The 144,179-nt window shown below is 41.5% G+C and overlaps 3 protein-coding genes, 1 long non-coding RNA gene and 2 pseudogenes across 19 annotated transcripts; 2 read left to right on the top strand and 4 right to left on the bottom strand.

The window, feature by feature from the left end:
- Positions 1 to 22,917: 22,917 nt before the first annotated feature.
- Positions 22,918 to 24,346, bottom strand: LOC100686230 (annotated as a pseudogene).
- Positions 24,347 to 37,215: 12,869 nt separating this feature from the next.
- On the bottom strand, positions 37,216 to 63,791 carry GLYAT (glycine-N-acyltransferase). 7 transcript variants are annotated; one of them, XM_038563180.1, is made up of 7 exons: positions 63,634 to 63,790; positions 60,353 to 60,460; positions 56,895 to 56,989; positions 52,657 to 52,764; positions 41,205 to 41,331; positions 38,700 to 38,871; positions 37,216 to 38,268 (listed from the first exon to the last, which is right to left on the bottom strand). In XM_038563180.1, exons 3-7 carry the CDS (start codon positions 56,967 to 56,969, stop codon positions 37,866 to 37,868), a joined length of 885 nt encoding a protein of 294 aa, XP_038419108.1. In that variant the 5' UTR covers positions 56,970 to 56,989; positions 60,353 to 60,460; positions 63,634 to 63,790; the 3' UTR covers positions 37,216 to 37,865. The 7 variants fall into 7 exon arrangements, with proteins under 7 accessions (XP_038419108.1, XP_038419110.1, XP_038419109.1 ...); XM_038563182.1 differs by having other exon boundaries at positions 60,353 to 60,453; positions 63,634 to 63,780; XM_038563181.1 differs by having other exon boundaries at positions 63,619 to 63,765.
- LOC111090956 lies at positions 57,859 to 107,676 on the top strand. Of its 6 annotated transcripts, XR_005373422.1 has the most exons (5): positions 57,881 to 58,011; positions 71,934 to 72,045; positions 96,086 to 96,258; positions 96,678 to 96,796; positions 97,023 to 97,165. It is a non-coding gene; the product is annotated as an uncharacterized LOC111090956 (long non-coding RNA). The 6 variants fall into 6 exon arrangements; XR_005373421.1 differs by lacking the exons at positions 96,678 to 96,796; positions 97,023 to 97,165 and adding an exon at positions 105,737 to 107,676 and having other exon boundaries at positions 57,859 to 57,913; positions 96,199 to 96,258; XR_005373416.1 differs by lacking the exons at positions 96,678 to 96,796; positions 97,023 to 97,165 and adding an exon at positions 105,737 to 107,676 and having other exon boundaries at positions 96,199 to 96,258.
- LOC483462 (glycine N-phenylacetyltransferase-like) lies at positions 76,455 to 126,157 on the bottom strand. 5 transcript variants are annotated; one of them, XM_038563175.1, is made up of 6 exons: positions 125,798 to 126,157; positions 87,253 to 87,342; positions 81,574 to 81,681; positions 80,003 to 80,129; positions 78,994 to 79,165; positions 76,455 to 76,950 (listed from the first exon to the last, which is right to left on the bottom strand). In XM_038563175.1, exons 2-6 carry the CDS (start codon positions 87,328 to 87,330, stop codon positions 76,548 to 76,550), a joined length of 888 nt encoding a protein of 295 aa, XP_038419103.1. In that variant the 5' UTR covers positions 87,331 to 87,342; positions 125,798 to 126,157; the 3' UTR covers positions 76,455 to 76,547. The 5 variants fall into 5 exon arrangements, with proteins under 5 accessions (XP_038419103.1, XP_038419105.1, XP_038419102.1 ...); XM_038563177.1 differs by lacking the exon at positions 125,798 to 126,157 and adding an exon at positions 101,672 to 101,833; XM_038563174.1 differs by lacking the exon at positions 125,798 to 126,157 and adding an exon at positions 95,849 to 96,000.
- On the bottom strand, positions 85,734 to 86,794 carry LOC475961 (microtubule associated protein RP/EB family member 1 pseudogene; annotated as a pseudogene).
- Positions 126,158 to 130,054: 3,897 nt separating the features above from the next.
- Positions 130,055 to 141,341, top strand: FAM111B (FAM111 trypsin like peptidase B). The gene is made up of 3 exons (XM_038563172.1): positions 130,055 to 130,213; positions 131,973 to 132,139; positions 138,472 to 141,341. Exons 2-3 carry the CDS (start codon positions 132,059 to 132,061, stop codon positions 140,596 to 140,598), a joined length of 2,208 nt encoding a protein of 735 aa, XP_038419100.1. The 5' UTR covers positions 130,055 to 130,213; positions 131,973 to 132,058; the 3' UTR covers positions 140,599 to 141,341.
- Positions 141,342 to 144,179: the final 2,838 nt, after the last annotated feature.

Genomic DNA, 144,179 nt, shown 5'->3' with positions numbered 1-144,179 from the left:
GTGTTTGTCTAAAAGGTGTTAAAGCTGCCTGCTCTGGTCATTTCTTTAAGCCTCATAAATTTTTATACGAGTCTGTATGAAATTAAATTTGTTTTTCTCCTCTTAATCTGCCTCATGCCAATTTAATGATTAGACCAGCCAACGAACCCTGAGGGGAAGAAAGGAGTATAAAGTACAAAGATTCTTAGTGTACAACTGAGAAAACAGGCACAGACAGCAGACAGTTCCCTCTTGTGGTGGGGACAGCTCTGAGAAAGACAACAGGTATACAGCCAGTGGGGACAGAAGTCAGGGTAAAAACAGAGGGGCAGGAGCCCCAAGGGAGGGAGGAATGGAAGAGAAGGTCTCCAGACAGACACTTTGGGAGCTGGGCTTTGAAAAATGACTAAAATTTGGGCCTTGGGAAAATATAACAAGTGGGCAAGAACATTTTGGAGAGAAGGAGCAGCACTAGTCAAGGCTTGGCTGCTGGGAGGCAGGTGGCATGTTTGCAAGTGTTCACCAGGCCTGAGTGTGGGGTTCTCCACCAGCCACAGTAGGAGTGAGGTGCCGGCACCTTCACAAGAGACTGGAAGGTATTTTTCAAGAAGGAATCCTGTGGTTCTGTAAAAGCTGTACTGGACGTGGATGTGGCCTTGGGTAGAGGGATCCTTTAGGAAGATGCTGTCATTCTCAAGGTAGGACATGTTCCAGCAGTTGGTGGAAATGTTAGAGGCACTAGGATATAGGCGTGAACACAACATAATTCCTGATCTTTTAAAATTTGAATTCTGGTAGGGGAAGATAGGCAACACATAATACAATTTAGAAAGGGATAAGAATTATATAGGAAATCAAAAAAGTGCTATTAAAGAATTACCAAGAGACAGGGTCATGATGGGCTTTCTCAAGTGGTTATTTTCTCCCAAAATCTGAATGATGAGGAGCTTGCCCCCAAACGACCTGAGAGTCAGCACTGTGGGCACAGAGAACTATCTAGTGCTTAGCCCTGAGGCAGGACCGAGCTTCCCATTCACTTGGAACTGAAAGGAGGCCAACACGGCTGAAACCAGGAGGGACAAGGGAGTGATGCCAGTGCCAAGGCCCTCAGCCAAAGACCAGGAGAAGCACACCTGTGGTTAAACAGGTGGCCTCATTACCTGTTATGGCAAGGAAGAACGAGCACCATGGGAAGCTGTGGGGTATCTCAGTAGGAAAGTGTTAGGACATACTGTAGAGTGAGGCTTCAGCTGGGTGACTCAGGGGAGGGCCTGGGAAAGCAGAGGCTCACTCTCACTTGGATGCTATCAAAAAATGAGTGCAATTCCATGGTTGGGCATTTGGCAGGTGGCACAGGGACCTTGCTTTTGTCGGTGATTAGACAAAATTAGGAAGTGGTGCTGTTTTGTTTCACTTACCATGGTATCAGGGTAGCTTTGTGTGAGGCTATTATCCTATGAGATCGTTTAGATTGGTCATGAGCCTCACTGGCCAAGAGCCTCAGACCAGCTTGTAATACTACTGCAGTCCAGCTGTGGACGTCAGTCAATGCCGCGCATCACAGGCTTCATGTTTTCTCTCTCACTGGCAATAAGAGTGTGTGGAAAGGGACCTGGATTTTGTTTTCACTGCTGAACACAGACAACAAGTACACAACCAACTCTGACAGAAGTCAATGAAGGGTTAATATTTCTACATAGACAACAAAAAGCATCTCATCCTAGATTAAAATGAACCCAGTCATAAGGCTGCCCCTGATTTCTGACAGCACCCAATTCAGAGCAAAACTATACCTCGCTGTATCCTTCCCTAAACTAACCCAAATCCAAAGCCTATAATGAGTCCCTGCTAACACTTCCTTATTGAGGTGCCTCAAAGTTCCCCATGATAAGGCTGCTCTCTCCCTCACTGCGACAAGCCAATAAGCCCAACTTTGACTGCAGATGTTGTCCTAGGAGTCTGGCTAAAGAGAAATGCAAAGAGAAATCACTGGAAATTTTAAAGCAGGAAAGTGACATGACATGACTCACATTTTTTAAATGAGCACTCAAGGCCCTGTGAGCAGATGGGTTTATGAGGGTAAGAGAAGAAGCAATCCAGATGATGGCGAACCTGAATTAAAAGTGACAGTGGATGAAGAAAGGGGACAGCTCTGATCATCACGGTCGAGGAGTTAGTGTGGGAAGCTGGGCAGAAGGGCACGGAGCTTCAGGAAGAGGGAAGAAGCAAAGAGTGTCTTCTCCCAACTAGGAGGAGAATGAGCAAATTAGGCAAGAAACATGGACGGGGGAACAGGTATTGAGGGTAGCACAGGAGAGCACAAGTCTGGTTTTTCCAGATGTTGAGTTGAATGTGGAGCACAGCAATCATGGAAGAAGGACTGGGGGAAATACCGAGGAATGAAGCTGGATACGAAGGTTAGGGCTCAACCACAGGGGCCTTGGGCATCATGCTAAGGAATTTAGATTCATTGCATAGGGCAGTGAGGACACATTCAAGGTTTTTATTAGATCAGTGACCCTCTTAAAGTCAGCATTAAAAAGACCAAGACCAGAAGGACGGAAAGATAAGGAAAAATCACCAGGGGTCACGTCAGTTCTTCTGCCTTAGTTCTATAGGGAGTTGCAAGGGTCCCCCTGTCCAAATCCAAGTGCAGAGCCCCCTGTGATTCTGACGGTCACCAGAGCTTTCGTCGTCCTGAGGCCTATCAGGAAATCCCCCTACTCTTCACCTCTCACAGTGGGCAGATTTGCATCTCTCAAGAAGGTTTTCATCATAGTCCAGGTTGGAACTAAGATCGAATTTAGCAACATAAAATGTATAGAAAGGGCCAGATTTTGGTTCTAAGCTTTCAGAAGTCAAAATAAGGACACCGACCTCTTTATTTTATGTGACGTGCAGCGTCCATAAGACAGCAACGAGCCAGTTGTCCCAGCCCTCCGGGAGAAGACCTTGTGTGGTGTCCAAGGAACAACTCCCTGACAGTAGCCCAGCCGTCTCCATCCTGTCAGTGGCTGGGATAGGACTATAGCGCTCTCTCCACCATTACCCGGAGTCTGGAAAGGGATGTGGAGCCCGGATGGTTGTACCATGCTCCCACGTCTCCTTTGCCCATTCCTTTTTAAACATTTTTTTTTTGAATTTTTATTTTATGATAGTCACAGAGAGAGAGAGAGAGAGAGAGAGAGAGAGGCAGAGACACAGGCAGAGGGAGAAGCAGGCTCCATGCACCGGGAGCCCGATGTGGGATTCGATCCCGGGTCTCCAGGATCGCGCCCTGGGCCAAAGGCAGGCGCGCTAAACCGCTGCGCCACCCAGGGATCCCTGCCCATTCCTTTTATTTTTATTTTTTGTGTAACTTGCCTAGAATACTTTGAGACAGCAAAAACTTCAGGTTTATTCACATTTGTATTTATTCAAGCACTTATAATAGGCAAAATGGGGCTTAAAGCTGGGTTATTAATGAAGTAATACATTTAAGAATCCAAGCGGGGCAGGTCTCCTAAAAGGATTTGACAACTGGCTCTCATTGCTCAGGGGTCTCACAAGACCACTTCTGTTTTCTTTCATTCCGCAAACTTGAAGAGTCCCTACTACGTGTGCTGCTTGATGCTGAGCTCTGAACGTAGCTACAGTGAGCACGCTATCCCTACCCCCTTCCACAGAGCTCGCAGTTTGGGTGAAGAACTCATGCAATGTGACCGACTCACAGTGACATGCAGCTGAAGAGGCTGAGAAGAGTTTACGAGATGTTTCTTCCTGGGAGACTGAAGGAGCGTGTGAGGTAGCGGGAGAAGGGGCAAACAGAAATGTATTGTCCCGGGAGAACTGAAACCATCAGGAAGGAAAGAGTGTGTTGAAAGAATCCTTGCCGGCCAGCAGAACTGAACACATCTGAAAACGTGCCTGCCTGAGACCAAGAGTCCTGTCCCATCCAGGAAGCCTTTCCAGCCCCTTCCCACTTAGAATTTGTGTCCCGCATTCCCTTTCTCATATGTCTTGTTCGAAGCTCTATGACATTTCCACAACGAGTAGTTTTTATTTTGTGAATGTCTGACCCACTCAACGGTGAGTCTTGATAATACATCTTTGTGTATCCAGGGCACCACGGCTCACCTCCACACATCCCCATCAGGATTATCTGCACATTGTAGGGCGTCTGGGTGGCTGAGTCTGTTAAGCCTCTGCCTTTGGCTCAGGTTGTAATCTTGGGATCCTGGGATGGAGCTCCACATAGAGTCATAGAGTTGTCCTCCCTGCTCAGTGGAGAGTCTGATTCTCCTCCTCCCTCTGCCCCTCCCCCTGCTCATGCTCTCTCTCTCTCTCTCTCAAATAAATAAAATCCTAAAAAAAAAAAAAAAAAATTATCTGCACATTGTGACAGCTCAGGGTGACATGCCAGACACTGCACTAGGGGATTTTCTGGCATTATCTTGTTTAATCCTTATAACAATTTATGACACCAGTCTCATGATTATCTCCATTTTACAGATGAGATTAGTTCTCAGAGAGGTGAGACGATTTGCCTCTGTACACAAGCAGGTGCACTGGGATGTAAACTTAGTTCTGTCTGATTTGGTTCTGGGATCCTACTCTGAAAGTTGGTGGCAAATCAGACCTTATAGATTTAAATTTCAATTAGAAAAGTAGATTTAAATTTTAAAAGTCTGGGCTGTTCCAAAATGCTTTGTATCCTAGCTCATTTAAGTCTTCTCAAGTAACGAAGGAATTTAACATAGTAACGCCATTTTATGGAGGCCCAAACTGAGGCTCAAGGACTCACCAGAGGCTGATATTTGACTCAGACCAGGGCCGTACCTTTACTGCTATGCTCCACTGCAGTCTCCTGTAAAAGCTATTTAACTTCTCTGAGCTTCAGTTTCCTCTCTGGTAAAATCAGGATATGCTCAGTATCTAACTAAAATCACTTTTCCAAAAGTGATGAAACAACGTAAATGAAACAACATTGGGGTACCAGGGTGGTTTAATCAGTTAAATGTCTGACTCTTGATCTCAGCTCAGGTCTTGGTCTCGGGGTCTGAGTTCAAGCCCCACTCTGGGTGTGGAGCCTACTTACAAATCAATCAATTAATTGATAAACCAACCTTTGCAAAGTGCAGAGTCTAAAAGCAGGTTCCAGGCACTCGTATTTGTAGTATCAGAGGCATGTGACTTTGGGCAAGTCACTTAACCACTTTGAGCCCCGGTCTCTTCATATGAGAAATTACTTTCCGAACTTAGCTACTTAGTGTTTGCGAAGATAAAGTGCGACGCTGTCAGAAAGGTACTTCTCACCCAGAGAAGGTCTCTACCGATGGTAAGTGATCGCAAGTCCGAAGAAGGCTCAGAAGAGGCAACAGTCACTCAGTCAGCTGACTATCAGCTCCAATGTGCACCCATTAGACCAGTGGAAGAGAGTGGATCTCAAATAACCCAGCGGGGTTGTCAACTGCCTCTTCCTCTCAGGATTTGGAATTTGTACCAATACTATCTCTTCGGGTTCCGGATATCTTCCCATTTGTAGCTTGAGCAGTTGAAATGCCAAGAAGTAAAACTCAGGTTAGGGAAGTGGGGTCTTGTCAGCCTCGTGAGGTCATGTTTCCTGACCAGCAGCACCTGGAGTCTCCATGTGCCTTCGGAATTGACTCTAAAAATTCATACCCCAAGGGGCCATTTGAACTAGGTTCTGCATGCCTCTCGGTTTGGGGTTCAATGGGACACCTTCAGTTTGCTCTCGTGACAACCAGAGACACACTCTGAGGTTAAGTTGTGATGAAGCCTGTATTTTGAGAACATTATAAAATTGAGCTGTGTCCCCCAAAAGATTGCGGTCTGAGGTTAGGGAATGGAATTCCCTCTGGCATACCCGAGCCAAACAGCACCTCCACAGGAGAGGCTTTTCAATAAGGGTGGTTGGGAGCGAGGTAGATTCTGGGAATGCATGTAGTTTTCCAAAGCTTCATGGAACATCTATCCAAAACAGTGACTTTCCACTGTTTTGACTGTGATCACAGTTTGAAATGCATTTCACATTGTGACTTAATCTATTGATACACACATTGTGGTTTAAATCATAGAAAAAAAATGCCTTTTTTTTTTTTTTTTTTTTGTGAATCCAAACAATTGGATAAGGGCAATTTTATTTGGTCAACTTAATAACTAAGACAAAATTTCCCGAAACAATTCCTGTATGCACTCTAGTTTTGATTCTATCTCATTAAAAAAAAAAATGCTGATCGTAACCTAATTTGTTTCATGATCTGCAAACAGGTCAGGCCTTATTGGGAAAAAAAACTCTTAGATCCACCATGAAAGAGAACTTTTGGGGTCCTTGGGTACGAGACAATACTTCTGAGAAAACACATTGCATTTTGTAACAATTAGGGAGAAAATTCCAACTTCAGTTATATTGTACGTCCTGGGGTCAATGCCAATTCTATCTTCCTGTTGATTCCCTCCTGCTGAAGACCATCAGAAATACACCTGTATTTGAACAAAGTTAGGCTTATAGGCTCTTTGCAAAAAGAAGGTCAGAGCAACCTGTGAACCTGCAGTGGAGAAGGGTGGGGCATCTCAGCAAGAGGGTGTCAGGGCAAGGGACTGTCCTGAGTGTATGTCAGGTGATTTGGAGGAGGGTCTGAGGAAACGGTTTAATTCTACGCTGGTAGCTTCCGAAAGTGCAGCCAACCCTGTGCTTGGCTATCTGACTTGTTATGTAGGTGGTAGAGGGAAGAGAATGGGCTAAAGCCTTAATTAGTGATGATGCAGCAGTCCTGTTTGGTTATTTTTAAGTTTGGACAGTATTCTTGTCATTATCTATGCATTCAGACTGCGATGGACTCTGCAGTGGCCTGGGTGGCCCCGGAGGCCCTCTGTTCCTGTCAGGATGCCTCCCTCCAGTCTCCTGTAGTCCCTCCCCGCCCACCCACCCCCATTTCTTGCAGCAACTGAAGCCAGAGCTTATGCCCAGAGCAAGAGCCACCACAGCCACGATGGTGTCCACCCAGATGCCAGCAATGGCCTGCATTCTGGGGACCCAAGCTAGGTTGGCTTGGAGAGCTTGGCCGCTAGGGACAGGTCAGGGATGCTGGCCTGTTACCAGTCCTGCAGCCTCACCCTGATTGCTGACCACTGGACTCAACCAGGACAGAGAGCCTGGGGGTGCTGCTGCTGCTGCTGCTTTTAAGCACGGAGCGGGGGGGGGGTGGGGGTGCTTGAAAAGAAATGAGGACATCCGGTTAGCTGTGCGCTACAGGTCCAACGGGCCCAGCCCCGAGGCAGGAGAGGATGTGGCGGTCATCACTGAGGCAACCCTAGCCTTGGCAGTACTGGGGGGCACTTCACGGGGTGGTGCGGCTGTCCTGGTAGGACATCTCCCTCAGGGGCCCAGGGCTCACCAGGCCCGCCAGGGGCTGTCCCACCTGGCTGCTGAAGGCACCCCAAAGGGGGCGGCCTGGGCTGCAGCCAGGTCTGAGTCACCGCTGACACACACCTTGAGGTTGCCAAGGAGCACCCCCGGTGGGTGGAAGCAGCAGGGGCAGGCCCCGGGGAGCCGGCTGGGGTGCGGACAGCCTGCGAACAGGAGGCTCGAAGAGGCTCACTGCACACTGTGCAGCCTGGAGGCTCTGGGGTGGGGGGAGCCGGCACTAGGCCTGGGGGGGAGTCGACACTGAGCCCTGGGTGGGGAGCCGGCACTGAGCTCTGGGGGGGGGGGAGCCGGCGCTGAGCTCTGGGGGGTGGGAGCCGGCACTGAGCTGGGGGGGACGATCCGGCGCTAAGCCCTGGGTGGGGAGCCGGCACTGAGCTCTGGGGGGGGGGGGGGGGGGGGAGCCGGCGCTGAGCTCTGGGGGGTGGGAGCCGGCACTGAGCTGGGGGGGACGAGCCGGGACTGAGTTGGAGTGGGGGGGGAGCCGGGACTGAGCTGGAGGGGGAGCTGGCACTGAGCCCTGGGGCAGGCAGCTGGCACTGAGCTGGGGGGGAGCCGGCCCTGAGCTCGGGGTGGGGGGAGCCGGCGCTGAGCTCTGGGGGGGGTTGGCGAGCCGGCGCTGAGCTGGGGGGGAGCCGGCACTGAGCTCTGGGGGGGCAGCTGGCACTGAGCTGGAGTGGGGGGAGCCGGGACTAAGCTTTGGTGGGGGGAGCCAGCACTGAGCTGGGGGGGAGCCGGTGCTGAGCTGAGGGGGACGATCTGGCGCTAAGCCCTGGGGAGGGGGGGTGGAGCCGGCGCTGAGCCCTGGTGGGGAGTCCGCACTGAGCTGAGGGGAAGGAGCCGGGACTGAGCTGGAGGGGGGAGCCGGCGCTGAGCTCTGGGGGGGGGGGGGGTGGCGAGCTGGCACTGAGCTGGGGGGGAGCCGGCGCTGAGCTCTGGGGAGGGGCGAGCTGGCACTGAGCTGGGGGGGAGCCGGCGCTGAGCTCTGGGGAGGGGGGCGAGCTGGCACTGAGCTGGGGGGGAGCAAGCGCTGAGCTCTGGGGAGGGGGCGAGCTGGCACTGAGCTGGGGGGGGAGCCGGCGCTGAGCTCTGGGGGGGGGCGAGCTGGCACTGAGCTGGGGGGGAGCCGGCGCTGAGCTCTGGGGGGGGCGAGCTGGCACTGAGCTGGCACTGAGCTGGGGGGGAGCCGGCGCTGAGCTCTGGGGGGGGGCGAGCTGGCATTGAGCTGGGGGGGAGCCGGCGGTGAGCTGGGGCGGGGGGGGGGGGGGGTGGCGCCGGCACTGAGCTCTGGGTCGGGTCGGAGTGGGCACTAGGTCTGCGGGGGGCCGGGGGGGGAGTCGGCCTGAGCCCCCGGGGGGGGGAGGGCCTCCGCCGCCGCCGCCCCTGCGGGCTGACTCTGCGGGACCGCGCGGGGAAACGCGGCGGCGGGCACGTGGCGGGGCTGCTCCCTCGCCGCCGCTCCCCTACCCGGTGCCCGCGGGGCAGGACGCTCCCGCCTCCCAGGCCCTGCGCGCGGGGCGAGCGGATGCTGCGGTGGCGGGGCGGGGGGGGGGGGGCGCGGAAGGCCGGAGCTCCGGGGGGAGCGCAGGGCGGGGCCGGGGAGGAGGGGGCGGGCCGGGGACGAGGCCGCCCAGCTGCGGCGCCGACCCGTGGGCCGTGAGCGTGGCGCGGGCCTCCCACGTGCACGCGGTGTGGGGTGAGCGTCCCGCCGCTTGGGTGCCGGGGCGCGGGGAGAAGCCGCGCCAGCCCCCCCACCCTAGCCCAGGGCCGCCGCGCCCTGCCCCTCGGCAGCTCCAGGGCCTGGGAGCCAAGTGTGTCCAAACACGGGGCGGTGACTCGGCAGGCCTTAGGCCTCTCCCGAGGAGTTAGCTTCTCCTAGGCTGCCCTCCTTGAAGTTGGGGGGGTGGGGGGGCAGCAAGAATGGCCCGGATCAGAAGCACCAAGAGGAGTGAAGCTCAGGCTTCGCGCTGGACCAGGGCCAGCTGAGCTAGGCTGCTGAAGAGCAGCCCCAGGACCCTTCCAATTGAGCTCTATGAAGAAAATCAAATCTCAGTTACTGGGCACCGAGGATTTTATTTATTTATTGTTATTATTATTTTTAAAGATTTTATTTATTTATTCATGAGAGAGAGACAGGCAGAGGGAGAAGCAGGTGCCGTGCCAGGATCCTGATGTGAGACTCCATCCTGGGACTCTGGAATGACACCCTGAGCCGAAGACAGACGGGCAGCCGCTGAGCCACCCAGGCGCCCCGCACCAGGCATTTTAGTCTCACCGGCTCCGCTCCTGACCACAGGGTGCAGGCGGGGCCCTGCTGCTGCTGCTGCTGCTGCTGCTGCTGCTGCTGCTGCTATTACACTGAGTGAGGAGGTGGCCCTAGGGCACAGCCTGGAAAGCTGGGTGTTTCCCCCTTTGACCTGGGCAGCTTGTGTATGAGGCACCTTGGCTGGGAGGTCACATTTACTGCAGGCTGATTTCCTTCCTTGTGGACCCTGGGCAGGTATTCCAGAAAGGACCCCCTTTCTGGCTGAGGCGGGCTCATAGTAGCTCTAAGAAGTGAGAGGCGGCTGTGTCCACGTCCCAGAGCCCTAGTGTATGGGCACGGCAGAGCTTCTGAAGGGGGCGTAGCATCTCCATAAATAGCCCAGGGTCCAAGAACTTCAATCCTCCTTCCCAGCGTGGAGCTCCCCAGGGGTGCCCCGTTTGTGGGATCAGGAGCTCCCCTAACTGTGACTCTGGGTGAGGTGCTGTATAACCCTAGGCTAACCTCTTACCAGTTGCCTTTTACATGAGAAGAATGTGAGGCCGGGAGAAGTCAGGTAAAGTACCAGGGCCACAGGCACACCTTGGAGCCAGTATTTGAATCTAGGTTCATCAAGCACCAAAGCACAGTTTTCATCCACTGATCTGTGCCAGCCCTTCCTAGGCAGTGCCAGGGTCTGGATTTAGGATCACTTGACCCCGTGGGGTCACTCCTGGGTAGCCCTGGTTTCCACCGTGTGCTTGGAGCAAGTCTTCTCTTCCCACCGTGTGTGGGAGTGGGTACATCATCCAGAGGAATGGGTGCTGGTCTTGATGTCCCGATGAGTTGGAATCTGGGCCTTAGCAGTTTCATCAGCTGAGCCCTCCCACATCGTGGCTTTCTTCCCAGAGTCCCACTTCTCTCATCTGTTATGAGAACAATACGAATCTCTTCAGGCTTGAGCTGTTAGTGTAAAATGCCCAGCAGAGTGCCTGGCACAAGATAAGGTGTCCATTTAGTAAAGTGGGTTAAGTGAACTTGTTCAAGGTTTGGATTTGCACCCAGGATGGTCTGAATCCAACGCTTCATGTGGTTCCTTCCAATCTCTATTTTTGCATTCTTTTATTAAAAAGTATGATTGATTTCTCATAAGGCAGTTTGGGATAGATTATTTGCCAGAGAGAAGACTGTTCTCTGGGGAGACAGTAAAGCCTTTTTCCCCGTTGGTGTAGCTTCTTCCTATGACAGGGACAAGTAATCATGCTGCTTACCACATCCTGCTCAGTCCGTGGGGCTTGTGACTTAAGAACAAACACCTTGTGTCACTGTAAATCCAAGGGAGTCTGGAAATTCATCGTGTTTGGTGATAGCTCTTTCCCAGGATTTGGGGCAGAATTTGGCATTTTATAGCAATGGACACAGAAGATAAACATGCTTTGGCTGAGTGGTGGCTAAGCATTTGCTGATATGAATCAGATGCAAGCAGGAAGGGGGCAAGGAAAATTCTGAAGATTTTTTTTTAAGATTTTATTTATTTATTTATTTGACAGGGAGAGAAAGAGAGAGAACACAAGCAGGGGGACTGGCAGGCAGAGGGAGAGGGAAGAAGCAGGCTTCTTGCAGAGCAGGGAGCTGGATACGGGGCTCCATCCCAGGACCCTGAGATCATGACCTGAGCTGAAGGCAGATGCTTAACCCACTGAGCCACCCAGGTGCCCCTGAAGATGTTTTGTTACCAGCACTGGGCAGCATTTGCTGAGGCCTTGGGGACTAGGGGGTCACATCCCCTGACTGTTCCGAGGCAGCATAAGGAACACGCAGGCAGGACAGCCTTGAGTTAGATACCAAGGCTCTGTGACCTCGGATAAGAAGTGTGACCTTCCTGCAAAACAGGAGCAAATAGGACTTTCTTAGCTATTGAAAAACATTTCAACAAATGCTTGTTACGGAAAATTCAAAGAGTAAAGAGGTTAAAGAGGTTAGATAAAGTGAAAAAGACCTCCTTCAGCCAGTTCCACTCCCCAGGGATCACCGTGTGAACAGGTGGACATCTCTTCACACCTGTGAAAAGCACATATACGCACACTGTCTTCTTTTACAAAAATGGTACCAGGCCATACACACTTTCCTTTTAACCACAGAGAAATTGATTCCCAGGGAAAGTAACGGTGCACAAGGTCACACAGAAGAGATTGTAGCAGGGCTGGATCTGAGTCCCTGCCTCTTGGCCCCACACCCGATGCCCCACCCTGCCTCACAGTACCCCCACCTCCGCCATCCTTATTCCACTTGAGCATTCCAAGGGACACACATACAATTACCCTTGTGGATAAGCAGAGGAATAATCCAAATACTTAATACCATGCACTTTGCAGTCCCAGCCCATCAGAGCCCACAGGGGGTGGAAATGGCCTTCCTGAGGTTACTGGCTAAATATTGGCCCTGTGTGGGGGGGGCCCTCATTTTCCGACCTTTCTCATTGTCTCTCAATGCATAGTTGGGAAGGAAATACAGGGAGGGAGGGAGGGAGAGAGGAAGGGAGGAAGGAAGGAAGCTGCAAAATGGTCTTAAATAATACCACAGAGGAAGAAAGAAAACGCTTTCAACAGAATCATAAGTGTTATTAACTGTAGCATTATCTATCTATTATTTTTAAAAATAAGGATGAAGGAGATCATTCTGCTTGAGAAAGGGGGAAGAGGCAACAAGAAAAAGAATGAACTAAAAAGGAAGAGTTTGGCAGAACTGGGTTCGGGATACAGCTTTGCACTCCATGGCTCTGTGACCTTGGACAAATGACTCAATCTCCTTGAACCTCCTTTCTGTAAACATCTGTGAACATGAACGGGAGGAGGAAAACAAAGAGGAATTGAACCAAGATTATACCAGTTAAGGCTGAGGGGTTTGGGAGACTCTTAGTCTGGTGGGTGGGCTTATATGTAGTATACAAGTCAGGGTTGGTGCAGGGAGCCTGGATTCCAGATGGGGTCTTATGGCCTTTCTCACCCTGAGTTCAAGCTGATGGGGACTCTGGATTAAACCTCTAAATAAGTCTCATTCTATAAAATCATATGGTTTATCTGGTAGAGATTGGGAGAATGACTGAGAGGATGTGGAGGTACAGTCAAAGGGACAAACATGAAGGATGGAGTGGCTTTCAGCCTCCTCAATTTATGAAGCACGCCTCTGACTGAATTTTCCCCCGCCATGAGCATATTTTCTGCCTGCTTCGTTTATTTTTTATTTTTTTATTGGAGTTCAATTTGCCAATATATAGCATAACACCCAGTGCTCATCCCATCAAATGCCCCCCTCAGTGCCCATCACCCAGTCACCCCAACCCCCTGCCCACTTCCCCTTCCACCACCCCTTGTTCATTTCCCAGAGTTAGGGGTCTCATCTTTTGTCACCCTCACTGATATTTTCACTCATTTTCTCTCCTTTCCCTTTATTCCCTTTCACTAATTTTTATATTCCCCAAATGAATGAGACCATATAATGTTTGTCCTTCTCCGATTGACTTACTTCACTCAGCATAATACCCTCCAGGTCCATCCACGTCGAAGCAAATGGTGGGTATTTGTCGTTTCTAATGGCTGAGGAATATTCCATTGTACACATAGACCACAGCTTCTTTATCCATTCATCTTTCGATGGACACCGAGGCTCCTTCCACAGTTTGGCTATTGTGGACATTGCTGCTAGAAACATCGGGGTGCAGGTGTCCCGGCGTTTCATTGCATCTGTATCTTTGGGGTAAATCCCCAACAGTGCAATTGCTGGGTCGTAGGGCAGGTATATATTTAACTCTTTGAGGAGCCTCCACACAGTTTTGCCAGAGTGGCTGCCCCTGTTCACATTCCCACCAACAGTGCAAGAGGGTTCCCTTTTCTCCGCATCCTCTCCAACATTTGTTGTTTCCTGTCTTGTTAATTTTCCCCATTCTCACTGGTGTGAGGTGGGATCTCATTGTGGCTGCTTTAAAAGCCACCAGTGACCATACAATAAAAGGCTCCTGGAATGCAAAGCATTTGATTTTGTTCTAGAAGCCGGGCAGTCCTCGCTGCATGGGCACCAGCGAGCAGCAGAGGGCAGTGCAGACAGCCGCATCCCGGCCGGCGGGTTGTGCTAGGGAGTGGCCTGTAAAACGGTCTCATCCCAAATGTGGTTAAAAAAAAACCACAGAGCATAAAATTGACCATTGGAACCATTTCTGACTGCTTAGTTCATTAGGGTGAAGTCTCTTCACGTTGTTGTGCAATGTCTAGAACTTTTTTTTTATCTTACAGAACAGAAGCCACACGCCCCTTACACCACAGTCCTCCGTGTTTCTGGGAATCTGACTGCTCTCAGTAACTCGGGCGAGTGGAATCATCCAGTGCTCGTCTTTTTTGGACTGGCTCTTTTCACTTAGAAGAAATCTTTCAGGGTTCCTCCATGCTGTGGCACGTGTTGGGCTTTCCTTCCTCTTTGAAATGATTCTTTTTGCCTTTGGCGCAATATGCACATGGCACAAATTTCCTCTGCCTGGATTTGACTCTTCCCAGAATGTCATATATCGGGAAGTGTGGGCATCGGTGGTGTCCTTCAACTCCTGCCTGTGTTCGGTGTGCGGGGCTCAGGGAGGAAGGGGAAAGAGCAGGGGAACTGCCCCAGTTCCTTTGTTCATTGAGCAGTCCCTTGAAGGGCCTCTTGTATAAGACAGGATGTTGTGCATACTCTCCTGTAACTCAAGATTTCCATGCCTGGGGGTTCATTTGGAAGAAATGATTCAAGAAAGAAAGAAAAATTCACATTCACAACCTTTGGAGAGGCATCAGTGGTGGTGCACTGCTCACAGCTCCTGCAGGAGGGAGGCTGCTCTGAGACCTCCAGCTGCTGCCCGTCTGGGGTCTGCTCCACATTTGGGCCACATGCACACTCTTCCAGGGGATGGGAAGAGATGTCTCTTAGCAAACGGGCTTTATGCTAAACCCTGAGGACGAATAGGACTTAGACAAAGAACAGAAAGAAGAAAGTTCTAGCAGAAAAGTTATTGGTAGGGCAGCCTCATCACAGAATTTCATGCTTCCACCTTTTTTGCCAAGGGCTCTGCTCCCACTGGACCCATCTTGTTCCCACAAATGGCCCCGAACGTGCCCTCATCTTGAATCTGCAAATGCTGCTTCCAGTTACTGATGCCTAGCCAGGGAAGGACCTCTTATAAATCCCCTGGATGTTTAAGGATTTATTTATTTGGGGGGGGGGGCAGAGGGAGAATCTCAAGCAGACTCATTGAGCTTGGAGTCTGACCAGGGGCTGGATCCCACGACCCCAAGATCATGACCTGAGCTGAAATCAAGAGTCAGACAGGCGCTCAACAGACTGAGCCACCCAGGCGCCCCAATCCCCTGGATGCTTAAAATAGACTTGCTAAGTGTTGGTGTAGTGATCAAGGTCATATGTCATCTCCCAGATGGGTTAGAAAAAGAAAAAGAAATAGAAGGGACTTTGGAACATTGGGGGAATCTATTTTTGTTTTCGTTTTGTTTTGTTTTTTAGCTCTGGTGTAAATATCTTAGAGGAATGAGCTCAGGTTTCAATAAAAGAACAGTCACTCATACCTGCTCTTGTGGGTGGAGGATGAGTGGTTAAACTTAGGCCACCCGTCTACCAGCACCTGCAGGTTAATGAGTCCTTAGATGGAAGACTGTACCCTAAACTTGAAGCAGTCCGAATCACTGGGAGAATCAGACATAGGGAGCATCCGATGCCTGTGAGTAAATCCTGAAATAAATTCATACCCAGGCTGTCAGGGCCAGAGTCTATGTACAGCACGTTCACCACTGGAGACCCTTTTCCCTTGGGCAAGGCCAGCAAACTGCCTTGGGGGTCCCCCTTCTGGTGTGTCCCCTTGGAGGAGTATGATAGGAAGGCTGCAGGAGAGCCAGGGTTTATCAGCATAACAGAGGGGCTTGGCGTATTTACCATATGGTTTGTCTTTCTTTTTTTTTTTTTTAACTTTATTTATTCATGAGAGACACACAGAGAGAGAGAGAGAGGCAGAGACACAGGCAGAGGGAGAAGCAGGCTCCACACAGGGAGCCGATGTGGGACTTGATCCTGGGACTCCAGGATCACACCCTGGGCCGAAGGCAGGAGCTTAACTGCTAAGCCACCCAGGCGTCCCCATATGGTTTGTCTTTCTCTCTCAGGCCTACATTGCCTGGTCCAGGAGCTGCAGGCTTTAAAAAACTGCAAACAAGGTGATGCACCTAAATCATCCTGCCTTTCAGAGACCCCCACAGAGGCAGCAGGAGTGAGGGGAGCTCAGTACTGCCACACGCTACAGCATCCACCTTTGATTCTGTCAGGGTAAAGGAAACAGTCATGACATTGGAAATGGGGAGGGGGGATACATAAGAGTCAGCTGCCTGGCCCCAGTATATGCTCTGGGACAGATATGCATCAGGGCTGTCTCTAGAAGGCTGGCTCTACGTGAGGCTCACTCCTGTCACAGGCATTGTAGTCTGTCAGCTTTTGCCCAAAATCCAGCCACTCGACAGGCACTGGGCCACACGAGTTGTTAGCAAGAGGGCTGAAAGCACACCCGTCCCAACTGATCAGATGTGCCCTGGGCAGGCAGCAGGGGAGTGTGTGCTCATGCTCCTGAGTTTCTGGAATGAGACTTGTTTTTGTTTGATAACACGTTTTGAAACAGGCTGGGAACTTTGGCCTAAGACATCTGTTTTCAGAGATAGTGGGGGAGCAAGGAGGAGCCTCTCTCCTCTCTCTCTCCCTTGTTTGAAACCATCTTTTTATAATGTGAACCCTCTACTGTTTACATTTCCTCATACTCGTGTTCTGACAACCATTCTAGAGACCGACCACAGACAGGGCTGAAAAAGAACCGACAACCAAAAGAACACAAGAGAGTAGTCATGCCAAGTTAGGGCAGGCTTAAAATTAGAAATTGTGGTATAACAGAGAAGAAGAAATTAAAACGATGACATTAAAACAAACATTGTAAAGCATCCAAAAACAGGAGGAGAAAAAAGTGTTCATGAGAGCAAATTTTTTTTTAAAAGATTGATTTATTTGTTTTAGAGAGAGAGAGAGAGAGAGAGAACATGCACAATCGGGAGGGGCAGGAGAGAGAATCCCAAGCCGACTCCAAGCTGAGGGTGGAGCCCAATGCGGAGCTTGATCTTAGGACCCTGGGATCATGATCTGAGCAGAAGCCAAGAGTCGGCTGCTTAACTGGCTGGGCCACCCAGATGCCCCAAGAGGGCAAAATTTAAATAAAATTCAACAATAGTAAGATCAAAAAAAAAAAAAAAGGAGAGGAATCAGGAAAATAGCATTTATTCATGACAATAACTATAATTAGGCTGTGGTTTCAGTGGTTACACATGAGGTACTGTATGAGCGCTTCAGCGGATCTCACACACTCCTCACAAGAACTCAGAGAGAATAAAAGCAGTTATTCCCACTTGAGAGGATAATGACCTGGAGGCCTGACAGATAAAACAGCTGTTTTGGGGTCAGCCAATGAGTGGCGAAGATGGGATCCCAGCCCAGGACGTCTGATTCCAAAGCCTACACTCAAAATTGGATGAAAAGCTTCAGCTGTTTTCATTCACATTCCTTCCAACATCCACTGAGAGCGTTTTCCCTTTCCTCCCAGCGCCAACTGTGTGGGGTCATTTGCAGCATCACTGCGTCAGCCCTCTCTGGTGCCCGCTGGACGTCCAGCAACTCAGTTCAGTTCTGACACTACCTAGAGTTGGTGAAGACCCACGGGTCAGAGGGCAGTCCTAAGTCCCAGGCACCTGTCCTTCTGACAGGTTGGTTAGAAATCAGATCTTCCCATGACCCCCTCCTCAGCCTCGATAATTCGCCAGAATGGCTCACAAAACTCAGGAAGCCACTTTATTTCTGTTTACTGACTTCTTATAAAAGATACAAATGAAGAGCCAGATGAAGGTGCCCGTAGGGAGCAGAATGATCCAGAAGCATCCTGAGCGTGGAAGCTTGTGTCCCTGTGGCAATGGGGTACACTACCCTTTTGGCATGTGGTTATGTTCACCAAACAGGAAATTCTCCAGGTCCTGTCATTCCGTTTTTTTTTTTTTTTTTTAAGATTTTATTTATTTATTCATGAGACACACACAGAGAGAGAGGCAGAGATACAGGCAGAGGGAGAAGCAGGTACCTGTGGGGAGCCCCATGTGGGACTTGATCCCAGGATCATGCCCTGAGCCAAAGGCAGATGTTCAACTGCTGAGCCCCCCAGGTACCCCCCATTTAGAGGTTTTTATGGAAGTTCCATTACATGGGCATAACTGGTTAAATCACTGGCCAGTGGTAATTAAACTCAGTCTGCAGCTTCTTTGCCCCCCCTAGAGGAGAGAATGAGAATGAAGTTTCTTTCTTTTTTTTTTTTTTTAATTTATTTTTTATTGGTGTTCAATTTACTAACATACAGAATAACACCCAGTGCCCGTCACCCACTCACTCCCACCCCCCGCCCTCCTCCCCTTCTACCACCCCTAGTTCGTTTCCCAGAGTTAGCAGTCTTTACGTTCTGTCTCCCTTTCTGATATTTCCCACACATTTCTTCTCCCTTCCCTTATTTTCCCTGAAGTTTCTGACTTGCTCATCACAGTGTTGGTTCCTCTGGCAGCCAGCTCCCCTCTCCTTACAATGTATCAACGGGCCCACCTTAAGTCACCTTATTGGCAGAAACTCAGGTATGTGTGAGAGGGGGTTGTTACAAATAACAATACATCTCATTACCCCATCCATTAAGAAATTCCACGAGTTTTAGGAGCTCAGTGCCAGGAACTGGGGATAGAGACCAAATATATGTATTATGTCACAAAGTTGAAGCAAAATTAAGAAAAGTATTGTGTCAGGGGTCCCTTATATACTCTCAGGTTCAGCGATTTGTTAGAAGGACTCACAGAACTCAGAAAAGTTGTTTTATTCATGGTTATGGTTATTACACTAAAAGGATACAGATTAAAATCAGCCAAGGAAAAGAAGCCACAGAGGGCCAAATCCAGGGGAAGCAGGCATGAGGTTCTAGTTGTTCCCTGCCAGGGAGGTTGTATAGACAGTGCCCTGTTCTTCCACCAGTGATGTGTGACATACAAATTGTTGCCAACCTGGGAAACTCACCTGAGTCTTAGTATCCAGAATTTTTATTAGGATTCAGTCATATAGGCATGGAGTCCCGCCCCAGAGATCAAACTGTGTAGCTCAACACCCGAGGTGAATGAAAAGAAGGGTTTCCATAAATCACACTGTTAGCATAAATAATCTGGCATAGACCAAGGTCTCAGATGTACAAAGATATGCTTATCACGCTGGACAGCCCAAGGGCTCAGAGGAGGGGTGCCAAGAGCTGCTGGCTTGGGAATGTGTGGGGTGCTAGCAGCCCGGCTCTGCTGAGTTAATCCTTTCCCACTTAGTTATGTTTAAGATAAAAGTAAAAGATATGCAGTAAAAGGCAATAGTGTAAAGCGACTGAGGGTTGACATCATAAAAAAATAGTTTAAGAAAAAGAAAATGGGGGCACCTGGGTGGCTCAGTGGTTGAGTCTCTGCTTTCAGCTCAGGGCATGAACCTGGGGTCCTGGGATCAAGTCCCAAGTTGGGCTCCCCACAGCGAGCCTACTTCTCCCTCTGCCTGTGTCTCTGCCTCTCTCCTTGTGTCTCTCATGAATAAATACAATCTTTAAAAAGAAAAAATAAAATGAAACTAGATATTAGACTTGAGGTCTATAAAAAGTGTTCTGAGAAATCCCTCAGAAAAAGATTTCTTACTGAAGCCACAGGCTCTTTCTTCTCGAGGTAGGGCTTGGCAGAGAGCCTTGACCTACCTTCTTGTTTGCCAGGCTCTTCATCTTACGTTCTGATAACAGGTCCTTTATTTTGGGTGGAGTGGAGGTAGTGAGGGTAGAGCTCAAAACAGCCACTGCTTGTCCCAGCAGCATGGACGAGCAGGTCCCAGCAGCTGTACAGTGAGGCTGCCTCACTTGCAGAGGAGGGTCTCAGCATTTCTGAACCTAGTCACTGCAGACAGGGCCGACCTAAGTGGAGAAGTGGAGAGTCATCCAGATGGAGGGAGTGGGACAAAACCAAACCATGTTTGAAGCTGACAGCTGAGCCATAGAGATAGATTATTCCAGCTGACTGTAAAGCAGAGCAGTTTATTATATGGCCTTAGTGTAATCTACCCCAAGGATAAAAATAAATAGAATCAAAATAACAAATTAGAAAATTTTCAGCAATAACATTATTAATAATATTAGCATCATTGTTCTGAAATAGCTATATTTGGATACACACATAGGTACATGATTAGGTAATTAAATAAACATGTTAATAGCCTAAATAACTATACTAATGTCATTAGGAACCAAGATTTTCCCTAGGAGGAGGGAAGAATTGCAGATAAACAAAAAGACATTAAATTAAAATCATGTAATCTGCGACTTGCATTGGAAATATCAGTATGAATTTATGATGAACTTTCCTCTTAGGGAAAAAAAAAAGCACAAAGACATTTTCTCAGATCACACATATTTTGTATGTCCAAGCTGGAAAAAGGCCAGAAATAATAACCAACCTAGGTTAAGATCTCCCAAGATAATTTGCCAGTGAAAGTGAAAGAAACCATTGCCCTTGCAGAAATGGCTGCTTCCAGGTCTGAGAAAGGAAATGAATGAAATCTGCCTGGAAGATCTTTTTGAACCCGAAGAAAAGGAAGATGTCAAGGAACAATGGGATCATGTCAAAGGACTCAGACGCTACCATGACACTCACTGACCAAGAATTCAACGGATAGAAACTTTTCAACTAGGATAAAACCCAAAGGTTCATAATGATACCAAAAATATAAGGATCTTTGCTAACCAACTCATTGTTCTAAAAACTGGTAAATGAGGGGAAAGAGTTAAGCATTGCTTATGCTTTTCCTGGGCTAAGGCTCTCTCACCAAACTAGTCTTATGGAACAGCTCTTTAGAGAAGGAGTCAGAAGTGAATGCAGAAGGAATGATAGAATCAGAGTATCACCAGTTCTGACTTATGCTATCTTTCTGTTGGATGGCACCTCTCTGGGGCAGGGTTTTGAAGGAAACAGCATCGATGGTCCAGCTTGACTCGAGGCCAGATGGTGCTGTGGAGCCAGGGCACAGACTTTGATTCAGAGCAGTGGTTCTTAAAAGCTGATCCTCCAAACAGCATCATCAGCATTACTTGGAAATTCTTGACTCTACTCAAGAATGCTCTAAGAAATAAAACCTATTAGGGCACGGCGGGGGGGTGGGGGGGGGGGGGGGGGGGGAGGGCTCAGTCAGTTAAGCATCTGACTGTTTTGGCTCAGGTCATGATCTCAGGGTCATGGGATCGAGCTCCACAGTCTCCCTTTGCCCCTCTTTCCCCACACTCTCTCCTTCTCTAAATAAATAAAATCTAAAACAAAACAAAACAAAACAAAACAAAAAAAGCCTATCAATCTAAAAAAAAAGAATCACTGTTTTGTAGCTGTTAATGCACTCAGGTGAATGTCATCAATAGCTCCTAAAACTAAAACGTAAATAGCTGATGGGCAACTTTATAATGGTTGGAAAAGTCTAATGAAAAGTTACGACCCACCATACTGACCATCATAAAAAGAGACGTGGTCATACTCTATGTACCTCTTAATGTGATGCGGTAGGAAGGTCACAACCACAATTATGTGGTGCTCTTGCTATAGAATCAAACCTGGCCCTGACAAGATTCTCAATCTAATTTTGCGGAGAGTGCAGATTGTAGAAAAACAGGTTAAACAACATAGAGCCTTTAGAAGAACAGATTAAACAAATCCAGAATGTGGAAACGTCTACTGGACAGTTTTTTTTCAACAAATAGTTTGAAAGGAGATTTAAAAAGGAGTGAGATATCTTATTTGAATTTTGATTCAAACCAACCAACCGGAAAGAGATGCTTATAGGAAATTGAGCAATTACAGGGTGTTCTCTAACAGCAAGAGATTATTAACTGTTTATCCATGTTAATGGCATTGGGTATATTTTCAAATATCATCTTTTTACAGATACATAGTGAAGTATTTGCAGGTACAGTGATATGATATCTGGAATTTGTTTCAAAATAATTCATTATTTTATTTAATCATTTTTTAAATATATTTTTTCGTTGAAGTTCGATTTGCCAACATATAGTATAACACCCAGTGCTAATCCCATCAGGTGTCCCCCTCAGTGCCTGTCACCCAGTCACCCCATCCCCTTGATAGTGTGTGTTGAGGGAGGGCTTACTACCTCTTACCTTTGTCATTCTATCTTAGATACTTCCAATGTAAAAGCCTTTTTTTTTTTTTTTTTTTAATATTTGGAGCATGTTCCCACCCTCTAAGGCAAAGCCAGTCTTCCAATATTGAAGGAGTTGAAAGTGCTGAAAACAGGGTCTCCTAGCCTCATTTACAACCAGGACACAGGCACAAGACAGAGACTCCACCAGCCATACGCACTGCCCTTGACATTGGGTAAGCAGCCTGGTGCCAGAGGGCTTGGGAATATTGGCAGTGATTCTAGTGGCAACATTCAATACTTTTTCCCACACATCTAGTTTTATCATAACAGAGCAATTTGTACACTTTTAACATTTAAAGCTGAGCATCATCTTTCCAGTGAAACAAAAAGAGAATTTAAAAATAAACAGGAACAAAATTACACTAGAGAATGTCAATTCCAAATAAGATCCCACATGTTCTACTGATTCTCCTATCGAGTCGCAGGACTCAAGTCATCATTAGGAGAGAATTTTATTTTAGGGGCACCCGGGTGGCTCAGTTGGTTAACTGTCCAACTCTTGGTTTAAGCTCAGGTCATGATCTCTCTCCTTCTCCCTCTACTCTCTCTCTCTCTTTCTCTCTCTCTCAAAAAAAAATAAATAAAAGGAGGGAATTTTATTTTAATTTTTAAAGGGTCATCTTTAACTGCAAGGATGTCCATTAAACATCACATTTATACATGCCCAAAGATAAGCCATGTTGTCGAAATGCCAACCTAACGTACCCAAACATCTAAACCCACCCTTTGCTGACTTCTATAACCCCATTTTTTTTTATTTATGATAGTCACAGAGAGAGAGAGAGAGGCAGAGACATAGGCAGAGGGAGAAGCAGGCTCCATGCACCGGGAGCCCGACGTGGGATTCGATCCCGGGTCTCCAGGATCGCGCCCTGGGCCAAAGGCAGGCGCCAAACCACTGCACCACCCAGGGATCCCTATAACCCCATTTTTAAAAGCTTAAAAAAAATGTTATATGAGAGAAAGTAGACAGATACATGTTGATAAATGCTAACTGTCCATATTCACATAGAGACACAGTGTAATCACCAAGCCCAACATATAGAGAAAGGAGGAAAAAAACTAGAATTCTATGCACTACTACACAGGGGCCTAGCACCCTCCGGCTTCCAGCAGAGCTAAGGGAGCAGAAAGTTTTTCTTTTTTTCCCACAGAGCACAGGGGTGTTGATTCCATAAAGTTTCTGTTGTGACAGGAAAGGGTAAAGATAAAAAAGGGGAAAAAATGTACCCCCTGGAACAGAAAGGGATAAAAACATTTTTTTCCCAATGTATTCTGTTCAAAGCATTGAACAGAAATAAATTGAGAATGATAGTGTAAAAGGAGAGAAAAGAGACTTCAAAAAACAGGGTAAATGAGCAGAAGAGGAGAGGGGGGAAAAAAGGCTGCAACTTGCTCCCAGGGACTGGAGAAAATTTAAAAAGGAAGATTCAAATCCACCGGTGTTCCACTAGTCATTTTCTTCTTCATCCTCCTCTTCCCCCACCCCATTGTCTTCTTTCTTCTTCTTCTTCATCTTCTTCATCTTTATCTCATTCATCAACATCTTCCAATCCTTCATTATCATCATCATCCTCTCCTCTTTCTCCTTCTTCATCATCCATATCAGCAACCAAGTAGCACTGTAATGGGTTTGGCCAACTATCATCTTTGATGACCTCTCCTAGTTCATCTGCACCTGCATCAGAATGGTCAGGAAAGCAGGAGAAAAAGGTGTCTGGTGCTCATGCTGTCTCTTCCTGTGGGCTTTGTTCTGCGTTTGCCTTGAATGTTTCATCAGATCTTTTCCACTTGACTTTTAGTGGATTTTGAAGGTGGGTCACCACTCTCATTCCGATGAAGTTCTTTGGTAAGAACTTTATTTCCAAAGTAAGAGTTTTCATCAAAATAAACATCTATTCCATAAACTGCCTTAATAGGTTCAAATTCTATCGCTTCAGCTCTTGGCAAATAATGCAGCACCTCTTCATCCTCCTTCCCAAGCAGTATAGACAGTTGTTGTGGTTTGACAAAAACCCCCAAATATTTGGGGGTTTTGGCGATTGATTCGGACCTCCTCTGAAAACATGGTTGGTGGAGTCTGTTTTATTTCTGCTCTACTTTCAAAATCTCCTCACTGGCTTATTCATGAAGTCTAATTCATTCTGTACTTCATCAGTGTGTTCAGTTGCTTCTTGCAGTTCTTTTTCTCCCTTGAGCAGATGCCAAGAGGTTGACGTCTCCTCTGGCTTGGGGACAGGAGGCAGTCTCGGTTGCTTCATTTGAGGTGGGAGCAAAGACTGACGTCTGGGGACCCTGCTGTGAGGAAAGTCCACGAAACCAGTGCAAATGCACATCTGGAAGAAGCTCTGGTTACTCAATGCTTAATATTCTTTTTTTTTTTAAGGTTTTATTTATTTATTCATGAGAGACACACAGAGAGGCAGAGACATAGGCTGAGGGAAAAGCAGGCTCCCTTCGAGGAGCCCAATGCTGGACTCGATCCCAGGACCCCGGGATCACTCCCTGAGCTAAAGGCAGATGCTCAACCACTGAGCCACCCAGGCGCCCCTATGCTTCATATTCTTAATCAGAGGTGTTGGCAATGCAAGCTCTGGTGTCTGGGCACAGTAGTAACAGGGCTTCCGCTGAATTCTTACATCATGATTAAGTGGATGATTCCAGGCCAGGTAACATTTAGGCTATATCCTAAGAGACATTCCAGTCCCTCAGGAAGGAGAGTCTGGTGGTTCACACATTTTCTGCTTAAAGAGAACGTCCGTGGATTACCGCCAGATGGGTATCTCTCATCCCGCCATCTATGCCACATCCCTTTCCACCCTACCAATTAATACAAGTGAACCTTACTTACTTTCACCTAAAGCCATCCCCACTCACCTTCTTAAGAATCCCACTTCAGCCATTTCCTGCTTTTCCCACAGTCATTGATTTGTCATGCTCTTATTGGGTCATTCCCTCTAGCATACAAGATTTATCCCTTCCTAAGAGAAATAACTTCTCTTGATTCCATTTCCTTTGTCAGTTATCACTTCATTTCTTTGCTCCTGTTTGTATGTGGTGTCTCCATTTCCTCTTAGAACCCTCCAGTCTGGCTTTGGGGGTCCTCACTTTTTCAGGGGGCATCATCAGAGTTTACCAGTAACTTCCACTTGCATGCATCCAAAGGCCAATGGTCAGTTCTCATTTTATTGAACCCATCTGCAGGATTTCTGTACTTCTCTTTCCTTGATAGACACACTTGTCTTCAAGGGTTCCCTGAATGCTTTTATTCTAGTGAAAGAAGAAGTAGGAGGAGGAGCAGAAAGAAGGGGAAGCAGATGTTGCATATTTACAAAAAATCAGACACTGCTCGGTACTTTATATAAATTACCTCATTTAGTATTTATAGCAATTCAGTGAGATATGTGCTGTTTCTTCAGATTCTGCAGATGACAATCTGTGGATTCATAGAGATTCTGGTCTCTAAAACCATTTTTACACCGAAAGACTTGGAAAAATGACCGATTTCACGTCTGGGGAAGGCAGATTTTTGATAAGATTTTTTATTTTTATTATAGAAAGTTTTTCATGCTACAAAGCAAGAAAATATTTAAAAAGTAATGAGATCATATCAAGTAAACACAGAAGCTAACCTAAAAGTGAAACCAATGGCCCAAGCTGCCACAATTTGAGCTCAAAAAGGAGAGTAATGACTGTAGACTACGGAAATGCATTTGATCTGAGCCCAGAATGATACACAGAAAGTTCCGGAAAGAAAATTAACATGAAGGGGTCTAAAAAGAAGTTGATGAATATTGTTGGTTCATTTATTTCATTATTAAAAATCAGAAAATTTCTAATGCTAAGTAGCTCTTTTTAAAAAGATTATATGTTTGGAGAATTTCAGATGTAATAAAGGTCAAGTTGTAAATTGAACCCCCAGGTGCTCTTCATCTAGAGCCACCAGGTGCTCTTCATCTAGAGCCACAATTGTTAACATTTGGCCCATTTTCTTTTCTTGACCCTTTAGGCCCCTAACTAGTGTCTGCATCTTATAAATACAGTGATAGTTTCCTATATAACCACAGACAATGATTAAGCTCAGAAAACTTGGCATTAACTCAATATAATTAACAATATACTTATAAGATACAATCCGTATTTAAGTCTTTCTTATTATCCCAATAATGTCCTTCATGGCAGGTTTTCTTTAAGCTTTTAGTCTGTTGTCACACTTTATACTTAATTGTGATCTCTTGAGTCTTCTTTAATCTGAGGCAGTTTTTCAGATTTTTGTTTTCATTTATGATATTGACGTTTTTGAAAAGTACAGGCCAATGTTTTTTCAGAATATCCCCAATTTGGGTTTGAATATTTACTCAAAAATTGATTATGGTTATACAGGATGTACTACAGAAGCAAGATTGTGTTTGTCTCCGTGTGTTGCATCAAGACATGTGGCATTGGAAATTTTGATTCATTGGCTGAAAGGTGTCCACCTAGCTACAAGGTGTTTTCTGACTTAAGGGGGGGGGGGTGGCAGTAGCATGACACTAACAAAGCTATGTGAAATATACAAAATTCCATTCATTTTAAATATCCTTAGTAGTTGTATGGTCTTAAGACTATAAAAGAATGGAACATTTCATTAACTACAGATGTGTTTTATATTTGCATCTCTCTCTCTTTTTTAAAAAGATTTTATTTATTTATTCATGAGACACAGAGAGCAGAGACACCCGATGGGGGATTCGATCCCAGGACCCCGGGATCACGACCTGAGCCAAAGGCAGATGCTCAACCGCTGAGCCACCCAGGTGCCCCTCAAGGGGCTCTACATTTAAATTGAGAAATATTTTTATACATCCACATGATTTAAAGCTCAATCAGTCATTCAGCCTGGATGTAGCTGAAGAAATATATGAATAGACAAAAGAATTAGATAGATAATGTTTGTAACTCCAGTCCTGGGATGTGGCTTTAGTGAGCTTTCCCCTCTTGAAGTTATGATGTAGTCTCCATACGTCAGATGAATGGATCCCAGATGGGTCCCATCATGTTGACAAGCAAAAACCTTTTCTCTTTCCTATCTATCTGGTTAGTCAGAAGCTCTAATAACACAAGATGGTGAGACCTTCCCCAATGAGACTTTTCCATCCTTGTTAGAATTAGAAATATACAAATGTGTAGGAATATCAGATGCATGGTACTAATATTTTTAGTTAAGGAAACTCTGCATATTTAATATTTTATGTATTTGTTACGGTGAGATAATGTGACCTGTTAAAGTGAGGATTTTTATTTTATTTTTTGAAAGCGAGGATTTTTATTTTATTTATTTTTTAAAAGATTTTATTTATTTTATTCATGATAGACAGAGAGAGAGAGAGAGAGAGAGAGAGAGAGAGAGAGAAGCAGAGACAGAAGCAGGCTCCACACCGGGAGCCCGAAGTGGGACTCCTGGGACTCCAGGATCGCGCCCTGGGTGCTAAACTGCTGAGCCACACAGGGATCCCAGAAAGTGAGGATTTTAAAAAAATATTTTATTTATTTGACAGGGAGAGAGAGAGAGTGAGCACAAGCAGGGGAGAAGCTGCAATCAGAGGGAGAGTCAGAGGGAGAGGGAGAAGCAGACTGTCTGCTGAGCAGGGAGCCCAATGTGGGGCTCTATCCCAGGACCCTGGGATCATGACCTGAGCCAAAGGCAAATGCTTAACTGACTGAGCCATCCAGGCACCCCAAAAGTGAGGGTTTTAAAGTTTAATTAGGAATGTGTAATTAGGTAACTGCTTTAGAGTAATGATTTTAAGTTAGCCCACTACTAAATTCATGGCTAAGTTTTGGAAGATCTAAGATAACCTCAGATTAACTGAATTTATCACATTCATAAGTTTGAATATTAAATTTCTGAGAAGTGTGTGTAATTTAGGATGGTTCTATTTGTTGCCAGAGAATTAAAGTGTTTAAAAATGGGATATAATTTATAAACACATTTTGGAATGTTTTCATGTATTTAGTAAACTAATTTTAGAAATGGATCTGCATATAATTTATAGGATCCTAAAAAAGAACTATTAAAAAGTGCAGACCTATTACTTACTTGTAAATGGAAAAATAAAAATAAAATTCATAAAAAGAGTGGAAGGGAAGTCCTAAGTTTTCATCGCTCCATGGCAGCTTTAGCCTAGCAGGGAAAGTAAACATTCTCTGGTGTTCGCAGCAGACTGAGTGAAGATTCGATGGACCCCTCCCATGAATCACTGCCTAGAAACCTTAGAACAAATAGCCTCAGGATTTGAGGTTTGAAGGAAGAACTAACAGCCTGATCTCTACCACAGGAGACTTTTCCCTTGTACCCTATAAATTCTTTTCAAATGCTTATTTTTTTAGCACTCTTTTCAGAGAACTTTATCTGAAGTCGGCTAACTAATAAATGCAGGGTCAACCTTCCTTTCCCCAGATGCAGGTTAAGAGATAGTCCCTCTAAAACCTGAGGATCATGGTGGTGAGTGTGTCTGTCTGTCTGTCTATCTCTCTAACTAACTTTCACTTCCTGGTATCATGCAGTCTTTTTTCTCTGAGCAACTTGGTGTCTTCTCTCCCTACTTCAGTGTCACAGAGCCCCCTCTTCTCTTACTGACTTCAGGGCAGTTCTGGAGGAAGTGTTGGTTTTAGCTGGTTACCGAGTATAAAAAACAAAACTGTCACTTTGATGGGTTAAGGAATTGGACTGTGGTGGCCCCAAGCCTCAAACTAGTGACATCCTCTTTTTTTTTTTTTCTCCTTCATGTGGATGCTATTCCTTCAGCACCTCGGGGGTCGTCCTCCTGGGGAGACTCAGATGACTTCTCTGGTGGCTCCTCAGGACTCTCATTGGCACTGCTGAGGGTTCACGTATCTCAAGGCAGTGTGCTACTGCCCAGTGAGACCCTCCACAGCCCTGTCCCTGATCATAGACACCTCCCACTTTTTCTCCTACACTCATTGACCTTCATGGACCATGCTGAGTCTTTAGCTATTAAGAAATTATATTGCTCATGATTTCCTGTGAAAATCCCAACATTGCAGTCTTCAGGAAAAGACTGTGTAGGAAAAAAAATGCACAGGGGTGAAGGGTTTCAGAAGAGGGATATTGGAAAAATTCAAGAGCAAATAGACACCCACCAGAGGAATGAACAGGAGATGACCTGGTGGAGATGAATGCTTCTGAACAGTGCCAGACAATGAGGAAGAAGACGTAGAAGCGGCAATGCCAGTAGACAAATTGACACTGGCCAACCTGGCAGAAGGGTTCTGATTATTAAAGACTATTTCTAACTTCTTTTATGACACAGACCCTTCTTTGACAGGGGTATTAAAGCAAACAGTGGAAGAAGGGTTGGTACCATATAAAGACATTTTTAGAGAAATGAAAAAATCAGAGAGAAATTACAGTGTATTTCTTTAAAGGTACACTGAGTGTGCCTGCCTGTCTTGCCTCCCCTCTTGTCCTCTCCTTTCACTTCTTCCTCTGCCACCCCGAGATCGCAATACTTACCCCTGCTTTTTCTCCTCTGCCTCAGCCTATTGGACATGAAGATGATGAAGATGAAGGCCTTTATGATGATCCTCTTCCACTTGATGAATAGTAAATAATCATCATGCCATAGTTAATAAACTTAACTTGTTGTATATGTATGTCTTCATGTGAAAATCTAGTAACTGTATGGCAAGAACTGTGTGAAACTTTTTTTAAAGATTTTTTTCTTTTTTTTCTATTTTTTTTTTTTTAGAGAGGGGGAGGGCAGAAGGAGAAGGAGAGAGAGAATCTTAAGCAGACTCTCACACTGAGCAGAGTCTGACTTAGGGCTCAATGTCATGATCCTGAGATCAAGACCCAAGACGAAAGCAAGAGTCGGATACTTAATCAACTGTGCCACCCAGGTGCCCTCTGTGTGAGATATTTTTACATCCTCATCATCGTCTAAGTGTTGTGTAGAGCATCATGTGCAAGACTTGTATTGCAGTAGGTAGCTTATCCTCACATAGGCATGAGGTGAGTGAGATCTAATATGAAATTAATAATGTATTAGTCATTCCTTACAGCTTTGCTTTCAAAGAATTACATTAATGTTAGTATAACTCTGTCTCTGGTAATTGGAAAAACTATGAATCAGCCTATCATCACCGAGAAATGTTTTTTAAATATGTAACAGTGTTTCCAGTACTGCATTATGAATATGACTGTAATGCTGTACACTATTAAAATTATATAACAATTTATTCATTGGTGTATAGGCTGGGCTACCATGAGGCGATAATATTGCTGCTCCTTTGTTATCAATGCATGAACTGTTACATATGCAAATGAATTTCTTTTTCACACTATCTTTTCATTTTCTTTTTTTTTAATAAAATAATTTTTATTGATGTTCAATTTACCAACATACAGAATAACACCCAGTGCTCATCCCGTCAAGTGTCCCCCTCAGTGCCCGTCACCCACTCACCCCCACCCCCCGCCCTCCTCCCCTCGCACCACCCCTAGTTCGTTTCCCAGAGTTAGGAGTCTTTATGTTCTGTCTCCCTTTCTGATATTTCCCACACATTTCTTCTCCCTTTCCTTATATTCCCTTTCACTATTATTTATATTCCCCAAATGAATGAGAACATACACTGTTTGTCCTTCTCCGATTGACTTACTTCACTCAGCATAATACCCTCCAGTTCCATCCACGTTGAAGCAAATGGTGGGTATTTGTCGTTTCTAATGGCTGAGTAATATTCCATCGTATACATAAACCACATCTTCTTTATCCATTCATCTTTCGATGGACACCGAGGCTTCTTCCACAGTTTGGCTATTGTGGACATTGCTGCTAGAAACATTGGGGTGCAGGTGTCCCAGCGTTTCATTGCATCTGAATCATTGGGGTAAATCCCCAACAGTGCAATTGCTGGGTCTATGGCAGGTCTATTTTTAACTGTTTGAGGAACCTCCACACAGTTTTCCAGAGTGGCTGCACCAGTTCACATTCCCACCAACAGTGCAGGAGGGTTCCCCTTTCTCCGCATCCTCTCCAACATTTGTTGTTTCCTGCCTTGTTAATTTTCCCCATTCTCACTGGTGTGAGGTGGTATCTCATCGTGGTTTTGATTTGTATTTCCTTGATGGCAAGTGATGCAGAGCATTTTCCATGTGCGTGTTGGCCATGTCTATGTCTTCCTCTGTGAGATTTCTGTTCATGTCTTTTGCCCATTTCATGATTGGATTGTTGGTTTCTTTGGTATTGAGTTTAAGAAGTTCTTTTTGATCTTGGAAACTAGTCCTTTATCTGATAACGTCATTTGCAAATATCTTCTCCCATTCTGTAGGTTGTCTTTTAGTTTTGTTGACTGTATCCTTTGCTGTGCAAAAGCTTCTTATCTTGATGAAGTCCCAATAGTTCATTTTTGCTTTTGTTTCTTTTGCCTTTGTGGATGTATCTTGCAAGAAGTTACTGTGGCCGAGTTCAAAAAGGGTGTTGCCTGTGTTCTCCTTATCTTTTCATTTTCAATGTCTAGTGATAGTAATACACAGAACATCTACTGTGCATTGTATCGTATAAGACAGTATTGATGTAGGTACTGACAGCCGATTCATCTTATAAACAGATGATGTGAACTTCACAATATCAATAAATACAGTCCAGTACTGTAAATGTATTTTCTCTTCCTCACGATTTTCTTAATAACATTTTCTTTTTCTCTAGCTTACTTTATTCTAAGAATACAGCACATTATATATGTGTAACATATAAATTATAGGTTAACTGTTTATGTTATCACTAAGGCTTCCAGCCAACAGTAGGCTATTAGAAGTTAAGTTTTGTGGGTCAGAAGTTATATGTGGATTCTTGACTATGCAGGGTGAGGGGAAGGCAGGGTCAGTGCCCATAACCGGGGTGTTGTTAAAGAATCAACTGTACTTCTCTCTCTTGGTTGACGTTTATCGAAGGGACAAGCTGCCCCCTTTAGAATGTTTCCTAAAGAAGTAAATAGAATAATGCCTGTGTAGTATCTTTATACAACAGGTGTGAGATAAATGTTACTTGGATCAGCATCCTTCCTTGCAGATGTTATTACCTCTCTATTCACTCACACTACCTTCTGAAATCTTTGCATAGTGTTTATTTTTTTCAGACAGGAAACTAACTTTGTCTATCCAAGAATATTTTCCACACCATACCTGCTAAGTACACTGTAGGTGCAGGTCCATTATTTTTCAAGTTGAATAAACTGCCTCTCCTGTTGCATGTCAATAAAGAAACTCAGCACTTCCTATCCAAAATGAAGAAGAGCATTTGCTTTTTTCCACTTTGTTGTGGGACAGTAGGGAGGAAACGTCACAAAGCAGTGGTTCTCTTCAGTGAGATGAACACTCACCTAAAAATTGTCTTCACATAGAGAGGTTCCCAGAAACAAACAAACAGCAGGCTTTCCCAGAATATGAAATTCTCTGTATGCTGGCATGTACAGCCAGGACCTGCAAACTGTGTCTTCATAAATTTTCTACAAAATCACTAAGCTGAAGATCTTAATGTAGACCTTGCCCTTTTAAAAGCTGGAGGTGGGGGGGCACCTGGGTAGCTCAGTTGGTTAAATATCTACCTTCAGCTCAGTTCATGATCCCAGCGTCCTGGAATTGAGAATCCTGTGATCCAGCCCTGTGTTGGGCTCCCTGCTCAGCAGGGAGTCTGCTTCTCCCTCTGCCCCTCGTCCTGCTCATGCTCTCTCTCAAATAAATAAAAATAAAATCTTTAAAAGCTGGAAGTGGGGAATTAGTTTCTATTAACTGATATGGGAATCAGAGATATTCAGTTTCCCCCCACCCTGGTCAATGGTTCAGCGAGCTGGTTCTGCAAGTTTGGAAGTCTGGTTGAGTCTCAAGGTCTGGATTCTGAGGCTACCATTTACCAGTTGTGTGTCTTTGGCCAATTTTCCAATCTCTCTGTGCTTTAGTTTCCTTGTCTATAGGTGGGATTAATAATACTACCCACCATTACTGTGTGTGTTTTTTTCTAATAGGCTAATATTTATGAAATGCTTAGGCATGTGCCCGACAAATATAAAATGCATATTAGTGTTTCTTAAGTAAAACAAAATGAAACAAAATGCCTAATATAGGGTAGTTACATATGTAAGTATGTCTCTCAAAATATTGCCTGAAATATTTTTCCTTGTGGTTGTAGATCAAGCCCCTTCTGATACGATCATGCTAATAAAGAGAAAAATGATGCAATGAAGGGAAGAATGTCACAAAGAGATATATTGTCCCACTGCACAGTCTTGCACCAACCGGATAACTGTGTGTGCTTTTTCTGCTAAGCATTCCCATCAAATTCCTCATCTGTGTTGACTCAAGGCGACCATTCCTAACCAGCTCATTATATGTAAGTGGAAAGGCTCAAGTCACAAAGTTAGAGATTCCTTCACTTGTGATTCCTGGTATTCAGGAAAAGAAAAATCATGTTAAAACATCAAAATGTAACCAGATATCTTGGCAGACATAAAGTATCCTGAAACCAGAGATAAAAGTATTAGAAACACTGGGTATTATACGCAACTGATGAATTATTGAAAACTACATCTGAAACTAATGATGTCCTATATGTTGGCTAATTGAATTTGAATTAAGAAAAATAAAAACAAAACAAAAGCATTAGAAGTTGTCTCCATCTCATAGAGGAACTAACTTAGGAGAGGAAGAAACTGTTTGAAGTCAGGTGGAATTTTGTTTATCTTAGACTAGATTGTTCCAATTCACCTTTTGTTAATCTAGTGCATTTGTAGTGACACAGATTGCTACCATTTGGCAAAGAAAATTCAAGGCTATTCTATTATCCCTAACTCTGTGTGCAAAAGTATATACATTAGCCTGGTATTGCTATACAGCTTGACATATGTTATTATGATAGGTAATAGGAAGGACAATAACAGATGATCACCTTGAGCTTTCTAGTTCCAGTTCTCAAGAGGTGTCTCATCAGTTAGCAGGTATAATTCTAGGTGTATTTGACACTTTCAGACTCTTTGAAAGGATGCATAGTCCACTAAGGGAGTAGGGGAGAGAGACACTGGAATGGCCTAAGATTCCCACAGTCCTGGTTTGGGATAAAAGAAAGGACTCCCTCGGAGGATGAGAAGACAGGAGACTCTCACGAGATATGGTTAAAGTTGCTAATGCTGTGGGGTTTGCATATCTTGGTTTTACTATGAACAGTTTCTGATTCTCAGAAATATTTATATGTCCATCTTTACAGCACAAGGACACTTCCTTCTTCTATGTGTTGTACAAAAAGAATACTGTTATTGGTAAGATTAATGTAACACAGTTCAGTACCATCTTTACTTCTTTCTATGTCTAAGGATTTTGAAACTTTTATCACTTTGTTAAGATAACCCAGAGTTTCAAATATTTGAGCCTTTTGGGGGCACCTGGGCGGTGCAATCTGTTAAGCGTTGGACTCTCTCAGTTTATAAGTCATGTTGTGATCTCATGGGTCATGGAACCGAGTCCTGTCTCAGGCTTCTCGCTGAGTGGGGAGCCTGCTTCTCCCTCTGCTCCTCCCCCTACTCGCTCTCTCTCTCTTAAATAAATAAATCTTTAACAACAACAACAACAACAAATATTTGAGCCTTTGGGATTTGATTTGCAGTATTGCTACAAAGGAAATAACTCTCAAAGCTCAAAAAAGCTAGTATGGCTGAGAGTTGGAGTGATTTGTGCAGTTAGGTTGAGTGATAATATGTGATAAGTTTTATCAAATTTGGTCAATTCTTATCCACAAAACTACAAAACTTTACAAAAGAATTATTATTCCAGCAAACATTCCATTAATGTTTATCAAAATATCTTTTTTAAAAAAAAGATTTTATTTTTTTGAGAGAGAGAGAGAGAGAGAGAGAGCACGAGCTGGGGGGAGGGCAGAGGGAGAAGAAGATGCCCCACTGAGCAGGGAGCCTGACATGGGGCTTGATCCCTATGACCTGAGCTGAAGGCAGAAGCTTAATAGACTGAGCCACCCAGGTGCCCCTTAATAATATCTTTCTAATCTTCCTAAAGGCTGTTGACCAGAATATCATTGTTCAAAATTAAATTCAATAGCATCAGTTGAGTAGATGTCTGTTATTTGTGGTTTTTTTCCCCAGAAGAAATTCTTGAAGTTGCCTGTATTAGCAATAGCTTGAAAGAAATCAATTACGGAGTTAAAGTGGAATTGCCCTTAGAACCTAAAGAAGGCACCTGGGTGGCTCAGTTGGTTAAGCAGCCAACTCTTGAGCTCACCTCAGGTCATGATCTCAAGATCGTGAGATCCCGCCCTGTGTTGGGCTCCACACTGGGCTGGAGCCTGCTTGCGATTCTCTTTCTCCCTCTCCCCCTGCTCTCTTTCTCAATCTCTCTCAAACAGGTAAATAAAAAGATCCTAATCCTAAAGAAGTTAATTGGCAGTTCAGGGGAATATTGTATGGAAAATCAGAATTGTATAACCTTAAACTTGAAAAAAAAAAGGGTAATACAATAAAAAACTGAAACAAGAAAGAACACAAACATGTAAAGGAAAATGGGACTATTATTAGAATTGTGTTTCCGTGGTCTTTAGTGGAAGCTGAGAAATTTATATGGATTTCTGGTTTTGTTCTTATTTTGCTTGTTTTCAGGCATTCACCTTCTGTGGACTTTCGGCTTTCAGAGGTTCCCTGGAAAAACTGCATTTTATAACTTTAGTAGGTATAATCTTCCAATTCTTATCATCTGGGGATATATCTTTGTAAGCTTAACAGCTCTATTGGCCACCAGAAGAAAACAATAGAGTCCCTTCCAGTGAGGGCCCAGGGTGATCTTTTTTAGATTTCTTTTCCAGAATTTCCTACTTTAATTTTTTCACTTTTTTTGTACTTGAGTATTGTTGACACACCATGTTACGTTAGCTTTAGGTATACAATATAGGGATTCGGCATATCTATACCTTATGCTATACTCACCACAAGCTACCATCTGTCACCAGACGAAGCTATTACAATATCATTGACAATATTCCCTATGCTGTGCCTTCTATTCCTGTGATGTATTCACTCCATACTGGAAGCCTGACCACAAAAGATCCTTCAGGTCAGATTTCCAACAGCCCAGGTGAAATGGTCATGCTGGGCAGCTCTTAGCACCCAAAGGTCTGTGGTTTTCCATGACACAGCGTTCAATAGCTGAAGATATTCTTTTCCTTTATTAAAAAATCACTCTCTAGCAAGTAAGTTTCAGGAGGAAATAGTGAAAGTGTAGTTTGGTATCTGCCTATTGCGCTTCTTAATGACAACATTTTTACAAGCTTAGGGATTTGTAATGAAATAATATTATCAATCAGAACATAAATTTACATCATACCTACAGAAGCAAAATAATATGCCTAAGCAGTGTGCAATATGACTTTTCATCTGGGACTTGGGACATAATATGTTCTATTATTTCTCTAAACCAATGGTTCTCAAAGCCTGGTTCATGGACCAGCAGTGTCAGGATTACCAGGAAACTTGTTAGAAATTTAAATTCTGGGACTCTATCCAAAATCTACTGAGTCAGAAATCTAGGAGTTAGGCTCCACAGTCTGTGTTTTAACTGGCCTGATGGTTAAATCACAGTCTGTGATCTGATGGAGGCTCAAGTTTGGGAACCCTTCCTCTGTAGACCAGTGGCTCTCAATCACAGGGGACTTTGCCTGTAGAGCACACTTATCAACATCTGGAGACATTCTTAGTTGTCTTAACTGGGATTGAGGGTGCTACTGGCATCAGTGAGTAGAGGCCGGGGGTCCTGCAAAGCATTCTACAAATGCACAGGGAAGTCCCCACCCCACAACAGAGGATTGTCCAGCCTAAAATGTCCATCATGCCAAGGTAGAGAAACACTGATTGGCCAATAAATTAAACCTGGTTCACTTGAAGTGCTGGGGCAAAGGAACCCTCCCTATTCAAATGTCCCCACCAGGAAGAATGTCCCACCACACTCCCCTCTGGAATCTCCCATGAACTTCACAGGATTCAGGCAATCTGAAATAATGTGCTGAGGGCAAGTGGGGCAAGATATATCCATGCCCTCCCATCACCTTCTGTCTCTTCTCAATAAATATCTACTCCCTGGGTCTGTCCTACTGCCCTCTTTCCATAAACTCACCCATACTCTCCCCATCATGAAGCACTTCATTTCAATGTATGCAGTGAAACACAAAATCTCTTTATTGGTTGGGTTTCAGGTGGGTTTAGGGAGATACGGGAGTGAGGAGAGGACAGGCTAAATGCCTTTTTCTTATTAACTCTACCTGCTGTATCATGTGTACTTTTCTTAACCTTACATCATATATATATATATATATATATGTTTAATGTACCTCTAAGGCAGCTAACAGAGAAAAAGATAATCTTTATAAGCCTAATGAGCAGAATACATTTGTGGAACACTAAGGAAATGGCCACATAAAGGAAGAGGAATAAATCATAATGCCCAGAAAATATTACCCTCCCTGTAAAATTTATTAAGGCTCTACTACTCCATGTACTAGGAATTCCAGGAGAAACCATCTGGGGCAACATGGAGCTGTTGAATCAGTGTCACAAAGATCCCAGAAGTGTGGGGGGCTAAATTATGTGGGGCCACCAAGGGGCTGCTTAATACTGATAAATCTAAAGAAGCCCATCTGTGATTTGTGTGCAGGGACCAGAGTGGTCTGACTGACCAATCATGCTGCTTCCCCAAGGTCCAGATAGTGCCATTCCTTTACAGATGGTTACAATTACAGTTTATTCTTTCTCTCTTGTCCTTCCAGGCCCAGGCCCATCTAACACTGTCTTGTGTTCAGGGCTGCTTCACAGAGGCGTGCAGTGCCACTGGTTCCAGTCGCAGGGCATGCGGAGGAAATGCAGACGGTAGGACATCTTCTGCATAATTTTGTGACTCTTGTCTGTGTGAGAATACAGGGGGAAGCTGAGTTTCTCCAGAGCCTGGACCTGGGAATAGATGACGTGAGAGACAAGGCCTTGGCCCTGGTATTCAGGCAGGGTACCAGCCATCCGCAGCTCGCCCGTCTGGTCCATCAGGCTCCAGGACACAGGGGTCCCCTCGGGCCCCAGCAGGCAGAAGGTGGGGAAGGTTTGGATGCAGCGTTCGATGAATCTCTGGCTCCTCTCATTGCCACCGAAATGCCAGAATTTATTTACGAAGGTAGCGTGGGTAACATCCAGGGAGGAGAGTTTAAACATCTCTTGGTTGCTATGGGGGGTCCAGGAGAAAAGCAACATCGTGAGTATGGTGGTTTGTATTTGTTCTTACCTTTCTTGTCCTGAGAGATAAAAGTAGGCAAGGGAAATAGCAGATGCAAAGTCCCTGAATATAGGTGAGCTTGCCATGATAGAGGGACAGAAAAAGGCCACTGTTGTAGTGAGTGAACAGGAAGGACAGGATAGGTCAAAGAAGCTGGCAGAGGCTTGACATATTCCAGATGAGAAGGGAAATGGTGAAGTATTTTAAGCAGAGTAGGAACTTGGTCTGAATTACATTAAAAAAAAAAAAAAAAGAATACTCTGGCTGTTTTGAAGAATACTGATTGTAGGTGGGCCAGAGTGGAAGCAGGGAGAGAAAACAGGAGGCTACGACAGCAGTGGGAGTTGTGAGTAGTGCACAGTGACTCGTATCAAACTCACATGGGCTTCGGTTTGCCACCACCGGGTGCTAACTTCTTTACATCCAGCAGGGAAGGAACCAGTTTCTTTATTGTATTAGCCAAGAAAAAGAGAAAGCACTGTGTTTGCTTGACTTGGAAGGATTTAGTCGCTGCAAGATTTTGCATCACTTCATTCAGGCTGGGCTGTGAACCTAGGTGGGATTGTAAAGAGAGACAGTGTTGTTGTTTTTTTTAATTTAAATTCCATTTGACAACATATAGTATAACACCCACTGCTCATCCCATCAAGTGCCCTCCTTAGTGCCCGTCACCCAGTTACCCCAACCCCCTGCCCACCTTCCCTTCTGCAACTCCCTGCCCACCTCTCCTTCTGCAACCCCCTACCCCAAACCCCTGCCCTTCTCCCCTTTGTGTGTTTCCCAGAGTTAGGAGTCACTCTGGTTCGTCTTCCTCTCGAATTTTTTCCCCACTCAGCTTCCCTCCTTTCCTTTATAATCCCTTTCCTATTCCTTATATCATACATATGAGTGAGACCATAGGATGATTGTCCTTCTCTGATTGACTTATTTCACTCAGCATAATACCCTGCAGTTCCATCCACGTAGAAGCAAATGGTGGGTATTCATCCTTCCTGATGGCTGAGTAATATTCCATTGTATACATATAGATCACATCTTCTTTATCCATTCATCTGTCGAAGGACATCATGGGTCCTTCCACAGTTTGGCTATTTTGGACATTGGTGCTATGAACATTGGGGTATAGGTGTCCTAGCATTTCACAACATCAGTATCTTTGGGGTAAATCCCCAGTAGTGCAATTGCTGGGTCGTAGGATAGATCTATTTTTAATTTCTTGAGGAACCTCCACACTGTTTTCCAGAGTGGCTGCACCAGTTCACATTCCCACTGGCAGTGCAAGAGGGTTCCCCTTTCTCCACATCTTTTCCAACATTTGTTGTTTCCTGTCTTGTTCATTTTTCCCATTCTCACTGGTGTGAGGTAGTATCTCATTGTGGTTTTGATCTGTATTTCCCTGATGGCAAGTGATGTAGACCATTTTTCATGTGCTTGTTGGTCACATGTATGTCTTCTTTGGAAAAAAGTCTGTTCATGTCTTCTGTCCATTTCATGACTGGATTGTTTGTTTCTTGGGTGTTGAGTTTGATAAACGCGAGACAGTGATTTAAATACATTCTATAGAGAAGCTCTACGGTGGAGTAAGAAGTTTCTGGAATTTAGAGAGAACCTATGTTCTGGGCTCAGTGCTGCTGTGTAATCAGAGTCATGTAGTCAGGATTTGTGCAATTTTCCATGTTTTACATGAGCAAAAATGAGCCCAGAAATTCATGAAGCCATTAGTGGCAAAACAAGACTGGAACCAAGTTTTCTGGGCTTCATAATAATGTAGTTTTGATAATGAAAGGAGAGGAGTTTTTTTTTTAAAGTAGTAGGTCCCCCCAAAAATAGTAGCCAATATCCATTGTGTGCTTAGCATGTCCTCAGTGTAGTAGATTGTTGCAGTGATGACCTACATTCATTCGCATCTCCTTGTACCCATTTCCTGGAGTAGTCCTCTCCTGCACTGCATCTAACCTTGACCATATGATTTGCTTTTACCAGTGGGAAAGAATAAATTTGATTCATGGAAAAATTTAAAAGTGCTTGAACACTGGGGCTTCCCCTCTCCTTATGATCTCAATGAACTTGAAACCAATACATATGAATAGGCCTAGGCTAGCCTGCTGAGGTCATGTGCTCCTGACGTGCCATCAACATAGCAGCCAACACTGACACCTAGAACTATCATTCAGACATGTGACTGAGGCCATGCTGCAGCAGTTGGCCCATAGTCCACCCACCAACTGCCTGCAATTGCATGAGTAAACCCAAGTGAGACCAGCAGAACTGCTCTGCAGAGCCCAGCCCAAACTGTTGATCCACAGAATTATGAAGTTTGCTATGTAGCAAAAGTTAACTGACCCATCCAGGTATTCTAGTAAGAAATTCCTATTCAAGGCTTCATTTAATCTTTTCGATGCCCCTGTGTTTGAGGACCTATTACTATCTTCATTTTTGTGTATGAAAGTCATGGTCTCAGAGAGCATAAGTTATGTGGCTAGAATCACATACCAAGTAACAGGAAGATGCCATCCTAGGGAGTATGACTCTAGGTGACATGTTCATGACCATGACAATTGTCCTTCCTGATATGGGATGTGCTTTATGGCACAAGTTGTCATTCTTACTCCAGGAATGGAAGGCCCTAGGGGAACTCTGCTTTGGTACCCAGTCACTTGAAGGGATCCTGGATGTGTCTGCAAAATATGCCATGCATCCTTGGCTATCAAGAAATTATATTATAGTTCCCATTCTTTGCAAGCTTTAAGGGTATTTTTTTTCTTCTTTTATGGGTGAGTTAAAAATTTGGCAGCAGGCTGAGGCTCTGAGCTAACGGGGTAAGAGATATAGGGAAAATTGTTCAGGACGGAGAAGTGAGTCTAGACACATCCCATTTCTCTTACTTTGGATCTGCAAATGCTGTTTCCAATTGATGACTTCTGGTGAGCCAAGGAATTCCTGACAGTTCTTGAGGTCTTTGGAGTAGATTTGGTAGGTATTGGTGTAGTGATCAAAATCATCTATCATCTCCTATTGTCATTGGGAAAAGGGGAAAAACAAATTCTTTATATTTCATGATTGCAATACTTTTTTCTAAATTCCACTGTACTCTGAGTTTTTTTAAAATTGAAGTAAAGCTGACATACAATGCTACATTAGTTTCAAGTGCACAACATAATGATTCAACAAGCCTATGCTTTATTCTATGCTCACAAGTATAGCTACTGTCTCTCACCATACAATGCTTTTACGCCACCACTGACTATTCCCTACCCTATACTTTTTATCCCCATGACTTATTCATGCCCTAACAGGAAGCTTGTAGCTCCCACTCCCCTTTACTCATTTTACCCATCCCTCTACCCTCTTCCCCTTTGGCAACCATCAGTTTGTTCTCTGTCTTTATGGATCTGTTTCTGATTTTTTTGTTTATCGTTTGTTTTTTAGATTCCAGATATGAGGCAAATCATATGGTATTTGTCTTTCTCTGTCTGACTTAATTTCACTGAGTATTATACCCTCTAGGTCCATCCATGTTATCACAAATGGCAAGATCTCATTTTTTCTGGCTAATACTCCACACTTAGTAAATCTTTTTAAAATTTATTCTTCTCTTGATGGATACTTGGGTTGTTTCCACATCTTGGCTATTATAAATGTGGCTACTATAAACATAGGGGTTCATACATCTTTTCAAATTTATGTTTTCATTTTCTTAGGGTAAATATCTAGTAGTGCAATTATTGGATCATATGGTATTTCTATTTTTAGTTTTTTGAGGAATGTCCTTGCTGTTTTCCACAGTGGCTGCACAAATGTACATTCCCACCAACAGTGCATGAAGGTCCTTTTTCTCTACATCCTCACCAACACTTGTTATTTCTTGTCTTTTTCATGTAGCCGTTCCTACAGCTATAAGGTGATATCTCATTGTGGTTTTGATTTGTGTTTGCCTGAAAATGAGTGATACTGAGTATTTTTCATGTGTCTGTAGGTCATGCATATGTCTTCTTTGGGTAAATATCTATTCAGGTCCTCTGCCAATTTTTAAATTGGGTTGTTTTTTGGTGTTGAGTCATGTAAGTTCTTTATGTATTTTGGATATTAAGCCTTTATGGTGAAAAACTGAGAACCTTTCCTCTAAGGTCAGGAAGAAGACAAGGATGTCCACTCTTGCCAATTTCTTTTCTAAAGATTTACTTATTTATTTCAGAGAGAGAGAGAAAGAGCAAGAGGGGCAGAGGGAGAGGGAGGGAGAATCTCAAGCAGACTCTGCACGGAGGGCTGAGCCAGACACAAGGGCTGGATCCTATGACAATGGAATCACAACCTGAGCTGAAACCAAAAATTAGACACTTAATGGACTGTGCCACCACAACTCAGGAACCCCCATTCTTGCCACTTTTATGCAACATAGTACTAGAAGTCTTAAACACAGCAATCCAACAAGAAAAGGAAATAAATTGTATCCAAATTCATAAAGAAGTTAAATTGCCACTGTTTGCAGATGACATGATACTATAGAAAACCCTAATACTTCACTCAAAAACTTTTATTTTTTTTTAATTTATTTTTTATTGGTGTTCAATTTACTAACATACAGAATAACCCCCAGTGCCCGTCACCCATTCACTCCCACCCCCCGCCCTCCTCCCCTTCTACCACCCCTAGTTCGTTTCCCAGAGTTAGCAGTCTTTACATTCTGTCTCCCTTTCTGATCTTTCCCACACATTTCTTCCCCCTTCCCTTATATTCCTTTTCACTATTATTTATATTCCCCAAATGAATGAGAACATATAATGTTTGTCCTTCTCTGACTGGCTTACTTCACTCAGCATAATACCCTCCAGTTCCATCCACGTTGAAGCAAATGGTGGGTATTTGTCATTTCTAATAGCTGAGTAATATTCCATTGTATACATAAACCACATCTTCTTCATCCATTCATCTTTCGTTGGACACCGAGGCTCCTTCCACAGTTTGGCTATCGTGGCCATTGCTGCTATAAACATCGGGGTGCAGGTGTCCCGGCGTTTCATTGCATTTGTATCTTTGGGGTAAATCCCCAACAGTGCAATTGCTGGGTCGTAGGGCAGGTATATTTTTAACTGTTTGAGGAACCTCCACACAGTTTTCCAGAGTGGCTGCACCAGTTCACATTCCCACCAACAGTGTATGAGGGTTCCCTTTGCTCCGCATCCTCTCCAACATTTGTTGTTTCCTGCCTTGTTAATTTTCCCCATTCTCACTGGTGTTTGACAAAATACAGCATCCATTCCTGATCAAAACTCTTCAGAGTGTAGGGATAGAGGGAACATTCCTCGACATCTTAAAAGCCATCTATGAAAAGCCCACAGCAAATATCATTCTCAATGGGGAAGCACTGGGAGCCTTTCCCCTAAGATCAGGAACAAGACAGGGATGTCCACTCTCACCATTGCTGTTCAACATAGTACTAGAAGTCCTAGCCTCAGCAATCAGGCAACAAAAAGACATTAAAGGCATTCAAATTGGCAAAGAAGAAGTCAAACTCTCCCTCTTCGCCGATGACATGATACTCTACATAGAAAACCCAAAAGTCTCCACCCCAAGATTGCTAGAACTCATACAGCAATTCGGTAGTGTGGCAGGATACAAAATCAATGACCAGAAATCAGTGGCATTTCTATACACTAACAATGAGAATGAAGAAAGAGAAATTAAGGAGTCAATCCCATTTACAATTGCACCCAAAAGCATAAGATACCTAGGAATAAACCTAACCAAAGATGTAAAGGATCTATACCCTCAAAACTATAGAACACTTCTGAAAGAAATTGAGGAAGACACAGAGATGGAAAAATATTCCATGCTCATGGATTGGCAGAATTAATATTGTGAAAATGTCAATGTTACCCAGGGCAATATACACGTTTAATGCAATCCCTATCAAAATACCATGGACTTTCTTCAGAGAGTTAGAACAAATTATTTTAAGATTTGTGTGGAATCAGAAAAGACCCCGAATAGCCAGGGGAATTTTAAAAAAGAAAACCATATCTGGGGGCATCACAATGCCAGATTTCAGGTTGTACTACAAAGCTGTGGTCATCAAGACAGTGTGGTACTGGCACAAAAACAGACACATAGATCAGTGGAACAGAATAGAGAATCCAGAAGTGGACCCTGAACTTTATGGGCAACTAATATTCGATAAAGGAGGAAAGACTATCCATTGGAAGAAAGACAGTCTCTTCAATAAATGGTGCTGGGAAAATTGGACATCCACATGCAGAAGAATGAAACTAGACCACTCTCTTTCACCATACACAAAGATAAACTCAAAATGGATGAAAGACCTAAATGTGAGACAAGATTCCATCAAAATCCTAGAGAAGAACACAGGCAACACCCTTTTTGAACTCGGCCACAGTAACTTCTTGCAAGATACATCCACGAAGGCAAAAGAAACAAAAGCAAAAATGAACTATTGGGACTTCATCAAGATAAGAAGCTTTTGCACAGCAAAGGATACAGTCAACAAAACTCAAAGACAACCTACAGAATGGGAGAAGATATTTGCAAATGACATATCAGATAAAGGGCTAGTTTCCAAGATCTATAAAGAACTTATCAAACTCAACACCAAAGAAACAAACAATCCAATCATGAAATGGGCAAAAGACATGAACAGAAATCTCACAGAGGAAGACATAGACATGGCCAACGTGCACATGAGAAAATGCTCTGCATCACTTGCCATCAGGGAAACACTCAAAAACTTTTAAAAGTAAAAATGAATTATAGTTGCAGAATACAAAATTAATACACAGAAATTGGTTGTGTTTCTATACACTTATAATGAAGTAATAGAAAAATTAAGAAAATTCCATTTACAATTGCATCTGCAAGAATATGATACCTAGGAATAAACTTAACCTAGGAAACTGTGGAAGACCTGTACTCTGAAAACTACAAAACACTGATAAAAGAAATTGAAGATGACACAAGCAAAGGATAGGAGACTCCATGCTCATGCAATGGAAGAATTAATACTGTCAATGTCCATTCTACCCAAAGCACAGATTTCCATACTACAGATCCCAAAGTACAGATTCAGTGCAACCTCAATCAAAATATCAACAGAATTTTTCACAGAACTAGAACAAATAACACTAAAATTTGTATGGACCCACAAGACACCCCAGATAACAAAAGCAATCTTGAGAAAGAAAAATAAGGATGGAGATATCACAATTCCAGATTTCAGAATATATTACAAAGCTTTCATAATCAAACAATATGGTATTGGCACAAAAATAAATACACAGATCAATGAAACAGGGTAGAGAACCAGAAATAAATTCCTGCTTATACTACCTATTATTCTATGACATACAAAGCAGGAAAGAATATCCAGTGGAAAAAAGACAGTCTCGTCAATAAATGATGTCGGGAAAACTGGAGAGCTACATGGAAAAGAATGAAACTAGACCACTTTCTTACACTACATACAAAATACACTCAAAGGGCAGCCCGGGTGGCTCAGCGATTTAGTGCCGCCTTCCGTCCAGGGCATGATCCTGGAGACCTGGGATCAAGTTCCATTTTGGGCTTCCTGCATGGAGCCTGCTTCTCCCTCTGCCTGTGTCTCTGCCTCTCTCTCTCTCTCTCTCTCTCTCTGTGTGTGTCTCTCATGAATAAATAAATAAAATCTTTAATAAAAAAAACCAAAAAACCCCCCAAAATACACTCAAAATGTACTAAGGACCAAAATGTGAGATATATTGTGATATTTTTAAGTAATAAACTGTTGGTATTTTTTATTGGTGCATTCCAGTTATTCCTAAATCATTTAAATAATGAGATCAAGAGAAGAGAGTCAAGTATTCAATTATGATGGAAATTGCATAACGGTACTATTATCTACCCACATACTGCATTAACATTTCAAATCAAAAAGGAATTATTGGAAAGCATTCTTCTATACTTCTGTTATTCTCAATAGGAAGAAGAGAAAAACAAATAATAAGGAAAAGCATCTATTGCAAGAATGAATTTTACTGCAGTTCAAATACTTGGAGAACACACATCTATGAATGTCCCAGCATTAAATCTGGTTATAACTAATTCTGGATTAAAATCTCCATCTATACTTAATGAAACCAAAGAAGATGAAAAATTAGAAATCCTTTCTAAAACATTATATGGTCTCATTCATTTGGGGAATATAAAAATTAGTGAAAGGGAATAAAGGGAAAGGAGAGAAAATGAGTGAAAATATCAGTGAGGGTGACAAAACACGAGAGACACCTAACTCTGGGAAATGAACAAGGGGTGGTGGAAGGGGAGGTAGGCGAGGGGGTGGGGGTGACTGGGGGATGGGCACTGAGGGGGGCACTTGGCAGGATGAGCACTGAGTGTTATGCTATATGTTGGCAAATTGAACTCCAATAAAAAAAAAATTTAAAAAACAAAACAATGCTAGAATTCAACAAAATGTAGTTCCAAAAAGAAAGAAACCACTTATTTAGGAAGGTCCTCTCAAATGATTAAATAACAGATGAGAATATTATTGTTTTAAATTTGCTTTCTATTTTTTATTTTTTAATTATTAAATTTTTTTAACTTAAATTCAATTTGGTTAACATGTAGTGTATTATTAGTTTCAGAGGTAGAATTTATTGATTCATCAGTTGCATATAACACCCAGTGCTCATTACATCAAGTGCCCTCCTTAATGCCCATCACCCAGTTACCTGTCCCCCCACTCATTTCCCCTCCAGCAACCCTCAGTTTGTTTCCTAGAGTTAAGAGTCTCCTATGATTTGCCCGCTCTTTGTTTATTAAGATTTATTTATTTATTCATGAGAGACACAGGCAGAAGGAGAAGCAGGCTCCCCGCAGGGAGCCTGATAAAGGACTCCATCCGGATCCCAGGATCATGCCCTGAGCTGAATGCAGGTGTTCAACCACTGAGTCACCTAGACATTCCCCACCCCCACCCCCGTTCTTTGTTTTTATCTTATTTTTTTCTTTCCATTCTCCTATGCTCATCTTTTTCATTTCTTAAATTACACATATGAGTGAAGTCATATGGTATTTGTCTTTCTCTGACTGAAATATTTCTTTGACTTTCTCTTACTCACTTAATATAGGACCCTCTAGCTCTATCTACATCATTGCAAATGGCAAGATTTCATTTTTTGATGGCTGAGTAATATTCATATATATATACATATACCACATCTTCTTTATCCATTCATGTCAATGGACATTTGGGCTCCTCCCACAGTTTGGCTATTGTGGACATTGCTGCTAGAAACATTGGGGTGCAGGTGCCCCATCAAATCACTATGTTTGTATCCTTTGGATAAATACCTAGTAGTGCAATTGCTGAGTAATAAGGTAGCTCTATTTTTAACTTTTTGAGGATCCTCCATACTGTTTTCCAGAGTGGCTGCACCAGCTTGCATTCCCAACAGTCTGTGAGGGTTCCCCTTTCTCTGCATTCTCACCAACATCTGTCATTGCCTGAGTTGTTCATTTTAGCCATTCTGACCAATGTGAGGTGATATCTTATTGTGGTTTTGATTTGTATTTCCCTGATGCTGAGTGATATTGAGAATTTTTTCATGTGTCTATTGGCCATTTGTATGTCTTCTTTGGAGAAATGTCTGTTCATGTCTTCTGCCCATTTCTTAACTGGATTCTTTGGGTTTGGGTGTTGAGTTTAATAAATTCTTTATAGATTTTGGATACTACCCCGTTATCTGATGTGTCATTTGCAAATATCTCCTCCCATTCTGTAGGTTGCCTTTTAGTTTTGTTGATTGTTTCCTTTGCTGTGCAGAAGATTTTTATCCTGATGAAGTCCTGATAGTTCATTTTTGCTTTTGTTACCTGGGCCTTTGGAGTTATGTCTAGAAAGAACTTCCTGCAGCTTAGGTCAAAGAGGTTGCTGCCTATGTTCTCCTCTAGAATTTTGATGTATTCCTGTCTCACAATTAGGTCTTTCATCCATTTTGAATTTATTTTTGTATATGGTATAAGAAAGTGGTCCAGTTTCATTCTTCTGCATGTGGCTACCAAATTGTCCCAACACCATTTTTTAAAGAGACCATCTTTCTTCCATCAGATATTCTTTCCTGCTTTGCTGAAGATGAGTTGACCACTGAGTTCTATCCATTTCTGGGTTCCTCTGTTGCATTGAAATATGTCTCTGTTTTTGTGCCAGCGTCAAACTGTCTTGATGATTACAGCTATGTAATAGAGCCTGAAGTCCAGAATTGTGATGCCACCAGTTTTCGTTTTCTTTTTCAACATTCCTTTGGCTATTGGAGGTCTTTTCTGGTTCCACACAAATTTTGATTATTTATTCCAGGAGTCTTGTTTTTTGTTGGTGTTTTTTTTTAATCCATTATGATACCCTATGTCTTTTAATTGGAGCATTTAGTTCACTCATATTAAGAATAATTATTCAAAGATATGAATTTTGTGACCTTGTATTACCTATAAAGTCTCTGTTCCTTTCTAGTCTTTGTTACTTTTGGTCTCTCTGTGCTCAAAGGGTTCCCTGAAATATTCCTTGTGGGGTGGGTTAGTGTTTACAAATTCCCTTAGTTTTTGTTTGTCTTGGAAACTCTTTCTCTCTCCTTCTATTCTGAATGGCAGCCTTGCTGGATTGAAATTTTCTTGGCTGCATATTTTTCCTATTTACATGTTGACTACATCATGCCAGTCTGCTCTGGCCAGCCAAGTCTCTGTGGACAGGTCTGCTGCCAGCTTTATGTGCTTACGCTTGTAGCTTAAGGGCCTTTTGTCCTGATCGGCTTTCAGGATTTTCTCTTTATTTTTGTAATTTGCAAGTTTCCACTATAATATGTCAAGATGTTGACCTATGTTTGTTGATTTTTGAGAGGAGTTCTCTGTGCCTCTTAGACTTGAATGCCTGTTTCCTTTCCCAGATTAGGAAAATTCTCAACTCTAATTTGTTCAAATAAAACTTCTGACCCTTTTCCCCACTCTTCTTCTTCTGAGATTCTTATATTATGGATTTTTATTTTACTGTATGGAATTGCTGAGTTCCCTAAGTCTACCTTCATGATCTTATAGTTTTCTTTCCCTACTTCCCCCTCTTTTCAGCTTTATTTTCCATCATTTCATCTTCTTTATCACTGATTCTTTCTTCTGCTTCATTCATAATCATTTTTGTGGCCATCCACTTGGGACTGTAATAGCAGTTTTAATTTTGGCCCGACTAGATTTTAGTTCTTTTATCTCTATAGTAAGGGATTCCTAGTGTCTTCTATGCTTTTTTCAAGTCCAGCTAGTGTCTTTATAATTGTACTTTTAAATTCTAGTTAATGGGTGCCTGGATGGCTCAGGAGTTGAGCATTTGCCTTTGGCTTAGGGTGTGATCCCAGATTCCTGGGATCGAGTCCTGCATCAAGCTCCTTGCACGGAGCCTGCTTCTCCTCCCTCTGCCTGTGTCTCTGCCTCTTTTTCTGCATCTCTCATGAATAAATAAAAAAATCTTTTAAAAAATTCTAGTTCAGATATCTTACTTATATTTGAATTGATTAAATTGCTGGCCGTATTAATTACCTCCTGTTCTTTCTTTTGAGTTGGATTTTTCTGTCTTATCATTTTGTCCAGAAAAAAAAAGAAAGAAAACAACAACAACAAAACCCCCTAGATCTTGTGTGTGTTTCGGTCCTCTTGTTCAAAGAAACTAGATACCAAAAGAAAGAAGAAAGAAAGAAAGAAAGAAAGAAAGAAAGAAAGAAAGAAAGAAAGAAAGAAAGAAAGAAAGAAAGAATCTGCATGTATATATATATGTATATATATATAATACAATTCAATGAAAGAAAAAAATGAAAAAATACATATAATGTATATATAAAAATTTAAAAAGAATTGAGAAATAAGAAAATAACTGGAAAAATAATGCTAAAAGACTAAAGACTAAAAATACAAAGAATGCTATATACTGCTGAAGCTTTGCAGCCCTCTATCAGTGAACTGATCAGTGAACATGGTGCAAATGAGTTGTATGTGCTGGTCCCCTGGGGGAGGCACCTGTTGTGCTGATTCTGAGGTGGACTTGTCCCAGTAGAAATGTACCTCCAGTGTGCAGAGGCATGGCTCGATGTAGGCAGCTCCAGACTCCACTAACTGGCACTGTTTTGCTCCCTGAAGGCTTTCAGCACGGGCAGGGTTGGGATGAAAATGGTGGCAACCTCCTCTCTAGCCCTGCAGCTGAAAATTCTCACCCCCCACTCTTCAATGAGCCCTTAGAGAAATGCGATCAATCACTCTTGTCTCCCTGGTTTCTGTCAGAACTCTGTGTTCACCCTATATATGTCCAAGCATTTTTATGTTAGGTTTCTGTCAGAACTCTGTGTTCACCCTGTATATGTCCAAGCATTTTTATCTTAGGCAACAGAACTGAGATAAAATTTTGGAGTTTCGAAACTCCAAAATTGTAAGGACTCCCATGGTAGGGACCCATGCTGTCCTCCCAGGGAGGGTCTCAACCCACTCTGCCTTTTGCTGGACCCCTTCCCAAGAAGGGGAAGGGACCATGCAGTGGTTCACCATTTATAGCAACACAGAGCAGAAAGCCAGCATCTAGATTCTCTGTTCTCAGCTGCCTTTCCTGTCCCTACACCTGTGAACTATGCCACACTTAGGCACCATCCTTTCTTTTTTGACCCAGGAGACTAAAAGTTCCAGTTCTGTACTCCATGGCTTATACTACTTTGTGGTAGTCTCCTTAAGCAGGATCCCTCCCTGACTCCGTATCCTCACCTATATCACCCCAGGTTTAAGTGTCTGTACCTCTTATCTTCCAAACAGCAATTGCTTTTCTACTTGTGGACTTGCAGCATTTGTTTTTTCAGATCTCTGACTGGTTTCTTAGGTGTTCAGAATGATTTGATCACTATCTAGTTGTATTCGAGGGACAAGACAATTATTCCTCCGTCTTCTTATTCCTTACAATAGATAAGATTATGAGGAGGAAGGAGGGACGGGAAAATATTACCACAATTCAGTGCAGAATTAGAAAGCTTCTTTAAAAAATAATTGGACATTCATTTGGGGAATATAAATAATAGTGAAAGGGAATAGAAGGGAAGGGAGAAGAAATGTGTGGAAAATATCAGAAAGGGAGACACAACATAAAGACTCCTAACTCTGGGAAACGAACTAGGGGTGGTGGAAGGGGAGGAGGGCGGGGGGTGGGAGTGAATGGGTGATGGGCACTGAGGGGGGCACTTGACGGGATGAGTACTGGGTGTTATTCTGTATGTTGGCAAATTGAACACCAATAAAAAATAAATTTATTATTAAAAAAATTAAATAAAAAATAAAAATAATTGGAAAATGTTGCCCCAAAATACACTGACAGTTCAGCAAGGATACCCACTAACACACTGTTCCTTATGATCACATATAACATAAAAGATCAAATAATTTCATTTCAGTTCAGTTTTTATTACTAATACAAATTTCTTTACATATTGTTTAATTTCGTGGTCTCAAATAACTTTATTTCTATGAAAGATATAATATTTATATTTTTATAAATTTATAATTTTACTGAGTGTTTAAAAGTAAGCTTAGGAATTTTTGTCTGAAATGTATTAACTGTTTAGTTTCACTAGTTTTTACATGTTTTCCCAAAATGTGGGCACTTGAGTGGCACAGTTGGTTATGTGTCCAACTCTTGGTTTTAACTCAGGTCATGATCTCAGGGTTGTGAGATGCAGCCCCACATCAGGCTCCATGCTCAGTGTGGAGTCTGCTTGGGATTCTCTCCATCTCGCTCTGCTCCTCCTCCCACTTAAGCTTTCTCTCTCTTTCTCTCTCTAAAATAAAAATAAATAAATCTTTAAATGTTTCCCCCAAATGCATATGGAGATTATAATTTTATAAATTTACTTTTTATAATTGTCCTAGCTCATTGTGCTGTCTCACACCTTCCTATCTTTGCCCTTGGTGTTTTCTCTGATGGAATGGCCTCTTTTTTGTCAGCTTAATAATATTTACAAAACTTGTACAAAATCCAGCACAGATGAGATCTCTCATCAGGAAGTGTCTCTGACCTTATCCGGTAACCTCCATCTCTAACCTCCATAGTTTAATCGACTTTCACCTGGGCTATTTCTGTATTGTACATCTGTTTCTGCACACTTCACACTGTGTTGTTTTATTTGCTAATTTTTTCTTCCAGCTCCTTGAGGAGAGGACTTGCTCACTATCACACAATTCATTTCTATATCCCCTGGGGCTGCCACACTGCTAGGCACATGGCAGGCGCACAGTAAATATGAGCATAGAAACATACTCATTCCACATTTGACACCTTACCTCCTCCTGAGGGCGGATAACCACTGTTGTAAAATCAGGCCACTTGTCCACTAGAGCCTTTAGTTTGAATGGGTTTCCTTGGTTCATGTGGAAGACAGTCCCATAAACCTGCAGCATCCCAGTAAGGGAGAGAGGGTCAGCTTGTTAGGAAGTATAGTTAAGTGCCTTGTTTGATCAGGACAAGGACTATTTCTATGAAATTATGGAATTTGGTGTTGGAATAGGGTCAAATAGGGCATCTAGGTGAAACAATATCCATGTACTACCTTTTTTTTTAACCTCAAATGAGAAGATCTCTTTCTCCCCATCCAATATGAATCACACATGCGTAGAGTGAAATGTTTGGACAGATAGCATTTGATGATTTTAAGAATACCACTTTTCATTTTAGGATTTAAAATGATCTCTTCCAAGACTTTCTTCTATTCATACACACAGAGATACACAATTTTACAAAAATAAAATGATCTGATACATGGTGTTTTTTCCCACTGAATATATTGTGGGCATAATTCTATGTTCATAAACAGGAAAATTTTCAATTATTTTATAATGGGTGCATAGGATTCCATTGTATGGATATATCAGTTTGATTTATTTGCCAATGGTCACTTTAGCCATTTCCAACTTTTCATTTTGACAAATAATTCTTCATGGAACATGCCTGCACAGAAACCTTTGCATGGGAACCTGATATTTTCTTAGGATATCCAGAAGAGTAGTTGCTGGTTCAAGGGTTATGCAACATGTTTAAAACTCCTTAACATAAGTGACCACATTATTCTCTGGAAAGATTAATTAACTTCCACCAACAAGCAGAGACTACAACATAGTGCTCAAGAGAATGGGCTGGGAGATTCTGAGACTTGGAGTCCCTGGTGGATTCTCACCCTCATTGTTGTTGAGAGAGAGAGGAGGGGGAGCGAATGAATGAGACCTAGCCTGGGCATTGCATTTTTATGGCATGGGGATGGGGGAGTGCAGCAGTGGATACCAGCATGGGCTTTGTGGCACATGTAAACATGAAGCCTCTGCAGATAACAGCATGGAAACATGCCAATGACCCAAGGTCAAAAAGATGGTTAGAGAGGACATGATGGTTAATCTCTTACCTGGCAAGTGTTCCTTTTGAGAGAACAATTTAAACATTAATATGCAGTCTCAGCCAACTTTAGAAGAAACATGCCAATGACCCAAGGTCAAAAGGATGATATATACTTGAATAATTTCCACCATGGATAGATGATGGGCAAAGACTATACCAGGATCTTTCTCCCTGCTCTCCATCCCACATAAATAATTGTTAGATCAGGGAGAAAGAGAAGGGGTAAAAACCTCAGTTAAGAGTGCCTATGTGGCTAAGTCAGTTAAGTGTCCAACTCTTGGTTTCAGCTCAGGTCATAGGATCAATCTCTGCATTGGGCTCTGCACTCAGCGGGGTGTCTGTTTCTTTCCATCACCCTCTCCCCTCTGGTCCTGCCCCTGCTTTGCACATGTATGTGCTTTCTCTCTAAAATAAACAAATAAATCTTTTAAAAAAATTCTCAGTTGACTGAGTTTATCTAAATTTATTTTGTTTTCAACCATGAGGGAAGTCTTGATATAGAAGTTCAGTATAGTTTGGCAAAATACATTTGCATTTGGGGCCTGTAAAATTGATTTACACTACAATATTATCCATTATGAGATCTGAAAACATGTAGAACTGTTATTCTTTGTTATTTCCATGGCCTAATTAATTAAAAATTTTTTTTTTCTTTTTTCTTGTTGAACTCAGAACATTACCAGGCAACTACTGTAAGTTGACTCAACTGGAGTTGACACAAGCACTAAAATGTATTTAATATCTAACACTTAGAGAAATGGCTAGACTTTTTCTCAACATTTAATATCTAACACTTAGAGAAATGGCTAGACTTTTTCTCAACAGAGACTCAAGTAAGTTTTGAATTTTAGGCTATACATCCATTAAAAGTACCCAGCATACAAATATTCTAGATTTCAATTAGGGGAAAATGTATATCTTTAATATGCAACCAAAGAAGGAGAATGCTAATTGTTCATGAAAATTGAGGCACTTATCCTACCACAGAAATATTCCAAGAAAGGACACTTGGGGATATGTTAATAATTTTCTCAAAATATTTGGGGTCCAATTAACATAAGGGGTAAAGGGAAATTTAAATGACAAAATTCTACACAAAAGCACGAAGAAAAACTTGTGCCCTGAAGAACTTACGAAATAGCTACTTACCATAAAAATATCTTAGTTAACTGTTCACAGAGCATCTAACTGATGTTACCTCCTTCCCCAGAATTTATTGTCTTCCTGCAAGGTTGCCTGGATCTCAAGGATTACCAAATGAAAGGAGTTAAATATTAGGTTAATAGAGACTAATGTTAGTGAGAATCTACCAAAGTGCGTGACTTTGGTTTTGGATCACAGTTGACCCTTGAACAACATGGAGATTAGGAGCACTGATTCCTTGCACAGAGGAAAATCTGTATGTTACTTTTGATTCCCCCCAAACTTAACCATGAATAGCCTACAATGACCAGAAGAAGGCCTTACTGCTGATATAAACAGTTGATTAAGATGTACTTTGTGTATTATATACTGTGTTGTTATTAGAGAGAATAAAATCTTATTAATAAAATTACAAGGAAGAGAAAATACATTTACAGTAGTGTACTATAATTACTGAAAAAAATCCATGTATGAGTGAAACTACAGGGGATCCCTGGGTGGCTCAGCGGTTTAGCCCCTGTCTTCCACTCAGGGTATGATCCTGGAGTCCCGGGATCAAGTCCCGCATCAGGCTCCCTGCATGGAGCCTGCTTCTCCCTCTGCCTGTGTCTCTGCCTCTCTCTCTCTCTCTCTCTCTCTGTCTCTCATGAATAAATATATAAAAATCTAAAAAACAAAAAGTGAACCTACATTGTTCAAGGGTCAGTTGTGGCTCAAAGTCATTTTTTTAGTAGTAATTAAAGAATAGGGCAGTTGTTTCCTTAATCTCTTTCTAATAATCGAAAATTAAGCCATGTGATCACCAAATAAAATAATGCTAATATTTTTCTCCTTTATAGTCAAAGAAGGGAGTAACAGACCTGTGAGGGAGTGCAGGAGGCAAATGCATTTATCTTATCTAAAATGTATGCATGTGGTGTACCTGGGTGGCTCAGTTGGTTAAGTGTCTGCTTCCAGCTCAGGTCATGATCTTGCGGTCCTGGGACTGAGCCCAATGCTGGGCTCCCTGCTCAGTGGGGAGACTGTTTCTCCCTCTCTCTCTCTGCCCTCCTCACCCCATCCTGCTCATGTGCTTGCTCTCTCCCTCTCTTTCAAATGAATCAATAAATAAATCTTTTAAAAATTAAAATAGAATGTATAAATCTTACACGAGTGCCCTATAAAACAGTAAAAATCTAACTTCTATGTCTGCAGAAATGTTTTTTTTTTTTTTTTCAGGGAAAAACATCTGTCTTCTAAACACACATACACACACACAAAGACACATGATTGTGTTTTGGTTCCACTGGAGGGGAACATAGCTCTTTGGTTGCTAAAGAAAAACACAGGCAAGTACCCAAACCTGTCATTAGAGTTGCTCTTGCACAGTTCTGGATGCAGGTATTTATGTGTACATCTTATTTAATCCTGAGATTTCTGACCAATTGTACTAAGTTAAGGGAGATACTGGGAGTCAGCCACAAAATAGCCTGATACACAGCAAGCTCAGAGACACTGGGAAGTTTAAGTCAAAATAGGAATTGACATCTTATGAATTTTAGAGAGGACATGATGGTTAATCTCTTACCTGGCAAGTATTCTTTTCGAGAGAAAAATTTAAACAGTAATATGCAGTCTCAGCCAACTTTGGAAGAAAATTCTGGATAAAAATCCAATGTTATCACAGAATATTTTTTTGGAAAGGACCAAGGGCACACTTTTTGAATCACAGAGCACAGAGCAAAAGGCACTTAGGTCCCACACATACCCATGTTCATAACATAGCACCGAAGTTATTATTTATGTGATATCAGGTAAATTACCTAATTCAACTCTTTTCATCAGTGACACAAGCATAGTAGCAAATATCTTGTAGAGAGGTCATGCAAACTCAGTGAGAGAAAACACCACTAGCACCTGCTACAGACCAAGTGCTAATAAGTGTTAGTCTCTTTCCTTGTTTTATAGGAAGTTTCTATCCCTCACTCCTCCCAGAATTTTCCACTGTCACCTTTAAAGATTCAGGAAGGCTCTTCCTCAGGGATTTCTCCAGGGTCTGCAGCATCTGGGCACCTTGCAGTAGCATATTGTGGAAGATACTTTAGCCTAGAGGGAGAACCAAGAAACAGGGGGGAATGAGAGGCTGAAGGAGAGTCTGAACAGGAGTAGCAAGTTCTCTTCAGAGATGTGACCTTCGCTAACTCCAAGGAAGGACGCGACTGGTACAAAGTGGGGGCTGGGGTGGGGGAGGCACTTTCTACATCTTTTCATTCATTTTCTTTCTTTTTTTAAACGATTTTTAAATTTTATTTACTCATGAGAGATACAGAGCGAGAGAGAGAGGCAGAGACACAGGCAGAGGGAGAAGCAGGCTCCATGCAGGGAGCCCGATGCGGGACTCGATCCCGGATCTCCAGGATCACGCCGTGGGCTGCAGGCGGCGCTAAACCGCTGCGCCACCGGGGCTGCCCTTTTCATTCATTTTCTTACAACATAAGGTAGTATATATTCCAGATACCAGTTTCAATTTAGATTAACAAGCGCATTTTTAAGTATTTATAACATTTCTACTGAATTCAATTTCTACTGAAATGCATTTGCCATTAGTGATTCCGCCGACTCTTACCAGTAAAAATGCTATGTAACATTGGGTCAGTGACTTACTTTTTCTGTGCCTTGGTTTCCTCTGTTAACTTCAAAAGTAAAACTGCCAGTTATTTTACCATCGACAATAGCTTATTTGAGAATATCAGGGAATTATAATCTGGGATAAGGAAGCTATGAAAGAATGTAAGCAAGTTTGGAGAATAAAGGAGAGGAGGACTCAGAAGGAAGACAGGAGATGGGAAGTCTGTTCTAAATAAAAAACCCATTGGAGGAAAGGAGGCATTACCTAAGTTTAGGGGATTCTCATTGGCTGAGCGTGACCCTTTCTCATTGGCTGGGCTGTTGCCAAGGGGAGGAGGAAACCTTTCCTTCTGCTTCCTGGTAAGGTAGAGCATAGAGAGCGCTCAGGTTCTGTTGGGTCAGGTGAGTGCAACAAAGAGTGGTATGGCCAGAGGCCCCTCTGCTGGCTTCCTGACTCCATTCTGAAGGATTCCTTTTACTGATTTTTCAGGACCTCAAAGGTAGATGGGATAATAGCACTATTTATAGAATTTTTGTGGAGATTAGATGAGTTAATACATTAAATGACTCAATAAGTGCTTAGGAGAGTACCTGTCATAGAATAAAGCACTGAAAACGATATTTTATTACTGCTAGCCCTCCTCCTCTTTCTTTTCTTCCTTCCCATCCTTTTCTTGTCCCATCCTTTTCTTCCTCCTCCTCCTTCTCCCCACCTGAGTTAAAGTGCTGTGTATTGTGTGCTATTTTGCTGCAGTCTTTTTAATGTGGGCATTTGGATGTGGACTAAAATATAAATGATAAACCTTTTTTGAAAAATTTCCAGGCTATATTCCAAACTGGTATTTTCACCCTGTTTTTAAGCCTTACTCCATCTTGAAGCCTCACACTTGCACCCGTGGTGGATATTGTACAGATTACTAGTTAGAGTAAATTATATATATATTTGATTCACTGCATGAAATTGTGATGACCAGAACATTCTGTGAAATCCCAACCACTCAGAAAAGGAGAAAAGAGGTGGTGTTACAGTGTTCTATTTTGGAACTATGATCTTTGGAGGAGTACAAAGTCACTTCTAAGAGAAGGCACTGAAGAAGTGTTCTGAGATGTTGTGATTAAATTGGCTGCGTGTGAGATGCCATGTTCCAGGTCAGAACTGGGTAATTTTGTGACTTTAGAATAGCAGGGAGGAGGACTTTGCTCCTGGACAAGCTAGGGTAACAGGACCTGGACTTATCCCTCTCACCCCAAAAAAGACAAACTAAACAGCAAATGAAACATCATCTGAAACATCATCGTGACAGCAAATGAAACATCTGACATTGCCAGATCTATGGTCAAAGTGTTTTTGCGGTTGCAATAGTGCCTCTCCTCTGTTGCAATAGTATCTCCCACCTCTTTACAACACTTGTAAATAAGGCTTCTCCTTGCCTAAAGAAAAAAAATGGGTAGATGCAGAGATGTTGGAATCAGCAGGCAAGGACATTAAATAGCTATAATAATATTGTTCCTCGTGTTTAAGAAGATAGAGGAGCACATGATCATGATGAGAAGAAAAAGGGGAGACATAAAATAGATGCATGGAACTTATAGAAATGAAAACATACAGCATTTAAAATGAAAAATACATGAGATGTAATTAGCAGTAGATTAGACATTGCAAAAGAAAAGATCAGTGAACTCAAAGATGGAGCAATTGAAACTATTCATAATAGAATCAGACTTCCTATTGCTAATATCACCATTTCTCCCCTAAATTGATCTATAGTTTCAAATTAGCCATAAAACATCCCACGTTTTATTTGTAGAAAGTCACAGATTCTAAAATTTACGTGACTTCAAGGTTTACTAGAAAGTGACTATAATCATTACAATGGGGTCTTGGCATAAAGATAGACAAATAACCCAATGGAATAGAATAGAGAGCCTAGAAATAGGCATTTGTGGTCAATTAATTGATTTGCAACCAGGATGTCCATACAAATGGAGACAAGATAGTCTTTTCGACAAATGGTGCTGATTTTTTTTTTAAACAATCAAGGTGACTTCTTGATAGATTTAGTAGTTGTAAATTTCAAAATGTAGATGTTAGAAGGAAGTCGTTGTCTGTACTTAATTTTCCCTCTGCCACTTCCTGCTCCCCGATCATTTATTTTAAAAAGTTCCACATTCCACTTTGGGTGTTTTAGGAATTTAAGAAAAAAAAAAAAAGGCAGCCCTTAAAATATAACATTTTCACAGAACAACAGCACCAGGCAAGGTCATTCTGTGGCCATGATGGAAGAAAATAAAAAAGAGACCATTTCACAATCACGTTTGAGCATGGACAAAACAAGAAGGCAGCATTATCTGCAAACATGGCCAAATACTCCTCTCCCCAGGTAACAAGGGGCTGCTACTTCTCTACCCCTGTTCTTTCTTCCTGCTTTAAGTACAAAAGTCTTCCATAGAAGTCTTCTGACAGTGTCCAAGCAGAGCAAACCCATGCTTTCTTGAACCCTTCCCCAAAACTCCTGTCAGGTCCCTCCTGACTTGTTACTAAGATGCACCACATTTCCTTAGGTGTGCTCTCTCTCTCTCGTTGCAACAGACAATAAATCTGACTTTGCTGGCTTACAGGTGTTCCACATAGTCCTTGACTAGAAGTTATTGACACTTAACTACTTAGCTCTGAGGTGTTTTTCCTACTGGATTGCTCTCTGTTCTCTTTGACTTCCCAGAACTCAGGTACTTCTTTTCAGCTTAGGTCCTCAGGACTACTGATGCTTCAGGGCGGTCATGAAAGATTTGGATTTGTAGAAATGGAACCAATATGAATTTGTTTCTATGGAAAAAACTTACCTAGGTTACAAAGATTCCACTGCACTTTTGGCTCCTGCTGCTCTAACCAGTTGGGCGATATGCAGACTGGTGAATGTTCCTGGTTTTTCTAGGTGCGTGTCCTGTCTCCTTCCCAAGTCATCATCAATCATTTGAAGAAAACAAAAGGATGAAATAGCATCATGTCAAAAAAACCATGTACATACCTTAATTTAAAAAATATTTTAAAATGCTAACCATCATCTGAGCTTTCAGTGAGTCATAATCTTTTTTGCCGGTGGGGGGTCTTGCCTCAATGCTGATGGCTGCTGACTGACCAGGCTGGTAGCTACTGAAGGTTGGAGTAGCAATTTCTTAAAATAAGACAACAGTGAAGTTTGTCACAGCGATTGACCACTTTCACAAACAATGTCTCTGTAGCATGTGATGCTGTTTGATAGCATTTTACCCACAGTGGAACTTCTTTCAAAATTGGAGTCAGTCTTTCAAACCCCGCCTCTGTTCCAGCAATGAAGATATTTAGAATATTCTAAATTCTTTGTTGTCATCTCAACAATCTTCACAGTATATTCACCAGGAGTAAATTTCACCTGAAGAAATCACTTTCTTTGCTCATTCATAAGCAACTCCTCATCCATTGAAGTCTTATCATGAGATTGCAGTAATTCAGCCACAACCTCAGGCTCCACTTTAAAATCTGGTTCTCTTGCTATTTCCACCACATCTGCAATTACTTCCTCTACTGAAGTCTAGAACCCCTCAAAGTCCTCCATGAGGGTTGGAAACAACTTCTTCCAAACCCCTGTCAATGTTGATATTAGATCTCTTCACATGAACCACAAATGTTCTTAGTGGCCGGAATGGTGAGTCCTTCTCAGAAGTTTTTCAATTTACTCAGATCCATCAGAGCAATTTCTTTCTGTGGGAGCTATTGCCTTATGAATTTTATTTCTTAAATAATAATGAGACTTAAAAGTCAGAATTAGTTCCTGGCCCGTGGGCTGCAGGATGGATGTTGTGCTAGCAGGAATGAAAATAACATTAATCGTGTCCATCTCCATCGGAGCTCTTGGGGAAGTAGGTGTACTGTCAACGAGCAGTAATATTTTGAAAGGAATCTTCTTTTCTGGTCTCAACAGTGGCATAAAATATTCAGTAAACCATGTTGTGAACAGATGTGCTGTCATCTGGGCTGTGTTGTTCCATTTATAGAGCACAGGCAGATTTACCATAATTCTTTTTTTTTTAATCTTTTTTTAAATTTTTATTTATGATAGGCACACAGTGAGAGAGAGAGAGAGGCAGAGACATAGGCAGAGGGAGAAGCAGGCTCCATGCACCGGGAGCCCGACGTGGGATTTGATCCCAGGTCTCCAGGATCGCGCCCTGGGCCAAAAGCAGGCGCTAAACCACTGCGCCACCCAGGGATCCCAAATTTACCATAATTCTTAATGGCCCTAGGATTTTCAGAATGTAAATGAACATTGACTTTAACTCAAAGTCACCTGCTACATTAACTCCTATCCTAACAGGAGATTCAGACTGTCCTTTGAGGCTTTGAAGCCAGGAATTGACTTCTCTCTAGCTATGAAAGCCAAGATGGCATCTTCTTTCAATAGAAAGCTATTTCATTAGTGAAAGGGAATAAAGGGGAAAGGAGAAAAAATAAGTGGGAAATATCAGAAAGGGAGACAGAACATGAAAGACTCCTAACTCTGGGAAACAAACTAGGGGTGGTGGAAGGGGAGGTGGGCGGGGGGTGGGGGTGACTGGGTGACAGGCACTGAGGTGGGCACTTGACGGGATGAGCACTGGGTGTTATTCTATATGTTGGCAAATTGAACACCAATAAAAAATAAATTTATAAAAATAAAAAAAATTAAAAAATCCAGGATAAAAAAATAAAATAAAAAGAAGGCTATTTCATCTATATTGAAAATCTGTGAGGCCACCTTCATTAATATCTCAGCTAGATCTTGTGTATAACTTGCGGCAGCTTCTCTATCAGCACTTGCTGCTTCACTTTGCACTTTGATGTTATGAAGACAGCTTCTTCCCTCAAACCTCATTAACCAACCTTTCCTAGCTTCAGACTTTTTATTCTGCAGCTTCTTCACCTCTCTGAACCTTCATAAAATTGAAGAGAAGCCTTGCTCTGGGTGTGGCTTTGGCTTAAGGGAATGCGGTAGCTGTTTATTCTTCTCTCCAGACAACTAACATTTTATGTATCAGCAGCGAGGCTGTTTTGTTTTCTCATTACTCATGTGTTCCCTGAGTAGCACTTTAATTTCCTTCAAGAGCTTTTCCTTTGCATTCACAGCTTGGCTAACTCTTTGCTGTAAGAGGCCTAGCTTTCAGCCTGTCTTGGCTTTTGGCCTGCCTTCCTCACTAAATCATTTCTAGCTTTTGATTCACCGTGAGAGATGTATTACTTCCTTCCACTTGAACACTTAGAGGTCGTTGTATGGTTATGAACTGTCCTAATTTCAATATTGTTGTGTCTCAGGGAATAGGAGGGCCCAAGGAGAAGGAGAGAGGCAGTGGAAGGGCTGTCAGAACACACCCAACATTTAGTGATGAAGTTCATAATCTTATACGGGCACAGTTCATGGCATCCCAAGTACAAATGATCACTGATCACAGAGCACCCTAACAAATATAATAACAATGAAGAAGTTTTAAATGCTGCAAGAATTAGCAAAATGTGACACAGAAACACAAAGGGAGCAAATGCTGTTGGAAAAAGCTGCCCATAGACTTGTTTGATATGGGGTCACCCCAAATCTTCAATTTGAAAAAGCACCATATTTGCAAAGCACAACAAAGCGAAGTTCATTCAAGCAAGGTATGCTTATTCATCTACTTATTTCTTTTCTGACTTTAAATACATGAACCTTCTTATGAGTCACATGCAGGGAAAAAACTGCCTCCCTTGTAATATAACCAGAAGGGTTAAATATGATAATATGTGCAGTCTCCACATATTAAGGGCTCCCTACTTCCATAAAAGTGTCCAAATCCCTCCTAGTTCATTTATTAGTTCAGATCAGAGACCTGCAAGAATTTTTCATATTACCTAACAAGTTACCATTCACAGAATAAGTGCCAGATATATGTTTCTTAAGTTATTCTTTTTCCTTAGGTATCTTTGCCATCATATCCTGATCATAACCCAGTATGGCCATTTAAATTTGTCCCGTTTAAGTGGAGATGATGTTACAAAGCAATGATGTGTGTGTGTGTGTGTGTGTGTGTGTGTGTGTGTGTGTGTGTATGAGTTCCCCCACCTGGAAAGCACTCACCACACCAATCCTTGCAGGTGTCCCCAGGAACAAATGAAGAGGAGCAGACTTTTGGAGATGAAATTTCCCTCTGATGCTGTCAGTTCGGTAGGGTCTTGCAGACTGTGGTTAGGTTTGTCTCCTGCACTGAGGTTCATATTGTGGACCTTGCATATAAGCAAAAAAAATCTGGGTGTCAGCTCTTTTGAAATCCAACCCTTCTTCTCTGGTACTCACATTAAGGAAGCTAGCTCTGCAAGGTTGAGAGCCTGGCAGTGTGCCACCTAAGCTACTTTTTCTAAAACACCAGTTTACTCTTTGCCCTCAGCAGCCTTCCCATGATTCTGCAATCTAAAGCTGTGTGATACCAGAAGACCAGGTCTCAGAAGAAGGGGCATGTTGTATAAGCCACACTTTTTACCTCTTTTTCCCATTCTCAAGTGCCTGCAATAAAAGCAAGGTGATAGGGAAGATAGGGATGAGGTCTGATTTGCAGAATCTGGTCTCTTTTCTTTTTTTCTTTTATTTATGATAGTCACAGAGAGAGAGAGAGGCAGAGACACAGGCAGAGGGACAGGCAGAGGGAGAAGCAGGCTCCATGCACCGGGAGCCCGATGTGGGACTCGATCCCGGGTCTCCGGGATCGCGCCCTGGGCCAAAGGCAGGCGCCAAACCGCTGCGCCACCCAGGGATCCCTCTGGTCTCTTTTCTTACACATACACAGAACAGAAAATATTTGCGTGGAGTGACTAAAGCCATTAGGATCCTTCTTTTTTTATATATATAAGGGTGTGCTTATGCAATCTTCTTTATTACCCATTTCTTTTTATATATATATAAATTTATTTTTTATTGGTGTTCAATTTGCCAACATATAGAATAACACCCAATGCTTATCGCATCAAGTGCCCGTCACCCAGTCACCCCCACCCCCCGCCCACCTCCCCTTCCACCACCCCTAGTTCGTTTCCCAGGGATCCTTCTTTTTAAGGATAAGCTGTGCCCTCTCCCCTGCCTATTTTGAGACTACAGTTAACACCCCAATGATTCAATGTGGGCACTTCTTAGTCTCACTATTACAGAGGAGGACACTGAGGCTCAGTGTGGCTGAATGAGATAGAGTTTAAATCAGAGCCTTTTCACTCTGAAGTGCCCACCACCCCAACGTTAGCACTGGCTCTGCCATTCTCAGGAAAGAAAGGGCAGTTCATAGAAAAGATATTTTGAGTCTCAGCAACTCTGAGTGAAACAACTAAGGAGGGAAGTTTGATACTTTCTGGTCCTTGTCCTCATCACCTTTATTGTTGTTCATTGGGTTAGTGGTTGGTTTCATTATGAAGGGATGAAGAGTCCTTCCCATCAGAGAAGCAGAAACAGAAGTGGTTAGTGTCTAGTGAGAAAGTTGAAAAAGCCTGTGTGCTTCTTCAGTCCATGGACCAGCAGAGCACAGGTCTGCACATATTGCTCTCTATGCTTTCTAGGAGTGTTGATTCCTGGAATACTAATTCTCTATTTTATCTGCTAAGGTTGAAGCCATTGTAATAATTCCTTACTCTTTATCCAAGGCCAAAGGCCACTGAAACTGCTCTGTCCCTGTCAGCAGAGTGGACCCCTTGGTTCTTGTAGAGTCCACACCTCACAACGGCTGATTATAACAAAAGAGCAGTGTCCCCTGTGCCCCAGCCCCAGACACCAGAGCCCCAGGCCTCTGTCTCCTTCAACCTTAACACTCAGTCAGTCAAAATTTGGGTCTCCACCCCCCTTGTATCTTTTTTTTAATAATAAATTTATTTTTTATTGGTGTTCCATTTGCCAACATACAGAATAACACCCAGTGCTCATCCTGTCAAGTGCCCCCCTCAGTGCCCGCCAACCAGTCACCCCCACTCCCTGCCCACCTCCCCTTCCACCACACCTTGTTCATTTCCCAAAGTTAGGAGTCTTCCATGTTATGTCTCCCTTTCTGATATTTCCTACCCAGTTCTTCCCCCTTCCCCTCTATTCCCTTTCACTATTATTTATATTCCCCAAATGAATGAGACCATATAATGTTTGTTCTTCTCCGATTGAGTTATTTCACTCAGCATAATACCCTCCAGTTCCATCCACATTGAAGCAAATGGTGGGTATTTGTCATTTCTAATGGCTGAGCAATATTCCATTGTCTACATAGACCACATCTTCTTCATCCATTCATCTTTCGATGGACACCGAGGCTTCTTCCACAGTTTGGCTATTGTGGACTTTGCTGCTAGAAACATCGGGGTGCAGGTGTCCCAGTGTTTCACTGCATCTGTATCTTTGGGGTAAATCCTCAGCAGTGCAATTGCTGGGTCGTAGGGCAGATCTATTTTTAACTCTTTGAGGAACTTCCACACAGTTTTCCAGAGTGGCTGCACCAGTTCACATTCCCACCAACAGTGCAGGAGGGTTACCCTTTCTCCACATCCTCTCCAACATTTGTGGTTTCCTGCCTTGTTAATTTTCCCCATTCTCACTGGTGTGAGGTGGTATCTCATTGTGGTTTTGATTTGTATTTCCCTGATGGCCAGTGATGCGGAGCATTTTCTTATATGCTTGTTGGCCATGTCTATGTCTTCCTCTGTGAGATTTCTGTTCATGTCTTTTGCCCATTTCATGATTGGATTGTTTGTTTCTTTGCTGTTGAGTTTAATAAGTTCTTTATAGATCTTGGAAACTAGCCCTTTATCTGATACGTCATTTGCAAATATCTTCTCCCCCCATTCTGTAGTTTCTGTTAGTTTTGTTGACTGTATCCTTTGCTGTGCAAAAGCTTCTTATCTTGATGAAGTCCCAATAGTTCATTTTTGCTTTTGTTTCTTTTGCCTTCGTGGATGTATCTTGCAAGAAGTTACTGTGGCCGAGTTCAAAAAGGGTGTTGCCTGTGTTCTTCTCTAGGATTTTGATGGAATCTTGTCTCACATTTAGATCTTTCATCCCAAGACACAAAAGTCCAGGGCCAGATGGCTTCCCTGGGGAATTCTATCAAACGTTTAAAGAAGAAACCATACCTATTCTACTTGACTCTGTGGTTATAATCCTTGCTCTGTTATATGAAATAACAAGGATAAATCTCACACACTTTGGGATCAAATACAAGAAGAAAGCCTAAGGAGCAGTGGCATTAGTCCAATTTATGTGTTTTCCTCTGGGTGCTGGGTGCAGATCCAGGCAGTGATGTTAGAAGCAGCGTTGCATAATGGCTCAGAGGAAGACAATGAGGCCAAACTAACAGGGTTGAGATCCTGACTGCACCAATTGGGACAAATTATTTCCCCTTTCTATGCATCTGTTCTTGTATCTAGAAAGAGGAGTAAATCATGGCACTTAACTCTATAGAGTTTTGAGGAAATATTAAGTTCTTCCCCTGCTCTGCCCTAAGTGACACAGTCTGTGTGTCCTTTCTCACCAAAGAGGTGCCTCTCCTTAATTGGAATTCAGGCTAGTGAGTTGCCCTATACCTCCAAATCCCTTTTTAAAAAATATTTTATTTATTTATTCATGAGAGACACACAGAGAAGCAGAGACACAGGCAGAGGGAGAAGCAGGCTCCCTGCGGGGAGCCCAATGCAGGACTCAATCCCAGGACCCCGGGATCACTTCAGCACTGAGCTGAAGGCAGATGCTCAACCACTGAGCCACCCAGGTGCCCCTTGCCTCCAGATCTTTATGAATTCCAGGAAATGTATGATTTGTAGTTTATCCAGCCTTTTCTTATCATTAGTGTGGGAAAAATGCTTTTTCCAGCTTTCTAAATCCTACAGAGAAGCAGAAATGAGATTATATTTTTTCTTCATTTAGATATACGTAACTATAATGCCTTAGACAATAATCATTTAGAAAAGTTCCTGGTACATGGTAGGCATATATAAATGTTTTATTAAATAAAGAAAGAATAACTGAATACAGTGCATTGTGGATGTACAGATATTTAGTGGAAATAATTCTTTTCCTGGTGTTCTAGTTTCCATAAGGCTCATATTCATGAGATGACAGAAAAATTTCTTTAAAAGTTTCCATGTTTTTTACTGAAGAAATGTGTGTACCTTTCCACAAAAAAACAAACAAACAAAAAAACAAAAAACAAAAAAAAAACAAAAAAAACCCTCTTATTTAAATCACTTAATTCATTAAATCCCCAAAACTCATTTTGGACTTTTCTCATGAGTTATCCTATACACCTATGTATGTATACTCACATCACCGTGTTGGATGGAGCTTGCCTCAATCTGGAACTCCTGCTCCCCCCAAAACATGATAAAATGTTATCAAAATACGGTCAGGTAGCCAAATGCCAGCCTTGATAACAGATAAAAGGGATTGGAGCAAATCGCTTCCATCTTCACAAGAGCTGATTTTAGAGTGGAAAACAGATGTTTCTGTTAAACAGGCCAGAGACCTTGGAAGATAAAAGAGATGAGATAAGATCAAACTGACTTCTTCAAAATGTTGCAAGCTGTTTTCCTTCCTATAGTGGAAATAATGCACTCTAAGCCCTGAGAGTAAGAAGAATGATTTTCCAAAGCCCTTATTTCTTGAACATTTGTTGAAGGAAGTGGCCATACTTAGTATCTGAAAGGAAAAGCTTTTTACTCGGTATTTTTCAGGCTGATGGTGCAGGAGCAGGGCAAATGCTCTCATCTTGCTTTGTCCTCCAGTCTTAATTGACTGAGCCACCTCTATGCCTACATGCCTGAGAGGGGGAGCTTCCTCAGCATGCCTGTCCCTCCTCCTCATGGCAGCCAATCTCAGCCTTGTCTCTATGGCAGGAATTGCATGGAAGAGTATTTCCTACCACTCCCTCCGTGGTGGCATACATTTACTAATGTTGAAATAAAATCCTGGGCTCAGGACAATTTCCTGCCCCTATCCAGGAGTAGTGGGCTTTTACTTATTTTACTCTTCTCCAGCAACAGTGGGTCTTTATTTATGTCTGGAGAATGGCAGGAGTTGTTACTCTTCTCCCAGCAGTTTAAGACTTTTGCTACATAGGAGAAGAGAGCCCAGTTGGGGTTGCATTGTATGCCTTTCCCAAGGTGACATTCCCTGCAAAACCAAGGGAGGCACCTTCTGGTCTTCAGCCTGTCCCCAGTCTTTAATGTTAACACCTGGGGAAGGCCCATAGAGAAGAACCCGTGAGTACATAGCACTCTTGTGTCTGGGGCTCTAGGGGCTTCCTACTGTCAAACTAGCTCACATTCAATCCTTAGCAATTTAATAAAATTCTAATTTCTTCTTACCTGTTGGTATGGAAGTCACCTTGTTCTTCTTGTGCTCTGCCACAGGTAAGACAGTCTTTGTGTCATTTCTTGTCTCAGAAGGGCCTGTCCTTTCTTGGTATTTAGCCTACTCAGTTGTCCTGTGCCCTCAGCTCTCTAGCAAGTCCCCGAAAATGATGAGTTTGTGGGTTTTATCTAGCTTTTTCTCATCATTAGAGAAAAATCCCAGGCAAAAGCAGAATTAAGGTTATCTTTCCTTAATTTAAATATGCATTGTTCTACCTTACTTTTGGTATCATTCTAGAAACTACAGGACTGATTGGCAATGGCAAAAAGTAAAAAAATCCAAAATTATTCAATTACTCGTAACTAGTTGGACTATAAAATTGTAATGGAGTCTTTTGGTGAGGGGTGTGTGTTATGGTCTGAGTTATTTATTTTGCCAGCTAAATTGAAGGATAAATGTCATATAACCATCCAACATGTCCATATCCTATGGGTAAGGTCATCCATTATCAAGAATCCATTCCACCAGTTATAATGTGTACCCTCAGGAAGGATTTTTTTTTTTGTAATGTAACTTTTTTTTATAAATTTATTTTTTATTGGTGTTCAATTTGCCAACATATAGAATAACACCCAGTGCTCATCCCCCCTCAGTGCCCATCACCCAGTCACCCCCCTCCCCCGCCCACCTCCCCTTCCATCACCCTTAGTTCGTTTCCCAGAGTTAGGAGTCTCTCATGTTCTGTCTCCCTTTCTGATATTTCCCACTCATTTTTCTCCTTTCCCCTTTATTCCCTTTCACTATTTTTTATATTCCCCAAATAAATGAGACCATATAAAGTTTATCCTTCTCCGACTGACTTATTTCACTCAGCATAATACCCACCAGTTCCATCCACATCGAAGCAAATGGTGGGTATTTGTCGTTTCTAATGGTTGAGGAATATTCCATTGTATACATAAACCACATCTTCTTTATCCATTCATCTTTCGATGGACACTGAGGCTCCTTCCACAGTTTGGCTATTGTGGACATTGCTGCTAGAAACATCGGGGTGCAGGTGTCCCAGTGTTTCACTGCATCTGTATCTTTGGGGTAAATCCCCAGCAGTGCAATTGCTGGGTCTAGGAAAGATCTATTTTTAACTCTTTGAGGAACCTCTACACAGTTTTGCAGAGTGGCTGCCCCAGTTCACATTCCCACCAACAGTGCAGGAGGGTTCCCCTTTCTCCACATCCTCTCCAACATTTGTGGTTTCTTGTCTTGTTAATTTTCTCCATTCTCACTGGTGTGAGGTGGTATCTCATTGTGGTTTTGATTTGTATTTCCCTGATGGCAAGTGATGTGGAGCATTTTCTCATGTGCTTGTTGGCCATGTCTATGTCTTCAGGAAGGATTTTTTAATCCAAATTCTTGCTAAGGAGGGGGCCCTGGGTGGCTCAGTGGTTGGACTCTGCCTTTGGCTCAGGTCATGATCCCAGGGTCCCGAGACTGAGTCCCACATCGAGCTCCCCACAGGGAGCCTGCTTCTCCCTCTGTGTCTCTGCCTCTCTCTCTGTGTCTCTCATGAATAAATAAATAAAATCTTTAGAAAAGAAATTCTTTGTAAGGAGAAATCGTCCACTAAGAATATTGGACAAATACTTAGAATGGCCTAAGATCCCCAGACGACTAGGAGTTTTTATCCTTGATTGGCACAAGAAAGCCAATCCCACAAATGCAAAGAAGCCAGACATTCCTCAAGAGAGTAATCAACTTTAGTGGAGCTGCAAGTTTATTTTCTTTGGGTTTTTAGTTTGTGACAACCTGAAAAGCCCTATGAAATATCCAAAATTCAATTACTTATTATTTTAAATACACTCAGGAGTTGTACAGTCCCAAGAATATGAATCAGTGCAAGATATAATCGATTACAAAAGTCCTTTAAATTGAGTGTTTAGGACCCATAAAATTTAAGATCTACATAGTTAATGAGAGAAAGATACTTATAGAGCCAAAGAGTCTAAAACCCAAATAGATGTATAAATAATTTTTAAATGAAATAATAAAATTCACAAGGAGACTAAGTAAAGAATGCCAATAAATGCCAGAAGAACTGCATTAAGGTGAAGACAGAAAACCCTGGGGTTCGTGGTTTAGATTTGAAAACCCACCAAGCTGTTTGTTATATATAGTAAGAAAACCTTCTCTTTCCTCTCCGGACCATGTCCACCTCCCTTAAATGTTTCCCCAGTGATGATGAGCAAGACCATCTCCACAAAGACATAGTATAGCCTAATGAATAATATAGAAGAATAAATGTGTAGATTAGATATCTACAGAGGGAATATTATAAGGAAACCAACCTCTATAATAAAACAGTACCGAATGTCATGGTTAAAGAAAAAAGATTCAGTAAAATTGAGGAACATCACTTTTAAATAGCCTTTGTAAAGTTACGTATAGCATTCATATTCTCTGTCCTGCAGCACATCAGAAAGCAGTGTCTCAATTTCATGCATGACATGTGATCCTGTCTTTCCAACTGGTATGATGAAGAGTCTTTTCCTCTGAGTGTCATGAGGTCTCCTATAACAACTTCAGTGACACAGTACCCCTCCTTCCTTGCTGACCATGGGGATGTCTTGGAGAGGGGCCCTAGCTTGTGTGCCTGTAGATGACCTGTTACCTTAATGTGTTAAGGAAATATACTGTAATGGTCTACAACCTTGGTAATGGAGAGCTCTTCTCCTCTTCCTCTAGCAATTCAATTTAAGACTAAGAAGTCTTAAATTCTGAGTCTGTTTTTTCTCACACCTTCCCACAACAGTATCTTTGGGTATCTGGATTCAGCTAGATAGTAGATCCAGAAAAAGGATACAAAACACAATCTCTTCTATTATTGTTGCATGTATCATAAATGAAAGAAAGAAGGAACAAAGAAAACTTGAGCCCCCAGCCTGGTTCTCAGAAGTTTTTAATATTTAAGGATGGGTTAGGACACATATCCTCTTACTGTGGACCATCTAGCCAGCCCTAACATTTGATAATAGGACCAAGATTGCAGGATTGGTGAATGTCAATGTTAATTTCAGGGGCCTTGGGATGCCTTGAAAATGGCTCAAGAGAAAAGCAGCAACTATGTTATTGCTGAGTAGGGGAGATGGAGGATGTGCTTCTGAATATGGGGAAACAGAGGACAGAAAGGTAGGTGGCACTTTGGAGAAAATGATACTTCAAGTAGAATTTCAAATAATCTGGTGAATGTCCTTGCCGGGCATTTCTTAGATTTTAAAAGTTTATGTCTTTCTGTGTTGTTATATACACTAGCTGAAAATAGTCTTTCCTTTGCTATAAATCACTGCTGCTTTCAATAGTCAGACTATTTAACAGGGATTCTGGAAAGGAGTAATTTGTGTCTGCCTATTAGGTAGTTCAACTGGTGTCCATATTGGAACTCTAGCCAATAAAAATGTATATTTCCTTTTCCTGCCACTGATATTTCTGACACAAGAACTACTCAACATATATACATGGTAGATGTTAGATAGATATCCAATTATTTTTAATCCAATTGGTAAATTATACTCTGGACATCTTATAGCTTGGTCCTACCCAATTTACTAACCATTCCCTGCCCACCCCTCCTTCTACCTTGTAATAATAATCTTCAGTCCATATTGCACCTATCCTGGTGCTTAATACCAGAAGTAACAATTTATGTTTTTGGAGTGCTTAATATGTGCCAGACATTTCCCCAAGTTGTTCGTTTACATTTTCTTGTTCATTTGATTTGTGCAATAAACCTGTAATTTGGGAACTGTCCTTTTCCTTCATCTTAGAGATGAGAATTCTGTGACACAGAGTTGTTAAGTAATTTCCCCCCCCTTTACAGAGATGACTAAAGGTAGTTCTGGGATTTTCACTCAGAGAGTCCAGTTCCACAGTATGTATTTCTAATCACTCAACTACATTGCCCTACCCTCAGTGTTTATATAATCTTATTGATGTGTTTTGTTTTATATTAATAGGTGATCACTAGAATGTAAGCTCCTCAAAGGGCCTATGTTTCATTCAGCATGTGCCAGATTCCTAGAATAGTCCCTGGCTTATAGTAGATGATCAGTTAATATCTATTACTGTTATTGAAATGAGAAAATTGTGGAGAATTTGACACATATATTTTGTGCTACCAGCATGTAGAAAGGCATGAGAAATTCATATGAAAAGGCAGGAGAATCTTTGCTTATTCTGACATATCTACTTCCAATCCATGGAATTTTCCTCAAGAAAATATTTGTTTAAAAAGAAGAAAGGAATAAAGGGAAGAAAGAAGGAAAGAAAGAAAAGAAAGAAAGAAAGAAAGAAAGAAAGAAAGAAAGAAAGAAAGAAAGAAAGAAAAAGAAAGAAAGAAAGAAAAAGGGATTATAGGGGAAAGGAGAGAAAATGAGTGGGAAATATCAGTGAGGGTGACAGAGCATGAGAGACACCTAACTCTGGGAAATGAACAGGCGGTAGTGGAAGGGGAGGTGGGTGGGGGTCGCAGTGACTGGATGACGGGCACTAATAGGGGGACTTGATGGGATGAGCACTTGGTGTTATGCTATATGTTGGCAAATTGAACTCCAATCAACAAAAAGAGAAAACCCTAAAGATTCCACCATAATATAAACCTACTAAAACTAATAAACAGTTGCATACAAAATACTAAAAATACAAAAATGAATTGCATTTCTATACTCTAACAATTAATTATCAGAAAAAGAAATTAAGAAAGTCCCTTTTATAATAGCAACAAAAAGAATAAAATGCTTCGGAATAGTTTTAAACAAGGAGGTCAAAGATCTGTACCTTTATTATAAAATCGGGGATCCCTGGGTGGCGCAGCGGTTTCGTGCCTGCCTTTGGTCCAGGGCGCGGTCCTGGATATCCGGGATCGAATCCCACGTCAGGCTCCCGGTGCGTGGAGCCTGCTTCTCCCTCTGCCTATGTCTCTGCCTCTCTCTCCCTCTCTCTGTGACTATCATAAATAAATAAAAATTTAAAAAAATAAAATAAAATAAAATAATAAAGTATAAAATGTTAATGTATATTAATGTAAGAAATTTAAGTGGATGCACAAAAATTAAATATTAATGTAAGAAATTTAAGTGAATGCACAAAAATTTATCCATGGACTGGAAAAATTAACATTGTGCAGATGCCCATTCTACCAAAAGCAATCCCTATTAAGGCAATCCTTATTGAAATTCCAATAGAAATAGAAAAAACAATCCTAAAATTTGTATGGAACCACAGAAGAACCCCAATAGCCAAAAGGATGGTGAGAAAGAAAAACAAAGCAGGAGGTATTGTCCCTCCTGACTTCTAATTATGTTAGAAAACTATAATAATCAAGACAGTATAATATTGGCATAAAATCAGACATGTAGATTACTGGAACAGAGTAGAGAACCCGGAAATAAACCCATGTATATATGGTCACGTAATTTCCAACAAAAGTGACACGAATATATAATAGTGAAAAGACAGTTTTTTCAATTTCAATACGGTGTTGAGAAAACTGTCTATCCACATGCAAAAGAACGAAATTGGACTACTATCTTATACTATACACAAAAATCAACTCAAAATAAATTAAAGACAAGCACATAAGACCTGAAGCCATAAAACCCCTAGAAGACTTAGGAGAAACATTCCTTGACATTGATGTTCGTAACTTTTTTTTTTTGGATTTGACACCAAAAGCGAACACAATAAAAACAAAAACGAACAAGTGGGACTATATCAAACCAAAAAGTTTCTGCACAGCAAAGGAAGTAAACCATCAATAAAATAAAAAATGCATGACATGAAATGTGAGAAAATATTTGCAAATAATATATCTAATAAGAGATTAATATCCAAAATATATAGGGAACTCATGGCTCAAGAGCAAAACAAAATAAAATCCCATGTAATCCAACCAAAACATGAGCAGAGGACCTGAAAAGACATTTTTCTGAAGAAAACACACAAATGGCCAACAGGCATGTGAAAAGATGATCATCACTAATCATCAGGATAGGCACATCAAAACCCCAGTGAGTATTTCCTTACATCTGTCAGCATCTGTGTTACCAAAACGACAAGAGCTAACCAGGTTAGCAAAGATGTGGAGAAAAGGGAACCCCTGTGCACTGTTGGTGGGAATGTAAATCATTACAGCCACTATGGAAAACAGTGTGAAGTTCTTCGAGAAATTAAAATGGACTTCTGTATTATTAAGGAGTCCGACTTCTGGGTATGTATATTCAAAGGAAATGAAATCACTATCTAGGAGAGATTTCTGCATTCCTATGTTCACTGAATTTTTCACAATAGCCAAGTCATGGAAACAAGGTAAGTGTCTATTGACAGATGAATGGATCAAGATGATGTGATACACACACACACACACACACACACACACACACACAGACACACACAATGGAATATTATTCAACCACAAAATAATAAGGAAATCTTGTCATTTGTGATAGTGTAGATGAATCTGGAGGGTGTTATGCTAGTGAAATGAGCCAGGCAAAGTCACATACTACATGGTATCACCTATATGTGGAATCATATAAAAAAAAAAAAAAGGCTAACTCATAGAAACAGTCAAATGGTGGTTGCCAGGGGCTGGGACGTAGAGGGCATAGGGTAAGGCTGGTAAAAGGGTTCAAACTTTCAGTCTTTTTTTAAAAAAACTCTTATTTTATTTAAAGATCTTATTTATTCATGAGAGACACAGAGAGAGGGAGAGAGAGAGAGGCAGAGACACAGGCAGAGGGAGAAGCAGGCTCCATGCCGGGAGCCTGACATGGGACTCGATCCTGGGACTCCAGGATCACGCCCTGGGCTGAAGGCAGGCGTTAAACTGCTCAGCTACCCAGGGATCCCCAAACTTTCAGTCTTAAGATGAGTTAAGTCCTAAGGACCTGAGGTATAGCATGGTGATTGTCACTGGTAATTCTGTAAATTCTGTAATGCGTCACTGATATTTGCTGAGAGATTAGATCTTAAGTGTTCTCATTCTCCCCCACACACACATACACACAAAAGTAAGTATATGAAATAATTAATGAAAGTATTAATCACCTTGGTTGTGGGAGGCCCTCACAGTACATATGTGTGTGTGTGTGTGTATGTGTGTGTATATATATATATATATATATCACTACGTTCTATACTTTAGATATATTACAATCTTATTTGTCAATTATACCTCAGTGAAGCTGGTTGGGGGTGGGGGCAGGGAAGAGGGAAGGTAAAGGAAAGAGAGAGGAAAATTATACTACCCTGAAGATAATGCCATGTCTTGGCAAAGTGGCCAAGTATGCTCATTAGCAATACTCCACTTGCAGGATGGGAGGCCAGGAGAAGCACTGGGGCAGCATGCAGCTGAATAAAGCATGTCACTGAGATCCAGCAGTGTAGGAAACTGAACAAGACCAGGGTCCATTGCAGGAAGGCCTGGCCATGCCAGGTCTGCTGGACCTGAAGGGGAGTCCCTGAGTGGTTTGAGAGCTGGGACTGTGGTGGTTCTGTGGACCATTCTCACTTCCTCCCGGAGCCCAGACAGCACACACGGCTTGACTGCTGATTACAATTTATTCTTCCTCTCTGCCCACCCGTCCAGTCTTCCACATCAGGCCACCCAACACTGTCTTGTGTTCAGGGCTGCCTCACAGAGGCACGCAGTGCCACTGGTTCCAGTCACAGGGCATGCAGATATGACCCAGGCTGTGACTCATTTTCTGTACGGGTTTGTTGCTTGTAAACGTATGGTAATAGGTAGGATAGTCAAGTTTGTCCAGAGCACGGATATGAATATCCATGAGATAGGAGACGAGACCCCTGGCCCGGTGCTCAGGCACAGTACCCCCCATCCGTATCTCGCCTGTCTGGTCCATCAGGCTCCAGGACACAAGGGTCCCCTCGGGCCCCAGCAGGCAGAAGGTGGGGAAGGTTTGGATGCAGCGTTCGATGAATCTCTGGCTCCTCTCGTTGCCCCCGAAATACCAGAATTTATTCACCAAGGCAGCGTGGGTAACATCCAGGGAGGAGAGTTTAAACATCTCTTGGTTGCTGTGGAGAACAAGGGAAAAGAACACCCCATTATATCATCCTTACTGTGGAGTATTATATTTGTTTTTCCCCAAATTGTCTTCAGACAATGCAAATTGGAACACATGTAAAGGCATAGATTCTGTAGCCAGACTGCCTGAATTCATAATCTTTTTATAAAATGGAGACAGACATTACCACAGTGGTGATATTAGTAGCACCTCTATTAAATAATATGAGCTATCACATGATAAATATCTACGATTTGTGCCACACAAAAAAATAAGAATTACAGAGGCACCTGAGTAGCTCAATGGTTAAGCATCTGCCTTTGGCTCAGGTCGTGATCCTGGGGGCCTGGGATCCAGTCCCACATCTGGCTCTCCGAAGGGAGCCTGCTTCTCCCTCTGCCTATGTCTCTGCTGTTCTCTCTGTGTCTCTCATGAATAAAGAAATAAAATATTTTAAAAAAAAGAACTACACAAAATTAAGCATTATTCTTCTCAACATTGCTGCGACTCTCTACTTTAGATGGGAGAATCGATAACATCCGTGTTTTACACATAAGAATAGGAAAGCAGAAAATAAACAAGTGCCTAAAGGCATATGCTAGCAAGGTGTCACGCCAGAGCTTGGAATCCTGGAATCTTTGTATATTGGTGTCAGAGGGTCCTTGACCATTGTGGGAAAGCCAAAATCCAGGGAGAGGTAGTGATGTGGAGTGTCGGCAGGCCCCGGGTTACAGAACGCTGAAGTCTGAAGGCCACTGAGGTGGTGTACAAGGAGGTATCCTGGAAAGAGCCCACAATGTGGAAGCAGGAGGTGGAGCAGTGAGCCCCGGTGACACCCTTAGCCATCCATGTGACCCGAACAAGCTGTTTCATCCACTGAACCTATTTTCTGTCAGGAAAGTGAGAGTCCCTTGTCTATCTCATGGGATGAACAAGAGAATCAAATGAGATCATAGATTTGGAGGGTCCATCAGGCACAAGGTGCAATACAGTGTGAATAAAGCCTGTCCAGGCATATTAACACAGAGAGAGCCATAGGATCAGACATCTCCAGATCAAATCCCCGGATCAGTTTTAATTCTATTCAGGCATTGGTGGAGGGACATATATAACATGTTGAAGTTCTCTTTATTGGAGAACTTTTGCTCTGAGACGTAAACTCGTCGCGTATTTTTGAAGCATCTACTTTGTGTTCTGTTCTGGCTACTGAAGACTTATTGATGAACCACATAGTGTCCCCTGCTCTTGTGGAATTTTAAATGTTGCAGGGGAGGATCCAACAACAAACGGGCCTATAAATACACAGATAATTTTAGATAGTGGTAAGTTCATTGAGGAAAATAAAAATTTGGTTTTGCGATGAAGAATTATGGGAAGGGATGTTTTAGGCTCTCTGAGGAGAACTCTCTAAGGAAATGACATTTGAGAGAATGAATGGCAAAAAAAAAAAAAAAAGAAGCAGATATGTAAAGATCAGGGGAAAGGACATTTTAGGGAAAAAAAAAAAACCCAAAAACAGGGATCCCTGGGTGGCGCAGCAGGTTTGGCGCCTGCCTTTGGCCAGGGGCGCGATCCTGGAGATCCGGGATCGAGTCCCACGTCGGGCTCCGGTGCATGGAGCCTGCTTCTCCCTCTGCCTGTGTCTCTGCCTCTCTCTCTCTCTCTGTGACTATCATAAATAAATAAAAATTAAAAAAAAAAAACCCAAAACAAATGCAGTGGTCCAAAGGCATGTGTTGAGTGAGTGTATGAGAGAAAGGCACAGAAAAAAGGACAGAGTGGGTGGTGGGAATAAGCAAGAGGGACAAGATGGAGTCCAAGACATGGTGGATTGTGGATCCTAGGGGGCCCTGAATGTCTGTAATGGTCATGTGAGCTGAGAAACACTGATGGCTTTTAGGTGGATGAATTGACATAATCCATGTGACAGACCAAAAGGATCACCCTGGAATTGGATTGTTGGGGGGCATAAGTGAACACAGGGAGAGAAGTTGGGAGGCCACTTCCATACAGAAAGGTGAGAGTAATGCAGAGCATCTTTTTTCAAACTCACATGGTCTTGGCTCTGCCAGATTCAAGAGGTAAGTTCTTTGCCTCCAGCAAAGAAGGGAGCAGTTTACGTGCTCTCTCGGGCATTGTATACACAATGCCTTGTTGTTGGTTGACCTTGACCAGGTTAGCAGCTGCAAGGTTCTGTATCACTTCGTTCAGGCTGGACTGGGTACCTAGAGCAGAGTAGGGTAAGGTGAGAAGCAATTGCCCATGCAGATGCTACAGAAGCTTCTTGGTCAAAGTATGCAGAATTTAAAGTCAGGCAGTGTTGCTTCTGGTGTTGCCATTAACCATGTGACCATGCCCAAGTCACTCCCTTATGCAAACAGATAATACTAAAAATCCTGACTATATCACTATGAGATCAATGGAGACATGTTATTTTCAAAATAGAAGTTAACCTTGAGTGTGCACATACTTCATGCCCAGGTATTGGTCTAATACCACATTTAATTCTTCCACTGACTCTATGTTCTAGGTACTTTTACTACCCTCATTTTTTACATACGAAGAAACTAAATAATAAGTTACATCACTTGCTCAAATCACAAAGCAAGTAACAGGCAGAGCAAGGATGACACCCTAGAGAATCTGACTGTGGAGGGCATGCTCTCAACCACTGTAGTAGTTCTTGTGACCTGGAGGTGCTCTCTGGCACAGGGAACTGTCATTCTTATTCCAGAAATTCAAGGCCAGCGGGGGAGCTCTGCTCTCACACCTGATCACCCTCAGGGACCCTGTATATGTCTGTAGAGTCTATCATGAATCCTCAGCTAACAAGAAATTCCATTACTCACAGTTCCTTGTATCAAGCCCATAGTTTGGAATGTTTGAATTCTAGTCCACTGAAGAGGTGGCAGCAGCTGGTGTAAAGAATGAACACCTAGCTAAGTGGGGTTTGGTAGAGGAAGGAAAGTCTGTGGGGGAATGTTCTCAGGATGAAAAGTGACCCTGCAGGGTAGCTGTGAACAGTCACAGAAGCTAGCACACATCCCACATCCCTTACTTACTTTGGATCTGCAAATGTTGTTTCCAGTTGATGACACTTGATGCACCAAGGAATTCTTGACAGTTTTGGGGATTCTTAGAATAGATTTGGTAGGTATTGGTATAGTGATCAAAATCATCTGCCATTTCCTATTTGGTTAGGTAATGTGGAGTAAATAAAATTGATTATACCCAGTGATTAGAATACTTGGCTTTAGTATTTCATTATACTGTGCTATCTTATAAACTTGTAAATACTGCTATTTTTCTTGATGTACTATCATTATTCCTGAATCGTTACATCATGAGAGCAAGTCAGGGATTTAGTTGATTACTCAATTTATGGTTAAGGAAAATTTGCTGAACTAACTATGTTGTGTTACAATTTCAAATCAACCAAATATGCACTGGTTTAGAAAGCATCCTTCTGTAATTTTATAATTCTCAGGAGAAAGAAAGTATTACTATCAAAGGCAAGCTTCCACTGAAAGGGTAAATCTTACTCTATTTAAAAGAGTCTCAAAAAAAGAGTCTCAGGACAAATGGATTATAAACATCACAATGTTGAAATTCACACAGGTAACCTTGTGTCAATTTTTACTTATGTGTGATATAGCTACACAAAACAAAGACACACAATGTCTTTATTTTTCTTTTTTTTAATTTTAAAATTTTAAATTTAAGTATAATTAATATACAGTGTTATATTAGTTTCAGGTGTACAATATAATGATTCAACAATTGTATACATTAATCAGTGCTCATCGCATTAAATGCACTCTTAATCCTCTTCACCTATTGCACCCATCTACCCATCCCCTTCCCCTCTGGCAACCATCAGGATTTTATTTTTCCTGTATTTAAGAATCTGGTTTTTTTTGTCTCTTTTTTCTTTGTTTATTTTGTTTCTTAAATCCCACATGAATGAAATTGTATGGTATTTGTCTTTCTCTGACTGATTTATTTCATTTAACATTATACCCTCTAAATCCATCCATGTTGTTGCAGATAACAAGATTTCATTCTTTTTATGACTAATATTTATTATATGTATAATACATTTTTTCTATATAAAGCTATATTTATAGATATATAAAACATGTTCTTTATCCATTCATGTATCGATGGATACGTGGATTGCTTCCATATCTTGGTCATTGTAATAATCCCGCAATAAACACAGGGGGGCACATATCTTTTCAAATTAGTATTTTCACTCTCTTTGGGTAAATACCCAATCGTGGAGTTATTGGATCATATGGTAATTTAATTTTTAATTTTTTGAGGAACCTGATATCTCATTGGGGTATAAATTTGCGTTGAGTGATGAGTAGTGATATTGAGTATCTTTTCATCTGTCTGTTGCCCATCTTGATGTCTTCTTTGGATAAATGTCTATTCAGTCCTCTGCCTATTTTTTGTTTGGGTTATTTGGTTTTTTGGTGTTGAGCTGTATAAGTTATTTATATATTTTGGATATTAACCCCTTATTGGACATGTGATGTCTTTAAAATCCCCTAGGTCTACCACATTTCCAGGTTCTTATAACAAATAAGAACACAGAAGCATACTCACTCCACATCTGGCACCTTACCTCTTCCTGAGGGCGGGTAACCACTGTTGTAAAATCAGGCCACTTGTCTACCAGGGCCTTTAGCTTGAATGGGTTTCCCTGGTTCATGTGAAAGATGGTCCCATAAACCTGTAACATCCAGAGAAAGACAGAGGGTCAGCTTATTAAGAAAGGATGGTAAAGTGCCTTGTTTGATCAGGACAAGGATTATCTCTATGAAATCAAGGTGATAACTGATAGGGCATTTAGTTCAAATCACCTTCAGATTAATTTTATCACTCCAAATAGAAATAGGTTTGGGGGTCAAACCACAAGAACATTATATGGGGATCCCTGGGTGGCGCAGCGGTTTGGCGCCTGCCTTTGGCCCAGGGCACGATCCTGGAGACCTGGGATCGAATCCCACATGGGGCTCCTGGTGCATGGAGCATACTTCTCCCTCTGTCTATGTCTCTGTCTCTCTCTCTCCCTCTCTGTGACTATCATAAATAAATAAAAATTTAAAAAAATTAAAAAAAGAACATTATATGAATACAGTTAAATATCTAGGTAAATAAATTAATTAAAAATCATCCACTATCACATTGTAGAACCTAGTGTTATATATTTCCATTTTACTTATTGACAAATACACATACAATTTTAAGCAATGAAATTATCTAACATATATTAGTTTAACACGCCCCCCCATACACATACACACTATGTTCTGGGCATATTTCCATGTCAATAAACACAAATCTATTTAAGCATTTTTAATAACTACATAATATCCATCATATGAAAGAACTCCAGTTCAAATTTTTCTGCATCTTTTAAGAGAAAATCATCTGACTTTTTTCTTTAATCTATTTTTTAAAGATTTATTTATACATTGAGAGAGAGAGAGAGAGAGAGAAAGAGAGAGGGAGAAGCAGGCTCCATGCAGAGAGCCTGACGTGGGACTCGATTCCAGGTCTCCAGGATCACTCCCCGGGCTGCAGGCGGCGCTAAACCGCTGCGCCACCGGGCTGCCCATTCTTTAATCTATTGATACAATGGAATACACTGATTGATCTTTGAATGTTGAGCCTGCCTTGCATTCTCAAGATAAATTCCCCTTGTTTATAATGTATTTTTCTTTTGATATATTAATGGATTTGACTTGATAGTATTTTGTTGAGGATTTTTGCATCTATATTCATGAGGGATATTCTCTAGTTCTCTTTTTTAAATAAAATCCACTCTGGTTTTGATATCAGGGTAATTCTGGACTCATAAAATGAGTTGGGAAGTGTTTCCTCCTCTGATCTATTCTGCAAAGGTTTACATAGAATTGATACTATTTCTTCCTTACATGTGTGGTAGAAATTCCCATGATAAGTGGAAAATATATAGCATTAAATACTATTCCAAAAATAATAATAATAATAATGGTCTCAAATCCATGATTCAAGTTTCCACCTGAATGCTTTGGCTGCATCCCAACACTTTTGATATCTTGCGCTTTCATTTTTATTCGACTCAAATGCTTTCTAATTCTCCTTGTGACTTTGAAGTATGGTTTATTTGGAAATGTGTTGTATAATTTCTAAAATTTGCATGGTTTTTCTAGATACTTTTCAGGGTTTCTTAAAGCTTAATATAGTACATTTGAGTATTTGTCGTTTCTAATGGCTGAGTAATATTCCATTGTATACATAAACCACATCTTCTTTATCCATTCATCTTTCAATGGACACCAAGGCTCCTTCCACAGTTTGGCTATTGTGGACATTGCTGCTATAAACATCAGGGTGCAGGTGTCCTGGCATCAATCAGAGAAGGACAAACATTATATGGTCTCATTCATTTAGGGAATATAAAAAATAGTGAAAGGGAATAAAGGGGAAAGGAGAAAAAATAAGTGGGAAATATCAGAAAGGGAGATAGAACATGAAAGACTCCTAACTCTGGGAAGCGAACTAGGGGTGGTGGAAGGGGAGGTGGGCGGGGGATGAGGGTGACTGGGTGGTGGGCACTGAGGTGGGCACTTGACGGGATGAGCACTGGGTGTTATTCTGTATGTTGACAAATTGAACACCAATAAAAAATAAATTTATTTAAAAAAAAGCAAAAAAAAGATTTTCAAAAAAAAATATTATACATATGAAGGACATGTCTGTTATGATTTCAATGATTTAAAAAGTCTTTAAAACGTGGTCTACTTTTGAACACATTCCATGTGTACTTGGAAAGAATGTGCATTCTGCTATTGTTGAAGGACATACTCTATAAATGTCAATGAATGAAGTTGGTTCATAGTATTTTTCAGGTCTTCTGTATAGATTATATGTTTTCTTCCTATTCTATTAATTACTCAGAGAGAAGTGTTAAAATCTTTAATTACATGTGTGGGTTTATCTATTTATTCTTTCAGTTCTATCAGTTTTTGGTCCATGTCCTCTGAACCTTTTTTGTGAGGTAGAGATTTCGGCATTTTTAATGTCTTCTTGGTGAATTGATACCTTTACTATAATGCAATGGGACTCTTTATCCCTGGTAATATTCTAGTCCCTTTGCAACATATATTATTACCCCCCTAAAAAAAAGCCCCACCTCTTTATATACAAGATAGTTGGTCTATTTCTAAAACCAAATTTCTATCTCTTCCTATATTAAACATAATCTTTTGGGGTTTGACAAAATAGAAATTGCATATTGTTAATTTTATTTTATTTTATTTTATTTTATTTTATTTGAAATACAGAATTTTATTTAGAAACTGTTTAAAGTAGAAAAAAACCCTGTCAAGAAAGACCAGGTGGAAAATGGGTTCCCAATAAAATGGTATTTTAGGGCAACAAAAGTCTAAAAGGCCACAAAAGAGAAATAGCACCACTGTTATTTGAACAATGGCTAGTTACTTGCATTTTTTGGCATTGTTAATCACTGAATCTGGGTTTTCCTCTGAATTCCACACAGAGCATGCACTATACAACAATTTTATCATAAAATATCTGCTTTCTACACACATTTTAGGACAACCTACCACCAGGAACAAATCAATACAAATACATCAGGGGCTGAACAATCTCAGTAGTGGGTGACACACATTTTGCAGAATTCTGCCAAACAAAGGAACTGAATAGGCTAGGAGCAAAGCAATGAGGAAGAGTTAAGGAATGAAATATTTTAAATATTAATAATTAATTCAGATACGGTACTGTATCTTCTGCAAAAGAAAATTAACATTTAGTAACACGCTAACGAATTTTATCTCCAAAGAGATTAGTGCACTGGCAAAGTATTCCGATAACAGTGGAGGGTGGTGGACATCAGGTACCGAGAACACCCAGCCTTGCAGATCCTAAGGTAGCGATGGCCTTCACTGGTCACTCCCTTTGCCAGAGGTCCAGAAAGACTTGCAGCGTGACCACCTGCCTGCTGAACTTACACTCTAAGCAGCAAACTTTAAGGAGCCAAAGAGGAGTCCCCAGTGGGCACAGGGAGCAGAGAAGAGAAACATGTTCAATGTAAACTTAAAAGACAGTAAAATGGGACATGACCCCCATTCAAATCCCAGAGATGTGGGCAAGTCCCCAAAAGTAGTTGTTAGATTTAGAAACTTGACACACCTCATTTCCCAAAAACACAATACATAGAAATTTCAGGGATAACTGGAAAAATCGTCAGAGAAATGTTCAATGAAATTCAAGCTCTTCAACATCTCAGGGCTATTCATCCAGGCAACAATGCCTCTTGCTTCTTAGAGGAGGGATACGATTGATCAAGGACACCAAATGGCTTTACAGAGCAACTTTTTAAACTTCCCTTTTGAGCCAAGGTCTAGGTCTTTGAGGATTCAAGCAGCCCTGCAAGGCCTGTGAACAGCAGATTCCAAAGGTCCAGAGGTCTGGCCCTTCCTTCCCAGATACCATGTCAAACATGTAAAATCTCCTGTCATGGTACATTTTATATTTTGAAATATGGAAGCGTATTTTAAGTACTCTTAAGGCATTTATTTATTAAAACGTTCTCTGCCAAGATTTCACATTAGCTTAAAATTCAAATCAGTCTTTACATTTCTCTACTGAGGACTCCACTTCAGTGTATGACATAAAAGCACCTTCTCCAGCAGTGAGTGTTACCAGCATCCACACAGTGAGCCCCATGGTCAGCCTCTCTGTTCCCCAGGTGACCCAACTAGATGTTAATACTGCTCTGCTACAGGGTAAAAGCTCCTAACTCAAACTCATTGGAAAAGGGGTGAAACTTCTGCAAAGTGCACTTTAAGAAGAAGTACTGTTTGCTCATGAAAAGAAACCAGTGAGTCCTCTAAGAATAATAAAAGGGGATATTTTACAGTTAAGCACATGATTTGGAGTGAAGAATTCGGACGTTGCTTTGCTGGTCCAGGCTGTTAATACTCTTCTTGTTCCTCCTGTGGGCCTCCTTCATCTGTGGCATAGAGAATGTCCACGATCCTCTGCAATACAAGGTTGTTTTCCCTTTCGTTCTCCTGGCAAATCAATTCAATGTTTCTTAGCTTTCCAAAGTAGAAATCTCTCTCTTTCTCCAAGTCTTCGACGGTAAGTTTCAATACATTGACCTGCTGCATCAATTCAGCTGCTTCATCATCCCCGTTGCCCACATCAGGATTCTTTCGCACCTCACCTGGGCCAGCCTTAGGGGTTGCAGTAGTTCTGTGTGTTGCAATGGGCCTCTGTGGAGCTGCACTGCTAGAGCTGAGAGGTTTCTTTGGTTTGTTCAGAGCTGGAGCAACAAGGGAGGGAGCCACTGCAGTTTCTTGACCTTGTCTGGCAGCTACAGGGTCATAGTCTTTTCCATCATAGTTTGCATCAAAAAACTTCTTGAACCACTGAAAAAATTCAAAATGGTCCTGAAACTTTCCTTTTACTAATTTGTCCACAGGAATTATTTTGTCAACACTCATTCTCTTAAAACCTGCTTGTAGTATTTTGAAGTTCTGGATGTATTCATGCTCTAGTTTAGCCTGGAATTTCACTTTCTTCAAGGCAATGGAGCCAGGGAATAGCATGTCCATAAACTGACAATAGGCAGCCCCTGAGCACAACTGTTCAATCTTTGTCAGATTCAGCTGCAGAGACTCATTGATCCAGGCCAGCATATCATGTCGACTTAGGTTATCACTGGTGACGGACGTTGAGTACACGTTCACTGCCATCTCGGCTCTCGGCGGGACCGCGTCCACTGCCTGTGCCGGGCTTCGATTCCGTCTTCGTCTTGTTCAAACCGCCCGACCGCATATTGTTAATTTTAAAGAAGAATCATAATGGTTAACTTTTGTCAGGCACTTGATTGTTTAGAAAGAATAAGCTAAACATTAGTGTGTTCATTCAGTCACCTGTGCAATTCTGGGAAATCTTCCAGTGTCAGATAATATAACACTTAGAATGGCACAAAGAAATATTTTTTGGTCATCACACAGCAAAGATCATAGTGGATTTAAATTATATGATTCCTACTCAATAGTGGTATGGTCTTGGTCAAGTTCTAAAACTGAGCTTGCATTTCCTCTTTGGTTACATGGATATAGCAGACTTGCCTTGCAGTGAGGTGATGTAAGCTAAATGAAATGCAAGAGGAGTGAGTGCCTGGCAGAGTAGGTGCCTGGAGAATGTTTATTCTCATTCTTACTTCTTTCATAAGCAATTGCTATTCCTCCCAACCCCCCTGCCCTCCGCCCAAGAATGTCACCTTTAAGGACTCTGGCAGGCTCTTCCTTAAGGATTTCTCTAGCATCTGCAGCACTTGTGAGCCTTGTAAGTGGAACATCTTGGCCTCAACCTAAAGACAGGATCAAGAAATATCAAGGAATGAGAAGCAATGGAAAACACACAAAGACACAAAACAGACACAACAGGCAGTTTAGTTCAGGTCTTCATTCCTGTGATTTTATTGTTGCCCCATTCACTGAACTCCTTACTAACTCCTAAGAAGAATAAGACTGGCAGAAAGCACAGGTGCCTGTTTCCAAAATTATTTTTTAAATATTTTCTAGACTTTAAACAATCTTTATGAAATTTTAATTTTGCTTTCACCCAGCATACCAGTAATTAAGGATGCACTAAAATTACCACATATATTATCTAAACTGCATGAACATCTTTGAGGTTAAGTTCTATCCACAACAAGCCTGAGGCTGCCACCTTAGAAACTACATGATGTTGGGCAAGTTACTTCACTCCTCTGTGCCTTGCTTTCCTCACATATAAAATTGCCATAGTTTCCTCATATATAGTACCTGTCCCCTAGAGTGGTTGTGACAGCTGAATAAATCAATACATGTGAGGTGCTTTGACGATTGCCTTTGAGCAAACACTTTTATGCTTCTTGACTAAACATGTAGAAGTGCATTTGCATGGTCATGTAGTAAGCATATGTCTAACTTTATTAAAAAAAACCTGCCAAAGTGGCTGAACTGTTTTACATTCCCTTAGCAGTGTTTGGAGTTTCATTTGTTTGTCGTTCTCTCAAGCACTTCTCCAGATGATTTTCTTATGCAGCCATATTCGGGAACCATAGATACAACAGGTAACAGATAAGTCCTCGACAACATCCTTCAGGGATCAGAGGGAGGAAAATAGCTAGGCTCATCTCATCCCACAAACACAACCAGGTAACTGTCAAATCATCCTAAATAGCCCAGAAATTGACCTGAAAACTGGCAGAACAAACTCCACAACTAAAGAAAGAGAAGAGGCCATGCCAAGGAAGATAGAAGGGTGGAGATGTGGTTTGTGGGAGAAATGGATCAAAGATGCTGTGGGAGGGAGGGAGCCATGGTCACAGAGAAAGGTGAGAAAGAGAAGAACACATGGAAACATGGGAATGTTACAAGGAGAATGTTTTTCCAAAGCCATTGGCTTGGAAAATGAGAGGGGCTGATTTTTATGAGCTCTTTCAACCAGCAGGACTTAAAGCCTGGAGTTTTAAAGATTATAGGCTTATCTGGCACTTTCTTCTCCCACGCCTCAGCCTAAACACAGAGCCACCTGCAGGAAGCCACTCAGCACAGACACTGGTTGACTAATCTGCCTACACCAAGGCCCACCACCTTGCACTCCAGCAGGACTGTCCTGAGTCAAGCTTGCCTTGGTCCCAGAGTGACAGTCCCTTCCTCTAGAAGACCAGCAAGAATCCCTGCCCATACCACATATCCTGACCAGAGAATTCTGCAGGGCCTCAGTTCTGCTAGAGTTGGTATCAGGTCTCATTTCACAAGCAGACCAGAGCACGCCTAGTTAAAACTCACCACATTCAGGCTGGGGACCAAACACTGCCCACTGAAGGCAAGGAGCCCCTGTAAATGACTGACCTGAAGGATAAAGCAGCCACCACCACAACAACAGAACACATGCAGCACAACAGAGACACCCTCTGAAGTGCTAGGGCCTGGGCACTACATGACCTCTTCTTTATAACACCATTACTTTCAGGAACAGGAGACATAACTGTCTTTTCTAAAACAGAGAGAAAGGCAAAGACTTAGGCAAAATGCTGAGATGGAGGAATGTATCCCAAGTGAAAAGGCAAGATAAGGCCACAGCCAGAGATCTAAGCAAAGCAGATATAAGTAACATGCCTGATGGAGAATTTATGGCAATAATCATAAGGATACTCACTGGGCTTGAGAAAAGACTAAAGGACATCCTGATGGGAGACCCTTACCAAAGAGATAAAAGAGTTAAAAAAAAATACTCAATCAGAGATGAAGAATACACTAAACAAGATTGGAAACAGACTTGATACAGTGACCAGCAGGCTGGAAAAAGTAGAGGAATGACTTAGTGACCTAGAAGACAAAATAATGGAAAATAACGAAGCTGGACAACAGAGAGAAAGAAGAATTATGGAACATAACAGTAGACTTAGGGAAATCAATGACTCCATCAAATATAATAACATTTGTATTATAGGAGTCCCAGAAGAAGAAGAGAGAGAAAAAAGGGGGCAGAAAATTTATTTCAAGAAGTAATAGCAGCAAACTTCCTAATAAGGGGAAGGAAACAGGTATCCAGGTCCAGGAGGCACTGAGTACTCCCATCAAAATCAACAAAAGTAGGCCAGCACCAAGACATTGTAATTACAGTTGCCAAATATAGTGATAAAGAAAAAAAATCTTAAAAGCAGCAAGACAAAAAGTGCTTAACTTACAAGATAAAACTCATAAGACTAGTTGGAGATTTCTCAACAGAAACTTAGCAAGCCAGAAAATAGTGGCTGATAAATTCAATGTGCTGAATGGGGAAGATCTGCAGCCAGGAATATTCCAATAAGGCCCATCTTTCAGAATGGAAAGATAGATAAAAATTACCCCAGACAAACGAAAAATGAGTTTGTGTCCAGTAAACCAGGCCTGCAAGAAATATTAAAAGGGACTCTTTAAGTGCAAAAGAGAGACCAAAAGTAACAAAGACAAGAAAGGATCAGAGAAAATCTCCAGAAACAACCACAAAAGAAGTATTAAAGGGGAAATAAATATCTATCTATCAATAATTACTTTGAATATAAATGGATTAAATGCTCTAATATAAAGACATAGAGTGTCAGAATGGATAAAAAAACCAAGACCCATCTATATGCTGTCTACAAGAGACTCATTTTAGACGTAAAGTCACCAGCAGATTGAAAGTGAGAGGATGGAGAAACATCTTTCATGCAAATGGATGTCAAAGGAAAGCTAGAGTAGCAATACTTATATCAGACAAACTAGACTTTATTTTTTTTTCAAACTAGACTTTAAGACAAACATTGTTAAAAGAGACGAAGGAGGGCATTATATAATCATAAAGAGGACAGTCCAACAAGAATATACAACAATTATAAATATTTATGCACTCAATATGTAATCACCCAAATACATAAAACAATCAATAACAGACAAAAAAGAACAATTGATAATAGCACAATAAAGGTAGGGGACCTTAACACCCCATTTACATCAATGGACAGATAATCTAAAGAGAAAATAAACAAGGAAACAATGGCTTTGAATGGACATGGCTTAGAAGAAAAATATTGTTAAAATGTTTATGACACCCAAAGCAATCTATACATTTAATGCAATCACTATAAAAATACCAACATTTTTCACAGAGCTAGAATAAACAATTCTAAAATTTGTATGGAACCACAAAAGACCATGACTAGCCAAAGAAACCTTGAAAAAGAAAAAGCAAAACTGGATATATCACAATTACCAACTTCAAGTTATATTACAAAGCTGTAGTAATTAAGACAGTGTGGTACTGGCAAAAAATAGGTACATAGATCAATAGAAGAGAATAGAAAACCCAGAAATGAACCCATAATGATATGGTCAATTAATCTTTATCAAAGCAGGAAAGAATATTCAGTGGGAAAAAGAGTCTCTTCAACTAATGGTGTTGGGAAACCTGGATAGCAACATGCAAAAGAATGAGACTGAGCCACTTTCTTACAACACATACAAAAATAAATTCAAAATGGATTAAAGACCTAAATGTGAGACTTCAAACCAGAAAAATCCAAGAGACAATAGCTTGACATCAGCCATACCAACTTCTTTCTAGATACATCTCTGGAGGCAGGGGGAAACAAAAGCAAAAATGAACTATTGGGACTTCATCAAGATAAAAATCTTCTGCACTGCAAAGGAAACAGTCAACAAAACTAAGAAACAACCTATGGAATGGGAAAAGATATTTGCAAATGTCATGCCTGATAAAGGGTTAGTATTCAAAATATATAAAGAATTTATAAAACTCAACATCCAAAAAAATGAATGATTCTATTAAAAATGGCAAAAGACTTGAATAGACATTTTTCTATAGAAGACAAATTGATGGCCAATAGATATGGAAAGATGCTCAACATTATTGATTATCAGGGAAATGCAAATCAAAATTACTATGAGATATCACCTCACACCTGTCAGAATGGCTAAACTCAACAATACAAGAAACAACTGGTGCTGGTGACGTTGTGAAGAAATGGAACTTTTGCACTGATGGGAATGCAAACTGGTGCAGCCACTCTGGAAAACATTATAGAGGTTCCTCAAAAAGTTAAAAATAGAACTATCCTATGATTCAGCAATTGCACCACTAGGTATTTACCCAAAGAATACCAAAATACTAATTCAAAGGAATACATGTAGCCTGATGTTTATAGCAGCATTATCTACAATAGCCAAATTTTGGAAAGAGCCCAAATGTCCACCAATTGATGAATGGATAAGGAAGATATAGTATATATATACAATAGAATATTACTAAGCCATCAAAAAGAATGAATTATTGACATTTGCAATGACATGGATGAAGCTAGAGCGTATTATACTAAGAGAAATAAGCCAATCAGAGAAAGGCAAATACCATATGATTTCATTCGCATATGGAATTTAAGAAACAAAACAAATGAGCCGAGAGAGAGAGAGAGACAGAGTAACCAAGAAACAGACTCTTAACTATAGATAATACACTGATGGTTACCAGAGTGGAGGTGGGGGGGTGGGTGAAATAGGTGATAGGGATTAAGGGGTGCACTTATTGCAATGAACACTGGGTGTTGTATGGAAGTGTTAATCACTACATTGTACACCTGAAACTAATATTACACTGTATCTTAACTAACTGGAATTTAAACAAAAACATTTTTAAAAAACACAATACTTTAAAATCAGTGAAGCAAGATTTGTAGAGCTAATTCCCAAGGCAGGCCAAAAGACTGAGGTCAAAATGTATTTCAATAAATACAATTCTCTGAGGGACTCACAATGTGGAGTTTTACCCAAGCTCCTGTTATCCTGGAAAACAATGGTTAAAGAAATCCCTCCATCTTTGTGTTCCTATAAGGGCTTACTGCAAGGAATCTTCCTCCCTCTGTGTTAGTAAGACTCACCGATGCTCCACTTGTTTACCTATGAGAAGGCAGGACACCGACCCTCCAAATTCTCAGTCTCTGCCTTATAATTAGTTAGCTGAACTGTGAATCATCCACTGATACAGCAAAACAAACTACTTGTTAACCAAATCTTGGTTAAATTTCCCTTCTTCACCTAGACTGAATCAACATATAACTCCTTCTTAACAGCCCCTACCAAGAGTAGGTTCACTCTTCATAAATGGTTAGCTTGACCGTTTACCCTCAGTGATCCATTAGATCAGTTGTCTAAACTTTTTTTTAAGATTTTATTTATTTTTTCATGAGATACAGATTGAGAGAGAGAGAGAGAGTAAGTGAGTGAGAGAGAGAGAGAGGCAGTGACACTGGTAGAGGGAAGCAGGCTCCATGCAGGGAGCCCGACATGGGACTTGATCCCTGGTCTCCAGGATCACGCCCTGGGCTGAAGGCGGCGCTAAACCACTGAGCCACCAGGGCTGCCCTTGTCTAAACTTTAAAAGTTTTTCCCTTCTACACAGGATTCTGGACTTTGACCCACTCTCAGCCAGAGCCATCATTGGCATGCAGAAAAACACTCCATGAACTTGTTTACTCCTCTCGAGAGTTACTGAGCTATAACTGAAACTAACATTGTGTAAGTTTAAAGTGTACAATGGGATTATTCGATACACAGATATGTTATGAAATGTTTACCACAATAATGTTAGCTAATGCCTCCAACACATCACATACCACCTCTTTTTTTGTTGTGAGAACATTTAAGATCTACTCTCTTATCAACTTGCAACTATATAATACAATATTATTAATTATCATCACCATGCTGTACATTAGATCTCCAGGATTTATTTACCTTATAACTGGAAGTTTTGTACCATTTGACCAACATTTCCCCATTACCTCCAATTCCCAGTGCCTAGCAACCACCATTCTGTTTACTCTGTCAATTTCAGTTTGGCTTTTTTAGATCTGCACATAAATGAGATCATAGAGTATTTGTGTTTTCTTGTCTGACCTATTTCACTGTCTGGCCCTCAAGATCCACCCATGTTGTCACAAATGGTGAGATTTCTTTCTTATTATTGGATAATATTCCATTGTGTATTTACACCACAACTTCTGTATCCATTCAGCCATTTGTGGACACTTCAGCTGTCTCCATGTCTTAGTTATTGTCTATACTGCTGCAGTAAATATGTAGGTACAGATATCTCTTAGAAATTGCAATTTCATCATATATATATATATATATATATATATATATATATATATCCAGAAGTAAGTTTTCTGGGTCATATGGTAATTCTATTTTTATTTTTTTTGAGGAACCCGCATCCTGTTTTCCATAGTGTTTTTATACTGTCTGACGCACAGTAAGGACTCAATAAATGTCTGTGAATAAATGAATGTATGAAGTATTTATATTAACATAACCATCTATTTAGTCACTCCACTTACCGAGAGCAAAGACTCATTCGTTCATTCAACAGGTATCTCTAGAAGGCCTACTATGTTCTGGGCATGGGAACTTGAGAAAAGCCTCAAAGCAGAATAGATGCAGCCATGCCACATCTTGGATAGTATCAAGAGAGTAAAATCATAACATTTCTGAAGATTAATCTGACATTAGCTAGGAGCATCTCACATAAAGGCCGCATGACAGTAAGAAGCCAGGTTGAATTTGATGCCAGATTACTGGGTATGTAATATTAATGTACTTCCCAGTACATTTGGAACAACCTTCAGCACATGCATACACACATACACATATACTAAAAACACAAATATGATGTTCAATAAATGCATTTGACTGAAATAGAAGATTCAAGGGAGCTGACACCTTTTGGTGGTTGCCTGCACTGATAATGGATGAAGGCCTACAAAGGACATTTTGAAACCTTTGATGAAACCAATCCACTATTTGGAATTTACCCAAAGAAAAAATTCAAATGAAAAATGCTCTATGAAAAATTTTAAAAGCAATACTAACTTATGGAGAAATACTAGACACAATCTCAGACAATTTATATAAATAATTATCTATTATTTTATGACTCTAAGGCCCATTAACATGAAAGCTATGGTGTACATGCTGCCATATAGAGAGTCTTAGGATGAACACAAAAAGGGGGAGAAAAATGACAATACATAAATTCTAATCAGATATGTAAAGTCTTTTTGTGTGCATATTTATATTTATATAAATTATATATGTGTGTACATATATAATTATGATAGCAGCAATGTCCACAAAGCCAAACTATGGAAACTATGTTCCAAACTATGGAAAGAGACAGATGTTCATCAACAGATTAATGGATAAAGAAGATATGTATATATATATATATATATATATATATATATATATATATATTACTCAGCCAGCAAAAAATGAAATCTTACCATTTCCAATAACATGAACGGAACTAGATGGTATTATGTTAAGTGAACTAAGTCAACGAGAGAAAGAAAACTATATGATTTCACCCATATGTACAATTTAAGAAACAAAACAGAGGATCAGAGGGGAAGGGAGGGAAAAATAAAATAAGAAAATCAGAGAGGGAGACAAACCATGAGAGACTCTTAACTATGGGAAACAGACTGAGGGTTGCCGGAGGAGAGATGGTTGGGGGGATGGGTAACTGGGTGATGGGCATGAAGGAGGGCATGTGATGTAATGAATACTGAGTGCTATATACAACTGATGAATCACTAAACTCTAACTCTGACACTAATAATACACTATATGTTAATTAATTGAATTTAAATAAATTTTTAAAAATATGAAAATATAGAAGGAGACACCAAATAATATCATAGGAGTGTTAAAACTAAGACATTTTTAAGTTCATTTTTATGGTTTTAAATTTATAATTAATCTCGTCTGTATTATAGTCCTCTTACTAGATCTGCCTCGTCCCTTTGCAACTTTAAGCAGGGCACTTAATTCCCCTGATCATCATTTATTCAAGGGAAAAAATCTGACTATCTTAGAATGTTACTACAGGATGAAATAAGATAGTTTCTACATAGTATGTCTGTAAGTTATGTTTTATGTCACCCAAACCAGCATATTTCTTCGAGACGGTGTTAGACTGTCATCCCTCCACCAACAGCTAGCTCCCAAATCTCCTCACATTTCTTTATCAATTCAGAACAAGAGCCTGACTTTATCCTCTCAAGAATTTCTTGCAGAACTAGGGTATTGCCCTATACACAGTAGTGCAATGATACCTCTGAAATGGAAGAGCTTCCTTTTTGCCAGGCCTAATTCTCAACCCAAATGAGTTCAGAAATTCATATCCACATCCAACAGTAACATTTTGATTCATTCTGCTTCAGTGGGGGAAGCAAAAGGAGATGGGGGGGGGGTCCCATAACAATGATTCTCCTTTGTTCTCACCTGCAAAGCTGTCAGTCTTAGTCTCTGCAGAGATTCCCCAAGTTAAGACAGGAGGCTGCAAGCTGTTCTAGAAGATGAAATGCACCATTTGCACAACCTTCTGGCAGCAGAGTATGAAATTCAGTCCCTCCCCCAAGATCCCATGTTCAGAGAGGCGGTTTCAAAATGTTGATAGGTTGGCAGCACGCCCTCTGAGGCTCTTTTCCCAGAAATTTCAACTGTGTTCTCGTCTTAAAGGTCCTGTGATTATTCAACACCTCTGTCTGAGCTGTGAAACCAGCTAGCTAAGCACATGGAGGTAGGTAGACCGCTGTAAAAAATCCCTCTTTTTCTTCCTTCCTCTGTCACAGCACCAACAAGAAGAGACAGCTATTGTTCAGATTTGACTTGGAGAATCAGGGTTCTTAACTGTAAGTAAAGAAAATTGCTTATTTGGGGGTGCCTGGGTGGCGCAGTATATTAAGCATCCAAATCTTGGCTTTAGCTGAGGTCATGATCTCAGGGTCCTGAGATTAATCCTCCCATTGGGCTCCATGCTCAGTGCAGAGTCACTTGGGTTTCTCTCTCCCTCTCTGTCTCCCTCTACCCTTGCCCCTCCCCTCCAGCACACTCTCTCTAATAAATAAATAAATCTTTTTTAAAAAGTTAATCAGAAAATCAAACATTCACTAATGGCCAGGTACTTTTTTTTTTTCAATATCTCAAATCTCTTGAGAGTCAACGTCTCAAAACTGTTGGGGGCTTTTGAAAGGTCCTTTGGAAAATTTTGTCAGAGTAAGAGGAAGTTACCAGAGGAGACACTTTTCAAATCAGTCTTTTTATTTTCAAGCATAGAAGCATGAAAAAGCAGGATTCTTTCATGAAAGAAGACTTCAAAGAGGAAAATGTTACTTTGAAAGAGTTATCCCGGCATGAATGATTGACATTGGATGATTTTAATTCTGAGAGGTCTGTCACCATAAAAGGAAAACATAATACCAAAAGTTCAAGCTTCCATTTTTCTGTAATATGAAGGAGGACAGAAATATTTTACAAGGGTGGGTTAAGTATTACATGGACCCCGAATAATTGGATGTTTCTGTGCTAATATAAATAATCACATTTGTGTTTGAACTGGTATTTTTTTCACTAATAAGAAAGACTTGAGGTGTCACTAATTAACAATATTTCCTAGGAGTGCATTTCTACTGATGCCAGCCACAAGAAGCAGCCTTAAACCCCATACTTCTCAGTGCCTGAAGGCTTTCTTCTTTATCTTTTGACACATGCAAATAAAATGGCATTTTTTTCTAAATAAAATACTTTATCAAATGAAAACCAATTTTCTTCATGCAGCCTTGGTCTTAGTATTTGGAGACAGTGTAACCCATTCTCAGCTCACAGGACTGTTCCATCACAGTAAAGAGATAGGGTGCCCCTCTAGACCCACCACACCAAATACTGGAAAATTCTGGAGGCAACACATCTGGTGAAATGGATCTTCCCATGCCCATTTGATTCACGTCAGGCCAAGACACTGAGAAACAAATGTCTTCAGTTATCCAGATGCAAATGAAGAACAATGAGTCTTTTCAGAGAAACTGTCCCACAGGAGACTGAGGCATTGAAACACTTGCTCTAATCTTGCCAAAGATTAGTATTTTCAGGCATTGTGAAAGAAACCAATCTTTTGGAAAAGATTCTAAAGACCATGTTATATGTAGTTGCTTTTTCCTAAGGAACAAAATCATAGGAAAGAGAAAATGTTGATCAAGGATGAAATTATCCAAGCAAACTGGAATTATATCCTAGCAGCCTTAAAAATAGAGCAAATCCTTTCATTCAATAATTCCACTTTTAGAAACTCACCCCAAAGACGCAATAATAGATATCTAGAGAGATGTAAATACAAGGAAATTCATTATAGTATTATGATAGCATAAATTTAGAAATGATCCAAAACTGCGACACCTAGCTGGCTCAGTCAGAAAAGCGCATGACCCTTGATCTCAAGGTCCAGGGTTCGAGCTCCACACCAAGTGTAGAGATCACTTAAATAATAAAACTTAAAAAAATAGAAATGATCTAAAACCTATTATAGAGGAATGCTTAAGGTAATGGTGGCATATTCAAATTATGGATTCCTGGGCATGAAAATGATGTCTTCAAAGTGTATTTAATGACAGAGGAAAATGTCTGTGTTATATACGCAGGAAAATATCTAACATAATCCCAAATGAATAATATAAAAACAGACAAGTAAGGAGTTATCCATGTATATGTATGTGTGTGTATATCCATCTAATAGTCTCTCTGAAACAAAGTAGTACATAAAAAAGACACACATATGAATTTTGCCCAGTCTTACACACAAGAATATCTGAATATATATATAAAATATATATTTATATTTCATATACCTGATCAAGGTATATATATGTTAGTTAAAGACATTGATAAGACTAGTCATATTTTCTAAAAACCAACAAATACAAGAAATTCAAAACAATTTTGAAGGCTTAGAATGGAGCCATCAATTTATTTATTTATTTTTAGGATTTAATTTATTTATTTGAAAGAGAGAGAGCGCTTGCAGACAGGGTAGAAAGAGGAGCAAGCCGACTCAGTGCTGAGCACAAAGAACGTGTGGGGCTGGATCTCACAGCCCTAAGATCATGACCTGAACTAAAATCAAGATTCAGACACTTCACTGACTGAGACACCCAGATGCCCCACCATCAATTTATTTTTAATCATAGCAATCCTGGAAAATCTAGCATCTATTGTTTGTGTGTGGTATATGTAGCCAGAATCAAGCCAAAAGGAGGTACAATGATTAAGAACATGGTCTCTGGAGTAAAACAAATCAGGAATCAAACCTTGGCTCCTCTACTTGCTAGCTGGGTCACTTTAAGTACATTGCTTTATTTGAACGCTCTCAGATTTATTTTCTTCATCCATAAAATGGGTATAATAATACTTTCTTCGCTGTCCTCAGGGTGACATCATGAACTATATATGTATACGTAGTATTTATGTTCTGTTAGATGCTGTACACATGTGATTCCGAGGGAAATTGTGAAGACCTGGAAGTCCAATCAAGAGGACCTTACTAGAGGACAGGAACATAACCAAAGAAAACTATGGCTTCAAACATGGCAGTATATATAACTTGCCCAATAAATCTGTTAACATAATATAGTCATCTTGAGGCAAACCACAGCTGTAGAACAAGCCAGTATGTTTCTGGCACTGTCTAGAAAGATGGATATACTAACCAAATGGCAGATTGTTCCGTTCATTCTTCAGGCCTTTTGCAGCATATTTCCCCAAAAGAGTGTAATCTCCTTAGAAAGTAGGACCACTTCTTATTCTTCCTTAAGTTCAAGCATCAACCACAGCACTTAGCAGAGTGTAGCCAACAATGAACTTTTTGTTCAAGGAATGAATGGAATCAGTGAGGCCTAGAGATGGGGCCCTTGGGATACTTTCAAGACTAAGCAACAATTTTCTTCACTCTGATTCTAAGTTTAGTAAATACTCTAAGAAAATGTGGCTGCTAATGAAAGCTTTCAAATAAAGAAGATGTTTAATGATGACTTACTCTTAGCACCCCACGTCAGATATATAAGATATAGGGGGATGCATTAAAAGAGAGGAAGAAAGGTCGTGCATAACTTTTGTTCCCTGCTACCACCTGCCATCATCCACAGCACATGCTCTCCCATTTCTGTGCCATGTTACAGCTCACTGCCCTCTGGAGCAGAACCCTTGCTCACCTCCCACCAGTTAGATACATCTACCTCCAATGCACTCTGAGGCCTCCATGTGATAGATCCTTCTGACTTAAACTAATCCAATAGACACTCTGTTATGATCATCCATAAAAATATGTAACCTTTAACAAGTTTAGAGAAGAAGACAGGCCAACAGAGGAGACTAGGGAGTAGCTGCCCAAGAACAGTGTGAAAAATAAGAAGAGATGTGTCTCTGAAGTCAAAGGAGAAATTTATTTAAAGGAAAGAGTGATGACCAAAGAATCAAATGATGCTGAGATGCTAAGGGAGAGGAGTTCTAAAAATGCCAGTACAATTTGGGGTGGGGATTAGATTACTGATATGGTGAGACATGCCAGGGATTGATGGAGAAGAAACTAGGTAAAGGGAATTAGAGACTAAATGGATGGTGAGGAAATGAAGTCTGTATACACCTTGGCCAGGAAAGAAAGGAGAAAAATTCAAGAGTAGGGAGGGAGGAAGGAAGAGTGTAGGAGCTCAAACAAAGGCATTTCTTATCAGATGAGAGAAGTAGGATATTGATGCTAACTACAGAAACCCAGCTAGGATGGAGAGTAATCAACAAGTCCACGGATATAACAGGAAGTGGAAAGGGGAAAGATAAATTGCTAATACACTATTCCAAATCCTTTATGTTTATTAATTCATCTAATCTTTAACCTCATCTCTAATTTAGGTGTTGGGATAGTTTTGGATGGGAAGAAGACCTCTTCTACTAAGGTGCGAGAGAAGGATTTTAGTTCAGGTGTATGCATGTGGCTATATGTGTGAGTACCTGTGGTTAGATAAAAGAACAGAAAGTTAACAAGTTATCTTTGAATGTCTATTTTCTGGAAGAAATAGAAGGACAAGTCTTCCTTTGGAAATAAGTAAGGTGAGAGAGTAAGCCAGGAGGGTGTAGAGAAAAAAGAATACATTCTCATGGGAAATGGTAAGGTTTTGAATGGCATCTCATGTTAGTGGGAGAAAGCACAGACCAGGTATACATATAGGGATCTCCAGGCATTTTTTAGGACCAGGTGCAGAAAGCACAGACCAGGTATACATATAGGGATCTCCAGGCATTTCTTAGGACCAGGTGCAACATTTAGGAGTGATATTCACCCGCATATATGAACTCAGCACCCAGAGATTGGAAGCAGAGAAAACAAATTGAAATGAACTAGGCTAATCCAGCAAAAAAACATAAGGGCCAAGCTAATTGAGAACAAGAAAGTGAGAGACTTTAAACTGAATTAAACTTGTGGAATCTAGAAGAGAAAAGGAAGGAGATAAAAGAGGCTAAAGACCAGAGACCAGTCAAGTGGCACAAGATGGAGAGAGCAAGGGATGAAAGCACTTGATAAGATCAAAGAATAGCAATGATGATAGGGAAAATGCATTCAAACCATAGGAAAATGAGGTCACTAATTGGGCTATTAGAGATTAGGATTTCAGAGGTAGGTCAGTTCTGGACATAGGGCTGTTGGCTTCAACTTCAAATCAATAGAGTAGAAGCCAGTAAGAGACTGGGAGTTTTGGGTGTGATAAACACCACAGTTTGGCAGAGGTTTGACAGAAAGAGAAGCCTGTGAGTCAGGTGCCCATGCATCTGTGAACGCAGAGAAATTTAGCAACAAGATTTCATCTTAGCCATCAAGCACAGCACTCAAAGGAAGGTTTTCTGTGCAAATGGACAAGTAACACTTTAGAAGATGTGTGAGAGGCCAAGAGAATGCTGATTCTTATCTTTGTCAGAGTGTTTCCAGGGGTGTCCAGAGGGTGCAGGGACAGACAGCTGCATGTGTATCTGTTATTTACAGTTCAAGGAAAGGATTTGGACTTCTTCCCAGTTCAAAATGACACACACTCGCATGGTAGATTCTTACGGTTATTTTCTGGCTCTTTTCAGGATTTGGTTCTCAAGATTGGAATTTGTGAGTGCTTCTCCCAAGGATTGCAGGGGTGGGAAAGTGGATTAACAAATACAAATTATTTAGAACCAGGATTCAGATTCACTGAGAAGCTGAGAAAACAGACTTTGGCCGTCCAAAACAATTCTGCTTACCTGAAATTCCTTTGCAGACCTGGATAAACACTACCTTCTGTCATTGCTCAGTGTGGCAGTGGAGAGGCTTCTGGAGCTGGCACCTACAGTCCCATCCACACCAAACTTGAACTGACTCAGGTCGTCACTGTTTAGCATAAAGCTCCAAGAAGTTGTGGTTTCCTATAGAACAAACTGGAAGTTCAGTCCTTTGACATGGAGTCAGAGGTGCTGTGGACCAGAGGAAGACCAGGAATGGGTTCTGTAGGGGGAACTTCTGTGATTCTGAGTTTCCCACTGAAGTTTTTGGTTTATATGCAGTCACTTATAGCTGATTGGCTATTTCAAAGCTATAATAATAGGACAACTATAGAGTTAGCAAAAATGGCTCAGCAGCATTATTTAAATGGTATCATTAGGGCAAACAAAATATTTAGAAAATGTGGCTTCACTGCAGAATGCCTGATTTAATGCCTTCCACCATTTATGAAAAGCTGTAATATCCCTGGGTGGTTGCTGTTAGTATGAGAACTGAGTTCATATACTTTTTCCTTTGTATTGTTTACAGAGAAGAGGACAAGTGAGGGAGGGAACATAGTAAACACAAGAAGAGTAAACACCTATTGGACAAAAGCATGAGAGGAGCTGAATTCATTTTGGAGAGGAAGGGAGGTAAAATGTCTCTCCAAGTCTTCTCACACGTCCACATCAAGATCATCTGGGTTTGCCTGTTCAAATCACAGGAACTTCTCCAAGTTAATGGAATCAAGGATACCAGAATGCTTGAGAATCTGTATTTCATGCAAAGCTACCTAAAAGAGTGTGATTTACATTAACATTTGGAGACATCAAAAGAAAGGAGAGGGTAAATAAGATTTCAACATTTTTCCATTTTCTGAAATGATGTGGAACAAGTTCAAAAATTTAATCATTCATGAAGTGAGAAAGCCAAGAGTTATTTTCACACAAATCAGGAAGATGATGTTGAGGGCTTGAATGTCTTCTTCCACAAAGTCACACAACTAGCCCACAGCAATACCTCAACTGAAGCCAAAGATCAGGTTCTTTTAATGACACCATGATTCTTCAGGGAGTCATTCCCTACCCCTGGCCAGTTTATATCTTCTTACAAACCTACTTCTATCATTTAGATACCATTGTAAACACCATAGATGAGGATTTAGCACTATGTATGTGCTTGTTATGTAAGGCCTTACAGTTTTATTAACTCCTTTGTGAACCAAAGATGGTTCACACAACCTATTAAAGAATTTTGACACACTTGTAGTTTTCTATGATTAATATTTTTTACAAATTTACATTAGTTACAATATGTTAATTCATCCTTCTTTTTACATATGTTGGTCTATTTTCTGCCAGTGACAGCATATTTTCTTTCAGAGTTGAAATCATACTGTGGATAGTTAAGATCACACAATTTTGTGTCCTACAATGAGTATCACATAAGTAATTTCTCAAACCACTGAAATTTTTTCTAAAGATAGTCAATAATGGTTGCACAATTGAATTGCCCACTTAAGAGAGATTTTTATTTCATGATATTTGGACTCTCCTAGAAAGTTCTCTATATAGAAGATATACTTACTAGCATAAAGTTCCTGGATGCCTTCTCCTTACATCGACAGATATGTATGGACATTCACTCTTTGTTTCCAATGACTTATTCTACCAAATATCCCTACCCCAAATAGAATCACTCATTACTCACACCTTTATGCAACTTGGACACTTTGGGATCTTTTACATGCAAATTGTCAGTCTTTTGTAAATGCGTAGAAAAGAGAAAAGAGGGAAAACCAGATGGTAGAGTAATATACGGAGAGATCTTCTCTTGGAGACATCGCAAAGACAAGTGTATTAGTCAGGGCAGGCCACATGAAAATTTTAGTGACTCTACATACAAGTAAAGTAAAACTTATACTTCTTGCTCACATCACATTGCCATGTAAGGTAGCAGAGAAACTCTGTTCCACACAGCCTTAGCAGGATGCAGGCTGTTTCCTTCAGGTTTTTGTTTATTAAATTCCAGTTAGTTAACATACAGTGTAATATTAGTTTTAGGTGTGCAACGTAGTGCTTCAACACTTCCATATATCACATTTGCTCATCCCATTGAGTGCACTCCTTCATCTCCCTCACCTATGTAACCCATCCCCCCTTCCACCTCCCCTCTGATAACCATCACTTTGTTCTCTATAGTGAAGAGTCTATCTCTTGGTTTGCCTCTCTCTCCTTGGGATGCAGGCTTTTTCCATATTGTTATTCTCTCTTCCTGTAAGACATCAGAGTTTTCTCCAATCAGCTCATAAATATTGGAAAAGAGGAAGGGCCAGCTCTGGAAATGGTGCCATAAGTTCAATAAAATTCCACTATCCATAATTCAATCCCAGAGGTATATTTAACTGTAACTAAGACTGGGTAATAGTATCTAGCTGTGGATTCAAAGGAAAAAAAAAGAGAGAGAGAGAATACGATATTGATGAGCACATGCAGAACTTGCCACAATGAGGGAAAATAACCTATTGTCAAAAGAGAGGAAGCCAGAAAATGAATAAAGAAGCCCAATGGAGGAGGCAATCAAAAACTTCCAAATCCTAAAATCAGAAAGGTGTTGGTACATGGATAGAGAACCAAACACAAAGAAATTGGAATTCCCTGCAACAGACTTCAATTAACTTATCTTAGGGAAATTTAAAGGAGAGAAGTACTGATTTTGTTCAGAAAAAGGCAAATAGAAATAACTGATGCAATCCTTTATTGATCATGGATAGTTACAACAGCACATTCACTCGCCATTCCTTTATTTATATCAAATACTAGTTGACTACCTTCTCTGTTGGGCACTGTGCTAGACTGTGAGGTTCAAGAGAACCAGCCAAGCAAAGGAGAGCAGAGATGTTGGAGTTGGTGAGAACCATGCTCCAGGCAGAGAGACAACTTCTGTGACTTCTCAGAGCAAGAGATAGTAGAATACTTTAGGAAGACCTACCTGAGCAACTCAGGTATGACTAGAGCATTGATGGGAGGGTGAAAGAGGGCTCTAGGTGGGAAGGCACTTATCAGCCATGTTAAGAACAGTCCCAAGATGATGCATGGCTATTGGAAAGTCAAGACTGGAGAAGCATAGAGGGGAGGTGAGTGTCTATTGGAGGGACATGGACAGAGGTAATGGCCACCTAAGCTGGTACCATAGTTGTGATGGAAAGATGTGGGTTGATTTGAGATAGTTCAGCTGTAGGTTTGACAGAATTTGGTGATTGATTGAGAAGGAGAGGAAAATAAAGGATGACATCTAGGTCTATGAACTGATTTAATCGGAACATCAATAACCTTAATTATTTTAAAGAAAAAATATGAGTAGGTAACAGTGTTACCTCATCTGAGGTCTCTATTGTGGTTTTAGAGCAACTGTAAAACCAAATCTCTATATATTTACAAATTTCCTTTCTTTTGATAAGGCTTTCATGGTCTCAAACCTTCTGAAGTCAGTTCCCTCAATCCAATTCTTTCCACAAGACCATATGTTTCTCCATAACAAATTCTGCTGTAGGAGTTCCTCATGCTGCATGAGGAAAGATGTGCTAATTACCAGGGAAGCCTTTTAAATCTGCTTATGAACATTCCATAGGAAACAGTGAGAATGTAGACAACACAAATTCAAAGGTGGTCTGGAGCTGCTAGGACTGTAAGTCTTGAATAATAATGGCTAACATTAAAAAAAATAATGACTAACATTGATTAATTAACAATATACTAAGCACGTTATTTTTTTGTTTAAAGATTTTATTTATTTATTTATTATTTATTTATTTATTTATTATTTATTTAGTGTGCAAGGGTAGGGAGGGGCTGAGAGAGAATCTCAAGTACACTCCATGCTCAGTGTGGAGCCCACCTCGGGGCTTGATCCCACAACCCTGAGATATGACCTGAACCAAAATCAAGAGTCAGACACTTAACTGAGCCACCCAGGTGCCCCTACTAAGCACATTCTAACTAATGAACATACTGTTTTATTGATCCTCTTTTATGAAGTAAAGCATTACTATTCTCTATATTTTACAGAGGAGTACATGAAGATATAGAGATATTAAGAAGCTTACTCAAGATTACACATGATGGAAATAGCTGAGCCAGAACTCAGATCTAGATAGTCTGGCTCCAGACGAAGGCCCCAAAATCTGCCAAAAGCCTCCAATAAAATGGAGGTAAACATTATTTTTGTGCTCCTGATTGCCACCAGCTATTTGAGACCACATTGTCCACCAGTTTCCTCATTGATGTGGAAGCTGGAATTCCCAGAAAGATCACAAAAGGTAAAAATAGGTAAATAACTATTCGTATATATTGTTTATTCAACTATTGAAAGCGAATTGCCAAAAGTGAACGACAGCACATGTGATTCAAGAATATTTTCAGGGGCGCCTGGATGACTCAATCGATTAATTGTTCAACTCATGATTTCAGCTCAGGTCACAATCCCAGAGTTGGCTGCGAGTTTGAGTCCAGGTTTGCGCTCTGAGCTCAGTCCACTTGAGATTCTGCTTAAGATTCCTCTGCCCCTCCCATGGCTTGTGGGTGCTCTGTCTCTGATCTCTCTCTCTCTCTGTTTCTCTCTCTCAAATAAATAAATAAAATCTTTTTTTAAAAAAAATATTTTCAGATCAAACTAGTTTAGAATAAATGCATTGAGGTCCCCAATGTTCAGGGTTCAGTATTTCTGGGAGAATAACAAGTAAGCCAAAAGGAACTTGGGCCAGAACCTGCTTCATTCACCTTTTCCGGTGTGTCTCCCTGACCCAGCATTTGTAGAGTCTCAATACAAAATAAACCAAATGAATTTTTTGGTAATTGTGCCTGGGTTCTAGACCAGATCTTGCAACTTAGTATCTATGAGACATTGAGCAAGCTATTTACACATCCACAGGCTCAATTTACAGAGCTGTGACATAGAAACAGTAATACTGTCTGCCTCACAGAGCTGTTGAGGATGATAAAATAATGCATGGGGTGCACAAACCACATTTTCTGGAACCCAAAGCATTGTTATCTCCTCCCCCTTTTCCTAATCATGTCAGATTCTTTTTTTTTAAGATTTATTTATTTATGATAGACAGAGAGAGAGAGAGAGGCAGAGACACAGGCAGAGGGAGAAGCAGGCTCCATGCTGGGAGCCTGATGCGGGACTCAATCCTGGGACCCCAGGATCTCGCCCTGGGCCAAAGGCAGGCACCAAACCACTGAGCCACCCAGGGATCCCCTCATGTCACATTCTTATTCAAGAAAACAGATTGTTTCTCTGAGCCCTAGGATGGATGCAAGAGCAACCAACCAGGTACTTTCACTGGACATGTTGAATCCTGAGTGGTTTGATGCAAGGCAGAAGCATGCTAACCAAAGGGTTGCTTGTGAGAGAATGCTGCTGCACTTCTTACTTCCTGGATCTCCAGAACCTTCCTGAGATACTGTCCGTCCCCAAGACTGGTTCTAAGGTCTCTTCCACCACATTGAACTTGTTACTTAAAACACCCAGAGAGTTGCTAACAACCAATAAGCTTCACTGATGAAGTCCCTTTACATGAAAGCAGTACATTTGATATTCATCCATATGACATTTACTTGATTTGTGCACATGTTCAAGAATTCCACTCATGTAGTCATTTATTCGAACCTTGTTTTAGCTCTGCCATTTACTGAGCTATGCCATTTGCCTGACTCAGGCATAGGAACCTAAATCTCAGCCTCTTTCTCTGTAAAAAGTTGTTTGTAGGATTTCTGGCTATATGAATATATTTAATTTTTAACTACCATGGCAAATAATATTAACTTGAGCTTCCATATTTGGGAGAGATATGGCTTTTGTTTGAAAAATAATGCAAAGGAGAATAATTAATGTTTAGTTTTGGTTTCTCAAAAATAGAACTATGAAACAAAGTTTTTTTTCTTTTCCCTTCTTTATCTCATTAGAAACCAAACCTGGGGTGCAGGTGTTCTGGCTTTCCACTGCATATGTATTTTTGGGGTAAATACCCAGTAGTGCAATTGCTGAGTCATAGGGTAGCTCTATTTTTACCTGCACCCCAATGGTTATAGCAGCAATGTCCACAATAGCCAAACTGTGGAAGGAGCCTTGATGTCCATCGACAGATGCATGGATAAAGAAGATATGGCCTATATACACAATGGAATGGAATGGAATGAAATGTGATTCAGCCATTAGAAACAATGAATACCCACCATTTGCTTCAACATGGATGGAACTGGAGGGTGTTATGCTGAGTGAAGTAAGTCAATTAGAGAAGGACAATCATATGGTTTCACTCATACGGGGAATATAAGAAATAGTGAAGGGATTAAAGGGGAAGGGAGGGAAAATGAGTGGGAAAAATTAGAGAGGGTGACAAAAAATGAGAGACTCCTAACTCTGGGAAATGAACAAGGGGTAGTAGAAGAGGAGGCAGGCGGGAGGATGGGGTAACTAAGTGATGGGCACTGAGCAGGCCACTTGACGGAATAAACCCTGGGTGTTATATGTTGGCAAATCAAACTTCAATAAATAAATAAATAAATAAATAAATAAACAAATAAATAAATATGGGGAAAAAAAGAAACCAAACCAAGCCTCTTCTCATAGATATCTTCCCCTTCCGTTTATGGCATCAAGGCCTGATTTGCTGCTCTGGAGAAGAAAAAAGGATATGACAATGAAGATACCTTTGGGTGCTATAGGCGTGAGAGAGAAAAAGAATGAGGTGGTAGGGGAGACTAGCTATCAGACCTGTGATTTTTCACTTCAGGGGTTTTGCTTTGAAGAAGGCATAGGGGATGAGGAATTCTTGACTCAACTTCCCCACTTGATACTTGGGAAGGGTCATGTTATGGGATTCCCTGTACAACCCTGTGAGCAGAGGATCCCTGGTGACTCAGCAGTTTAGTGCCTGCCTTCAGCCCAGGGCATGATCCTAGAGTCCTGGGATCGAGTCCCACATCAGGCTCCCTGCATGGAGCCTGCTTCTCCTTCAGCCTGTGTCTCTTCCTCTCTCTCTCTCTCTCATGAATAAATAAATAAAATCTCAAAAACAACAACAACAACAACAACAACCCTGTGAGCAGACCAGGAGAGGGCAATTGATGATGCATCATAATCCCAAGGAGTCCTTGAAGCTAATTGTGTCTGGGCAAAAGTGGCCCCTGCCCTAAGCACTATACTTTAGAGGGATCAGCATATCACAGCCATTCACAAACATTAATTTACTCAAGACTACATGGGCTCCTTTACCATTTGGGCTCCCTCTCAGTGCTGACATAGTACAACCTATAAACTTAACATTTGTTCTATTGACTATCACTATTCAGGCCCCAGGAAAATGCTTTCACATTTTCACATTTTTAGAACAAAAGTCTACAAATCCAATGCCATGAAGGTTAGTAGGTTATGCCATTACCAAAACATTGTAAGAAAAAAAAACTTAACTCGGATTGCTTATTATTGAACTTGCCCAATCCTCTTCTCAGACAGCCCAAATATACATAATGACAAAAGGTCCCATAAAGTCCCCTGCTGCCCATTTTCTCACAACCCTGAGATCATGATCTGAGCCAAAACCGAAAGTCAGATGCTTAACCGACTACAGGTGCTTCATGGTCAAATGATTTTCAACAACAGTGCCAAGACCACTCATACAAAAAATTTAACTAAAAAAAAAAAAAAAAAAAGGATCAAAGATTTAAATGTAAGACCTAAAATGAAAAAAAAAAAATGAAAAAAAAAAGACCTAAAATGATAAAACTCTTAGAAGAAAACATAGGAGGAAATCTGTGTGACATTGTTTGGTGATGCTTTTTTTAGATATGACAGCAAAAGTATGGAAAACAAAAGAAAAACCAGAAAAACTGGACTTCATCACAATTTTTTTTGACTTCATCACAATTTAAAGCATTTGTGCATTAAAGGGCACTATTAAGAGAATGAAAAAGACAACCCCAAAATGGGATTGTATATCATATATCAGCTGAAGGATTAGTATCCAGAATATATAAAGAATTTTTCCTATTTCAACAACAGCAGCAACAATTTAAAAATGGGGAAAAGATTGGAATAGACATTTCTCAAAAAGATATACAAAAGGCCACTAAGCACATGAGAAGCTGCTCAACATCATTTTTGTTACGGAACTACAAATCAAAACCACAATGAGATCCCACTTCCCACCCATTGGGATGACTGAAGTCAAAATATGGAAATACATATTGGTAAGAATGGGCAAGTCTGGTAGGTCAAGAATGGCCATTGCTGGTAGGAATCTTCAAATGGCATACGCACTGTGCAAAACAGTATGGTGGCTCCTGAAAAACTTTAACAGAATGACCATATAATCCAGCACTTCTACTCCTAGGTGTATACCCAAAAGAATGGAAAGCAGAGGCTCAAATACATACTTGTACACTAACATTCCTAGAAGCACTAATTATGATAGCCAAAAGGTGAAAGTAACTCAATGTCCATCAAGAGATGAATAGTGATAAAGGGGGCAAGATAGCTGAAGAGCAGGGTCTCCAAATCACCTGTCTCCACCAAATTACTAGAAAACCTTCAAATTATCCTGAAAATCTATGAATTCAGCCTGAGAATTAAAGAGAGACCAGCAGGATTGCTACAGTGAGAAGAGTTCGAGCTTCTATCAAGGTAGGAAGACGGGGAAAAAAGAAATAAAGAAACAAAGGCCTCCAAGGGGGAGGGACCCCGCGAGGAGCCGGGCTGAGGCCCGGGCGAGTGTCCCCAGGACAGGAGAGCCCCGTCCCGGAGACGCAGGAGCTGCACCGACCTTCCCGGGGGAAAGGGGCTCGTGGGGAGGTGGAGCAGGACCCCAGGATGGCGGGGATGCCCTCAGGCTCCCTGGGACACTAACAGACACCTGCGCCCCGGGAGAGTGCGCCGAGCTCCCTAAGGGCTGCAGCGCGCACGGCGGGACCCGGAGCAGCTCGGAGGGGCTCGGGCGGTGGCTCCGCGGAGGGGGGGTGGGGCGGGAGCAGCTCGGGGGGGGGGGGGGGGGGGGGCTCGGGGGCGGCTCCGCGGAGGGGGCTGCGGGGCGGGAGCGCGAATCCAACAGCGCAGGCCCCGGAGCACAGGGCGCCGGGACACAGCCCAGGATCCGGCCTCCCCCAGGACAGGCTGAGGCCGGGAGGGCCCAGGACAGCAAGGACGCTCCTGCCCCAGCTGAGCAGATCAGCGGCCCCGCCCCAGAGCCTCCAGGCCCTGCACACGGAGAGCTCCGGAGTTACTGCGGGAGCTGAATCCAGGGCTCCAGAGCTGCCCCGCCACTGGGGCTGTTCCTCCTGCGGCCTCACGGGGTAAACAACCCCCACTGAGCCCTGCACCAGACAGGGGCACAGCAGCTCCCCCAAGTGCTAACACCTGAAAATCAGCACAACAGGCCTCTCCCCCAGAAGACCAGCTAGACGGACAATTTCCAGGGGAAGCCAAGGGACTTAAAGTACACAGAATCAGAAGATACTCCCCCGTGGTTCTTTTTTTCTTTCTTTTTTTTATGTTGTTGTTTTGTTTTGTTTTGTTTTGCTTTTTGATTTGTTTCCTTCCCCCACCCCTTATTTTTCCATTCTTTCTTTTTCTTTCTCTTTTTCTTCTTTCTTTTCTTCCTTTTTTTTTTCTCTTTCTCTTTTCTTTCCTTCTTTCTCTCCTCTCTTTTTCTCCTTTTCCCAATACAACTTGCTTTTGGCCATTCTGCACTGAGCAAAATGACTAGAAGGAAAACCTCACCTCAAAAGAAAGAATCAGAAACAGTCCTCTCTCCCACAGAGTTACAAAATCTGGATTACAATTCAATGTCAGAAAGCCAATTCAGAAGCACTATTATACAGCTACTGGTGGCTCTAGAAAAAAGCATAAAGGACTCAAGAGACTTCATGACTGCAGAATTTAGAGCTAATCAGGCAGAAATTAAAAATCAATTGAATGAGATGCAATCCAAACTAGAAGTCCTAACGACGAGGGTTAACGAGGTGGAAGAACGAGTGAGTGACATAGAAGACAAGTTGATAGCAAAGAGGGAAACTGAGGAAAAAAGAGACAATTAAAAGACCATGAAGATAGATTAAGGGAAATAAACGACAGCCTGAGGAAGAAAAACCTACGTTTAATTGGGGTTCCCGGGGGTGCCAAAAGGGACAGAGGGCCAGAATATGTATTTGAACAAATTCTAGCTGAAAACTTTCCTAATCTGGGAAGGGAAACAGGCATTCAGATCCAGGAAATAGAGAGATTCCCCCTAAAATCAATAAAAACCGTTCAACACCGCGACATTTAATAGTGAAGCTTGCAAATTCCAAAGATAAAGAGAAGATCCTTAAAGCAGCAAGAGACAAGAAATCCCTGAATTTTATGGGGAGGAGTATTAGGGTAACAGCAGACCTCTCCACAGAGACCTGGCAGGCCAGAAAGGGCTGGCAGGATATATTCAGGGTCCTAAATGAGAAGAACATGCAACTAAGAATACTTTATCCAGCAAGGCTCTCATTCAAAATGGAAGGAGAGATAAAGAGCTTCCAAGACAGGCAGCAACTGAAAGAATATGTGACCTCCAAACCAGCTCTGCAAGAAATTTTAAGGGGGACTCTTAAAATTCCCCTTTAAGAAGATGTTCAGTGGAACAATCCACAAAAACAAGGACTGAATAGATATCATGATGACACTAAACTCATATCTCTCAATAGTAACTCTGAACGTGAACGGGCTTAATGACCCCATCAAAAGGTGCAGGGTTTCAGACTGGATAAAAAAGCAGGACCCATCTATTTGCTGTCTACAAGAGACTCATTTTAGACAGAAGGACACCTACAGCCTGAAAATGAAAGGTTGGAGAACCATTTACCATTCGAATGGTCCTCAAAAGAAAGCAGGGGTAGCCATCCTTATATCAGATAAACTAAAATTTACCCCGAAGACTGTAGTGAGAGATGAAGAGGGACACTATATCATACTTAAAGGATCTATCCAACAAGAGGACTTAACAATCCTCAATATATATGCCCCGAATGTGGGAGCTGCCAAATATATAAATCAATTATTAACCAAAGTGAAGAAATACTTAGATAATAATACACTTGGGATCCCTGGGTGGCGCAGCGGTTTGGCGCCTGCCTTTGGCCCAGGGCGCGATCCGGGAGACCCTGGATCGAATCCCACGTCGGGCTCCCGGTGCATGGAGCCTGCTTCTCCCTCTGCCTGTGTCTCTGCCTCTCTCTCTCTCCCTCTCTGTGTGACTATCATAAATAAATAAATAAAAAATTTTTTAAAAAAATAAAATAAAAATAAAAAGGAGAGAGAAGACTCAAATTAATAAAATCATGAATGAGAAAGGAGAGATCACTACCAACACCAAGGAAATACAAACGATTTTAAAAACATATTATGAACAGCTATACGCCAATAAATTAAGCAATCTAGAAGAAATGGATGCATTCCTGGAAAGCCACAAACTACCAAAACTGGAACAGGAAGAAATAGAAAACCTTAACAGGCCAATAACCAGGGAGGAAATTGAAGCAGTCATCAAAAACCTCCCAAGACACAAGAGTCCAGGGCCAGATGGCTTCCCAGGGGAATTCTATCAAACGTTTAAAGAAGAAACCATACCTATTCTCCTAAAGCTGTTTGGAAAGATAGAAAGAGATGGAGTACTTCCAAATTCGTTCTATGAGGCCAGCATCACCTTAATTCCAAAACGAGACAAAGACCCCACCAAAAAGGAGAATTACAGACCAATATCCCTGATGAACATGGATGCAAAAATTCTCAACAAGATACTGGCCAATAGGATCCAACAATACATTAAGAAAATTATTCACCATGACCAAGTAAGATTTATCCCCGGGACACAAGGCTGGTTCAACACCCGTAAAACAATCAATGTGATTCATCATATCAGCAAGAGAAAAACCAAGAACCATATGATCCTCTCATTGGATGCAGAGAAAGCATTTGACAAAATACAGCATCGATTTCTGATCAAACGCTTCAGAGTGTAGGGATAGAGGGAACATTCCTCAACATCTTAAAAGCCATCTACGAAAAGCCCACAGCAAATATCATTCTCAATGGGGAAGCACTGGGATCCTTTCCCCTAAGATCAGGAACACGACAGGGATGTCCACTCTCACCACTGCTATTCAACATAGTACTGAAAGTCCTAGCCTCAGCAATCAGACAACAAAAAGACATTAAAGGTATTCAAATTGGCAAAGAAGAAGTCAAACTCTCTCTCTTCGCCCATGACATGATACTCTACATAGAAAACCCAAAAGTCTCCACCCCAAGATTGCTAGAACTCATACAGCAATTCGGTAGTGTGGCAGGATACAAAACCAATGCCCAGAAATCAGTGGCATTTCTCTACACTAACAATGAGACTGAAGAAAGAGAAATTAAGGAGTCAATCCCATTTACAATTGCACCCAAAAGCATAAGATACCTAGGAATAAACCTAACCAAAGATGTAAAGGATCTATACCCTAAAAACTATAGAACACTTCTGAAGGAAATTGAGGAAGACACAAAGAGATGGAAAAATATTCCATGCTCACGGATTGGCAGAATTAAATTGTGAAAATGTCAATGTTACCCAGGGCAATATACACGTTTAATGCAATCCCTATCAAAATACCATGGACTTTCTTCAGAGAGGTAGAACAAATTATTTTAAGATTTGTGTGGAATCAGAAAAGACCCCGAATAGCCATGGGAATTTTAAAAAAGAAAACCATATCTGGGGGCATCACTATGCCAGATTTCAGGTTGTACTACAAAGCTGTGGTCATCAAGACAGTGTGGTACTAAAAAAAAAAAAAAAAAAAAAAAAGACAGTGTGGTACTGGCACAAAAACAGACACATAGATCAATGGAATAGAATAGAGAACCCAGAAGTAGACCCTGAACTTTATGGTCAACTAATATTCGATAAAGGAGGAAAGACTATCCATTGGAAGAAAGACAGTCTCTTCAATAAATGGTGCTGGGAAAATTGGACATCCACATGCAGAAGAATGAAACTAAACCACTCTCTTTCACCATACACAAAGATAAACTCAAAATGGATGAAAGATCTAAATGTGAGACAAGATCCCATCAAAATCCTAGAGGAGAACACAGGCAACACCCTTTTTGAACTCGGCCACAGTAACTTCTTGCAAGATACATCCATGAAGGCAAAAGAAACAAAAGCAAAAATGAACTATTGGGACTTCATCAGGATAAGAAGCTTTTGCACAGCAAAGGATACAGTCAACAAAACTCAAAGACAACCTACAGAATGGGAGAAGATATTTGCAAATGACATATCAGATAAAGGGCTAGTTTCCAAGATCTATAAAGAACTTATTAAACTCAACACCAAAGAAACAAACAATCCAATCATGAAATGGGCAAAAGACATGAACAGAAATCTCACAGAGGAAGACATAGACATGGCCAACATGCACATGAGAAAATGCTCTGCATCACTTGCCATCAGGGAAATACAAATCAAAACCACAATGAGATACCACCTCACACCAGTGAGAAGGGGGAAAATTAACAAGGCAGGAAACAACAAATGTTGGAGAGGATGCGGAAAAAAGGGAATCCTCTTACACTGTTGGTGGGAATGTGAACTGGTGCAGCCACTCTGGAAAACTGTGTGGACGTTCCTCAAAGAGTTAAAAATAGACCTGCCCTACTACCCAACAATTGCACTGTTGGGGATTTACCCCAAAGATGCAGATGCAATGAAACGCCGGGACACCTGCACCCCGATGTTTCTAGCAGCAATGGCCACAATAGCCAAACTGTGGAAGGAGCCTCGGTGTCCATCGAAAGATGAATGGATAAAGAAGATGTGGTTTATGTATACAATGGAATATTACTCAGCTATTAGAAATGACAAATACCCACCATTTGCTTCAACGTGGATGGAACTGGAGGGTATTATGCTGAGTGAAGTAAGTCAGTCGGAGAAGGACAAACATTATATGTTCTCATTCATGTGGGGAATATAAATAATAGTGAAAGGGAATATAAGGGAAGGGAGAAGAAATGTGTGGGAAATATCAGAAAGGGAGACAGAACATAAAGACTGCTAACTCTGGGAAACGAACTAGGGGTGGTAGAAGGGGAGGAGGGCGGGGGGTGGGAGTGAATGGGTGACGGGCACTGGGGGTTATTCTGTATGTTGGTAAATTGAACACCAATAAAAAATAAATTAAAAAAAGAGATGAATAGTAAAAACAAAACAACAACAACAAATATATATATATATATATATCCCATTATATGTATATATATGTAACAGGACCCTTTTGTACCTTAAAAAGAAATGAAATTTCTATATGTGCTACACCATGGGTGAATTTTGAGGGAATTAGGCTAAGTAAGGTAAGCCAGACACAGAAGGACAAATATGGCATTCTTCTAGTTATATGAGGTATCTAGAGTAGCAAGTTCATAGGGACAGAAGATAGACTAGAGATATCAGAGGCTGAGTAATGGGCGAATGGTCATTACTGCTTAAGGGGCATAAACTTTCTGTTTAGGATGATGAACAAGTTCTGGAAGTGGATAGTCATGGTAGTTACACAGCACTGTAAAAGTACTTATGTGACTGAATTATACCCCTAAAATTGTGAAAAATGTTAATTTTATTTTGGGTATATTTTACCACAATAAGAGAGTTTAAAGAAGGGTCAACTCGGGTTTTTTAGCAGCTTTCTTATTTAGAAAGAAAAACTTTTTTTTTTTTAGAAAGAAAAACTTTTTTATTTCATTTCGATGTTTTATTTAAATTCTAGTTAGTTAACATTTATGCTAAAATCAGTTTCAGATGTGGAGTTTAGTGATTCATCACTTACATATAATACCCAGTGCTCATAACAAGTACCCTCCTTGATGGCCAGCATTCATTTAGCCCATTCCGCCACCACACTCCATCAGTTTTTTTCATCAGTCTTTTAGGAGGCTTTTATGGTCTGTTTCCCTCTCTTTTTTATTCCCCTCCCCCTATGTTCATCTGTTGTTTTTTTTTTCTTAAATTCCACAGATGAATGACATCACATGGTATTTGTCTTTCTGTGACTTATTTCACATAATACACTCTAGCTCCATCTGTGTCATTGCAAATGGCAAGATTTCATTCCTTTGGATGACACATGAAAAGATGCTCAACATCACTCATCATCAGCCATATATACACATCTTTATCCATTCACCAGTCTATGGACATTTGGGCTCTTCACATAGTTTGGCTATTGTTGATAATGCTGCTATAAACATGGGGTTGCATGTGCCCCTTCAAATCAGTATTTTTGTGTTCTTTGGGTAAATACCTAATAGTGAAATTGCTGGGTCATAGGACGGTTCTATTTTTAACTTTTTGAGGAACCTCCATACTGTTTTCCAGAGTGGCTGGACCAGCTTGCATTCGCATCAACGGTGTAAGAGGGTTTCTCTTTCTCTGCATCCTCTCCAAAATCTGTTGTTTTCTGTGTCGTTAATCTTAGCCATTCTGACAAGTGTGAGGTGGTATCTCATCATGGTTTTGATGTGTATTTCCCTGAGGATGAATGATGATAAGTATCTTTTCATGTGTCTGTTAGCATTTGGATATCTTCTTTGAAAGAATGTCTATTCATGTCTTCTGACCATTTCTTAACTGAGTTATATATTTTTGGGATGTTGAGTTTGATAAATTCTTTATAGATTTTGGACACTAACCCTTTATCAGATATGTCATTTGTAAATATCTTCTCCTATTCTGTAGGATTTTTTTTAGTTGTGGTGATTGCTTCCTTCACTCTACAGAAGCTTTTTATCTTGAGGAAGTCCCAATAGTTCATTTTTACTTTTGTTTTCCCTGCCTCTGGAGACATGTTCAGAAAGAAAAAATTGATGGTGAAGCTCGAGACAACTTGCATTTGGGTAAATGTTGGAGGCAGAGCCAGTGTGAAGAGATAGTGAGGGCATTTGATGTGAAGAGGAGGCCTTAAACTCGGGCTGGGGCAGAGGATGGCAGAAAGAAAGAAAGGGGATGTGAGGCATTCTGGAGGAGGATGTGGCTGCTGACAGATTGATGTAGGGAAGAAAGCTCTGTGTCCTCCAGTGTCAGCACAGGCCACTGTGTTCTTGGGCAAAGAGAACCGCAAGTCCTTTTTGCAGGCTGATAAAGCACCATGGATCCAGAATAATAATCTAATCCAAGTCAAGCTTATATTGCAAGCCAGGTTGGGTCTGGAATGCAGAAGTTAATGAAGTGACTTCAATTTGAGGAAACCAGGGAGGCAGGCTGGAACCCAGCACTTCCCACATCTTCCTTCTTGGCTCTTTCCCTAGGGATGTACCTTTGGTTCCTGGCTTCTTGACAGTCTGGCTCTGAGGACTAACACTAAGTTTAGTAAATTCCGTGGCCCAATTTCTTCAGAGTGTGATGTGCTAAATAAATAAACATAGGTCGCCCATGGTTACATATTTGTTTTCATTTCAATAATTTTAAATTTATCAACAGCAAAGAAACAATCCAATCATGAAATGGGCAAAAGACATGAACAGAAATTTCACAGAGGAAGACATAGACATGGCCAACACGCACATGAGAAAATGCTCCACATCACTGGCCATCAGGGAAATACAAATCAAAACCACAATGAGATACCACCTCACACCAGTGAGAATGGGGAAAATTAACAAGGCAGGAAACCACAAATGTTGGAGAGGATGTGGAGAAAGGGGAACTCTGTTGCACTGTTGGTGGGAATGTGAACTGGTGCACCCACTCTGGAAAACTGTGTGGAGGTTCCTCAAAGAGATAAAACTAGATCTGCCCTACGACCCAGCAATTGCACTGCTGGGGGTTTACCCCAAAGATACAGATGCAATGAAATGCCGGGACACCTGCACCCCGATGTTTATAGCAGCAATGGCCACAATAGCCAAACTGTGGAAGGAGCCTCGGTGTCCATCGAAAGATGAATGGATAAAGAAGATGTGGTTTATGTATACAATGGAATATTACTCAGCCATTAGAAACGACAAATACCCACCATTTGCTTCAACGTGGATGGAACTGGAGGGTATTATGTTGAGTGAAGTAAGTCAATCAGAGAAGGACAAACATTATATGGTCTCATTCATTTGGGGAATATAAAAATTAGTGAAAGGGAATAAAGGGAAAGGAGAGAAAATGAGTGAAAATATCAGTGAGGGTGACAAAATATGAGAGATACCTAACTCTCGGAAATGAACAAGGGGTAGTGGAAAGGGAGGTGGGCAGGGGGTTGGGGTGACTGGGTGATGGGCACTGAAGGGGGGCACTTTCGGTGGGATGAGTATTGGGTGTTATGCTAAATGTTGGCAAATTGGGGCAGCCCCGGTGGCACAGAGGTTTAGTGCCGCCTGCAGCCCAGGGCGTGATCCTGGAGACTCTGGATCAAGTCCCACGTCAGGCTCTCTGTATGATGCCTGCTTCTCCCTCCTCCCTTCTGCCTGTCTCTGCCTCTATCTCTCTCTCTATGAATAAATAAATAAAATCTTTTAAAAAATTTTTTAAAAAAATAAATGTTGGCAAATTGAACTCCAATAAAAATTTTTTAAATTAATTTATATTTATGATGTGTATTGGAGCAATGGATCTATGGCATGAAACCCATGATTTCACATCTCCATTACTTTCAACAAGATCAGTTTTCAACAAGTCAGTCAATAAATAAAAGTACTTAATACGTAACAGTGCCATGGCACAGTGACAAAAATTGGTAAAGTTGTGAGATAATACAATTTATTTTGAAATACATTCACCTAGCTGAATCCCATGACATACCATGTTCTTTTCAGTATTAAAAAATCATCCATAAGAGACTCTCAAGCAGGGGCGCCTGCATGGCTCAGTCAGTTGAGCATCTGTCCAGGTCATGGTCCTGGGGTCCTGGGATTGAGCCCTACATCAGGGTCTCTGCTCAATAGGGAGCCCACTTCTCCCTCTCCCCCGCCTACTCTCTCTCTCTCTCTCTCTCTCTACTCATGCTCTCTCACTATCTCTCTCTCACATACAAATAAAATCTTTGGGGAAAAAAAAGAAACTCTTAATCATAGGAAACAAATTGAGGGTTGCTGGAGGGGAGAGGTTTGGGGGGATGGAGTAACCGAGAGATGGACATTAAGGAGGGCACTGACATAATGAGCACTGGGTATTATATAAGACTGATGAGTCACTGACCTCTACCTCTGAAACCAAGAATACATTATATGTTAATTGAATTTAAATAAAAACTTAAGGGCAGCCTGGGTGGCTCAGCGGTTTAGCGCCGCCTTCAGCCCAGGGCGTGATCTTGGAGACCTGGGATCGAGTCCCATGTCAGGCTCCGTGCATGGAGCCTGCTTCTCCCTCTGCCTCTCTCTCTCTCTTTCTCTCTCTACTGTCTGTCTCTCATGAATAAATAAGTAAAATCTTTTATAAATAAATAAATAAAAACTTTGAAAGTCAATCCAATATTATAACTGATTTTTTAAATTTTTAAAAATTTTTGTTAGATTTTATTACTTTAGAAAGAGAAAGCACAGGGGGAGGGGCAGAAGGAGAGGGAAAGAGAATCTCAAGCAGACTCTGCACTAAGTCCATGAAGCTACAACCCAGCGACTGTGACCTGAGCCAAAACTAACAGTTGGACATGAGCTAGGCCACCTAGGTTCCCCAACTCCAAGGTTTGCTCCCAAATTGTGTTTTGAGGTTGGGCCATGTTTCTTTATTCACCTGACTAACTTATTGAAGTTGCGTCATGGGTCCATGACCCAAAAAGGGTTTATTACACTTTTCTACTTTTGTGTTACTTTTACGTTTTCTATTACAAAATGTTTAAAAACACTTTTTTTTTTAAAAAATAAAAGAACCAAAAAAAAAAAATCTATTAACTTCGTCACAACTCTGGAGCAGTTGCTGGAAGAGCAGAACTACCCCTGGGCCGGTCCTTCCTCTCACTTTGTCGCTCACTTACTAGTTGACCTTGGGAATCTTTCTACTACACAATCTCCTACTGACCTTCTTTCAGTTCTCTCATTTGAGAAACAGGGGGTTCACTCTGCATCTGAATCCTCTGAGATGCTCATTTAAACTACAGGTTTTAAAGTCTTCTCTAAACTAAGAACCTTTAGAAATGTGAGATGTGGGAGAATTTATGTAGGCAAGGTTCCGATTTTTCCTTTGTTGATCTTTAATCACAAAGGTAACATATGCTGACTATACAAGTGGAACAATTCCATGTTGCTTTATGAAATTATTCCCTGACATGTTCCCTTTGCCTTCTTTCCCACCCCTTGAGGTAATCAGTACCCTAGCTCATTGCAAAACATTGGAGGGGTATTGTTATCTCTTCTGCTATCACGTTCTGATTTGCTTTAGCCCAGCATGGGCAGCCCTCCAGGTCCGTCAGTGCAGCATTAACTCATTTCTTTCAACAACAGTGTAAGAGTCCATACATTGAATGCACTGACGTTTAGTCGGCCACCCTATTGGTTCAAATGGCTCATGATTCTTTGCCATTACAAACAGTGCTTCAACAAACATCCTTATACATGTATCTTTACATCCTGAACCATTTCCTCAGTAGAACTGATTTCTGTAAGTGGTATTACCAAGTCAAAGAGCATGTGTATTTCAAAATCTAATAGATACTGCTTGATTACTTTCCCAAAAGTTTGCTATTTTATTTCTGTTAACAGTGACTAGAAGAACTGTTTCCCTGGCACTGGATGTTATCCTCTTTTTTTAAATATATACCCAATTCATGAATGAAATAGAGCATTTTATTATAGATTGAATTTGCATTTCCCTGACTAGTGAGATTGGACATATTCTCATGTCAGTCATTCTGAGTTGTCTATTCATATCCTTTGACCGTGTTTACGCTGGGTTTTCATGTCTTTCTTAAAATTCTGTAAGGATTTAAAAAGTTAGGGATAATAACTCTTCAGGTATATGCTACAAATTCATTTCCCAAAGTATAATTATGTTTATTTTATCAATGGAGGTTTTGCATTCAGAAATTTTTAATTCTAATGTCATCAAATATAGTTTTCATTATGAGTTATGAGGGTTTTTAAAATTTTTTTTTATTGGAGTTCAATTTGCCAACATATAGCATAACACCCATTGCTCATCCCATCAAGTGCAAAAAAGCTTTTTCCTACTCCAAAGTTATATAAATATTTAAACATTTTTATTTTTTACATTTCAACATAGGCTTATTTTTACTTTTTACATTTCAATCTTCTTTTCATCTGGAATATATTTTTACTAAATCTTTTCATGTAGAAACACGATATATATCCCAATTTTCTCAGTTTCTATTTTATTACTATTTGGTAAAATTTTACTGTTTTCCAAGGGTAAGCCAAATGAAATAAAAGTCATTCAATTTATTCTTGGGTATTTTATGCTTGTCAAAACATTAAGTGGAATTAGTTTTCCTTTTCCATTTCTGAGTATTACTACTTTGCTATTGTTTTCATTTCTGTTCTTGATTTGTAAACATACCACACAAGATTCTTTAAGGTCCTGTTTATGTGGGTTTTTTTTTTCTCAGAGTCTCTTCAATTTTGCCAACACCTAATACTGTAATATGCACATACAGATCATTTGCTTCTTCTTTTCCCATACAGTAGTGGTTTTCTAGTTTCTTATATTATTGCATATGCAGAACCTAGGAAGATAATACCAACTAAGAACACCAATATCTCCATCCTTGTCTCATCCTTGACTTTAATGAGATGGCTTTAACAATTCACATTTGGAATTATATTTGATCTGTCTTTACATGTTTAGAATATTTTCCTACTATTCCTATTTTCTTACAATTTATATTTGGAATGGTGACTGAAATTTTACAGGTTTCTTTTGTATGTTTTTCTTTTCTTTTTGGCAGTTGATACACTTGCATAGTTTTTCATACTTTAACAGACCATATTGAAAGATCTGAGTCTAAGCCATTCTTGCCTCTCTAAAATAAACTCTATTTGTTCACATCTACCATTCATTTGATATACTACTGGATATTTTATTCAGAATGCTTGCATCTGTATTCATAAGTAAAAACATTCAATAAATATATTTTATTCCTCTTTTGACCAGATTTCCAGCTGTTTACGTGGCTTAATACTGAGCACAGCAGGAAGGCCAGAACTTCTTCCTCACAACTGTTTCCTTTCCTTTTTGTCTGCCCCTGTCTGAGGTTTATGTTCCTATTTACTTACTGTGTGGTTAGAATTCTTCCTCCAGTTTTTTCTACAGATCAGTATGTTAGTGATATGATTTCCGAAGACTCACAAGGCCACAGATATCTTTCTCTGATCCTCAGGGGACTGCCACCCTGTGACCCCTGGCTGACAACATTCTATTTCTTCTGTCTTACACATGATGAATCCAAGGCCCAAAGAAAGAATATCATGGAGCTAGCAAGAAGTGGATAGTTAGCAGTGAGGGCTTTCAGGCTGTGTTTAACGATCAAAAGCAAAAGATAGAAGAGGGCTGAGTCCCATGTCGTGTTTATCAGATGATAAAGGACTGGACAGAGCTGGTGGAGCTTATCCGTCTTCCTGGGGAGTGCTGCGGTGGTTTTGGTGCAGAATCCAGGCCCAGTGACAGTGGGGGGAGCTGATGTCACAGAGGAACTGGTGTGTATCTGCAATCGACTTTGGGGCTAGTTAGGCTAGTTAGGCTACTTCTTCCTGGGTGTGTGCCTCATGCTCACTGATTATGAGTCATATAATCACCTCTACACCCTGTGTAGGTTTCTCAGAAGGTACTCCTTAATTTATGCCCAAACTGGTAAACTTGTGAGATTCGCTTATCATTAGTTCGGAGCACCGTTTGTGTAAGAAGTCAATCCAAGTTCAACTCTCAGCTGCCCTTGGCTCCTGTACAGGAAGTGAGTCAGTTAATGTGAGGACAGGCTGTGCAACCATCCTGTTCAACCTTTCTTCAGGGGCAAATACAGGCACGGAGATTAGATCTCCTGGTTCCTAGCCCAGAACACCTGATACAACCCCACAAGTACCTTAAGAGAGAAGATGCCAAGAGAGACAAGCAGAATCTTTCTCTGAACTAGAACTGAGATCCTTGAGGGTTGTGTGTATGGGACATTTACCTTCCCCTCCTGTGGGGTATAGGCTGAAAAGTGGGAGAGAAGAGGAAGAGACTGCAGCTAACTGAACCAAAGGAAAGGGTTTGGTGCCCCTGGCCCTTGGGATTTGCAAGAATGAAGGGGGGCGGGGGGAGTCACAAACAAGCAGTCATCAATCTTCCCTGTTCTCCCACCTGAGCCGGGGACATTCCACCTCCATCTCCCACCCTTTGGCTCTGTTGCTTTCCTCCTGTAGTCACCAGTGCTGGGACTCCCCATTGCTCTTCTAGAAGCTAGATACTGATGCAAGGAGACAAAACTAAGCCACTGGAAAATGATCATATTAATTATAGAGTGAAATATAGAATATGAACAACAAAGCAGGATAAGGGGACAGAGGACAACAGAGCAGGGGAGGAGCATATTCTACAAGAAGTGGTCAAGGAAGAGCACCCTGAAAACCTAGTGTTGTTCTGAAGAAGGAAGGGAGTCAGGCACAGATCAGGGTGGAAGTTTCCAGACTGAGGAAGCACTGCAGGAAGTGCCCAAGATGGGCCACCGGGGCGAGTGAAGAAAGGATCTGAAACTTCATTTATATTTTTATCTAAACATGAACAGTTACTCGTGCCTAAAATTTAATATATTAAGTATTTAAATATATAACGTAAATAAATATATATGGGGTGACTGTTCAACCTGCTATTAGTTATACCAATAGGAAATTAAAAGTTTGAAGATTACCACAGCCCAAGGCAATAATCTCTTGAAAGACCAGGGTAGATTTTCTCCATCATATTATCTGGAACAAAACAGGTATCAATATGCTGTGCCTATCTTTTTTAAAAATCTCCTTTGTCCATTTCTTTATCCTCTACTTCACAGCAGATTCCTTGTTTTCTGTATTTTCTTTTTTTTAAAAGATTTTTTTAAATTTTTGTATTTATTTATTATAGTCACAGAGAGAGAGAGAGAGAGAGAGAGGCAGAGACACAGGCAGAGGAAGAAGCAGGCTCCATGCACCAGGGAGCCCGACGTGGGATTCGATCCCGGGTCTCCAGGATCGCACCCTGGGCCAAAGGCAGGCGCCAAACCGCTGTGCCACCCAGGGATCCCTGTTTTCTGTATTTTCAATGACAACTAGACCCATGCCTCATAGATGAGTCCTTAATAAAGGAAAAGATGAACAGAAAAAAGGATGAATCAGTGTGGCTAGGTGATTCACCAGACTCCAAGCACTGATGCCACAAAGGCAGCCTTGGCACAATAAAGGCCCTTGGCTTTGGCATCTGACAGGAGTGAAATCATTCAAAGGACCACCCTCAAGCGCTTGACTAACTCTATTTCTTCATCTGTGAAATAGGAAATGAAGATAAATGGATAAGGAAGATGTGGTCTATATATACAATGGAAAAGTACTCAGCCATTAGAAATGACTAATACCCACCATTTGCTTCAACGTGGATGGAACTGGAGGGTGTTCTGCTGAGTGAAATAAGTCAATCGGAAAAGGACAAACATTACATGATTTCACTCATACGGGAAATATAAAAAATAGTGAAAGGGATCATAGGGGAAAGGAGAGAAAATGAGTGGGAAAAATCAGAGAGGGTGACAGAATATGAGAGGCACCTAATTCTGGAAAACGAACAAGAGGTAGTGGAAGGGGAGGTGGGCAGGAGGATGGGGTGACTGGGTGACGGGCACTGAGGGGGATACTTTTTTTGTATATATTTTTTTATTGGAGTTCAATATGCCAACATATAGCATAACACCCAGTGCTCATCCGGCCAAGTGCCCCTATTTATAGTAATGAATTAAGTAGAGAAATAATCCTCCAGACAATCTCAAAGCACCGTGCCTGATGCTTAGTGGAAACCTTCCACTCTGTTCTTCTGATCACTACCATCACCACCACTACCACCACCCCCGCCCTCACATCTCCCCACGGTCAGGCACCCAGACCTGGGTACTTACCTGCTAAAGCAATGATAGGTATAACGCCGGCTTTGACCCCTGGAAGCCTTAAACAAAACTTCCAAGGAGATTTTGGATCCAGAGTGATGGACAGACCAGGATCCAGAGTCACGGACCCAGAGACAGGGGAAGTGGGCCTTAGTTAACTGACAGCAAAGCAAGTTGGAAAAAGAGGGATGTGCCAGGCTGAGCTAGAGCCACCACGGACCCTAGTGCTTTCTGGTAGTATATGCCATGGCATAGGACTCTCCCACCTTTCCACTCCATGCCACAAATGCAGCCCCCCAAAAGGTTGGGAAGATATTGGGAGACAGAGAATAAAAGCTGGCGAACCAACACCAACGCTGCATTTAACCTAAAATGAAAGTCAACCCTTAACCATGCCCGCCCCCCTCCCCTTTCCATCAGGCTCGTCCTCTGTCGCCCTCGGCAGACCAGGCTCGGAATTCCGCCCACAGCGGAGAGACTACCCACGGAGAATCCATCCACTGGTACCGGGAACTGGGCTGTTCACCTGCAGGGTCCTTGCAAGGGGACTTCCTGTGCTGACCCCATCCCCAGGAGCTGCCTCTATGAGAGCCTGTGGCCACACAGGGAGGGTCACACGGGGACAAGTGGGGACTATGGGAAGCTGTACTGGAAGGGATCAGGGGCTGGAAAGTGCTGGTTTGGGTTCAGGTCTCCAGGTTGGTGCAAAGGAAACCGAGAAGCAATGGAAGGGGGCTAAAGTCACCAGGCCAGCCAGCTGGGATCCTAATCCTAAATTGCAAATGGCTGTTTGTCTTTTTTCTTTTAAGATTTTATTGATTTATTCATGAGAGACTTAGACAGAGGCAGAGACTTGCAGAACAAGCAGGCTCCATGCAGGGACCTTGACGTTGGACTGGATCCTGGAGATCCAGGATCCTGTCCTGGGCTGAAAGCAGTGCTAAACCGCTGAGCCACCAGGGCTGTCTTTGGGCCAATTGTTGTGTCTCCCTATGGCCACACTTTTTTCTTTCTTTCTTTCTTCTTTCTTTCTTTCTTTCTTTCTTTCTTTCTTTCTTTCTTTCTTTCTTTCTTTCTTTCTTTTTTTTTTAAGATTTTATTTATTTACTCCTGAGATACAGAGAGAGAGAGAGAGAGAGAGAGAGAGAGAGATGTAGGCAGAGGGACAGGCAGTCTCCCTGGCGGGAGCCCAGTGCAGGACTCTATCCAGGGATTCCTGGATCTGCCCTGAGCCAGAGGCAGCCACTCAATCTCTGAGCCACCAGGTGTCCCCCACACTTTCCTTTAAATGGGGATAATGGTAGCTGCCTCCTGTGGTTGTTAGAGGATAAAACTAGTTAGTATTTGCAACTACATAGAGCACATTTTGGTCAGTGAAACTAATACTGGCTTTTTTTTTTTGTATATTTTTTTATTAGAGTTCAATTTGCCAACATATAGTATAATGCCCAGTGCTCATCCCGTCAAGTGCCCCCCACAGTGCCCATCGCCCAGTCACCCTATCCCCCTCCCACCTCTCCTTCCACTACCCCTTGTTGGTTTCCCAGAGTTAGGAGTCTGTCATGTTTTGTCACCCTTTCTGATTTTTCCCACTCATTTTCTCTCCTTTCCCTTATATTCCCTTTTACTATTTTTTATATTCCCCGTATGAGTGAAACCATATAACGATTGTCCTTCTTTGATTGACTCACTTCACTCAGCATAACACCCTCCAGTTCCGTCCATGTTGGAGTAAATAGTAGGTATTCATCATTTCTAATGGCTGAGTAATATTCCATTGTATACATAGACCACATCTTCTTTATCCATTCATCTTTTGATGGACACCGAGGCTCCTTCCACAGTTTGGCTATAATGGACATTGCTGCTATAAACATTGGGGTACAGGTGTCTCAGTTTTTCACTGCATCTGTATCTTTGGGGTAAATCCCCAGTAGTGCAATTGCTGGGTCCTAGGGTAGCTCTATTTTTAACTCCTTGAGGAAACTCCACACAGTTTTCCAGAGTGGCTGTACCAGTTCACATTCCCACCAACAGTGCAAGAGGGTTCCCTTTTCTCCACATCCTCTCCAACACTTGTTGTTTTCTGTCTTGTTAATTTTCACCATTCTCACTGGTGTGAGGTGGTATCTCATTGTGGTTTTTTTTTTTTTCATTGTGGTTTTGATCTGTATTTCCCTGATGGCAAGTGATGCATTGGCCATGTGTATATATGTCTTCTTTGGTGAAATATTTTTGGTGAATTTTTTATCTATATCCTAAAAACTACAGAACACTTCTGAAAGAAATTGAAGAAGACACAAAGAGATGGAAAAATATTCCATGCTCATGGATTGGAAGAATTTATATTGTGAAAATGCCAATGCTACCCAGGGCAATTTACACGTTCAATGCAATCACTATCAAAATACTATGCACTTTCTTCAGAGAGTTGGAACAAATAATCTTAAGATTTGTGCTCTTCAGAGACTTGGAACGAATAATCTTAAGATTTGTGCGGAATCAGAAAAGGCCTCGAATAGCCAGGGAAATATTGAAAAAGAAAACCAGAGCTGGGGGCATCACAATGCCAGATTTCAGGTTGTACTACAAAGCTGTGGTCATCAAGACAGTGTGATAGTGGCACAAAAACAGACACATAGATCAATGGAACAGAATAGAGACTCCAGAAATGGGCTCTCAACTCTATGTTCAACTAATATTCGATAAAGCAGGAAAGACTATCCACTGGAAAAAGGACAATCTCTTCAATAAATGGTGCTGGGAAAATTGGACATCCACATGCAGAAAAATGAAACTAGACCAATGTCTTACACCAGACACAAAGTTGAACTCAAAATGGACGAAAGATCTAAATGTGAGACAAAATCCGTCAAAATCCTAGAGGAGAACACAGGCAACACCCTTTTTGAACTTGGCCACAGCAACTTTTTGCAGGATACATCTATGAAGGCAAGGGAAACAAAAGCAGAAATGAACGATTGGGACTTCATCAAGATAAGAAGCTTTTGCACAGCAAAAGAAACAGTCAACAAAATTAAAAGACAACCTACAGAATGGGAGAAGATATTTGCAAATGACATATCAGATAAAGGACTAGTATCCAAGATCTATAGAGAACTTATTAAACTCAACCGCAAAGAAACAAACAACCTGATCACGAAATGGGCAAAAGACATGAACAGAAATAACACTGGCTTTAAAGCCGGCCACCAGCAGCACTGGCTGGGGAAGGTAAGCTCCCAGGCACACTCCAGCCTGATGGAGTCGCGCTCCCTGCAGATGCAGCTCAGAAATGTGTTGGACAAGCTGAACTGGGGATTCTTTGATGCATGGTAAACCTTGCGAAGCACTGGTCTGAGCTTCCGCGGTTTGCAAAAGCTGCTCAAGTGACACGTTAGGACAGGAACGGAAGGGGAATCACAGAGGGGCAGACAGCTCTAAGTGACAGATAGGGAGCCTAGAGCCCCAGACGCCGAAGCTTATGAGACTTTGAGATTCATCTCGAGGACACCGCTGCCCCTACTCGCCCCATGGGTGTAGGCAAATCATCCTGATTCCTAATCTGTGAAATGGGGGCAAAAATCAATCCTAACTCTAGGAGCGGCCTCGAAGAACAAAGGAGACCCAAATAAGGCAACTACCAAACAACCCCCCCCCCCCCCCCCCCCGCCGGGCCTGGGGATGAGCTAGAGAGACCGAGCAGCCCCGGGTCCCTGAGGCCGCCGGGCGACCTCCCTCCAAGAGGTCGTCGCTGACAGGAGGCTGCTCAGAACCCCGAGTCCCAGGGCAGGGATTGAGGGAGAGCTCAGCCCTCCGGGGTTCAGATGGGGCCTGAGGGTGTGCATCAGCCTCTCCGCGAGGCCGGTTCCTCTGCTGGGGGCGCCGAGCCCCCTAGAAGTCCTAACACTGGAAGGTTCTGCGGGAACCAGCCGCAGGTGGCCGGGGCGCCCCTAGGTCCGGGGGTCCCGGCGCCCACCTGCCAGGCCGCCCTCACTCCCGCCCGACCGCGGAGCTGCAGGGGCGCCGGGGCAGGAGGGCTGAGGCTGCGCCGTCGGTTCCGGGGCGGGACGCGGACCCGGGGGTGCAGGAGGCGGGGTGCGGGCGGGACGGAGCAGCATCAGAGGCCTGGCAAGCGGCTTCCATTTCCGGGAACCCCCGGGGCGCGGGGGCGGGGGGGAGCGCTGGCCCGGGGAAGGGTCCACCCCTCGTTGCCCGGAGGCCGCCAGTGGCACCCGAAGTGATTGCGCTCCTGGCCAATGAGGGCAGACCCCGCCCCCTCGCTGCCCGGGGCCCGCGGGAACTTGGGCCCTACGGTTCCACTTTCTCCGGAGCAGGGGCGGGCAGAGAGCCCGCGGACCCGCGCCTTCGCAGCCCTTCCGAGTCCCTGGCAGCGGTCACCGGCACCGAGGGGGCACCTCCGCATCTGTGAGTGGTGCTCGGGTCCTCGCCGGACCTGCAGCTCTCGGGGGTGCCTGTTGACAGCACTAGGCAGGAGGACCTGGGTCCTGAGCCAGGAGGTTCTGGGAGGAGGGGATGCCCAGCCTCCCGAGGTGGGAACCCCCTCACCCGCCCCGCAGCCTCCAAGATCGAGAGGTTTCCTCCTAGAAAGAGATCAGCGAGGAAGCTGTTTCAGGTCCCCTGTGTGTGTGTGGGGGGGGGGGGGCATCGGGAGAACACGGGCGGGGGCGGGGGGATGGGGCGCCTTCGAGCGGGCGAGTGGGCGGGGAAATTTCATGCCTACAGCCCTGAGTCTCTGAATCATGATCTTTCAGGGTGGGATCCCGTATCTTCCTTTTTAACAAGCGCAGAGGGGTAATTCTCAGGAACAGTGAAAGTTTGATCCACACCAAACTCCTTCATTTACAAATGAGGAACCTCAGATCCCCAGCAGGGCTGTCAGGAACCGGTTGACATTTGGGGGCGGTTCTCTCCTGGCCTTAGGGACTTTCTTCCATTGCTGCTCTGCTCCCTTGCCTTTAGAATATCTGAGAGGAACCCTCTTCATGCAGCTGGACTTCTCTGTGTGTTGGGGGGGGGGGGGGGAGACAGGTCCATTCCCTTCTGTGCCCTGTGACCGCTGCCCCCTCCCTCTCTGTCTTCAGCTCAGGGACTCCAGCTGGCTCAGCTTTCCTGCCCTCTTGCAGCCTGGCCTGGCTGGGCCCCTCAAGCAGTCACCTGCAGTATTCACAGGGGCTGTCTTATTTGTCATTGTCCTTAATTGCATGATGGCCAGTTCTTGCAAATCATCCTTACATGTATTTTGTCCATTTTGTCTTGTTTCATTTTCAGTGTGGAGGGTAAATCTGGTCCCTGTTACATTTGGCTAGAGATTCAAGAGGATAACTGTTTTAATGTCCTTTCCTACTAGTTCGGTCACATGTGTCCCTTCTGGATCTGTTTCTGTTCCTCGGTTTCTTTCTTCGTTACGGGTCCTGTTCTCCTCTGTTTTTCATGCCTGGTAATGTTGTCTTGGACATCAGGCTTTGTGAATTCCACATTTTGGGGTGCCAGAAATGTTTATACTCTCATCGGTATTCTGAAGCTTTGCTCCAGTGCTCAGTTACATTTCTTGGAAGCAGTTTCATCCTTGCAAGTGTTGTCATTAAACGTCCTCAGGTGGGAGCTCAGCAGCCTTCAGTCTAGGGCTACTTTTGTCCCACTATGGAGATGGGACCTTGCTGAATACTCCCCTGCTACCTCATGGTTGATGAAGTTTTCTAGTTTGGCTTTTGGGAGTAGAAACTGTTCTCAGGCCTGTATGACCCTCAGAATTGTCCCACTTTTTCCTTTAGGTGGTTCTACCCCTGGCTTCCAGTAGCTTCCTTACATGCATGGACTGATCTATATTGGGCTGAAATTTCAAGAGCTTCCCACTGCAGATCTCTGATTCTGTGTGTAGCTGTAGCTCTCTCCTCTACAATAGTCTCCCCACAAACTCTGGCTACTTAGGCTTCCTATGGCCCTGAGCTTATCTTCTCAACTCGAGGAAACTTCCAGGCTCTGCTGCCTCCCTTCCCTAAGATTTAGTCTGTAAACACTCCTCAGGAAGAAAGCTAGAGGTTCAGAAGTATTACTTCATTTGAGTTCTCTCTCTTGGGGAGGGTGGTGGGAGATCACTGTTCTGCACTGCCTAAGGCCCAATGTTTCAAAGTTGTTTCAAAGATCCATCTTCCGTTTGTTTCAGCCATTGCAAGAGTGAGAGTAAATCCAATCCTTGCCTCTCTAAATTGGCCAGTCGTGGAAGTGAGTCATAGTTTCTTAGAAGTCATCATGAATTCCCAGAAACCTGAAGACAACAAGGCATTCACTACTGCAGAATATGGCCAGAGTACCAGCCCTGAAGATCCAGAGGTAGGTCTACATTTTAACAACTCATTGTTAGAACAGCATACTCTAACCATGACACAGGATCGTGGAAAGAGATAAACTCGTATTGAATGGCACTTATAGAACCTTCCTCTGTGTTGTAGAAAATACGTTTGGGGAGATCACATCTAGAAGTGCTTGTGCAAAACCAAATGACAGTGTACAGATCAGCAGTGCAAAGTGGGCCTTGTTAGACAACACTGTGGCTAACGAATATTGTAGGTACTCGATATATAGGACAGACAGGCAAAAATAATACAGTTACTGCTTACCAAGAAATTAGTGTGTACCTGAAATTATTCTTGCAACTTCCTGTGGATTAGCTCCTCTGACATTTAATAAAACAATAGATATTGTTGTCATCCCTATTTTAAAAATGAAGAAACTGAAACCCACCTTTCTTAAAGTTGCAAAAAATTATGAACTTCAGTTGAGGATTTGAATCCAGGCAGTTGGACTTCAGAGTTGGTTTTTGCCAATACAAAATATGCAAAGTGATACTACCAAATCAGGATACAAACAAGTGTTTTGGAGTACAGCCAGAAGAATGCTTCATTTACACTCAAGAAATTAAGGCAGTATCATCTGACAAAGATCTTACAGGATGAATAGAATTGCACCAGGGAAATGTATCCAGTATGAAGGAATAGTGTGAGTCAAGTCATACACACATAAAATATATGTGGGAGCAGTATAGCCAGGCTTGACGGTGTGTAAGAATTTAAGAAAATGGTAGGCTAATAAAGCTGGAAAGATAGTTTGGGAGAAGATTACAGTAGGCTTTATTTCAATGAGAGCTCCTATCAGGAAAACATCATCCAATGGTGAAATAATGAATTGGATTCCTTGAATTAAAATTAAATAAAATATAAAATTAATTTCTTCTAATCACTAGCCACATTTCAAGTGTTTCCTAGCCTTGTGTGGGTAATGGCCACCATAGTGGACAAACAGGTAGAGAACATTTCCATCATTGCAGAGAGCTCCATTGGACAATGCTGCTCTAGACTCGGGACCTCTCTGGCCTTGCTACTCCAAGTGTGGTCCACACACACCAGCAGCATTAGTCTTGCCTGAGGGCTTGTGAGCTCTCTCTCTGATCTGCATTCTAACAAGACCCCAACCCCAGATGATTCATAGGCACATTAAAGCTAGAGAAACACTGATCTAAAGTACTCTTCTCCTTGGACATTTTATATGGTGAATATTTCTTTAGCTTATATAATAGTGATTCCAAATTGGAAATTTTTAACCCTTGAGAAATAAAATGGATTCATGGTTCATATGTCAGAAACATGCAGAGCTCAGCTGAGCTTTAATGCAGCAGCAGGCAGTTGTTTCAAGGATTTGTTTCCCTTCTCTATACTCTGCCTCTCATGTTGTCCTGACTGGCCTCCTGCATAGTGACAACAGAAGTTCAGTAATATCAGAGTGCATGCCTGCATCTGCTGCCATTCCCATGGAGTCCATCCTGGTCCCCTGAAAAAACTTCCTTTGGCATGTCACTTTCCCAAGCTAAGTAGTTCCTCTATTCCTGCACAAAACCATGTGACTGAGAGGAAGCAAGGCCTGTTCCTGAATGGGCATGAATTCATTTTTGTACATGCTGTTTTGGAAGACAGCTGCACTATTCTTTATATCCTTGAACTCCTTGCTTAAAAACTTGGGTTTTATGCTGTATGAGAAGAAGTGTGTATAGGTTTTAGCCTTGTGGGTTTTTTTTTAAAGATTTTATTTATTTATTCATGAGAGACAGAGAGGAAGGCAGAGACATAGGCAGAGAGAGAAGCAGGCTCCCTGCGGGGAGTCCAACATGGGACTTGATCCAGGATCCCTGGATCACTCCCTGAGCCGAAAGCAGATGCTCAACCACTGAGCATCCAGGCGTTCCTAGCCTTGTGTTTTTAAGGATGAGATTTAATTTAAACATTAAGCTAAGTTATTCATCTTAAAATGCATAGGGCTACACTGTTCACTACGGTAGCCACCAGCTACATGTGGCTATTTCAATTTCAGTTCAACTTAAATAAAGTTAAATAATGAAAGGGTGAATAATTCAGACCCTCACTCACAGTAAGGGCACATCTTCATCAGTTACCTATGAGTAAATATAAGAAACGATTTGTAAATCCTTCTGGATAAAAATTACAAACTTTTATTGTAAGACAATGAAAGGAGACCTATATTAATGTCGACCTGTAAGATATTCACAAATAGGAAAGCTCAGCATTCTTCAGATGTCAGTCCTTCTCAAATTTATGTACTGGTTTAATACAATCTCAGAAGTATGGTATTTTTTGTGGCACTTAACAAGAACACTGAAAGTTAATGGAAGAACAAAGGACCAACAGCCAAGACATTTATGAGGATAGAGAGTAAAGTGAGGAATTTTTCCTATCAGATATGAATGCTTATTAGAGGGGTATAGTAATTAAGACAGTATTTCACCAGATAGAGAAAACTGTACCACTGGAAGAGAGCAGAGAGACAAACCATAAAATATATGAAAATATCTTTGTATTGGTTTGTCAGGGCTGCTGTAACAAAATACCACAAATTGGGTGGCTTTAACATCATACATGTACTGTCTCATGGTTTTTGAGTTTCAGAGCCCAAGGTCAAGGTGTCAGTAGGGTCTGTGAAGGCTGTGAGGGAAGGATCAGAGACCTCTCTCCTTGGCTTTGGGGTGGCCATCTTTCTCATGTGTCTCTTCATATGGTCTTCCCTGGATGTATGTCTGTGTCTCTCTCCCAGGTTCCCCTCTTTATAAGGACCTGAGTCATATTGGATTAGAGTCCCCCCCACTCAGTATGACTTCATCTGAACTAATTAGAGCTACAACAAACCTCTTTACAAAAAAGTCACATTCTGAGGTGCTGGGGGTTAGGTCTTCCACATATAACTTTGGGATGGGGGGTGTACAGTTCAACCTGTACTCTCATATGGCAAAACTGGCGATTAAGGTCAGTGGAGAAAGGATGAACAATTCGGTATTAGTGTTGGAATAACTATTTATCTCTGTAGGAAAACTTTTTTAAAAACTGAAGCCTCCCTCAGGCTATATACAAAAATAATTTCAGATTAAAGAATTGAATGGGAGAAGCAAGCCTTTACAATTTTTAGGAAAAGAAATAGATTAATTGGGGCACCTGTGTAGTTCAGCTGGTTAAGGGCCTGCCTTTAGCTCGGGTCATGATCATGGCCTCAGATGGAGACCTGTGTCAGGCTCCCTGCTCAGTGGGGAGCCTGCTGCTCCCTCTCCCCTGCCACTGCTCTCCTAATATCTCTCTCTCTCTCTCTCTCTCTCAAGTAAATAAATAAATAAAATCTTTAAAAAAGAAGAAGAAGAAATAGATTAATTCTACCAAGGTAACCTTATGACATAGAATAGAATGATGAATAAACGCGACAATATAAAACTAAGGATTTCCAATCTTGAATGACACCTAATAAGAATGAAAAAGCAAGCCAGATACTCAGAGAGTATATTTAACACATAATGATAAATAACTTGCGTCTAGAATATAAAAGGAGCTTCAATAATGAAAAGGAAAATAGTCCTATAGAAAAATGGGCAAGAGACATGAACAGACAGAAGCATGAAACTCCCATTAGTAATTAAACTAATTTAAAAAGATGCCATTCCATACCCACAAGATTGGCAAACGTAGACAGCTGGGCAATATTAACTTTTGATGAGGATGTAGATGTAATGAGAACTTTATTGCCCACTGGTGGACGTGCAAGGTGGTACAACCATTCTGTAAATAATATGGTAATTTTAATAAAGTCAAGTATTCAGAGATCCTGAAAGTGAGCAGTCCCATTCCTACCCCTGAGAGAGACACTCTTGCACAAGTGCAGCGGGAAACATATTCAAGGATATTCACAGCAGGAAGGTACCATGTTTTTAATAGGAAGAAACCAGGAAACAAATATGCATCAACATTTAATGGCTTCAGTGGATTCTCTCTAACTGTAGACGTGAATGTAGGACTCCATCAGTTAGAATCAATCTCAGAAAAGTAGTGAAACAAATCACAAAACAGACTTAATAGGATGCCTTTCCATAAAATCAAAACAAACCACAACCATACAGTGCAGTACTTATATTTCAACAACATATGTGTACGTCCTTAAAGAAATGTAAAGCAAGAATTAGTTTAAAACAAATTCAGGATGAGTGTTTTCCTATCAGAAAGAGAGAGATATATATAAGATAAAAGAAGAGTCACTTATAAATTGTAATATGCTGTTTCTTATCAAGGAGGTTGATATAGAGATGTTTATTAGGAGATGTCATACGCTGCTTTTGCATGAATCATACATTTCAAGTATATATTTTTTTAAATGGCATGTAAGAGGTAAAATAAAGGAAGAAGCTAAGGGTGGTTCGCAGAGTGCTAGCCTGGAAGTTCGGGTGGGTGGTGACACCATTAACCCAGCTCAAGACTCAAGAAACCCAGGAATAAGGGAAAGATTGAGAGTAAGTTTTACTACAACATTTTGGAAAGTGTTCAGGGTGAAATGTCCCTGATGTATCCAGGAGTAGATGCTGATGATCCAACACAGTATTAATATCTGGAACTCAAATGAGAGGACATTGCTGCAGATACAAATTTTGACAAGAAGTAGTAGCTTAAAATGTGAAGGAAAAGGAAAACATCATGAGAGGAGGAAACTCACTGTGCCTAAAACCAAAGCTCATTCAATTTCACTGGCCTCCTAAGCAAACCAAGCCCCTCTGTCCCTCCTGAGTTTACTCTCTCCAGCTTTATTCCTCTGTTCATATAGAATAGGTCTGAGGCTTGAGAATCCACAAAAATACCCATCTAAATTCTACTAAGTGCTATGGTGTCATGTAATTCACTTATGTCCTTGGTTTCAATTCCTGTTCCCATCAGATTATCATTTTTCCCAGACTGTTGACAATTGGTTGTATGTGTATATGTTTTTGAAAAGGTCTATTTATTTGTATATGACCATGTATATGTACTTGTATATCTATCTCAAACCAGCATTTATCAATCATTTTAGTGTATCGTGTATTTCCTTAGTACTATTGAAACGTGTACAGATTAGAAACTAAACAGATCATTAGGGGGAATTTTTGAAAGGTGAGTTTCAAATGTCTGAGAAGTACATTAAATAAGTCCAGCCTTACTAGTAAGTAATGCAGATTTTAAAAACAGTCAAATGAGGGGCACCTGGGTGGCGCAGTGGTTAAGCATTTGCCCTGAGCCATGATCCAGGGGTCCTGGGATAGAGTCCCTCATTGGGCTCCCCACAGGGAGCCTGCTTCTCCCTTGCCTATGTCTCTGCCTCTCTCTGTCTGTCTCTCATGGATAAATAAGTAAAATCTTTAAAAAAAAAAAAAGAGCCAAATTAAATGGCATTTACTTATCAATTGGAACACACTTGAAATAACAGTCCTAAAATCCTTTGGAGGAGTCAACCATAAGTTTGGCCTCTTTGGGAAGCAAGGGGAGAAGGAGAAGGATGAATCAGTGTAATTTTTCTGAAAAGCAGTTTGGCAGCATAGATGTTGTGAAGTATATTATAACCTTAGTCTCAGAATTTCTACAGCTCAAAATCTCCCTTAGGGAAATGTTCAGATGTTCAGACAGAATGTTTTGTGTATGGAAATGTTTGTCATATTGAGAGTAGTTAAAAACTGGAAACAATCTAAATATCCATCAGCAGGGGGATCCCTGGGTGGCGCAGCGGTTTAGCACCTGCCTTTGGCCCAGGGCGCGATCCTGGAGACCCGGGATTGAATCCCACATCGGGCGCCCAGTGCATGGAGCCTGCTTATCCCTCTGCCTGTGTCTCTGCCTCTCTCTCTGTGTGTGTGTGACTATCATAAATAAATTTTAAAAAAATTTTAAAAAATAATAAATAAATATCCATCAACAGAAGAATGAATTAGAAATTATTGTACAGTGAAATACGCTGTGGCCCCTCAAACGGTGTTTTCAGACGTTGTTTGATGGCATGTAATGTCATTAAATATGCATGTTTCATGACATGTCAGTCGATGGCAGATTGCTTAATGAAGAGTAAATTCTTGCAGCTTAGCACAATTTAAGGAACGTAAGATTTGTATCTGCATGAAAATTATAGACTCAAATAAAACAACATGCAGAATGGTTATCTCTGGTGATGGAATAATGATTGGTATTTTTTCTCCATTATTCATTATCTGTGATATTATCTAATTCTTCTACATGGTATCTATTAGTTCTATAATGAGAGAAACATGAAACATTATTAGTAAAGGTGATTCTTACTAAGTTCATAATCTTTCCTTTTTTAAGGATACTGTCATGGAGCAGACACGTCCTGGCACACCTGCTGCTCATTCTCTATCTGACATTAAAGACTGGAGCAAGACCATTAAGCTTAAAAGTGAAGTCAAGCGTGAAGCATCTATGGAAATTCAGAAGCCAGACGTGGGGACCAGTAAAAAATGTTCTTTTACTTTTACCTTGAATGAAAATGTCAGGAAGTCAGACCGTAGTGTGTTTACAGCACATGGTAAACACACTGAGAGTATCTACTCTGCCCTGAAAGCTAATGACAATTTCAAAGAAAGGATGCAGAATCATCTCAATAAAAACATCCTTGTTTATGAAGAAAAGACAATAGATGGATATGTAAATTTAGGAATGCCTCTCAAGTGCCTACCTAGAGATTCCCATTTTAAAATAACGTTTGGTCAAAGAAAGTGTAACCAGGAAGATGACCAGATGTTCCGCCAATGTGAAAATCCAAACGTGGAATGCATTCTTTTTCATGTGGTTGCTGTTGGAAAGAGTATAAAAAAGATTCTGAAGATCAAGGAACTGCATGAAAGAGGAAGTACAGTTTGTGTCTATGCTTTAAAGGGTGAGACTATCAAAGAAGCTCTAAGCAAGGATGGCCGATTTCGGTCTGACCTCGATGAATTTGAATGGAAAGTAATGGAAGATCATCAGAAAATTCATGGGAAACAGTCCCTGGTGGATGAAGTATCTGGAAAAACCTTAGAGATGGACATTTTTAAGAAACGAAATGTCAGGGCAGGTGCCCATAAAAAAATTAAACAGGAGAGTGAAAGTGCCACTGATGAGATCAGTCCCTTTGAACAGCTACAGTCTGAGATCATAGAACACAAACCAGAGACAGATGGGGAAACCGAAGATGTAGAATCCAAGAAAGAAGAAACTGTCTCACTTCAGAGTCTGGGGCATGATATTGAACGTAAAAAACGACGCACAATTTTCAGAATTAGGGATTATTACACTAATAGTGTGAAGAGAAAATACGGGAGGAGCAGCTCAAGACATAGGCAAAGGCCCCATGTGGGTATGCAGCATGTTATTAATCAAACTATCCAGAGGACGGCAACTAACGTCTGGCTAAAGAATTGCCAAGTGTTGAGCAAAGTTATAATGGATCAGTATCCAAATTTTAATGAAGAGGCACGTTGGATGAGAAACTATTTTCGGGATGAGCAGAAGAAAGCCAAAGTGCCAGCATCTCAACAATTCAACATATATAAAAAGTACTTTGCAAAAGTGACTGAAAATTCTACTTCAGTTGCAACCTGCGAAGACCTTATTCATCTTAGTAAGTCAGTTGGGTTCATGATGTGGTATAATAACAGAAACATGGGGAATGCTACTTGCTTTGTCTTCAATCATGGTTATATTTTCACCTGTCGACATGTAATCAATAAAATAGTGGGAGAAGGCACAGATCTAAATTTGTGGCCAGAGATAATAAGCCAATGTGCAAAGGTAACTTTCAGTCATAAAAGGTTCCTCCCTGATAATCAAGATTGGTATGCCCTTGATCCATGGTTTGGAGTGTCTGATGGAAATCTAGATTATGCCATTTTAAAGCTAAGCCAACATCAAAATGGATTTCCTCCAGGCCTGTTTAGACAAATTTCCTCTCAACAGTCCAGTGATTTGATTTATATAATTGGTCACCCAGAAGGCCAGGTCAAGAAAATAGATGGTTGTGCTGTGATTCCAATAAATCAGCGGATGGAGAGATATGCAGAACAACTCCAAGATGAGATGGTAGGATCCAATGCTGCTACTTACAATGCTTTCCCCATGTTTACCCAGAGAAGTTTCCTACCAGAAGTTTGGAGCAATGACACACTTAGTTATGATACCTGTTTTTCTAGTGGATCCTCTGGCTCCCCAGTATTTAGTGCATCAGGCCAATTGGTTGCTATGCATACCATTGGGCATTTTTACAAACGTGGAGAGAATGTCCATGCCATTATTGAATTTGGCTATTTGATGAATTCAATTCTTTGTGATATTAAACAGAAAAGCGAGAGCTTCTATCAATTCTTAATGGAAGATAAAACTGAGAACTGCACCAAAGACTATACCATACAAGAGTTGTCACTTCAAGAATATCAGATTGAACCCATGGAACACTAGAGAAAAGATTTTTTGTTCCAGAAAATATGCCAATAATTTAGAGTATTTGGGGCTGTTTCCTTAAAGTAGAGTGAATATTCCTCTTTAATTAGAAATCTTTAGAGAATCACTTGGGTGTGCAAAACATATATAAGAGTTCAAGTAGATTCTCATATATTTTCCTATTGTTTTTTTTTTAATTGAAACAATCTCAAGCCTCAACTTAAACTATTTAGCTCTGTTATATACATACACAGTATTTGGTATTTGCCATTCTAATGCTTCAGATGATATATCCACACCATCTTCCTAAATAGTGAAGTGCCCTATGTTCCCTGAATTAAAAAATAATGGCAACATACACCTTTAGAGTGAAGTAAATAATTCTTTGATAATCTTAATTTTTTCCCTTTTGTGCCACCTGTAAATCAGCCTCTATTGCAAATGACACATGAAAATCTCAGATTTTCTGTTCTTTCCTCTAGTTTTGTCATTCTCTGGAATGTAGAAGTGTGATTTGCTCAGTCTTCATTCCTGACCTCTCATATTCAGAGTCTATACCACTAAAAACTAAGCATATCAGCCATCAAGCTATATTACAAAGCTGTTATCATGAAGACATCATGATGTACTGGTACAAAACAGACACATAGATCAATGGGACAGAAGAGAGAACCCAGAGATTGACCTATAACTATAAGGTCAACTAATTTTTGACAAAATAGGAAAGAATATCCAATTGAAAGAAGGCAGTCTCTTCAACATATGGTGTTGGGAAACCTGAACGATGAGATGCAAAAGAATGAACTGTACCACTTTCTTACACCATACACAAAAATAAATCCAAAATTGATGGAAGACCTAAATGTGAGACAGGAAACCATAAATATCCTAGGGGAGAACACAGGCAGCAACCTCTTTGACCTTGGCCATAGTAACTTCTTATTAGATGTGTCACCAGAGGCAAGAGAAACAAAAGCAAAAATGAAATATTGGAACCTCATCAAGATAAAAAAAACTTCTGCACAGTAAAGGAAACAATCAACAAGACTAAAAGGCAGCCTATGGGATGAGAAAAGATATTTGCCAATGACATATCAGAAGAAGGGTTAGTATCCAAAATCAACAAAGTACTTATCAAACTCAACACCCAAAAAACAAATAATCAAATTAAGAAATTATCAGAAGACATGAATAGACATTTTTCCAGAGAAGACATCCCAAATAACCAATAGATACATGGAAAGATGCTCAACATCACTCATCATCAGGGAAATCGAAATCAAAACTGCAATAAGATACCACCTTACACCTGTCAGAATGGCTAAAATTAACAACAGAAGAAACAACAAACAACAGAGAGGATGCAGAGAAAGGGGAACCCTCTTACACTGTTGATGAGAATGAAAACTAATGTAGCCACTCTGGGTAACAGTGTGAAGGTTCCTCAACAAGTTAAAAACAGAAGCATTCTGGGCAGCCTGGGTGGTTCGGAGGTTTAGCGCCGCCTTCAGCCCATTGCATGTTCCTGGAGACCCGGGATCGAGTCCCACATCGGGCTCCCTGCATGGAGCCTGCTTCTCCCTCTGCCTGTGTCTCCGCCTCTCTCTCTCTCTCTCTCTCTCATGAATAAATAAAATATTAAAAAGAAAACAGAAGTATTCTATGATCCAGCAATTGCACTACTAGATAGTTACCTAAAGGATACAAAAATACAGATTCAAAGTGTCACATATACCTCAATGTTTATAGAAGCATTGTCAACAGTAGCCAAACTATGGAAAGAGCCTAAATGTTCATCAACTGATGAATGGATAAAGATGTGGTACATATACATATATATACACATACATATACATATATATATATATATATTATTCAGCCATCAAAAGGAATGAAATATTGCCATTTGCAGCAACATGGATGGAGCTAGAGGGTATTATACTAAGCGAAATAGATCAGTCAGAGAAAGATACCATATGCTTTCAGTCATGTGGAATTTAAGAAACAAAGCAGATGGACATTTGGGAAGGTGGGGGGGGGGGAAGAAGAGAAAGGGAAACAAACCAGAAGAGACTCTTTAGGATAGAGAATAAACTGAGGGTTGGTGGAGGGACGTGGGTGGAGCATGGACTAAATGGGTGATGAGTATGGAGGAGAGCACTTGTCTTGTTGAGCACTGAGTGTTGTAGGTAAGTGATGAGTCACTAAACTTCACTCCTGAAAACAATATTATACTATATGTTAACTAGAGTTTAAATAAAAATTTGAAGAAGGTAAAGAAATTTCTAATTTGCACCTAAGATTGTAAATCAGATTCCTCGAAATAGAGGCACTTGCCTCTTATTAGAAGACAGAACTAAGATGGAGATGATCTGTTTTCTCCATCTTTTAGCAAACAATGTTAAAGAAAAATGAATGTCTAGAGATAATAGTGTTCACCATGGTAAATGTCTATCCTTAGCTTCATGTGTATCTAGGAGTGATTGCAAGCACTAGCAGCAGCCAAACTCTGTATCTCAGTGTCTGTTCATTCACTTTAATAGTGTGGCGAGGCATTGTAACAGCTTCCCCATCCAGCTTCCTGATTCCTGGTTTGCAGCTGAAAGGGTATGTTCTTGAACGCCATTCCAGTGTTGGCCCCTTGAATCCCTCCCACTGCTTTTTTGTCATTCTAAAGATGTTCTAGGGATGCCTGGGTGGCTCATTTTTGGGCTAAGCATCAAACTTGGTTTCAGTTTGGGTCATGATCTCATGGGTCATGGGATTCAGACCTGCATCCGGCTCTGCACTCAGCATGGAGTCAGCTTGAAAAATTCTCTCCTTCTGTCCTTTCCCACCTCACAAATAAATAAATCTTAAAAAAAAAAATGTTCTAGCAGTTAATCCCTTCAGTTGAATCTCCCTCACCTGCATAGATCTTTGATACAGTCTCCTTACCAACTAGCCATTGATTGGACTGTCCAGATATGTGATAGTCTCTGAGTCGTACAAAAGCCATAAATTTCACTCAAAGAAATTCTCAGTTCAGAAACTCTAGATCTGTATGTCTATTAGAAAGTAGCTTAAAGAGGGCAGCCCCGGTGGCCCAGGGGTTTAGCGTCGCCTTCAGCCTGAGGTGTGATCCTGGAGACCTGGGGTCGAGTCCCATGTTGGGCTCCCTGTGTGGAGCCTGCTTCTCCCTCTGCCTGTGTCTCTGCCTCTCTCTTTCTCTGTGTTTGTCATGAATAAATAAATAAAATCTTTTTTTTTTTTTTTTTTTAAAGAAAGAAAGTAGCTTAAAGATATAGCTCTCTGTGGTTGTGGGAGTTCCAGGTTGTCTTGGTATTAGGTTTCTCAGTCCGGTCCAAGATGGCTACTACACCTCCAGCCAACACACCTCCAGCCAAACCATAGTCAGGAGTAAAAGGAATATGTGCAAAAGCGGAGTATACCTCTTCCTCTTAAGAGCACCATATAGAAACTGCATATATCACAGCTGCTGGTACTCATTGTCTACCACTTGGTTACGTAGCTCACTTAACTGAAAATTGGGCTATGAAATGTAGTGTTTATTCTGGATGACCAGATGCCCAGCCTAAATTCTATTACTTTGGAATAAA

This window comes from Canis lupus, chromosome 18, assembly GCF_011100685.1.
Source record: "Canis lupus familiaris isolate Mischka breed German Shepherd chromosome 18, alternate assembly UU_Cfam_GSD_1.0, whole genome shotgun sequence".
Lineage (NCBI taxonomy): Eukaryota > Metazoa > Chordata > Mammalia > Carnivora > Canidae > Canis > Canis lupus.
The sequence above is the reverse complement of the archived record's forward strand: the minus strand, read 5'-3'. Positions and strand labels throughout refer to the sequence as shown.

Coding starts and splice junctions, on each gene's coding strand:
- GLYAT (XM_038563179.1), bottom strand. CDS start 56,969: ATGCTACTGCAAGGTGCCCAGATGCTGCAGACCCTGGAGAAATCCCTG. Junction 52,765..56,894: donor GCCTTCCTGAATCTTTAAAG/GTGACAGTGGAA, acceptor GGGATGCTGCAG/GTTTATGGGACTGTCTTCCA. Junction 38,872..41,204: donor ACAGCATTTGCAGATCCAAA/GTAAGAGAAATG, acceptor AATCCCACCTAG/GTTCACAGCCCAGCCTGAAT.
- LOC483462 (XM_038563175.1), bottom strand. CDS start 87,330: ATGTTCCACTTACAAGGCTCACAAGTGCTGCAGATGCTAGAGAAATCC. Junction 80,130..81,573: donor TTACCCGCCCTCAGGAAGAG/GTAAGGTGCCAG, acceptor CTAACCAAATAG/GAAATGGCAGATGATTTTGA. Junction 76,951..78,993: donor TCTGGCAGAGCCAAGACCAT/GTGAGTTTGAAA, acceptor TGTTCTCCACAG/CAACCAAGAGATGTTTAAAC.
- FAM111B (XM_038563172.1), top strand. CDS start 132,059: ATGAATTCCCAGAAACCTGAAGACAACAAGGCATTCACTACTGCAGAA. Junction 132,140..138,471: donor CCAGCCCTGAAGATCCAGAG/GTAGGTCTACAT, acceptor TCCTTTTTTAAG/GATACTGTCATGGAGCAGAC.